This window comes from Hordeum vulgare, chromosome 6H (assembly GCF_904849725.1).
Source record: "Hordeum vulgare subsp. vulgare chromosome 6H, MorexV3_pseudomolecules_assembly, whole genome shotgun sequence".
Classification (NCBI taxonomy): domain Eukaryota; kingdom Viridiplantae; phylum Streptophyta; class Magnoliopsida; order Poales; family Poaceae; genus Hordeum; species Hordeum vulgare.
Window position 1 is genome coordinate 238,027,923 of NC_058523.1, and position 144,179 is coordinate 238,172,101.

Consider the following 144,179-nt stretch of genomic DNA (forward strand, 5'->3'; position numbering starts at 1 on the left):
TGTCTATTAAAAGGAGGCCCTACTATCCCTCAGTTTCCTTATGGACCCCGCTACTACGGGAGGGTAGGACAAAAGATGTCATGGAAGTTCTTTTCCATAAGCACGTATCACTATTTACGGAATACATGCCTACATTATATCAATGAACGGGAGCTAGTTTTGTGTCGCCTTATGTTGTGACTATTATATGATGAATATTATCCAGCAATATCATCAATCAAGTGCCTACGATTTCTCCACATATTGTGCTTGCTAAGTTACTATTGTTGCTACTGTTGTTCCAACTACTACAAAACTGCTGCTACTGTTACCGTTACTGCTACTACTGTTACCACTACTATCAAAACTATCATATTAGTGTGCTACTCATCACTGTCCTGCAGATACTAATTTTCTAAGTGTGGTTGAATTGACAACCCAGATACTAATACCTACCAATATTCTTTGGCTCCCCTATGTGGAATCTATAAATTTTGGTTGAATACTCTATCCTCGAAAACTATCGCAATCCCATATACCTGTGGGTTATCAGGAACCGTTTCTGGCACCATTGCCAGGGAGCACAGCTATATTTGCTGAGTCACTTGGAATATTTATTTATTGGTCACTATGAATAATATAAAAGATCCAAGAACCAAGATTGTTCCCGCTAAGACAAGACGAGACGAGGGGAGGTAAGGAACTGACAGCTAGCACTACCATCTGCAATCGACTTGCAACACCAGAACCACATGCTATTAATCGTGATATGTTCCAAGTAATTGATGATGCTAGCTCTGCTATGAATAATGCTTATGATGATGCTAGTTCCTTCCTTGATGATACTATTCCACGAGGTGAATTTGTTGATGAACAACTTGCTAGAGCTAAACAAATTGAGCATGATGAAATGGATCAAACTATCAAAACTGATAAAGTCTTTGCTACTGAAAACATTGAAACAACTTTTAGCCACGACTATCCTAGAACCGAAATGCCTGAAATACCCGAAGTTTATGTTATAGATGAAGAAATTGCTAGAGATTTGTTGCTTTTTAGGATACAGAAGATCTTAAGAAATTACTATGCAAGATGGAAAAATATCCTTGAATGCTAGAATGAAATATGATCTTAAGTTTGTTACTTCACTTATCTTTGTTACTGATAAGGATTCCGAATTCTGTGTCGACCAAGATATAATCACTCTGGTTGAATCTGATCCTTTTCATGGCTATGAAAATGAAACTATTGTGGCACATCTCACTAAGCTAAATGATATAACCACCCTATTTACAAATGATGAGAAAATTACTACTATATCCTCAAATTATTTATGTTCTCATTAAAGGGTGATGATAAGATTTGGTATAATACTCTTGCTTGTCGTTGTGTGCGTAGTCACGAGAATATGATTTACTACTTCTCTAAAAAATATTTTCCTGCTCATAAGAAACAAGCCGCCTTAGAGGAAATATTTAACTTTGTGCAAATTGAAGAAGAGAGTCTCCAATAAGCTTGGGGGAAGCTTCTCCAATTACTTAATGCTTTGCCTAATCATCCTCTTAATAAAAATGAGATACTTGATATATTTTATAATGGACTAACTAATCTTTCTAGGGACCACCTAGACAGTTGTGTTGGTTGTATTTTCAGGGAACGACGATCAAACAAGTTGAGGAATTATTGACTAATATATTGAAGAATTATGATGAATGGACACTTCCCGAACCACCACGTAAGCCTACTCCGAAGAAGAGTGGTATCTTGTTCCTTAGTCACGGAACTATGCAAGAGGAAAAGAAATATATGACGAAAAAAGGCATTAAAGCTGAAGATGTCAAGAATTTACTGCCTATCGAAGAAATCCATGGTCTCCAAACACCACCATAGGTGGTGGAGGTAAATCCTCTCTTAAAGTTTGATGAAGGTGACATCCCTTACAATAAACCTCCTAGTCAATGCTTATATGAGTTTGATAATTATATTATGAAGCAAGATCATTTCAATTCCTATGGCATGAAACACTTGAAACAAAACTATGATATGATTGCTCGCTTAAGTGACTTCTTATTTAGAATCACCAATGATGTGAGATGTGTAGGAAAACATGCTTCTATGGTTCAAACCCAATCAGAACAAGTTGTTGAATCTCATAGTGAGTTACTTCATAAAATGTCTAATAATATGAATGATCATGTTGTTAGAGTAATGACTAGAGGAGGAACTATGTCTCAAGATCAACTATACCCAGAAGGTCGTCCTAAAAGAACTCAACAAGACTAACAAATAATTAATATTGATGCATCTAGTCCTTCTAGAAAGGAAAAGAAAAAGAAAAATGATTGGACCTTGCATACCTCTAGTGAACCTGAATTAGAGAAACCTTCTGATAGTGCTAATGATATCTCTATCTCTCATGCTGAAACTCAATCTGGTAGTGAGCATTCACCTAGTGATAATGAAAATGATAATGGTGATGCTCATGTAGATGCTCAACGTGACAATGATAAAGAACTAGATAATATCGTTGAGATAGAACATGGTGTTGATCTTGATAACCCACAACCTAAAAATAAACATTATGATAAAAGAGATTTGGTTGCTAGAAAGCATGGCAAAGAAAGAGAGACATGGGTTCAAAAACCCATGTCTTACCCACCTAAACCAACTAAGAAAAAGGATGATGAAGAATTTGAGCGCTTTCCCGAAATCCTTAGGCCAGCTTTTTTGCGTACTCGTTTAATTGATCTTTCAAAGATGGTCCCTTATGCTAACTACATGAAAGACATCATCACTAATAAAAGAAAAATACATAAAGCTGAAATCTATACCATGGTTGCTAATTGTACCTTCAAGGATGGAGTACCTAAAAAACTAAGAGATCCAGGAATACCAATTATACCATGTTCCATCAAAAATAACTATGTGAAAACTGCTTTATGTGATCTAGGATCTGGTGTTAGTGTTATGCCCTTCTCTTTATACAAAAGACATGACTTGAGTAAACTCACACATACTAAAATTTCATTGCAAATGGCTGACAAATCAACAGCCATACCTATCGGTATTTGTGAGGATGTACCCGTTGTTGTTGCAAATGTTACTATCTTGACAGACTTTGTTATACTTGATATGCCCGAGGATGATAATATGTCAATTATTCTCGGTCGACCTTTCTTGAATACTGTAGGAGCTATTATTGATTACAACAAAAGCAAGGTCACTTTTCATGTCAATGGTAAAGAATATATGGTGCATTTTTTGCGGAAATAATTTCAAGTGAATGGTGTTCATGTTACTAAACATTCTCCGACTACCATCAATGAAAGTTTTCAACTACCTCTAACTACAGCCAAAAATAAATTTGAGATACTTATTGTTGGGGATATGCACATCCCCATGGAGGTAACTTAGGTTTTACAAAAATTCTTCAGGGTCATGCTAATTGGAAGTGGTTGTTAATAAGACTTGATCAAATTTATTAATGAATCATTTTCGAGTAGTATGAGGTTGATGAATTCAGTAGGCACAACTCTCTCTACCCACTTTATTTTCCCTATTATTTTTAGTTAGTTATAATAAAATTCATGAGTATCTTGTTTTCTAATTTTCCCGTGCAATAAAAAAGTGCCCAAAAATAAAAGTTCTCCAAATGATCTGAAATTTTTACATGAATTTTTTCTGTATATTTGAAAATTTCTGGCACTAAAAAAACTGTAGGGGGGTGTCCCTGGTGGCCACTGGACACCAAGGCGTCTAGTGGGCCCCTCAGGGGTCCCCTCACTTATCACTTCGTCCCACTTCATCACTCACCTCGAAAAAAAATTCCTCTAGCTCTCTTTCTTGTTTTCTTGCTCTCAAACTCGTGGATTCCGATCTCTTTGCTCCAAACTCCGTTTCTGAAACTCTTTTAGGGGATTGCTCCTTGGTAAGTAACTCCCCCACTCCTCCAATTAGTTTTTGCTCTAGTTTTTTATGTTAGGAGTAATTAGCTACTCTAGGTGCTGCTGTAGATGAGCTTGCATGTTGAATTCTTGAATTTCCATGTAGTTTGAATGCTTGTTTTAGGCTCTAGGCACCCCTATGAGGTGTTGCTACCATTCTTGTGAAGTCTCGTTAACTTTAATTTGTGACCATTTTTTTTTCAAAAACTTGTTCTTGGAAAAATGAACCTCTTCAGGAGGAGTTCATCCAAGAAGAATGCCAAGGTGGTTCTTGGTGAATCGTGTGTTGCTGGACTCACCACTCTGCAATTGACGGAAGTCCGGCCGTGCGAATGGCCATATACTCCTTTCATGGAACAAGCCAGATTTTACGATGAGTTTGCAAAATTTGTGGCAAATTCTGGGTTGACCAACTTCATCACGGATGAGTGTGACCAATACCATACCCTCACTAATTCCTTCGTTCAAACTTTCTATTTCCTGAATAAGCATGATCCACCTTTAGTGTAGTTTAACCTCTATGTTGAAACCCGAAAAATACCGCTTACTGAGTTCTATGAGATATGTTTAATTCCCTCTCACAAGGAGTTAAGAGAACCCGAACCGGTTGAGTTTGAGGATTTCCTTCTCACCTTAACAGTTGGTTAGATGAGGGGTGTGTTGAAAGCCACACCCCCGGGCATGCAGTTTCCTTCAGTGCACTACTTTGCTTTATTTATCATGAAGTGTTTAACTGTTAGGGAGAAGGGTAGTATCCTTAGCACACCCGATCTTGCCATTTTGCATCGAGCACTCCATAATGATCACCCCTTTAATTTGGGAGCTATTATTGCTCAACGTTTACAAAATAACATATCTAAGCGTAAAATCCATGGTGGTATTTATGCCACTCACTTAGTGCAACACTTTAACATCCCTTTCCGTCATGATGACTATCTTTTACCACAAGATTATCTATATCGCCAGTCTATGATTGATCATAAATTTATTGACACCGATGATTCCTTGGGTAACCTCCCGTATAACTTAGTATTTAGTGATGTTTCCCGAGATATTATCCCATTGCCTGCACCTGCTTTGTTTGATTATATTGGTAGGAACGGATACTTAATCATGCGTGAGGACTTTATTGCCTACCGGAACACTAAGGCAGCGGCCGAGCAGGAGCCCCACGAGTGGGACTCTCAGGTGCCGCCACAAAACACTTCGAAATGAGGCCGTACGACTACTACGGGTGGTGATTACGAAGCTAGGCCAAAATCTTAAGCTTGGGGGAGTACGTGTTTCCACCGTCTTTACATTCATGATTGCATATTCTAGTTGTTGGTGTTCACACTCTTGCATTGTGCTATCCTGGTTAGGCCTTCTTCTTGTGTGTTTGAAAAACTTGCAGAAAATCTAAACATATTTCTCACTTCTTTTCGGTTTTTCTTTCTGTAGTAATTTAGTTGAAGTACTAAAAGAAAAACCAAAAAGATTTATTTTCTCTTCTTTTACTTGTTGGCAGCTTTCACGTGTAAATAGTTTCTTGTTTTAGTATTTCTTTCTTTAGTTTGCTTTCTTCTTGAAAAACTAAAAACTCCAAAAATATTTAAGTGTGTTTCTCTGAATTTCTTTTCCCTTCTTTGAGTTATACCCAAGGGGAAGACCACGATGAAAATATTGAGTGGCTCTCATATGCATTGTTATTGCTCTAATGAAGAGCCATATTACTTTATCTTCTCCTCTTGAATAAAATTTTGTAGATTCCAGCTTAGTCCATGGCACTCTTGCACTATTATTATTTTCATATTGTTCGGTCGTGCAAGTGAATGGCAATAATGACGATATTTGATGAAGTAACTGTGGCAAAGAGAAGCGGGTACGAACTCAAACTATTTTTATTTTTGTAAATATGTTTAGACCAGTATCCATGATTCTGTGTATTATGATCAAACATGTTTGCAATGACAATTAGAGATTATAGTTGTTCATACCATGCTTAAGTAGCTAGGAGTGGACAATGAGTTATCTTGAATGTTAATATGTATTAAAATGGTTGTGATGTAGTATGATGATATGGTATCCTCCTCTGAATGTTCGACTAGCTTGACTTGGCACATGTTCACGCATGTAGTTGAATCAAAACAAACATAACCTCCATGATATTTATGTTCATGGTGTTTATATCCTTCTCATGCTAGTATGCAACGATGATTATTCATAAAGCATGTTCTTGACCATCTTCGCTCTCTAGCTGGTCGCTTCCCAACCTATTTGGTAGCCTTTGCCTCTACAAAGTAGGAATACTGCTTATGCATCAAAATCCTTGAAACAAAGTTGTTCCAGCTGAGTCCACCATACATACCTATACCCTCTATTGCCTTGTCGTTCCAAGTAAATTTCCATGTGCCACCTCTAATATTTCAAATGAACTTCTGTTTTGTGTGCCTGGACCTCTCATGGAGCGACAGGGGGCCGTCGGTATCTTCCATGCTAAGCGGGTTATTCTCATGATCAGTGTTTATTCACTCGTCCTTGCACGAGAGGGGCTGGTAATAGGGACTCCCAATCCCGAATCATAAATTGCAAATAATTAAACAAAGCTCCCCCTGGATTTTTGTTGGTATGGACGACACCCATGGATTCAGCTAGTCGTGGAGTGTGTTTGATTGGTGGAGGTGGAGGGGAGGGGTAAATCTTTACTTCTACCGCTTGGGAACCACCGCTAATTTGTTTAGCATGGAAGATATCGATATCCCTTGGTTGTAACGTCGACATGAAGGGTGCACCTCCCAAAAAAATTATCTCTTACTTTCACTATGAGCTCTCGCACCTCTGCGAATCCCTGCTTCCCTCTGCAAAGGGACTTTCTATTTACTTTCATGTTATTTTAGTTTTACTTTGAGTCATCACCTTCTCAAACAAGCACCAAACATGAGAGCACTGTTCTCATCCTCATGGTTTGTGTCTAGTAATCATTGTTTGCAGCATGACTATATATCTTTTACCACGAATTACAATGTCTAGTCGCCGCTTGAAATTTCGAGGTGCTCTCCATTTAAGTTTTGCGGTCTCAGAAAACGCTAGCGAGATACCATTGTTTCCATATTATATCATGATCGTTATCACAAAGTGTTGATGTCTGAGTTATCTTATTGTTGCTCGCTATTTGATCATGATATTGATATGAGCTCATATAGTTTCTAAGGGTTATTGTCGATATGATTAGTTATGATTTATGTGGAAAACCAAGGTACTCTCTAAGCATGTATATGTAAACAAGAACAAAAGAGTTCGTAAAAGTTTTTCTTTATCACTTTTAGTTTTTCAACTAAATTGCTCAAGGACAAGCAATGGGTTAAGCTTGGGGGAGTTGATACGTCTCCAACGTATCTACTTTTCCTACCGCTTTTGCTCTTGTTTTGGACTCTAATTTGCATGATTTAAATGAAACTAACCCGAACTGACGTTGTTTTCAGCAGAACTACCATGGTGTTGTTTTTGTGTAGAAATAAAAGTTCCCGGAATGGAATGAAGAAATTTGGAGATTTTTTATGCAATATATATATATATATATATATATATATATAATATTGTAACCAAGATCCACCGTAGGGGAGGCCACAAAATCTCACTAGACATCAGGGCACGCGAGGCCCCCCTCGCGCGGCATGGTTTCTAGTGGGGCCCATTTGGCTCCGCTTACCCTAATTCCAGCGCTATAAATTCCTATTTTCTAAGAAAAAATCAGAGAGGAAGTTTGATCGCGTTTCATGATACGGAGTCGCCCGACCTCCTGTTCTTCGTCAGGAGCCCTAATCTAGAGTCCGTTTGGGGTTGTGGAGAGGGGAATTTTTGATCTTTGTCATGACCAACCCTCCTCCATCACCAATTCCATGATGCTCTCCACCGGGAGTGAGTAATCCCTTCATATGCTTCCTGGTCGGTGAAGAGCTGGATGAGATTCATCATGTAATCGAGTTAATTTTATTAGGGCTTGATCCCTAGTATCCACTATGTTCGGAGATAGATGTAGCTATAACTTTGCCATGCTTAATGCTTGTCACTACGGCCCGAGTGCCATGATTTCAGATCTGAACCAATTATATTTTCACTATTATATCTATGCTCCTCATCCGATCTTGCAAGTTATATGCACCTATTACGTGTTACGATCCGCATAACCCAAAGTGATAATAATTTGATTCTTTTCGGTGATTACCATAGTATGAGGTGTTCATATATTCACTATGTTTTAAGGCTTTTTCCCATTCTCTATTAAAAGGAGGCCTTAATATCCCTTAGTTTCCTTATGGACCCTGCTGCCACGGGAGGGTAGGACAAAAGATGTCATGCAGGTTCTTTTCCGTAAGCACGTATGACTATTTACAGAATACATGCCTACATTATATCGATGAACGGGAGCTAGTTCTGTGTTGCCCTATGTTGTGAATGTTATATGATGAATATTATCTAGCATACCACTAATCGAGTGCCTACGAGTTTTCCACATATTTTGCTTGCTAAATTACTATTGTTTCTACTGCTATTACAACTACTACAAAACTGCTCCTACGGTTACCTTTACTGCTACTACTGTTACCACGACTATCAAAACTATCATATCACTATGCTGCACATACTAAATTTCCAAGTGTGCTTGAATTGACAACTCGGCTGCTAAAACGTGCAAATATTTTTTGGATCCACTTGGGTCGAATATATAAATTTGGGTTGAATACTCTACCCTCAAAAAGTAACGAAATCACATATACTTGTGGGTTATCAGTGGCATCGACCCAGTGCTTGTGGTAGAGGAAAACGGGTGATCGGCAAGACTAGCACTTCTCCATGCTGTCCTCGAGGAGTAGGGGAAAGCCGGATGCTAGGAGGTCTTCAATTATAACGACCATCTACAAGGTTTAAGGGGAGGGTGTGAGTAATGCCTTTGAAGTAGAATGGAAGAGGTAAGGAGTGCAGCAACTACCTAGTATATGTACTAGGTATAGTTTCTGGAAGGGGGTTTATCCTATCTCATGTCCATGCTAACTAAGGCTTCCTATAGTCAGGATGGACCTGATACCAGCTCGGTGGGGACCCCGACTCATAAGTCGTGATCACCGAATGAACGTGTAGAGTGATCCCAGAGATGAATGCTCACTGAACACACAAAAGCTGAATAACAAGAGTGTTATATGTATACATGCCGTCTGATACAAATACAGACCATTAAGGTCAAGTCTTAGATAGATAGGGCCTCAAAGGCCAACAAAGTAAACTTAACTAGGAGCGGAATTCTTGAAACAAAGCGTGAACCCATGCCATCTGCCTTATCCCTACACGCATTCTGACTAGGAAGCATCCTAGTTTGCATGTTTGTCTCCAACGAACTCTTTCCATATTCCTGCTCTTCTATGTCTGACCAATTAAATAAACAGTGGCAAGCCGATGAGTTTTTTGAATGTACTCGCAAGCAACCCATGTCGTGGAACAAGGTAATGACAAAGCATGATATAGCACTAAATAGGTAATTTGCAGAAAGCTAATTTTGAAGTGCAATGACATGATCAATATCCTCGAGAGTATGCATCATAGGGTAACCAATATCCATACGAACATGTTACATATATCTATGTCAACTGAGGGTTGACCATACCATGTCCACCCATCATGCCATGTCATCTGACCTAGCTCATGAATCACAATGCCTTCTTTCTCATATCATCATATTTCTCACACATACACCGTTTAATATCCATGGACGTAGCGCAAGAGTAGTCATCCAACTATCCCTCACGATGGACATGGCTATTCGAATAGTATTACACTCTATAGAGGTTTGCCCGTAGTACCAACAAGACTCGGGGAACTTCCATGTCATCCATGACTCGCGCTATATTACATACCCGACGTAAGCAGCCGAACAATGTCTTTCCCCTGGCGACACTAAACAAAGAGTCCGCTGGTTGGTGCCAACCCTGATGGTGTACATCATACGAGCCTTGGTCTAGATCGTACCAACCATGTGGGCATGCAACAGTGTGCCCAGTGCGTATGAAAATAGCTCATGGTTGCCCTACCTGGCACGACCCCATCTGGAGAAGGTGACTCGGCCCTCCTTCCACTAGTAATGTGTGCTCTCTGCTAGCATTGACCAAGGTAATCAACAAGGCCACGTCCCATAAAGGGGTATCATGGTCACACATGTAAGATTAGGACGGTGAGCAAATCTTAAAGCTAATCCCATTTTAAAAACCACAAACACAACTTGCCTCGGTATACCACTTCTTTATCAAGTGGTTACCTAGATCAACACATCTCCCTTGGGTATTTGTGGCACCCGATGGGGTTTTCGAAAAGTATTTAAAATCAGTTCCTTCATCGTCACCATGCATATTCCCATCCCATTTGCTTAGCAACTCCGAGCAACCTAACTACTTCCCACCCGAACAAACCTCATAGGAAGGCAGGGTCATGGTCAAGTGCAAGTGTCAACGAGGTGTTATCAAAACAACCCACCAAGGTGGTCATCGATTCAACATGATTCAATAGATCGGATCAGAGTGCTATATGACATCAATAAAAATAGTTTCTAATTCATGGTCAAAGGGTGCTTGTCTGGCTCAACAAAGACTTCGAGATCTTCAAAGTCTTCTCATCCAAGTACCTCGTCAACAATGCAATTATCGTCGCAATATTAACGGGAAAAAATAAGAACACAACAAAAACAGAGAAAATAAAGTCTTCCTAAAAACGTCACAACATTTGTTTTAAATAGTAGGGTACCTACAAGATTGGTGAAAATTATTCGATTTTGATTTTGAAGTGTACAAATTTTGAAAACCATCTTAACACATAGTTAAAATATTTAAAACCAAGTTTTTAAATAAAAAGTGTGTAAAAGCTTCTTTGAAAATTAGACAGGTTATACCATTAAACAACTTAGGTTTTTAGAAGATTTTAGGAATTGGAATGATTGCATTTGAACCAATATTCATATTTAGGGGCTTTTTTCTAGTCTCTGCAAAAACAAAATTAAAAGAAAAGGGAATTATGCCTCCTCGGGCACAAGCCGCTGGCCGAACCGGCCCAACGAGCGAAACGAGCCCAGGCGGGCCACGTGCACTTACCCGCCAGGGTTTAAACCCGATAGGCGGGGCCCAGACACCAATGGTAGAGAGGGGAGTCGAGGGAGCGGTGAGGATGACATGTGGCCCCCGACTATCATCTTCAACCTCAAGACAGAGAGGGGCATCGAGATCATCGATGACGGAGAGGGAATGGCATGGGTAGCCAGGGGTGGGAATGGATCCAGGGGTGAGTCGTCGTTCGAGTGGTGGTGGAGGGAGGAGCCGGGTGTAGTAAGTCACCGGTGACGAGGTCCCATGGTAGAGGTGCTTCAGGAAGTGGTCATCAGGGTTGATTCCTCCAGCTAAAAGGGAGGGGGAGAGTGGGAACATATGAGGAGAGCAAGGCAGGGCCGGAGGAAGAAGAAGGAGGGCCGGAACGACTCGTTGCCATTAGATCGATGGCAACCCGAGGTGGCGGATCTCCGGCTCGATCTCGAGCTTAGGGAGCTTGGGAAGTGGAATGGGGACACTGGTGCTCGATTAGGAGGAGGGGAGAGAGACCAGAGGGGATAGGGGGTATCGAGGGGGCTTTATATAGGCGGGGCGTGAGACCACCGTGGACCCGTGCGCCATAGTTGGCTGCAACGGTCACTAGGGACATGAGAGAAGAAATAGGCAGCTTGGGGGGTCTTCCTGGGGGTCGTCCACGACCACAGGGAAGGAGAGGAGAGAGGGGGAGTGCACGCGTGCGAGCTCTCACATTGGCCGGCTCGAGCCGCGTCGGGCACGCGCTAGGGAGAGTTGTTGCAAGGAGAGAGAAGAGGGAAAAGGAGTGTAGCTTGTCCCGGACATCGAGGGGCCTTGATTGGCGTGAGGGGAGTGGCTCGAGGCGGCCAGGGGATGGGCACGGAGCAGGTTAGCGCTCGACCATCCCTATAGCACGCTCCAGAGCGTGACTTTGGCCGGCATGATGGAGCCACTAATGCGCTCTGGTGCAGCCACTTGTGTCCAATAGCTGGGGGATAAACAACTAGAAAGTGATTTTGGTTGCTCTCGAGTGACCATGGGTGAGAGACAGAAGAGAGAGAGAGAGGGGAGGAAAGATGATGTCCAAGGGGTTGCAAGTGGGGTTTCGCCCCTGCAATCATGGATTTGGGCGCGAGGAAACTTACTCGGGGTGCTGGAGGTCTCTATAAGGCCGTGGTAAAGTTTTGGGGTGAAGGGGAATAGCCTTGTATGCCCTAGCAGTAGATTTGGTATTCTGCAAGAAGGTGTTTGATGCGGTTTCGGGAAAGATTCCTTTGACCAATTGTTGTGCAATGTTATATGATGGGATTGTGGGAAAATCAATAGGGATCACAAAGTTTGACCTGATTTGACCAAAGTTGGCAATGTAAACATGAAAATCCCTCGAAATAGGCAGAATCATATTCGTGTGGTCCTAGGTGATAAATTCATCTCCCACAAATGTACAACTTGGTGTAGCATCCTTATTTGGGGGCTAGACCAATCCTCTAAAGTTTGGGATTAATTGGATAAACTTGGTAATGTAAAGTTGCTCAAATTTGGTTCTCGGCAAAGAGGGTTTTGGGATATTTTGGTGGACCAAATTAACTTGGATTGAGATGAAACTTTGCACGATCACCTCATATAACAGGCATGACTTGGTAGAATTTTTCTAGAATTTATTGAGAATATTTCCTATGGAAATATTTCAAACGCTTGAAATAGGCACAAAGGTTTTGAGGGTTTTGCCCAATATTTTGAACATGACCATGTGTTGAAACTCTTATGTATGGAAATATATGTCTACTATGTTTCCCAAAATTTTCTCAAATATTTTTGAAGTAAGAAAATAATTTTCATCCACAAAAGATCATTTCTAGCCTCTAAAAAAGTTATATAAATAAAATAGGAAAATAATTTTTAAAATTATTATATTGTGGTTTTGTGAACTCTTTTTAATAATAGGATCCAAATAAAATCTTTGGGGTAAAACATGCCTCCTAAATTGAGGACTTGTAGTACAAATGTCAACTCACGGGTTTTTCAAAGATTTAAATAAATAAAAGCCTTTTTGATGAAATAATAGTTTATAAAATTGATTTGTGGTCCTATACACATGGCATGATCATTGGGCAAGGGTTTGGGGTCAAGGAGAGGAGTTCTATAGAGAAGAATATTTTTATGATTTAAAACACAAACAAACACACAAGCAGGTAGCAACCTGATCAATCATGACAATCACAAAACAAGTTTTAAATGGTTCTAAATTTTGTAGAAACATCATGCGGCAAAGTGTTACAAACATAGGTTGTGACACGATGACACAAGACCAGGGCAAGAGTAAGAACACGTGATCGCTGACGACGCTGATAAGTACATTAGTCTTATATCACACCGTGTACTTAGTGCTCATATTGTCAAAGAAAAGAAATACCAACGTCACAACCTCTTCCACATCAAAGGAGTCGTCAAGGAGCGTTCTGTTTGCATGATCATTGATGGAGGGACTTGTAACAATTTAGCAATCATTGACAAGGTGGAGAAGCTCTCCCTACCTTCCCGAAAACATCCACAACCTTACTTCATTCAATGGTTTAATGATGGTGGAAAGGTAAAGGTAACACACATGGTGAGAGTTCCTTTTTCTTTAGGTTCATACCATGACACATTGACTCTGATATTGGGTCCATGCAATCTTGTTCAATGTTACTAGGACATCCATGGCATTATGGTAAACAAAGTTTACAAGATGTTAGAACTAATCAGTACATTCTCACACATAATGGATATAAAATCATTCTACACACATGATGGTAAAACTAATCAGTACATCCTAAGAAATTATTAAAATATGATGATGCTAGGACTACGAGAAACAATAATATTGAACTTGTGAAATCTGAAAATCAGGAAATTGTTCATATGTTAGACCAATTTAATAATATGCAAAAATCTTAACCTAATGCACCAAATGAAATTAAATTAAAAGGTGCTTATTTCTTAGCAACACATGATGAAACTTTTGCGTTAGATGCTCACATCGATGAATGTTATGCTCTTATTTGCGAAGATTTTTTGTTTTCATTTGAGGATATTCCTTCTTCTTTGCCTCATGTCATTGCTAACCTTTTGCTGGAGTATTATGATGTTTTCCCGAAGGAAGTACCACCAGGGCTGCCACATATGAGAGGAATTGAACACCAAATTGACTTGATATCTCGCAGCTCACTACCGAACCGTGCACCATACCGAACTAATCCTGAGGAGACCAAGGACATTCAACAACAAGTTCAATAACTACTAAACAAAGGTCACATTCAGGAATCACTTAGTCCATGGGATGTACCCATTTTACTTGTTACAAAAAAGATGGTACTTTGCGTATGTGTGTTGATTGTAGAGCCATTAATATTATCAAGAGTCGATATCGTCATCCAATTCCTAGATTAGATGACATGCTTGATGAACTTAGTGGCTCAATTGTGTTTTCTAATGTGGACTTGTGTAGTGGCTACCATCAAATTCATATGAAACTAGGTGATGAATGGAAAACTGTTTTCAAAACTAAATTTGGTTTATATGAGTGGTTAGTTATGCCTTTTAGATTGACTAATCCACCTACTACTTTCATGAGAGCAATAAATGAAGTTTTGTGAGCTTTTATTGAATGATTTGTGGTAGTATACTTCGATGATATTCTGATTTATAGTAAGTCACTACAAGAACACTTAGACCATTCGTTGTTACATCCCAAATGTAATGAGCTGCAATAACATATGTAATCAAGCTATAGTGATCACAACATTAAGCTAATCAATTTTGCTAAAGAGTGCAAGATCATATTGTATCAAATCTCATTTTAAATCCCTTCTCAAATTTAAAATTCAATTAATATTTCGGCAATTTTGAAAACTAAAATCATGGTTGGGATACAAATATTCCATTAGTATTTGTAAAATTGAAACCAACATTTTCTAAAGTAGTTATTTGCTCTAAAACCTATTTAACACATGCGAAATCATTCATTTAGATGTCTTCAATTTATGTAAGTTTTCAAAAAAGTCCATTGCCCACAAAACACTAGTAAGTAAAACCTTATATGTAGGATCCTAGTAGTAGCGCTGGAAAATACAACGCGCTGCTGCTACTTAGCAGTAGCGTTGGAAATAGTAAGTGCTACTCATAACTACCGTAATAGTAGCGCTCGCTTTAGTTCTAGCGCTACTGATAAATAGAGCCCAACGAAGCCATCCGCAGTATCTGTAGTAGTAGCGCCTCCCTGGAGCCAACGCGACTGCTAATTTCCATAGCAGTAGTGCTGGACAGGAAAAAGCGCTACTGCTAAACGGTGCCCAACGAGGCCACACCGACAGTACGTGTAGCAGTAGCGCTGGATTGTAAAAACCGATACTGCTAATTTCCATAGCAGTAGCGCTTCCTTGGAACCGGCGGTACTGCTACACGTGGGCAACTTAATTTACACCCACACACACTCTCCCCCTTTTCCCTCCTTTGTCCTTCCCCCCTTCTCTCTTTCTTCTACCTATCACCCACACACACACACCCTCTCCCCCTTCCTCCTCCATTTGCCCTATCCCCTCCTATCTCCTTTCCTCCACCATTGTTGCCCTGTCACCCACACACGCCACCTCTCCCCCTCCCCCCTTTGACCTATCCCATATTTTCTCCTTCCCTCCACCATTGTTGCCCTCATTTCACCCATACACACCCCCTCTCCCCCTTCCTCCCCCTTTTCCCTATCCCCTCCTTTTTCCTTTCCTCTCTATAAGTTCTCGACCATTGTTACCTCTCCATTATTTAGCCGTGCCCAATTTCTCTCGGGATATATATATGTGAGTAAAAAGTTGTGCATTTCAATAATGGGAATATGTGTGTTTGCGATATGAAGGGATATTGTGTGAGTGACATGACCCGTGAGTTGCTTATGTTTTGCCGAAATGTCGATTTATTTCCGTTTCGGCGAATTACGAGCAAACTCGATATATACTATTTTTAGGCAAGGTCATGCCAAATTTTTATATGCATGCATTTTGTTTATGACCCTTTTGCTTGTTATACCTTGTAGTCATGAAGGTGAGTGGTAGGAAGGTGGAGCGATACTTGCAATCCACGATTATGGACATGTATGAAAATAAACGGACTGGGATTAGATGTCCGTGTACAAGATGCAAAGAAGGAGTAATTTTGGACCCTTTTGATCGTGGCAGTTTGAAGGCCCACTTGCTGATCAATGGTTTCATGGATGGCTATACTCGATGGATAAGTGAAGATGATGATGAGGACATCCACATGGCAGGGAATAATGACATGGGTCTAGATGAAGAGATGTCCGATCAACAAGAGGACGATGGTGTCGGACAAGACCATTGTGAAGAGTCTGGACACGGCGGCAGGGAAGAGTCTGGACATGGTGTCGGAGAAGATTCTTGACACGGCAAAGTAGCAGAGTCTAGACATGGCGGAGAAGAGTTGATGGACATGCCGCAGACTTCGATGCTACTAAGTTCAGTCGTGCATGACCCTCATGTTCAAGACCTGCTTCGCAAGAGTACGAATAACGACACAGTTGATGATACAGAGGAGGCCAAGCTGGCGCAAGTTGAAGGAGACTCGAAGACTCCATTATATGACGGTTGCGATCCCGAGGTTACCCGCTTGAGTTTCACGCTCGAACTTCTAAAGACGAAGACCAAACACAAATGGACAAACAATAGCCTCGATGAGCACTTGAAGTATCTACAAAGTAAAGTTCTTCCTGCGGGGAACCTGTGTCCTACTAGTGTCGATGAGGCCAAGAAAATCGTTTCCCTCTGGATCTGCCGCACATTAGATAACACGCGTGCACCAACGATTGGATTATTTATCGGGGTGAGCACGTTGAAAAAATGAGGTGTCTAGTGTGCAATGTTTCTCGATACAAGAAGGTAGGAAACAAAGATCCACGGAAAGTTGTATGGTACTTTTCGATCACTCCCCGTCTTCAGCGGTATTTCGTAGATCCTAAGGAAGCAAAGCTCATGCGCTGGCACGCAGAGAGGAAGAAGCCTGATGATGGAGATGGTCCGAAGTTGAGACACCTCACGGATGGTAGCCAGTGGAGAGCACTCAATGCTGAATATCGTTTTTTCGAAGAAGATGTAAGGAACATTGTGCTTGGTGCGTGTACCGATGGCATGAATCCGTTTGGAAACCAGTGCACCAATCAAAGCACATGACACGTCTTTGTATGGATGTACAACCTCCCCCCATGGAAGTGCATGAAGACAAAGTACATACACATGAGCATGCTCATTCAAGGGCCGAAACAACCAGGAAATAATATTAACCTATATATGGGGCTTTTGAAAGAGGAGCTAGCCATGTTACGGAAATCGCCGGTCAAGACATGGGACGCCGGCACCAGAGATTATTTCTATATGAGAGTTGCGCTGATGACAACGGTGCACGACTATCTCGGTTATGGGTACACCTCAGGCCAGGTGTGCCACGGATACAGCGGATTCACAAGGTGCATGGATGATACAACGTCTCAGCAGCTTAAGTCAACGAAATATGGCGGGTCTGGCAAAATGGTGTACATGTGGCATCGTAGATGGCTCCAAAAGGATGACCCGTGGAGAAAACATGGAGATCTATTCAATGGTTTTGATGAGCATCGAGGACCTCCACATAAGAGGAGCAGCGCCAAAATCAACGAGCTGTTGAATGTTTGGCAACAGTGCCCCGCGTCGGGAAAGATGGAAAAGGCGCCGGCTCTGCTGCTCAAGGTATGGAAAACGAGGTCCGTTTTCTGGGACATGGAGTACTGGCCCAATCACGACACACCTCATTGCCTTGATCAAATGCATATAACGAATAATGTCCTTGAGAGTTTGCTTGGCACACTGATGAACATGCCGGAGAAGACCAAGGATGGGCCGAAGGCAAGGAAAGACTTGGAGGATTTGGAGATTAGGGGGGATCTCCACATGCCCCATAAAAAGTCAACGGAAGATACAAAGACGTAGACGGCGACGGGGCCAAGGGGAAGAAAAGTCAACAAGAAGGAGCATAATTGTTGCCTCCTTCTTTCTTCACCTTAAGTCCAAAGGAGATCGATCAATTCGTCAAGTCCCTGATGGGAATCAAATTTAGTTCCGGTTACTGTGTGAAGATAAGTAGATTTCTAGACACCAAGAAGAAAAGGTTCAGTGGGATGAAGTCTCATGACTGTCACGTGATGAAGACGCATATACTCCCGGTTTCCATTAGAGGGATAATGAAAAAGCACGACCATGAGACACTTACTGGTCTCTGCAACTTCTTCGACATTATCTCTCGAAAGTCCATCAATGTGAAGCAGCTGCGAAGGCTATAGGAAGAGATCGTTGTCATACTATGTGAGCTTGAGATGTACTTCCCGCCCGCATTATTTGACATCATGGTGCATCTGTGTGTCCACATCGTGGACGGCATCATCGACCTCGGACCGACATTCCTTCAGAGCATGATGTCGTTTGAGAGGATGAATGGGGTGATCAAAGTATTCGTTCATAACATGGCTCATCCCGAGGGGAGCGTCGTCGAGGGGTATCTGACCCAAGAGTGAATCTCCTTTTGCGAGAATTATATGGGCAAAGAAGACCCTGTTGTTGGTATGCCCGTCAACAAGCACCATGGGAGGCTCGTAGGAGAAGGTCACAACAACCGCCAGAGGGAATTGCACGTGGACTAGACGGATCGACGGGCGACTTTGACAGGGCTAACTTAGTAGTGCTACAAGACCTAGATGTGGTAGATGATTATGTAACACTTCACAAAGAAATCATCGCAAAGAAGTGCCGTGATTAGGGGATTCGCAAGACGGACAACGAAGTTACTATAGAGCACAACGCCACTTTCTTGCGTTGGTTCAAAGAGCAGGTTCGTGCTAATCCGCCCGAAGAGGGCAATGCAGACGGGTTTCTCGTACACGTCTTAGCACAGGGCACCGTGCCGAAACTCTTGTCCTATGAGGCATACGATATCAATGGGTACACATTCTACATGGAGGCCAAAGACATGGACAGTGATTACGAGAACTTAGGGGTGACGACTGAATGCGCGATCGACTCCAACAGCACAACTGAAAGATTCTACAGAATGGTAGAAGAGATCTGGGAGCTTAACTATGCTGGAAAGCACGATGCGACGATGTTCCGTCACAGGTGGGCTAAGGCTGTCGTAAGAGAAAACAAGTGTTTCACTACCATCTGTCGTCCTTGGGTTGATCCTCCTTCTTCTCCAGTGCGCCCTCCTCCAAGAAGCCTAAACTCGACAACCTCCAAGAGGAGGTGGCGGAGCTCCAGGCCCAACTTGAGAGCGCCCTGGCCGCACTCAATGCCGCTCGCCAAGGCGAGGCGGAGGCCAAGGAGGATCTAGCGTTGCTGCAGCAGTAGGTCCAGGACGCGGCAGACACCGTGCAGGTCGCTCAGGACGAGGCGTCGTACCCTCGACTGATGGCATCCTAGCGCCCCCTGCAGTTCGCGGGCATTGTCGACCGGGTGACCACCGTGACGCGTCGGTTTGCGGGGAGGGCCACGGTGCTGCCTAACGCGAGGAGCGATGGGGGCTACCTCGCCTTCTTCCAGGATGTCGTGGATGCGCTGGAGGCTGGCGTCCACCGTGCGGAGGAGGACAACGCGTCCAGCGCGCGCGAGCTTCTGGGCCTTGCCTTGACGCTCGTCTTCTCGAACTTGCGGTGCCTTGCCCCGGAGCTTGACCTAGGGTGTGTCGTCGAGCCGACGCCTGTTGAGTTCCTTCATCATCTCTGGGATGAGGTTCGCCCACATGTGGACGCCCTAGTTAGGCGGTACGTCCAGGCACCCGCCTTGAGCAAGGACGGTCGTCCGGACGCCAGGTCACTCGGCACCACGGGTGACGTCAGCAACCCCTCCCCTTAGTACCTCAAGCTTTTGTTTGCTTGATCCTACGACAGTGGACAAAGAACTCTGCCCTGCTGGGCGTTAAGCTTTTGCTGTTATTACCTTTTTTGTTCTCCTATTTTCTTTTGCTCCCGAGGTGATGGCTTGCATGTTGGTGGCAGTTGTAGCCACGCCACAGAGCTTAGGACCCGTTGCTGCAGCTGCCACGGCTTGGGACGAGGAATGAGGCACGAACTTATGAGAGTTCTACCCTCGCGAGGCACCTCTCGTACCACCGCGTGCTTGGGTGTTGGGCTCGCTCCTTGCTGCCGTCGAATCCTTAGGCCATGCATCCCTCGTGAGTGCGCATGTTTTAATTCACCGTTAGTTTGTCATAAAACGAGAGGGTCCAGGTCAGGGCCTGTGAGGCACTTAGCTTGCGGATTTGCGTCGGTCCCTCATGTAGTTCTTTCGGTGCGGCTCCTGTTTCGTAGCGGGACGAGGTGAAGACCCTTTTGGCACTCTATGTCTATAGGACCCGGTCCCGTAGATTTCGCTGTCGCCGTGAGGTTAACCCCGTTACCAAGGCTATTCCAACCGGGGCAAGGCCTCGATACCCCGGGGGCCGAGTGGCTTTGCGACCAGTAAGGCTCCTGAGGCGCACTGCTCAAGAGCCCCCTTTGACACTCAAGCTGCTCTGCGTCGTCAGGCCCAGGCCTTGGCGGCCGGTAAGGTTCTTGAGACGCGCCCAAGAACCCCCTTTCTGGCGCCCGTGTGATTCTGCACTTCGTTCTTTAGGTCATCACCCCAGGGGGCCCTGAGCCCCCCCCGAGACTCTTTGTGGTGGTATCGAGTTTCGGTCCGTGCCCCCCGAGCGGGGGTTGACTGATACGTCTCAAACGTATCTATAATTTTTGATGTTTTCATGCTGTTATCTTGCCTTCTTTGTATGTTTTATGTACCTTTTTATATATTTTTGGGACTAACTTATTAATTCAGTGCCAAGTGCCAGTTCCTGTTTTTTCCGTGTTTCTGACTCTTTTCAGATCTGATTTTGGAACGGAGTCCAAACGGAAGAAAAACCCCGAAATGATTATTTCCCGAACGGAAGATGTCCAGGGGGCTTTTGGGCTAAGCCAGGTGGACGGGCTTGTGGCCTCCCTGGCCGGCCCCTGACCTAGGTCTTTGGCCTACAAATTCCCAAATATTCCGCAAAAAATCAGGAGAGCCTCAATAATACTTTTCCGCCGCCGCAAGCTTCCGTTTCCGCGAGATCTGATCTGGAGACCCTTCCCGGCGCCCTGCCGGGGGGACTTTGGAGTTGGAGGGCTTCTTCATCATCATCATTGCCCCTCCAATGACTCGTGAGTAGTTTACTTCAGACCTACGGGTCCGTAGTTAGTAGCTATATGGCATCTTCTCTCTCTTGGATCTTCAATACAAAGTTCTCCATGATCTTCATGGAGATCTATCCGATGTAATCTTCTTTGGTGGTGTGTTTGTCGAGATCCGATGAATTGTGTACTTGTGATCAGATTATCTATGATACATCTTTGAGTCTTCGCTGATTTCTTATATGCATGATTTGATATCCTTGTAAGTCTCTCCGAGTCTTGGGTTTTGTTTGGCCAACTAGATCTATGATTCTTGCAATGGGAGAAGTGCTTGGTTTTGGGTTCTACCATGTGGTGACCTTTCCCAGTGACAGTAGGGGCAGCAAGGCACACATCAAGCAGTTGCCATCAAGGGTAAAAAGATGGGGTTTTTATCATTGGTTTGATATTATCCCTCTACATCATGTCATCTTGCTTAAGGCGTTATTCTGTTCTTATGGACTTAATACACTAGATGCATGCTGGATAGCGGGCGACGTGTGGAGTAATAGTAGTAGATGCAGAAAGTATCGGTCTACTTGTTTCGGACATGATGCCTATAGAAATAATCATTGCATAGATATCGTCACGACTCTGCATAGTTCTATCAATTGCTCGACAGTAATTTGTTCACCCACCGTCTACTTGCTTTCATGAGCGAAGCCACTAGTAAACACTACGGCCCCCAGGTCTATTCACATCCATCGTTTACAACTCCGCTTTTACCTTGCTTTGTTACTTTGTTGCTTTCAGTTCTCACTTGGCAAACAATCTATAAGGGATTGACAACCCCTTCATAGCGTTGGGTGCAAGTTTTTGTGTCTGTGCAGGATCTTGAGATACTCCTCTGCCGGATTGATACCTTGGTTCTCAAACTGAGGGAAATACTTACCTCCGCTGTGCTACATCATCCTCTCCGCTTCGAGGGAACACCAACACAGAAGGAATCCTGGTGCCGTCAACGTGCCCATTTCTGGCCCCACCGGAATGTCTTTTGTGCAGTAGCATAACGGACATCAGAAATATTCCCGGCGCCGTTGCCGGGGAGGAGAAATCAAGGTCTATCCAAGTAGGTCTCTAGAACTCTTCTCTTGCATTTACTTTTGTTGCCAGTTGCCTCTCGTTTTCCTCTCCCCCACTTCACATTTGTCATTTTCATTTTCCTTTTCGTTCGCCCTTTTCCTTGGCTTGCTTTCTGTTCGCTTGTGTGCCACGTGCCCTCAATATGCTTGCATCTTCGCTTGCTGAAAATCTAGTTATATGGATCCTCATCCACTTGCTAGTCTCTTTAAGAGACCCACTCGTGTGGAACAAATTGCTAGTGAGTTGAGGGCAATTGACTATTTCTTTGGAGTTTTGCGTAAGATGCGTGAATCTGAAAATTGTGAGGAAGAAATTCGTGAAGTGATTCACGTGGGCTCCTTGGATGAAAAGCATGATTGCAACGATTTCACTATAAATCCTATTAGTGACAATCATGCTAAAAATATGCAAAACCCTAAGCTTGGGGATGCTAGTTTTGATATGACCACTACTTATTGCAATAATCATGTTTGGGGTGATGATCTTTCTTATGATCTTCAAAATTTGTTCAAACCTCATAATGAATATGATATTTGCAACAATACTGAAAGTGGGATTGGAGAAGTCATGACTTTATTTGATGATAATCCCACTATTTTTGAAGAGCGTCAACCTTGCATGCATGTATATCATGAAAAGAATATCCTATGGGATAGCTATATTATTGAATCTGAATATGAGCCCACATGTAATTGCTATGAGAGAGGAAAATATTTTGGTAGAAACATTCATGTTACCAAATCACCTCTCGTGATGCTGAGATTGCTCTTGTCTCTTTCTTCTTCCTTGCATATGGAAACTATTGGTTGTCTTGACAATCTATTTTCCTATAAAATGCCTATGCATAGGAAGTATGTTAGACTTAGATGTGATTTTCACATGCTTTATGATGCTCTCGTCGTGCTTCAATTCTTGACTTTTGTGAGAGCACCAAAGATGACTATACGTGATTCCATCACTTTTTGCCTAGCTAAGGGCGTTAAACAAAAGCGCTTGTTGGGAGGCAACCCAACGAATCTATCCTTTTTCTTTCTGTTTTGTGTTTTCCACACTTTCATAATTCTGTTATGGTTGTGTTTTTTGTGTTTCTTATTGCGTTTGTGCCAAGCAAGACCGTTATGATTAGTCTTGGGGATGATCGTTTGGTCATGCTGGAAAAGACAGAAATTTCTTCTCACGAAAAGATTTTTTTTTGTAAGAGCTTTTGAGTTGATTCTTTTTGCTGCTGATTGCTACGCAAATTATTCAGACGTTCGTAATTGTTCAGAATTGTTTAAGTACCAGAGGTATACAAAATATACAGATTGCTACAGACTGGTCTGCTGTTAACAGATTCTGTTTTTGTTGTGTTGGTTGCTTATTTTGACGAAACTTTGGATAGTATCGGGGGGTATTAGCCATGGAAGATTGAAAGTAAAGTAACCCAACATTAGCACAAGTAGAATTTAAGTTTTCTATAGTACCTAAGGAAGTGGTGGTTTGCTTTCTTGTACTAATCTTATCACGAGTTTCTGTTTAAGTTTCGTGTTGTGAAGTTTTCAAGTTTTCGGTGAAGTTCTTATGGACAAAGAGATAAAGAGTGGCAGGAGCTCAAGCTTAGGGATGCCCAAGGCACCCCAAGAGATTCAAGGATGCCGTAAAATCCTAAGCTTGGGGATGCCCCGGGAAGGCATCCCCTCTCTCGTCTTCAATCCATCGGTAACGTTAATTGGGGCTATATTTTTACTCACCACATGTTATGTGTTTTTGCTTGGAGCGTCTTGTATCGTAGGAGTCTTTTATTTTTGTTGTGACACAGTCATCCTTGCTGCACACCTAGAGAGAGAGAGACATGCAAACACCGTGATTTTGTCGAGCTTCACTTATATCTTTTGGTAGACAATCCAACTCACATGTGCTTCACTTATATCTTTTGAGCTAGATACTTTTGGTCTATGTGCTTCACTTATATCTTTCAGAGCACAGCGGTGCGTGGCTTGGTAGTTGATCTATTCTTAGAAAGTAGTCTCAAAAGGGGTAGTTATCCAAAGGGATACGAAAACTTCCACCTTCATGTGCATTGAATAGTTAGAGAAGTTGTTGGAAATATGCCCTAGAGGCAATAATAAATTAGTTATTATTATATTTCTTAGTTCATGATAATCGTTTATTATCCATGCTATAATTGTATTGATTGGAAACACAGTACTTGTGTGGATACATAGACAAAACACTGTCCCTAGTAAGCCTCTAGTTGACTAGCTCGCTGATCAAAGATGGTCAAGGTTTCCTGGCCATGGGCAAGTGTTGTCACTTGATAACGGGATCACATCATTAGGAGAATCATGTGATGGACTAGACCCAAACTAATAGACGTAGCATGTTGATCGTGTCATTTTGTTGCTACTGTTTTCTGCGTGTCAAGTATTTATTCCTATGGCCATGAGATCATATAACTCACTGACACCGGAGGAATGCTTTGTGTGTATCAAACGTCGCAACGTAACTGGGTGACTATAAAGATGCTCTACAGGTATCTCCAAAGGTGTTGGTTGAGTTAGTATGGATCAAGACTGGGATTTGTCACTCCGTGTGACGGAGAGGTATCTCGGGGCCCACTCGGTAATACAACATCACACACAAGCCTTGCAAGCAATGTAACTTAGTGTAAGTTGCGGGATCTTGTATTACGGAACGAGTAAAGAGACTTGCCGGTAAACGAGATTGAAATATGTATGCGGATACGGACGATCGAATCCCGGGCAAGTAACATACCGAAGGACAAAGGGAATGACATACGGGATTATACGAATCCTTGGCACTGAGGTTCAAACGATAAGATCTTCGTAGAATATGTAGGATCCAATATGGGCATCCAGGTCCCGCTATTGGATATTGACCGAGGAGTCTCTAGGGTCATGTCTACATAGTTCTCGAACCCGCAGGGTCTGCACACTTAAGGTTCGACGCTGTTTTATGCGTATTTGAGTTATATGGTTGGTTACCGAATGTTGTTCGGAGTCCCGGATGAGATCACGGACGTCACGAGGGTTTCCGGAATGGTCCGGAAACGAAGATTGATATATAGGATGACCTCATTTGGTTACCGGAAGGTTTTCGTGCATTACCGGAAAAGTTTCGGGCTCATTGGTAGTGTACCTGGAGTGCCGGGAGGGGTGCCGGGGACCATCGGGAGGGGTGTCACGCCCCAAGGGGTCTCATGGGCTATGGGAAGAGATAAACCAGCCCCTAGTGGGCTGGAATAAGTTCCCACTAAGGCCCATAAGGTTTGAGAAGGAAAAAACACAAGGTGGAAAGAGTTTCCAAGTGGGAAGGTGGAATCCTACTCCAAGTAGGATTGGAGTAGGACTCCTCCACCTCCAATTTCGGCCAAACCTTTAGGTTTTGAGGCTGCCTCCTCCCCTCCCTCCCACCTATATATACGGAGGTTTTAGGGCTGATTTGAGACGAATTTTCCACGGCAGCCCGACCACATACCTCCACGGTTTTTCCTCTAGATCGCGTTTCTACGGAGCTCGGGCGGAGCCCTGCTGAGACAAGGTCATCACCAACCTCCAGAGCGCCGTCACGCTGCCGGAGAACTCTTCTACCTCTCCGTCTCTCTTGCTGGATCAAGAAGGCCGAGATCATCGTCGAGCTGTACTTGTGCTGAACGCGGAGGTGCCGTCCGTTCGGTACTAGATCGTGGGACTGATCGCGGGATTGTTCGCGGGGCGGATCGAGGGACGTGAGGACGTTCCACTACATCAACCGTGTTCTCTAAACGCTTCTGCTGTACGGTCTACGAGAGTACGTAGATCACTCATCCCCTCTCGTAGATGGACATCACCATGATAGGTCTTCGTGCGCGTAGGAAAATTTTCGTTTCCCATGCGACGTTCCCCAACAGTGGTATCAGAGCTAGGTTCATGCGTAGATGTCTTCTCGAGTAGAACACAAAAGTTTTTGTGGGCGGTGATGTGCGTTTTTCTGCCCTCCTTAGTCTTTTCTTGATTCCGCGGTATTGTTGGATTGAAGCGGCTTGGACCGACATTACTCGTACGCTTACGAGAGACTGGTTTCATCGTTACGAGTAACCCCCTTTGCTCAAAGATGACTGGCAAGTGACGTTTTCTCCAACTTTAGTTGAATCGGATTTGACCAAGGAGGTCCTTGGATGAGGTTAAATAGAAACTCATATATCTCCGTTGTGGTGTTTGCGTAAGTAAGATGCGATCCTACTAGATGCCCCTGGTCACCACGTAAAACATGCAACAACAAAATTAGAGGACGTCTAACTTGTTTTTGCAGGGTATGCTTGTGATGTGATATGGCCAATGATGTGATGTGATATATTGGATGTATGAGATGATCATGTTGTAATAGAAATATCGACTTGCACGTCGATGGTACGACAACCGGCAGGAGCCATAGGGTTGTCTTTATACTAATGTTTGTGCTTGCAGATGCGTTTACTATTTTGCTAGGATGTAGCTTTAGTAGTAATAGCATAAGTAGCACGACAACCCCGATGGCAACACGTTGATGGATGATCATGGTGTGGCGCCGGTGACAAGAAGATCGTGCCGGTGCTTTGGTGATGAAGATCAAGAAGCACGTGATGATGGCCATATCATGTCACTTATGAATTCCATGTGATGTTAATCCTTTTATGCACCTTATTTTGCTTAGAACGACGGTAGCATTATGAGGTGATCTCTCACTAAAATTTCAAGACGAAATTGTGTTCTCCCCGACTGTGCACCGTTGCGACAGTTCGTCGTTTCGAGACACCACGTGATGATCGGGTGTGATAGACTCAACGTTCACATACAACGGGTGCAAAACAGTTGCGCACGCGGAACACTCGGGTTAAGCTTGACGAGCCTAGCATGTGCAGACATGGCCTCGGAACACATGAGACCGAAAGGTCGAGCATGAATTGTATAGTTGATATGATTAGCATAGAGATGCTTACCACTGAAACTATTCTCGACTCACGTGATGATCGGACTTGAGATAGTGGATTTGGATCATGTACCACTCAAATGACTAGAGAGATGTACTTTTTGAGTGGGAGTTGTTAAGTAATATGATTAATTGAACTAATTGTCATGAACATAGTCTAATGGTCTTTGCGAATTACGATGTAGCTTGCGCTATAGCTCTATTGTTTTTATATGTTCCTAGCGAAAATTTAGTTGAAAGTTGATAGTAGCAAACTTTGCAGACTGAGTCTGTAAAACCGAGGATTGTCCTCATTGTTGCACAGAAGGCTTATGTCCTTAATGCACCACTCGGTGTGCTGCACCTCGAGCGTCGTCTGTGGATGCTGTGAACATCCAACATACACGTTTCTGATGACTACACGATAGTTCAGTACAAAATACTTAATGGCATAGAAGCAAGGCGCCGAAAACATTGTAAAATGTCACGGAACATAAGTGATGTTCTAAAGAGATGAAATTGTGATTTCATCCTTGTGCCATTGTTAAGAGGTACGAGACCTCCGACAAGATTCTTTGTCCACAAAGTAAAGGAGAAAGGCTCAATCGTTGAGCATGTGCTCAGATTGTCTGAGTACGACAATCGCTTGAATCAAGTGGGAGTTAATTTTCCAGATGAGATAGTGATAGTTCTCCAAAGTCACTGCCACCAAGCTGTGAGAGCTTCGTGATGAACTATAACATATCAAGGATACATACAATGATCCTTGAGCGATTCGCGATGTTTGAAACTGCGAAAGTAGAAATCAAGAAGGAGCATCAATAGTTGATGGTTTGTAAAACCACTAAGTTTCAAGAAGGGCAAGGGCTAGAAGGGATACTTCGTGAAACGGCAAAAACAGTTGCTGCACTAATGAAGAGACCCAAGATTAAACCCAAACCCGAGACTAAGTGCTTCTGTAATGAGGGGAACAGTCACTGAGGCGGAGCAACTCTAGATACTTGGTAGATAAGAGGGCTGGCAAAAGTCGAAAGAAGTGTATTTGATATACATGATGTTGATGTGTACTTTACTAGTACTCCTAGTAGCATGTGGGTATTGGATACCGGTTCGGTTGCTAAGTGATTAGTAACACGAAATGTAAGCTACGGCATAAACGGAGACTAGCTAAAGGCAAGGTGACGATACGTGTTGGAAGTGTTTCCAAGGTTGATATGATCAAACGTCGCACGCTCCCTCTACCATCGGGATTGGTGTTAAACCTAAATAATTGTTATTTGGTGCTTGCGTTAAGCATGAACATGATTGGATCGTGTTTATTGCAATACGATTATTCATTTAAAGAGAATAATGGTTACTCTATTTTCTTGAATAATCACCTTCAATGGTTTATTGAATCTCGATCGTAGTGTTACACATGTTCATGATATTGGTGCCAAAAGATACGAGTTGATGATGATAGTACCACTTACTTGTGGCACTGCCGCTTGAGTCATGTTAGTATAAATTGCATGAAGAGGCTCCATGCTGATGGATCTTTGTACTCACCTGATTTCGAATCACTAGTGACATGCAAATCATACCACATGAGCAAGGCCTTGTTTTCATTGAGATGAAATAAGATAGTAACTTGTCGGAAATGATACATTTTGATGTATGCAGTCCAATGGGTGCTGAGGCACGCAGTGGATATCATTATGTTCTTACTTCACTGACGATTTGAGTAGATACAGGAGTATTTACTTAATGAATCACAAGTCTGAAATGTTGAAAAGTTCAATTCCATTTCAGAGTGAAGTTCGTCGTAACAAGAGGATAAACTGTCTACGATATGATCATGGAAATGAATATCTGAGTTACGAGTTTTGGTACGCAGTTAAGACAATGTGGAAATTGTTTCGCAGTTCATGCCACCTGGAACATCATAGTGTGATGATGTGTCTGGACGTCATAGCCACGCACTATTTCGTATGGTGCATACTATGTATTCTTATCGAATTACCACTATCGTTTATGTGTTATGCATTAGAGACAACCGCACTCACTTTAAATGGGGCACCGCGTATTTCCGTTGAGATGACACAGTATAGACTGAGGTTTAGAGAAATCTAAACTGTCGTTTCTTGAAAGTTTGGGGCTTCGATACTTATGTGAAAAAGTTTCAGTCTGATAAGCTCGAACCCAAAGCGGATAAATGCATCTTCATAGGATATCAAAAACAGTTGGGTACATCTCCTATCTCAGATCCGAAAGCAAAGTGTTTGTTTCTAGAAACGGATCCTTTCTCGAGGAAAGGTTTCTCTCGAAAGAATTAAGTGGGAGGGTAGTAGAACTTGACGAGGTTATTGAACCATCACTTCTACCAGTGTGTAGCAGGGCGCAGGAAGTTGTTCCTGTGGCGCCTACACCAATTGAAGTGGAAGCTGATGATGGTGATCATCAAGCATCGGATCAAGTTACTACAAGCCTCGTAGGTTGACAAGGTCGCATACTACTACAGAGTGGTACGGTAACCCTGTCTTGGAGGTCATGTTGTTGAGCAACAGTGAACCTACGAGTTATGGAGAAAGCGATGGTGGGCCCAGATTCCGACAAATGGCTGGAAGCCATGAAATCCGAGAGAGGATCCATGTATGAAAACAAAGTGTAGACTTTAAAAGAACTACTTGATGGTCATAAGACTATTGAGTAAAGATGGATTTTTAAAAGAAGACAGACGATGATGGTGATAAGTCACTATTAAGAAAAGCTCGACTTGTCGCAAAGATGTTTTCGACAAGATCAAACAGTTGAATATGATGAGACTTTCTCACTCGTAGCGATGCTAAAGGTCTGTTAGAATTATCTTAGTTGTTGATGCATTATTTATGAAATATTGCACGTAGGATATCAAAACATTGTTTTCTCAACGGTTTCCTTGAGCAAACATTGTATGTGATACAACCAGAAGGTTTTGTCGATCCCAAAGATACTAGCAAGTATGCAAGCTCCAGCGATCCTTCAATGGAGTGGTGCAAGCATCTCGGAGTTGGAATATATATATTTTGATGAGATGATCAAAGATTTTGGGTTTGTACAAGGTTTATGAGAAACTAGTATTTCCAAAGAAGTGAGTGGGAGCACTATAGAATTTCTGATAAGTATATGTGGTTGACATATTGTGGATCAGAAGTAATGTAGAATTTCTGTAAAGCATACAAGGTTGTTTGAAAGGAGTTTTTCAAAGGAATACCTAGATTGCGCTACTTGAACGTTGAGCATCAAAAATCTATGGAGATAGATCGAAAGCGCTTAATAGAAGTTTCAACAAGATGCATGCCTTGACAAGTTTTTGAAGGAGTTCAAAATCGATCAGTAAAGAAGGAGTTCTTGGTTGCGTTGTAAGGTGTGAATTTGAGTAAGACTCAAAACCCGACCACGGCAGAATAAAGAGAATAGACGAAGGTCATCTTCTATGCCTTAGCCGTAGAATCTAAAGTATGCCATGCTGTGTACCGCACCTGATGCGTGCCTTGACTCAAAGTCTGTTGAGAAGTACAGAGAGTGATCCATGATTGAATCACTAGCAGCGGTCAAAATTTATCCTTAGTAACAAATGGACTAAGAATTTTTCTCGATTATGGAGGTGGTTAAAGAGTTCGTCGTAAAGGGTTACGTCGATGCAAGCTTTGACACTGATCCGAATAACTATGAGTAGTGAAACGGATTCATGTAGTAGAGTAGATATTTGGAGCATTTCCGAATAGCACGTAGTAGCAACATCTATAAGATGACATAAAGATTTGTAAAGAACGCACAGATCTGAAAGTTTCAGAACGGTTGACTAAAAGCTCTCTCACGAGCAAGACGTGATCAGACCCCATAACTATATGGGTGTTGGATTCGTTGGAATCACATGGTGATGTGAACTAGATTATTGACTCTAGTGCAAGTGGGAGACTGTTGGAAATATGCCCTAGAGGCAATAATAAATTAGTTATTATTATATTTCTTAGTTCATGATAATCGTTTATTATCCATGCTATAATTGTATTGATTGGAAACAAAGTACTTGTGTGGATACATAGACAAAACACTGTCCCTAGTAAGCCTCTAGTTGACTAGCTCGTTGATCAAAGATGGTCAAGGTTTCCTGGCCATGGGCAAGTGTTGTCACTTGATAACGGGATCACATCATTAGGAGAATCATGTGATGGACTAGACCCAAACTTGTAGACGTAGCATGTTGATCGTGTCATTTTGTTGCTACTGTTTTCTGCGTGTCAAGTATTTATTCCTATGACCATGAGATCATATAACTCACTGACACCGGAGGATTGCTTTGTGTGTATCAAACATCGCAACGTAACTGGGTGACTATCAAGATGCTCTACAGGTATCTCCGAAGGTGTTGGTTGAGTTAGTATGGATCAAGACTGGGATTTGTCACTCCGTGTGACGGAGAGTTATCTCGGGGCCCACTCGGTAATACAACATCACACACAAGCCTTGCAAGCAATGTAACTTAGTGTAAGTTGTGGGATCTTGTATTATGGAACGAGTAAAGAGACTTGACGGTAAACGAGATTGAAATAGGTATGCGGATACAGACGATCGAATCTCGGGCAAGTAACATACCGAAGGACAAAGGGAATGACATACGGGATTATACGAATCCTTGGCACTGAGGTTCAAACGATAAGATCTTCGTAGAATATGTAGGATCCAATATGGGCATCCAGGTCCCGCTATTGGATATTGACCGAGGAGTCTCTCGGGTCATGTCTACATAGTTCTCGAACCCGCTGGGTCTGCACACTTAAGGTTCGACGTTGTTTTATGCGTATTTGAGTTATATGGTTGGTTACCGAATGTTGTTCGGAGTCTCGGATGAGATCACGGACGTCACGAGGGTTTCCGGAATGGTCCGGAAACGAAGATTGATATATAGGATGACCTCATTTGGTTACCGGAAGGTTTTCGTGCATTACCGGAAAAGTTTCGGGCTCATCGGTAGTGTACCGGGAGTGCCGGGAGGGGTGCCGGGGACCATCGGGAGGGGTGTCACGCCCCAAGGGGTCTCATGGTCTATGGGAAGAGATAAACCAGCCCCTAGTGGGCTGGAATAAGTTCCCACTAAGGCCCATAAGGTTTGAGAAGGAAAAAACACAAGGTGGAAAGAGTTTCCAAGTGGGAAGGTGGAATCCTACTCCAAGTAGGATTGGAGTAGGACTCCTCCATCTCCAATTTCGGCCAAACCTTTAGGTTTTGAGGCTGCCTCCTCCCCTCCCTCCCACCTATATATACGGAGGTTTTAGGGCTGATTTGAGACGTCTTTTCCACGGTAGCCCGACCACATACCTCCACGGTTTTTCCTCTAGATCGCGTTTCTGCGGATCTCGGGCGGAGCCCTGCTGAGACAAGGTCATCACCAACCTCCGGAGCGCCGTCACGCTGCCGGAGAACTCTTCTACCTCTCCGTCTCTCTTGCTGGATCAAGAAGGCCGAGATCATCGTCGAGCTGTACGTGTGCTGAACGCGGAGGTACCGTCCGTTCGGTACTAGATCGTGGGACTGATCGCGGGATTGTTCGCAGGGCGGATCAAGGGACGTGAGGACGTTCCACTACATCAACCGCGTTCTCTAAATGCTTCTGCTGTACGGGCTACGAGGGTACGTAGATCACTCATCCCCTCTCGTAGATGGACATCACCATGATAGGTCTTCGTGCGCGTAGGAAAATTTTCGTTTCCCATGCGACGTTCCCCAACAGAAGTTTCATTCATCTCAATTAGTTTTGAGTTGTGGTTATGGTAATATTGAAGTCATGCTAGTAAGGTGTTGTGGATCTAGAAATACTTGTGTTGAAGTTAGTGATTCCCGTAGCATGCACGTATGGTGAACCGTTATGTGATGAAATCTAAGAATGATTAATATATTGATTGTCATCCTTTGCGTGGCGGTCGGGATCGCGCGATGTTTTATACCTACCAACCCTTCCCCTAGGAGTATGCGTTGAATGCTTTGTTTTGATTACTAATAAAACTTTTTCAACAAGTATATGAGTTCTTCATGACTAATGTTGAGTCCATGGTTTAGATGCACTTTCACCTTTCACCATCACTATCTTCTTAGTGTCGTGCAACTTTTGCCGGTGCACAAAACCCACCATTAGCCTCCCTCAAAACAGCCACCATACCTACCTACTATGGCTTTTTCAAAGACATTCCGAGATATATTGCCATGCAACTACCACCATGACATGTGCTACCACAAATACATTGCCATTGCATGATCGTAAGATAGCTAGCATGATGTTTCCATTGATATCTATGCCATGCTAGATCATTGCCACGGTGCACTATCGAAGGCATTCCATATAGAGTCATAGTTGCTCTAAGTTTTGAGTTGAAAGTCTGATGATCATCATTATTGGAGCATTGTCCGATGTGAGGAAATAAAAGAGGCCAAAGAATCCCAAAAAAAGAGGCCAAAGAGCACACCAAAATAAAAAAAATGAGAGAAAAAGAGAGAAGGGACAATGCTACCACTTTTTCCACACTTGTGCATATTAAGCATCATGATCTTCATGATTGAGAGTCTCCCGTTTTGTCACCACCATATAGCTAGTGGGCAATTTTTATTATATAACTTGGCTTGTATATTCCAATGATAGGCTTCCTCAAAATTGCCTTAGGTCTTCGTGAGCAAGCAAGTTGGATGCACACCCACTAGTTTACTTTAAGAGCTTTCACATACTTGTAGCTCTAGTGCATGATTTGTATGGCAATGCCTACTCATTCACATTGATATCTATTGATGAGCATCTCCACAGCTCATTGATATGCCTAGTTAATGTGAGTATCTTCTCCTTTTTGTCTTGCAACCCCCACCACATTCCACACCATCTATAGTGCTATAACCATGGCTCACGCTCATGTATTGCGTGAGAGTTGAAAATGTTTGAGAAAGTAAAGGTGTGAAACAATTACGTGGCCAATACCGGGGTTGTGCATGATTTAAACTCGTTGTGCAATGATGATAGAGCATAGCCAGACTATATGCTTTTGTAGGGATAACTTTCTTTTGGCCTTGTCATTTTGAAAGTTCATGATTACTTTGCTAGTTTGCTTGAATTATTATTGTTTCCACATCAATAGAAAACTATTGTTTTGAATCTAATGGATCTGAACATTCACATCACATAAGAGGAATTACAAAGGACACCTATGCTAGGTAGCATGAAAGCATCAAAAATTCATTCTTATCACTTCCCTACTCGAGGACGAGAGGAGTTAAGCTTGGGGATGCTTGATACGTCTCAAACGTATCTATAATTTTTGATGTTTTTACGTTGTTATCTTGCCTTATTTGTATGTTTTATGTACCTTTTTATATCTTCTTGGGACTAAATTATTAATTCAGTGCCAAGTGCCAGTTCCTGTTTTTTACGTGTTTTTGACTCTTTTCAGATCTGATTTTGGAACGGAGTCCAAACGGAAGAAAAACCCCGAAATCATTTTTTCCCGAACGGAAAAAGTCCACGGGCCTTTCGGGCCAAGCCAGGTGGGCTCCAGGGAGCCCACAAGCCCCCACTCCGCCACCAGGGGAGGCAGCGGTGGGCAGGGTTGTGGCCTCCCGGGCCGCCCCCTGACCTAGGTCTTCGGCCTATAAATTCCCAAATATTCCGCAAAAAATCTGGGGAGCCTCGAAAATACTTTTCCGCCGCTGCAAGCTTCCGTTTCGGCGAGATCTCATCTTGAGACCCTTCCCAGCGCCCTGCCGGATGGGACTTTGGAGTTGGAGGGCTTCTTCATCATCATCATCGCCCCTCCAATGACTCGTGAGTATTTCATTTCAGACCTACGAGCCCGTAGTTAGTAGGTAGATAGCTTCTTCTCTCTCTTGGATGTTCAATACAAAGTTCTCCATGATCTTCATGGAGATCTATCCGATGTAATATTCTTTGGCGGTGTGTTTGTCGAGATCCGATGAATTGTGGAGTTGTGATGAGATTATCTATGATATATATTTGAGTCTTTGCTGATTTCTTATATGCATGATTTGATATCCTTATAAGTCTCTTCGAGTCTTGGGTTTTGTTTGGCCAACTAGATCTATGATTCTTGCAATGAGAGAAGTGCTTGGTTTTGGGTTCTGCCATGTGGTGACCTTTCCCAGTGACAGTAGGGGCAGCAAGGCACACATCAAGCAATTGCCATCAAGGGTAAAAAGATGGGGTTTTTATCATTGGTTTGAGATTATCCCTCTACATCATGTCATCTTGCTTAAGGCGTTACTCTGTTCTTATGGACTTAATACACTAGATGCATGCTGGATAGCGGTCGACGTGTGGAGTAATAGTATTAGATGCAGAAAGTGTCGGTCTACTTGTTTCGGACGTGATGCCTATAGAAATAATCATTGCATAGATATCATCACGACTCTACACAGTTCTATCAATTGCTCGACAGTAATTTTTTCACTCATCGTCTACTTGCTTTCATGAGAGAAGCCACTAGTAAACACTACGGCCCCGGGTCTATTCACATCCATCGTCTACAACTCCACTTTTACTTTGCTTTGTTACTTTGTTGCTTTCAGTTCTCACTTGGCAAACAATATATAAGGGATTGACAACCCCTTCATAGCGTTGGGTGCAAGTTTTTGTGTTTATGCAGGATCTTGAGATACTCCTCCGCCGGATTGATACCTTGGTTCTCAAACTGAGGGAAACACTTACCTCCGCTGTGCTACATCATCCTCTCCGCTTCGAGGGAACACCAACGCAGAAGGATTCCTGGTGCCGTCAACGTGCCCATTCCTGGCGCCACCGGAAGGTCTTTTGTGCACTAGCATAACCGACATCACTGACCACTGAAAAAAGCAGCCCCTGAGGTGGGAAGTCCTTGCATTCATGCTCGTTGACTCCTAGGGGTGGCGTGGAGCAGTGGTCTCCAAACATGTCCTCCGGATGGGAGGTTTCAAAGCCAATGAAATAAGAAACGTGAGAGGAAGTTTCCCCCCTTTTTATTTTTCAAACATCAGGCATTAATATTGACAAAACCAACTTAGGAAATTAGCCAATTCAAACTCACGAGAAGACAGTTCGAATCCAAGATAAGGCAAGCAAGTGCCACGTGCGGCATTTAAAGTTTGCATAGTCATTGGCGGACTATATGGGTTTCCTTGCCAGCTGCGAGCATGGTCATTGGCAGGCCATGCTGATTGCCTTCGTCTTTGTACCCAGTGTAGAGCTAAGTTCTTCCACTAGGCATGGGGTGGACCCCTTCTGCGTCCTCGGGGGGCCCTGGGTGTATACAGCCCCGGCTCGTTATTACGTGAGAGTGTCACGGTGGGGTGTATATGGGAGGTTGCGAGGACGCTTTGGCCTCACGAGTGTGCCTACCCCCGAGGCATTGGGGCGTTAGCTTCTAGATTCATTGGTGGACTATGTTGTACCCAGCATGGAGCATAGGTCTTCCACTAGGCGTGGGGTGGACCCCTTCCGCGTCCTCGGGGGGTCCTGGGCCTATATAGCGTTGGCTCGTTATTATGTGAGTGTGTCATGGGATGAAGTAGGTTCCGGTAAGATTGAAGGACGATGCAGAGGTACGAAGGGTTGATGCGGGTCTTGCGTGTTCCCTGCATGGAGGCCTAATAAAGGCTTTTCATGACTCTACATTGTCAGGTCCAAGTCCCACACATTTCCCGACCGCCGTTGCATGGGACCGAGTGAACGTATGTAGCTATGGGGTCGGGCCCTGCTTCCCCTAACACCGACCAGATCAGGGATGCTGTCAAGGGTAGCAGGTGGCCTTATGACCGGTAAGGCTCCTAAGGAATGGAGCTTAGGAGCCCCCTTCTAACATTCGAGCGGCTTTATGTCGTTAGGATCCAGTCCCGCACATTTCCCGACCGCCGTTGCATGTGACCAATGTTGGAAATATTCCCTAGAGGCAATGATAAATAATAATTATTATATTTCCTAATAAAAGATAATCGTTTATTATCCATGCTATAATTATATTGAATAAAAACATAGATACATGTGTGCATACATAGACAAAACAATGTCCCTAGCAAGCCTCTAGTTGGCTAGCCACTTGATCAATGATAGTCAAGGTTTTCTGGCTATATGCAAGTGTTGTCACTTGATAACTGGATCACATCACTAGAAGAATCATGTGGTGGACTAGACCCAAACTATGAACGTAGCATACTGATCGTGTCGTTTTATTGCTATTGTTTTCTGCGTGTCAAGTATTTGTTCCTATGGCCATGAGATCATGTGACTCACTAGCACCAGAGGAATACCTTGTGTGCATCAAACGTCACAACGTAACTGGGTGACTATAAAGATGATCTACAGGTATCTCTGTAGATGTCCGTTGAGTTAGTATGGATCAAGACTGGGATTTGTCACTCCGTGTGACGGAGAGGTATCTCGGGGCCAACTCAGTAATACAACATCACACACAAGCCTTGCAAGCAATGTGACTAAGTGTAAGTCACGGGATCTTATATTACGAAACGATTAAAGAGACTTGCCGGTAACAATATTGAAATTGGTACGTGGATACCGACGATCGAGTCTCGGGAAAGTAACATATCGAAGGACAAAGGGAATGACATACGGGATTATATGAATCCTTGACACTCAGGTTCAACCGATAAGATCTTCGAAGAATATGTAGGATGCAATATGGGCATCCAGGTCCCGCTATTGAATATTAACCGAGGAATGCCTCGGGGCATGTCTACATATTTCTCTAACCCACAGGGTCTGCACACTTAAGGTTCGATGATATTTTAGTATAGTTGAGTTATATGTGTGGTTACCGAATGGTTTTCGGGCAATACCGTCATTGTACCGGGAGTGACGAATGGGTTCCGGGAGTTCACTGGGAGGGGCCCACCCACCCGGGAGTGATCCGAAGGCACTAGGGTGGCGCCACAAGTCCTTAGTGGGCTGGTGGAGTCATCCCAAGGGGCCCATGGCGCCACATTAGAAAATACTAAAGGAAAATAAAAGAAATGGGTAAAGAGGGAGCTGGGAAGGAAGAGGACTCCTCCTTCCCAAACCGAATTGCAGGAGGAGACCTCCTCCTCCCCTTGGCCGACGCACCTTGAGGGCTTGTCCCTCAAGGCTAGCCCTCCCCCTCCGTCCTATATATAGCGGTGTTTTAGGGTAGATTTGAGACAACTTTTGCCACGTGCAACTCAACCCTAGACGACATAGTTTTACCTCTAGGTCGGATTTCTACGAAGCTCGAGCGCAGCCCTATAGGAGTAGATCATCACCACCACCGGAGCACCGTCACGCTGCCGGAGAACTCATCACTTCTCCGTCTTGCTTGCTGGATCAAGAAGTCTGAGATCATCGTCGAGTTGTACGTGTGCTGAACGCGAAGGTGCTATCCGTTCGGCACTAGATCGGAACGGATCGTGGGACGGATCGCGGGACGGTTCATGGGAAGGTTCGTGGGTCTGATCGAGGGACATGAATACGTTCCACTACATCAACCACATTTCTTAACGCTCCCCACTGTGCGGTCTACAAGGGTACGTAGATCCAAATCTCCTCTCATAGATGGACATCACCATGATAGGTCTTCGTGTGCATAGGAAATTTTTTGTTTCCCATGCAACGTTCCCCAACAATGACATCATGAGCTAGGTTCATACGTAGATGTTATCTCGAGTAGAAAACAAAGGGTTTTGTGGACGGTGATGTTCGATTTGCTTCCCTCCTTAGTCTTTTCTCGATCCGGCGGTATTGTTGGACCGACATTATTCGTACGCTTACAAAAGACTGGTTTCATCGATTGACATGCAACCTCATTGCATAAAGATGACTAGCAGGTGTCGGTTTCTTCAACTTTAGTTGAATTGGTTTGGAGCAAGGCGGTCCTTGGAGAGGTTAAATAGCAATTTGCACATCTTCGTTGTGGTTTTTGCGTAAGTAAGATGGGATCATACTAGTTACCCATAGCAGCCACGTAAAACATGCAACAACAAATTAGAGGACGTCTAACTTGCTTTTGCAGGGTATGCTTGTGATATGATATGGCCAATGACGTGATGTGATATATTGGATGTATGAGATGATCATGTTGTAATAGTTAATATCGACTTGCACGTCGATGGTACGGCAACCAGCAGGAGCCATTGGGTTGTCTTTAAACTAATGTTTGTGTTTTCACATGCGTTTTCTATATTGCTAGGACGTAGCTTTAGTAGTAATAGCATAAGTAGCACGACAACCTCGATGGCGACACGTTGATGGAGATCATGATGATGGAGATCATGGTGTGGAGCCGGTGACAAGAAGATCGTGCCAGTGCTTTGGTGATGTAGATCAAGAAGCACAAGATGATGGCCATATCATGTCACTTATGAATTGCATGTGATTTTAATCCTTTTATGCACCTTATTTTGCTTAGAACGGCGGTAGCATTATGAGGTGATCTCTCACTAAAATTTCAAAACGAAATTGAGTTCTCCCCGACAGTGCACCGTTGTTACAGTTCGTCGTTTCGAGACACCACGTGATGATCAGGTGTGGTAGACTCAACGTTCACATACAACGGGTGCAAAACAGTTGCACACGTGGGACACTCGGGTTAAGCTTGACGAGCCTAGCATGTGCAGACATGGCCTCGGAACACATGAGACCGAAAGGTCGAGCATGAATCGTATAGTTGATATGATTAGCATAGAGATACTTACGACTGAAACTATTCTCAACTTACGTGATGATCGGACTTGAGTTAGTGAATTTGGATCATGAACCACTCAAATGACTAGAGAGATGTACTTTTTGAGTGGGAGTTTAGCAAGTAATTTGATTAGTTAAACTCTAATTATCTTGAACATAGTCTAAGTCCTCTTTGAAATATCTGTGTTGTAGATCAATGGATCACCGACAGTCACCCTGAATTTAATATGTTCCTAGAGAAAGCTTAGTTGAAAGATGATGGAAGTAACTTTGTAGACTGGGCTCGTAATCTTAAGTTGCTCCTGCAAGCTGGGAATAAGGGTTATGTCCTTAATGCTGCGCTAGGAGATAAAACACCCGACGATGCTGAGCAAGATGTTAAGAACGCTTGGTTAACACGCAAAGAGGACTACTCAGTAGTTCAATGTGCAATTTTGTATGGCTTAGAACCGGGACTTCAACGTCGCTTTGCGCGTCATGGAGCATTTGCGATGTTCCAGGAGTTGAAGTTTATCTTTCAGAAGAACGCCCGGATCGAGAGGTATGAGACCTCCGATAAATTCTATGCCTCTAAGATGGAGGAGAATTCATCAGTCAGTTAACATGTGGTCAAAATGTATGGGTACTCAAACCGTCTAGCTGAGCTGGGGATTGAACTCCCGCAAGAGGCTACCACTGACAGAATTCTTCAATCACTGCCACCAAGCTACAAGAGCTTTGTGTTGAACTATAACATCCAATGGATGAACAAGTCACCCGGTGAGTTGTTCGCGATGCTGAAAGTCGCAGAGTCAGAACTCCGTAAAGAGCATCAAGTGTTGATGGTGAATAAGACCACTAGTTTCAAGAGAAACGACAAAGGAAAGAAGGGTAATTCAAAGAAGAGTGGCAAGCCTGTTGCCAATCCGACGAAGAAACCCAAAGTTGGACCTAAGCTTGAAACGGAGTGTTATTATTGCAAGGGTTTGGGTCGCTGGAAGCGCAACTGCCCCAAGTATCTGGCTGATAAGAAGGCGGCCAAGGAAAAATCAGGTATATTCGATATACATGTTATTGATGTGTACTTAACCATCTCTTGTAGTAGTGCCTGGGTATTCCATACCGGTTCTGTTGCTCATATTTGCAACTAGAAACAAGAACTGTGGAATAAGCGAAGACTGGCGAAAGATGAAGTGACGATGCGCATGGGAAATGGTTCCAAGGTTGATGCAATCGCCATCGGCACAGTTTCACTTCAGTTACGATCAGGATTAGTTATGAACTTAAATAATTGTGATTTAGTGCCTGCGTTAAGCATGAACATTATATCTGGATCTTGTTTATTGCGAGACGGTTACTCGTTTAAGTCAGAGAATAATGGTTGTTCTATTTCTATGAGTAATATCTTTTATGGTCATGCACCCAATGTGAGAGGATTTTTCATATTGAATCTTCATAGCAATGATACACATATACATAACATTGAGACCAAAAGAGTTAGAGTTAACAATGATAGTGCCATGTTTTTATGGCACTGCCGCTTAGGTCATATTGGTGTAAAGCGCATGAAGAAACTCCATACCGATGGACTTCTGGAGTCACTTGACTTTGATTCACTTGACACGTGCAAACCATGCCTCATGGGCAAGATGACTAAGACTCCGTTCTCTAGAACAATGGAGTGTGCAAGGGACTTGTGGGAAATCATAAATACCGATGTGTGCGGTCCGATGAGTGTGGAGGCGCGTGGAGGATATCGTTATATTCTGACCTTCACTGATGATTTGAGTAGATATGGTTATGTCTACTTGATGAAGCACAAGTCTGAAACATTTGAGAAGTTCAAGCAATTTTAGAGTGAAGTTTAAGATCATCGTAACAATAAGAACAAGTTCCTACGGTCTGATCATGGGGGTGAATATCTGAGATTCGAGTTTGGTGCTCACTTAAGACAATGTGGAATTATTTCATAGTTGACACCGCCTGGAACACCACAGCGTAATGGTGTGTCCGAACGTCGTAATCGTACTTTATTAGAGATGGTGCGATCTATGATGTCTCTTACCGATTTGTCGTTATCATTTTAGGGTTATGCATTAGACACAACTGAATTCACTTTACATAGGGCACCATCAAAATCCGTTGAGACGACACCATACGAAATGTGGTATGGCAAAAGACCAAAACTGTCGTTTCCTAAAGTTTGGGGATGTGATGCTTATGTCAAAAAGCTCCAGCCTGAAAAGCTGGATCCCAAAGCGGAAAGGTGCGTCTTCATAGGTTACCCAAAAGAGACAGTTGGGTATACATTCTATCTCAAATCCGAGGGAAAAGTGTTTTTTGCTAAAAACGGAGCTATTCTTCAGAAGGAGTTTCTCTCGAGAGAATTGAGTGGGAGGAAGATATAACTTGATGAGGTTGTCGAACCTCTAATTCCTCTAGATGGTGGCGCAGGGCAAGGGGAAACCCATGTTGCTGCAGCGCCGGTTGAGGAGGAAGTTGATGATGATGATCATGAAAGTTCGGTTCAAGTTCCTATCGGACCTCGCAGGTCGACAAGATCACGTACTGCTCGTGAGTGGTACGGTAATCCTGTTTTATCAATTATGTTGTTGGACAACAATGAACCTGCGAATTATGAAGAAGCAATGGTGGGCCCAGATTCCAACAAATGGCTGGAGGCCATGAAGTCCGAGATAGGATCTATTTACGCGAACAAAGTATGGACTTTGGAAGTACTACGTGAAGGCCGCAAGGCTATTCAGAACAAATGGATCTTTAAGAAGAATACGGACGCAGACGGTAATGTGACCGTTTATAATGCTCGACTTGTGGCAAAGGGTTTTCACAAGTTCAAGGAGTTTACTACGATGAGACTTTCTCACCGGTAGCGATGCTTAAGTCCGTCCGAATCATGTTAGCAATAGCTGCCTTTTACGATTATGAAATCTGGCAGATGGATGTCAAAACGGCGTTCCTTAACAGTTTTCTTAAGGAAGAGTTGTATATGATGAAACCCAAAGTTTTTGTCGATCCAAAGAATGCTAACAAAGTATGCAAGCTCCAGCGATCCATTTATGGACTCGTGCAAGCATCTCGGAGTTGGAATAAACGCTTTGATGAGGTGATCAAAGCATTTGGGTTTATACAAGTGGTTGGAGAATCTTGTATTTACAAGAAAGTGAGTGGGAGCTCTGTGGCGTTTCTAATATTATATGTGGATGACATATTGCTGATTGGAAACAATGTGGAGCTTTTGGAGAGCATAAAGGACTACTTGAATAGAAGTTTCTCTATGAAGGACCTAGGAAAAGCTGCTTACATTCTAGGCATTAAGATCTATAGGGATAGATCGAAACGCCTGATAGGACTTTCAAAAAGTACATACCTTGATACAGTTTTGAAGAAATTGAAAATGGATCAGTCCAAGAAAGGGTTCTTGCCAGTAATACAAGGTATAAAATTGAGTAAGATGCAGTGCTCAGCAACTGCTGAAGATAGAGAACAAATGAGTTCCGTCCCCTACGCTTCAGCCGTAGGTTCTATCATGTATGCAATGTTGTGCACTAGACCAGATGTCAGCTTGGCCATAAGTATGGTAGGCAGGATTCAGAGTAATCTAGGAGTGGATCACGGGACGGCTGTCAAGAATATTCTGAAGTACCTCAAAAGTACTAAAGAAATGTTTCTCGTTTATGGAGGTGACAAAGAGCTCGTCGTAAAAGGTTACGTCGACACATGTTTTGACACCGATCCGGATGACTCTAAGTCGCAATCCGGATACGTATTTATTCTTAATGGGGGTGTAGTAAGCTGTTGCAGCTCCAAGCAGAGCATCATAGCAGATTCCACATGTGAAGCGGAGTACATGGCTGCGTCGGAGGCAACAAAGGAGGGTGTCTGGATGAAGCAGTTCATGACAGATCTTGGAGTTCTGCCGAGCACACTAAATACGTTAACTCTGTTATGTGACAACACTAGTGCCATTGACTTAGCCAAGGAACCAAGGTTTCACAAGAAGATCAGACACATCAAATGATGCTTCAACCTCATCCGCGACTACATCGAAGGAGAGGACGTGAATATTTGCAAAGTGCACACGGATCTGAATGTAGTAGACCTGCTGACTAAACCTCTTCCATGGGCAAAACATGATCAACACCAGAACTGTATGGGTGTTCAATTTATTACAATGTAAATCGCATGGCGATGTGAGGACTAGATTATTGACTCTAGTGCAAGTGGGAGACTCTTGGAAATATGCCCTAGAGGCAATGCTAAATAGTTATTATTATATTTCCTGTTCAAAGATAATCGTTTATTATCCATGCTATAATTGTATTGAATGAAAACATAGATATATGTGTGGATACATAGACAAAACAATGTCCCAAACAAGCCTCTAGTTGGCTAGCCAGTTGATCAATGATAGTCAAGGTTTTCTGGCTATGTGCAAGTGTTTTCACTTGATAACTCGACCACATCATTAGGAGAATCATGTGGTGGACTAGACCCAAACTATGAACATAGCATATTGATCATGTCATTTTATTGCTATTGTTTCTGCGTGTCACGTATTTGTTCCTTTGACCATGAGATCATGTAACTCACTGGCACTGGAGGAATACCTTGTGTGCATCAAACGTCACAATGTAACTGAATGACTATAAAGGTGTTCCACAGGTATCTCCAAAGGTGTCCGTTTGACGGAGAGGTATCTCGGGGCCCACTCGGTAATACAACACCACACAGAATCCTTGCAAGCAATGTGACTAAGTGTAAGTCACGGGATATTGTGTTACGGAACGAGTAAAGAGACTTGCCGGTAACGAGATTGAAATAGGTATGCCGATACCGACGATGGAATCTCGGGCAGGTAACATACCGAAAGGCAAAGGGAATGACATACTGGATTATATGAGTCCTTGACACTGAGGTTCACCCGATAAGATCTTCAGAGAATATGTAGGATCCAATATGGGCATCCAGGTCCTGCTATTGGGCATTGACCGAGGAGTGTCTCACACTTAAGGTTCGATGATGTTTTAGTATAGTTGAGTTATATGTGTGGTTACCGAATGTTGTTCGGAGTCCCGGATGAGATCACGGACGTCACGAGGGTTTCCTGAATGGTCAGGAAATGAAGAATGATATATAGGATGGTTTCATTTGGTTACCGGAAGGTTTTCGGGCATTACCGACATTGTACCGGGAGTGACGAATGGGTTCTGGGAGTTCACCGGGAGGAGCCCACCCACCCGGGAGTGATCCCAAGGCACTAGGGTGGCACCACAAGTCCATAGTGGCCTGGTGGAGTCAGCCCAAGGGGCCCATGGCTCCACATATGAAAATACCAAAGGAAAATAAAAGAAAAAGGGAAAGAGGGAGGTGGGAAGGAAGAGCAGGACTCCTCCTTCCCAAACCAAATTGGAGGAGGAGTCCTCCTCCTCCCCTTGGCCGGTGCACCTTGAGGGCTTGTCCCTCAAGTCTAGCCCTCCCCCTCCCTCCTATATATAGTGGTTTTTACGGCTGATTTGAGACAACTTTTGCCACGAGCAACTCAACCCTAAACCACATAGTTTTACCTCTAGATCGGATTTCTGCGGAGCTCGGGCGAGCCCTACAGGAGTAGATCATCACAACCACCGGAGCAGCATCACGTCGCTGGAGAACTCATCTACTTCTCCGTCTTGCTTACTGGATCAAGAAGGCTGAGATCATCGTCGAGCTCTACGTGTGTTGAACGCGGAGGTGCCGTCCGTTCGGCACTAGATCGGAACGGATCGTCGGAAGGATCACGGGACGGTTCGTGGGACGGTTCGTGGGGCTGGTCGAGGGACGTGAAGACGTTCCACTACATCAACCGCGTTTCTTAATGCTTCCAGCTGTGCGATCTACAAGGGTACGTAGATCCAAATCTCCTCTCGTAGATGGACATCACCATGATAGGTCTTCGTGTGCGTAGGAATTTTTTTATTTCCCATGCAACGTTCCCCAACAGACCAATTGAATGGATGTAGCCACGGGGTCAGGCCCTTCCTTCCTCGACAATGGCTTGATCAACAGACCAATTGAATGGATGTAGCCCCCTTTTTGATGCTCAAGCGGCTCTGGGTCACCAGGACCCGGTCCCGCACATTTCCCGACCGTCGTTGCTTGCGATTGAATGGACGATCTCAGTCACGGGGTTAGGACCTGCCTCCCCTGATAACGACCGGATCACCTAGGACGATATCAAGGGTAGCAGGTGGCCTTGTGACCGGTAAGGCTCCAGAGCGCCCCCTTGGACGCTCAAGCGACTCTGATTTCGTTTTCTTGCCGATTGTGGTCCTGGGAGGAGTGGGGCTCCCCCATCCCAATGTTCGGGGGATGCGTCGCGGCCGATGCTCCCGAGCGAGGAAGGTGGATCGCCGAAGAACGCAAGCAAGGTCGCGGCCGAAGAACGCAAGCAAGGCAGCGTGTTAGGTTGACAAGTGGACGTAACTGAAATGGTAAAGGATGCGACTTGTAGAAGTATGCCCTGGTAGTTGGAGTTCCTGCGGTGAGAAGACGCTCCTTAAGGCAGTCAATCCAAAAAATTACCTCGCCGAATAGTTGAAGCCCCCTTGTGCCTGAGGAACGCCTCACGAGGCCACGACCCTGATGCCCACGCCTTCATCCTGGCCGTCGCGGATGATCTGTCGATAGCGGCTCATCGCGGCATTCGACTCGTCCTCTTGAGGCTCGTGAGTTTGGTCTCATGTAGTCCTTCCATGGGGAAGGTGTCTGATGCCACGCTCCATGCTTTAGGGCGCCCCCTGCATGGGCCCCTTGGGCCCGGCTCAAGGAGGAGCCCCCGAACACTCCTCATTCTTGAAGAGGGTAGGCGCCCTGGGGGACTCCTGAAGCTCTTCTTCGTCGGGAGGGTCAGGTAGCGCCGCACACTCTGGCACATACGGCTCCACGTAGGCGCTTGCCCGTCCCCCGAGTCCGGTCATCAGCGTGATGGTGGCGGTCCCTCTCGACGGTATAGGGGGACCCCCCCGACCGTGCTCCTCGAAGATCTTCCTGCGATAGGCCTCCGCGCGAAGTCTCTTGTTCCTTCTGCCGCCGTTGGCTGGTCCCGGGGCTGCCTGGTGCTAACTTCCGCCTTGATATCATGTCGTGTATCCGTTGCCGTAGTTCATCCGCGCCATCGCCTCCGCCTACTGATGGCTGCGCCGGATGGAGCACTGCCGCCGGGTCGCCCCGGGCTGACAAGGGCCGCCGTGGTCTCGATGATGCGTGCGAATGTGCATGTCGGTCGTCCCACTGCTGGCTTCGTGTCCCTGGTGGTTGTCCGTGTGGTGCACTTCAGGGCCAGTCGCTGGGGTTTGGAGAAGGTGGAGGGAAGCGCGAAGCGCGTCTCTCTTTGCCCTGCCCAGAGCGGGTAGGGCCCCGAAGCTTGGATGCTCGGGGGACGGCACGCGGTGCGAACCCCCGGCGGCCGGCTCATGTGGCCTTGAGGATGCACCAGGCTGGATGGTCTTCTGGGCATGGCGATTAGCTCCATGATGTGGTCCGCCCAGGCTTTGAAGCCCCCTGGTGTCGGTCGTTGGCGAAGCATCTCTCTTGCCATCCGCAACACGTTGTGTGCGCTGAGGTCCCCCAAGTTGACGCGACGCACTGCGGGTGCCCGGGCCGCTACCCAGCCCCCATGCGCCTGGGTGGCACGGGTGGCCGTTGATACGTCTCCATCGTATCTACTTTTCCAAACTCCTTTGCCCTTGTTTTGGACTCTAATTTGCATGATTTGAATGGAACTATCCTGGACTGACGCTGTTTTCAGCAGAATTGCCTTGGTGTTATTTTTGTGCAGAAATCAAAGTTCTCCAAACGTCGTGAAAATTTACGAGGAGCAGTTTTGGAAAATAAGAAAATATCTGCGCCAAGTTCCACCTCAGGGGGTGGGCCAGTGGGCCACAAGCCCTTGCTCCGCCACCACCCCCTGGTGGCGGTGGGCAGGCTTGTGGGGTCCACACGTCTCTGCCGCCCCCAATCTTAGGTCTATAAGATCCCTTTCATCCCAGAAAAAATGAAAAGAGAAGTTTTCGTCGCGTTTTTGATACGGAGGCGCCGCCACCACCTGTTCTTCATCTGGAGGGCAGATCTGGAGTCCGTCTTGGGCTCCAAAGAAGGGAAATCATCGCCATCGTCATCATCAACCTTCTTCCCTCTCCAATTCCATGAAGATCTTCGTTGTTCGTGAGTAATCAATTTGTAACCTCGCTGGGCGGTGATGAGTAGGATGAGATCTATCATGTAATCGAGTTAGTTTTGATGGGGATTGATCCCTAGTATCCACTATGTTCTGAGATTGATGTTGCTACTACTTTGCCATGATTAATGCTTGTCACTAGGGCCCGAGTGCCATGATTTCAGATCTGAAATTATTATGTTGTCACCAATATATGTGTGTTTTAGATCCGATCTTGCAAGTGGTAGTTACCTACTATGTTTTATGATCCGGCAACCCCGGAGTGACAATAACCGGAACCACTCCCGGTGATGACCATAGTTTGAGGAGTTCATGTGTTCACCAAGCGCTAATGTGTTGGTCCGGTTCTTTATTGAAAGGAGAACCTTAATATCCCGTAGTTTCCTTTTGGACCCCGCTGCCACGGGAGGGATGGACAATAGATGTCATGCAAGTTCTTTTCCCTAAGCACGTATGACGACACACGGAATGCATGCCTACATCACATTGACGAACGGGAGCTAGCCACATATCTCTCCGTGTTATAGTTGTTGCATGATGAATATCATCCAAACAAATCACCGACCCATTGCCTACGAGTTTGTCCTACTGATACTGCTGTTACTTGTCTTGCTCTACTGCTGCTACTACTGTTGCTACTGCTGTTACTTGTCTTGCTCTGCTGCTGCTACTACTGTTGCTACTGCTGTTACTTGTCTTGCTCTGCTGCTGCTGCTACTTCTACTGTTGCTATTACTGTCGCTTGCAACTGTTGCTACTTGCTACTGCTGTCACTACTGCTGTTCCTTGCCACTGCTATTGCTTATTACACTGCTGCTACCTGCTACAATTTTGGGTCACTAGCCGTTGACGGGAACTGACAACTTCCGTCAACGCGGAACTTGGCGCCATTGATACAATCGTTAGGAATAGTCTGTCGTCAACAAATCATTTCTGACACCGTTGTTATCATACTACTTTGATGTTACTACTGTGCTCGCAGATACTAGTCTTTCAGGTGTGGTTGAATCTGACAAATTCAGCGGCTAATACTCGAGAGTATTCTCTCACCTCCTGACGGGCTTATCGACAAATTGGGTCGAATACTCTACCCTCGAAAACTGCTGCGAACCCACGCGTTGGTGGGCCATCAACAACATTCTTCTAGTTCCGTTGGTGGGGAGTGCTAGCAGCATTCTTCTGGTGCTGTTGCAAGGGAAGGTTTGTTGTCATCAGCATTCGTATAGCTATCGCCAGAGATTGCAATCAGCCGTCACGGTTGAGACGATGTTGACGGCCTGGTACGAGCCGCCGCGTCCCGCGACACCGGTATGCAAGCCTCCAGCCGATGTGGCATGGCTGTCAAAGACCAGCTCGAGGAGGCTCGGAGAAGTTGGTTGGTCGCCGTCCATCGGTGCAGCCGTACGGGAAGGAGGAAGCTAGGAGAAAGCCTTCACACACACCCTACCCGGCGCGCCAAATGTCAGATTTCGGGCTTCTCAAAACCCAAGGATTCGAACACAGGGGCATGTGCGGCGATCTCTCTCGGCTCGACCTTACCTATCCTGCTACTCGATGGAAACAGCAAAGAACTCACATGATGGTGAGGAGAACACGAAACACAACATTTTACCCTGGTTCAGGCCACCGCGAGGTGTAAAACCCTACTCCTCCTTTTGGTGGATTTCCTCTCATGGAGGTTGGTGGATGAACTAGTACAATGCTTATGAGCCTCCGGAGGCTAAATGGTTAGGTGTGATGTTCTAGGGTTTCGATCCTCTGATCCCCTCTCTCAGGTATCCTAGCCTCTCTATTTATAGTGGAGGCTCGGGTCCTCTTCCCTTATCGTAGGGGGGAATGAATCCCACAACGGCCAGCTTCGGTTGGGGACAAGGGAACATGCTTCCCCTGTCTAAAGTGATCTTCGCCTACAAAGCAGCTGCCAGCGTTGCAGAGGTGGGCACAGGGATGACACTCGTCCTGCCGGCGGACGGACATGGTCTTGTTGCACCGGAAGGGAAACCTTTCGAAGATGCCTTTGGGACCCTGATCCGTTCCTTCCTCTTTTGCACCAAAGGGGAAACTGCCCCATCCTACCATCTGCTGCACGCCTGTCCTTCCATGGCATCACCCTTGACTCCTGAGGCCCAGCCTTGCCTTGAAATATCCACCGCTCCGGAGGGGCCCTCAGGAGGCCCACTGCGGGTCTTGACGCTACTCCTCCTCGTGAGGCTTGGCCCCTCACAAGGGCATTGTTTAGGGTGGTGTTGCTCCTTGCTGATCTTGCACTGATGAAGTGGGCCAACCCTGGGCCGTAGGCAGGTAGGTCTGGATACCCCCATTCCCAGAACGTCGACAATAGTGCACCTTTATAATCACCCAGTTACGTTGTGACGTTTGGTACACCGAAAGCACTCCTACGGTATCCGGGAGTTGCACAATCTCATTGTCTATGGAAATGATACTTGATATTAGAAAAGATTTAGCTGATGAACAACACAATCTAGAGCTATGCTTAGGATTGGGTCTTGTCAATCACATCATTCCCCAATGACGTGATCCCGTTATCAATGACATCCAATGTCCATGATCAAGAAACCATGATCATCTATAGATCAACGAGCTAGCCAACTAGAGGCTCACTAGGGACTCATTGTGATCTATATATGCACACATGTATTATGGTTTTCGGTTAATACAATTATAGCATGAATAATAGACAATTATCATGAACTAGGAAATATAATAATAACCACTTTACTATTGCCTCTAGGGCATATTTCCAAAAGTCTCCCACTTGCACTAGATTCGATAATGTAGTTATATTGTGATAAATCGAAAATCCATAGAGTTTTGGTGCTGATCATGTTTTTCCCGTGGAAGAGTTTTAGTCAACGGGTCTGCAACATTCGAATCCGTATGTACTTTACAAATATCTATATCTCCATCCTGGATGTATCGACGAATGGAGTATAAGCGGCACTTGATGTGCTTGGCCTGCTTGTGAAACCTGGGCTCCTTTTCAATGGCAATAGCTCCAGTGTTCTCATAGAACAGAGTCATCGGCCCTGTCACACTTGGAATCACTCCTAGGTCAGTGATGAACTCCTTCATCCAGAGTTGCTACTGTGTTGCTTCCGAAGCAGCTATGTACTCCACTTCACATGTAGATGCCGCCATGACGCTTTGCTTGTAACTGCACCAGCTAACTGCCATATTATTCAAAATATAAACGTATCCGGTTTGTGACTTGGAGTCATCCGGATCTGTGTCGAACCTAGCATCAATGTAACCTTTTACGACGAGCTCTTCGGCACCTCCATATACGAGAAACATATCTTTAGTCCTTTTCAGGTACTTTAGGATATTCTTGACTGCTGTCCAGTGATCCACTCCTGGATCTCTTTGGTACCTCCCTATCAATCTTATGGGAATGTTCACATCAGGTCTGGTACATAGCATGGCATACATGATAGAGACTATGGCTGAAGCATAGGGGATGGTACTCATCTTTTCTCTATGTTCCTCCGTGGTCGGGCGTTAAGTCGTACTCAAGCTCACACCTTGTAATACATACAAGAACCCGTTCTTGGCCTTATCCATATTGAACTTCTTCAATATCTAGTCAAAGTATGTGCTTTGTGAAGGACCTGTGAGGCGTCTCGATCTATCTCTACAGATCTTGATGCCTAATATGTAAGTAGCTTCTCCAAGGTCCTTCATTGAAAAACTATTATTCAAATAAGCCTTTATGCTTTCCAATAGTTCTATATCATTTCCCATCAACAATATGTCATCCACATATAATATGAGAAATGCTACAGAGCTCCCACTCACTTTCTTGTAAATACAAGCTTCTCCATAAGTCTGTATAAACCCAAACGCTTTGATCACCTCATCAAAGCGAATGTTCCAACTCCGAGATGCTTGCACCAGCCCATAGATGGAGCGCTGGAGTTTGCATACCTTTCTAGCATTGCTAGGATCGACAAAACCTTCCAGCTATATCATATACAATTCTTGTTTGAGAAAACCATTCAGGAATGCTACTTTGACGTCCATTTGCCAGTTTTCATAATCATAGAATGCGGCAATTGCTATCTTGATTCTGACCGACTTCCTTGATCACTGCTTAATCATTTTGTTAAACGGTGCATGATCAATATGGATTTCATATCTCATTTGAAATTCCACTATTAAATACCCTAGGATTTTAATGTGATCAAATAAATCCTCAAGCGGCATATGAAAAATGTTGCTCACTTGTTGACAATTTCAAAACAAATGTTGTTAAGGAAAACAACATCACCGTGATGTTGGTGTGGACCCCACCATCCAAAACGAAATCTTAAAGTATTTAAAGGTGCTCCTCAATTCAAATAGGGAATTAAAACAAATTCCAAAAATGCCCAAACTTGGTGTGGCCATGCAGAATATTGCAAGGTATTTATTGGACCTTGTCACATATTTTTTCTATAAAGAGTTAATGCAAAAATAAAATAAAATAGAAACTAAAAGAGGGAAAAACAAAAGAAAAGAAATTAAAAAAGGAAAACCCCCACTCCCCAACTAGGCAGGCCCACTCCTCCTCCAACCGAACCAGCCCAACCGGCCCACCCCCACCCACGGGGTATATAAGACCCACCGAATCCCTAAATCCCCAGCTCTCCCTCACTCTTCCCCCTGAGCCCCCAGAACACCAGGGGCTCGCCCCTCCATGACCACGACCTCGCTCGACCCTCGCCGACCTCTGCCGTCGCCTCCACCGCCGGGAGCCCTCCTTCCCACGCCGGCTTCCCCCAGACGTCCACATCGACCCTCGGCCACCCCTGCAACCGAGGGTGAGCACCACCTGGGGGCTCCTCCCCTTTCGCCTCTCCTCCCCTAGCTCTGGTCACCGCCCTCCCCTTCCGGCAAGCTCCGACTGCCACGCACCCCCACCCCGCGGCCACAACATGGCCTTGCACCATCCCCGATGTGCAGCCGCATCGCCCCTGTGCGCCTCGCCTCCCCGTAGGCCTGCTCTTGCTCCAGCCGCCCCGCATCGTGGCCCGGTGGCCTCCACCGCACCCTGGCCGTCCGGTTTGCCCCCATGGCCACGGCCTCGCCCCAGCCACGCCACGCCACTGCGCTGCGCTGCACCGCTCCCCCCACCGCGTTGCGCCTCCGGCCTCCTCAGCGCCGGTGCCAGCCCACAGCCGACCCCTCTGTGTTGAACCATTAGCCGGCCGCGATGCTGGCCGTGCCGCGACTGGCTTCGGCCCCCTAGGGCCTCCCCTGAAAACCAGGGGGATTAACCCCCCTATGTTTAGTTTACTGGGGGAAATCTCCCCTGTGAATGACAATTGGGGCCAGGTAATAAAAAATAATTAAACTAAATAAATATATATTTAATTAATTAGTTAATTCACTTAATTATAGTAATTAGATTTAATTAACCATGTGTTAATTTTGACATGTCGATGACGTGTGGGTCCAGCCCCATTGACAACTAATTAAACATGATGATTTAATTATGTAAATTAATTAACCTAAATAGATTATGGCGCGTGGGTCCTACCTGCAAATTAAGTCTCTTTATTAATTATTAATTCTGTTTTTTAAATGTGAGTATGACAATGGGACCCACTGGTCATATTGACGAGTCAACTAAGTTATTGACTGTTGATGCCATGCTGACATCATACTCATGTCAAAATATCTTTTCTAAATTAAATTAAATGTATTTAATTTCTGATATTAGTAAAAAAACTAAAATTAATATAAAATAAATCATAAGTTAGATAAAAATAATTTATACATGAAAGTTGATCAGAAAAACAAGATGCTACCGGATATGCTATCCGTTCGTGTGTCACGCGTCTCTAACATAGCAATCATGGAACTTTTCCATCCGTTTCGACTGTCCGTTAGTAGCCACAGATCTAGGAAATATCATCTAATATTCTCCCGATCCTTCTATGACGCATGATACCGCGTTAGCTCATGCCTAGCCCGGCATATTGTCATGTCATGCTTAGTGTTGCATCTATGTTTATAATTATTGTTTCTTCCCCCCTCTTCTTACCGATAGACCCCGAGATTGACGCTGCTGCTGGGTACGACTACCCACCTGATAACCAACCCCTTGTCGCAGAGCAACAAGGCAAGAAAAGAACCCTTTCATCATTTCTATATTGCCTATTCTTTCTCCTGTTGTAGTTAGCTCCTATATCTGATGCATAGCCTGTTTTTCAGTATCTGCTACTTTATTCTACTCCACCTTAAAACAGTCTAGTATAGGTGGAGCAGTCATCCCCTTTGCCCCTTAGTCCAGTTGCCCCAGCTTTGTCACCAAGTCTCGATCATCTAATCGACAAGCCAAGAACCGTCACAACAATCACACCCCCCTTAGTTGTACGACACTTTAGAGCTACTATTGAGTACCGAGGGTGACACCTCATTACGTACTCCGATGTTAGCGTTGTAATGTAGTTGACCGGCGGTGGTTCTCGGAGAGTGATTCCTCCTTCACCACCTCCATGACCACCTTGATGGTTACATCATTCGGAATCCATCGAGGGTGATACCTCGGATCCCTTTGATGTTACAACCACACAGTTACTTGACCGTGCTATTGGGAACATGAATGGTGTGTTGTGGGTGGATTTCCCGCGTCGATGTGATGATGACTTAATAAAAATGCTAAGGATTTGGGTATTTGATCTAGGTTGGTCGAAGACCTTTTTGCACTAACCGTCTATGTGGGAGGAGTTATGGGTTCTCGATGCCGAAGTACCAGCTGAAGCTATTCAGATGTCAGCAATGGAGCGGCCCATGCCCGAGTGGTCTGGATAAGCATCGTTCTTGTATAAGTGGTGTTGGGACTGACATCGGTCGGCTGGCCCCTCTGTTGAGATTAGGTGCAGCTATGACGTGTTGATGTTGCGAGGTCGGGCATGACCCAGGAAAGTGTGTCCGGCCAGAGTTTATCGAGTGTGACGGGAAACTTGGTGCACCCCTGCAGGGATGAAAATTGAATATTCAGATAGCCGTGTCCACGGTTACAGGATGAGTTGGAGTTGTGCCCCGATCTTATAGAACTACAACGATTACTTAACTGGAATGTTTGGTTTGGGATTTATTCCTCGCAGGGAGTCGAGGAAGAATCTCTGGACGTGACCTTATTTAATATTGCTGCAACAATATGGCTATTAATTGTGATACTTCCTCTACTCTCGTCTATTGCTGCAAGACCCCTCAAGATGCTAGTCTTCGATAGGACTAGTCTTCTCTCTCTATTCTTGATTTCTTGCAGTCAGTCCACATATAACACCCCTTCCTTTGATACAGATGCATACTTAGCATAGTTCTGATATCAGTCTTGCTTGTACTTTGGATGAGTACTCACCGTTGCTTTGCTCCCCCTTTCCACCTTGATCCGTTGCTGCAACCAGATGTTGGAGCCCTGGAGATGGTGTATCTCGCCGCCAATGACTCCTACGTTGACGGTGCCTACTACTACATGGAGGCCGTTGAAGACCATGAGTAGTTTAGGAGGTTCCCAGGCAGGAGGCCTCGCCTCGTTAAATCGATGTATCTTTCATGCTAGCTTTCTCTAAGGCATTATCATTTTTCATCTCTGTACTCAGATATTTGTTGCTTCCGCTGACTCGTGTGTTTATCGAGCTTTTCTATTCTAGCCCTCCAGGCCCCTGGCTTGTAATATGAAGCTTGAATGTTTTTATTTGTGTCCAGAGTTGTGTTGTGATATCTTCCTGTGAGTCCTTGAGCTTGGTCATACGCATTTGCGTGAATGATTAACGTATGATCAAATCAAGGGCGTCACAAGTTCATATTAGAGTCGACTGCCTGTAGGTAGCCCCCTTTCCAACTCCTTGGCCGAAGTTGAGTCTAGTACTTGAAAAACTTTACTAACATTGTTGTGTGGATTACGGGCCCACATCTCAATCGGGTGGTATTAGTATTTTCTACTCATCTTCTATACTCTAGGTTCTACTCACTGTTCTCTTTCGGGTTAAAGATTTTGCTAACTTTAACTATAGGTTCTCGTAATCACATCGACTCGGAGAGCTGGATTATCTACTGGTGTACTTCTGGTTAAATATTTCACACACTATCATTTGACCTCTTTTATGTTTCCTTTTCACATGCCTCCCGCAAGGTAGATCGTACACCTGACTATGGTTGTCGATGTGACTAGGTTCCTGGCCATTCTGGTCGACCTCTTGACCAGGTTGGGATATCCCTGGTACCCCGAGAACACTGTGTATGAGGACTTCTATGAGTTTAACCAGTACTAGTACCAAGATGAGGTTCGCATCTTCGATCGGACGGACACGTCCACCCACGAGCTCCATACCTTCTGCGATGTTGGGTTGTCTTTGAATATGGTCGTCCATGATGCAACCTATATCGCTATCACCCGCCTCCGTGGAGCGTTTCCTTTCCTGAAGGAGGCTGCCTTCAGATACATCCCGTATATTCCTGCTGGGGATGGGACTGGATCTGATCTCACTGCCTACGATGCTCGCGTTCGAGAGGCCAACGACTGGTCCTACGTCGCTGTCTGCAGCCCCTACATAAGGCATAGCTACAACCCACGGGTTTTGGTGCAGTACATGGAGGCGCTGGATTGTGTCTTCTGAGCTCAGACTGTGGAGTTGTACGCCACGCATACCCGTCTTTACGACGCGTTGACACAACTGCTGCCAGTAGTCGATGCGAGGATCCACCCTGCGTTAATCCTTCACCCGTGGAGAATAGAGCTTCCACCAGGTCTTAAGTGGCCTGTTGTTGGAGGTCGTACCCCTGCACTTGGACCTCTGCTCATTGATTCAATGCGGTACGAGTACATGGGTCGCCAAGTGATGCAGAATCGCACCCCTAGGTTCTCCTATCAGGGTCACTGTCAGCTACCTGGATTGAGCCGTTTTCTCCGACGTTGATGTAGCCTTATCGCTATGTCCCGTAGTTGTATCGCTCCACCGCGTGCCTACATGCCGCCTAATGAGTCTAGGTTATCGCCTAATGCGTCCAGGTTATGACCAAATTTTGAATTTGTAATCAATGCTATGTAATCAAACTTGACTACTATGAAGTATCTATCGCATATCCTTTCATCATGCTTGATTGCTTCATGAATGACTACTACGCTTTTGAAATTACTAGCAGGATGATTAGACCAGCTGGCCGCCCGCGTGGCCCGCCAACGATGAACCACCCTCGCCTCCTGAATACATGGCGGGGATTATCCAACAGTTTGAACTGAACCGCCAGTTTATGCAAAAGCTCATGGACTAGTTCCAAAGGCCGAACATGAATCAACAACAAGGTGCGCCCCTGCAAGACTTGTGCCGCCTCAACCCTGCGATCTACCGCAGCTCAACTCAGCCTCTTAACGCTGATGACTGGTTCCGTGACATTGCTTATGAGCTGGAGTCTGCCAATTTGCCCCTCGTGAGCTATGCCAACTTTGCAGCTTACTTTCTGAACGGTCCCGCTGCTCAAAGGTGGGACAGTCAGAGGCGCTCTCAGCCCGCTGTAACTGTCATCACTTGGACGGAGTTCAAGGCTGCCTTCCATGTTCGCTACATTCCTTGGGGAATCATGGACCGGAAGAAGCTTGAGTTCCGCAACCTTGTCCAGGGAAACAAAACTGTGGATCCTTATTAGCGGGAATTTCTAGACTTATCTCGCTATGCTGAAGAAGACATTGCAACTGATGCACGCAGACAGGAGAAATTCGGTGATGGCCTCCACCCTGACATCAAGCTGGCGCTCCTTGTTCAGGACTATGAAGATTTCGCCACCTTGGTGAACAAGGCCATTCAGGTTGAGACTGGTGTGCAGGTATACAAGGATAGCAACAAGCGCAACCGTGACATGGGTTCATCTTCGGGCCCATCTACACACAAAAGGAAGGTCTGAATTCCCCACAACATATACCATGCACCTGCTCCTGCTCCTAGGCCGTCCTATGTTGCACCTCGTCTGCCTCCTCCACCACCTAGGTAGCCGAGGCTTCCAGCTCAACCACCTAGAGTTTCTCCTTCCCGTCCTGAGGACGGGTTGTGCTTCAAGTGTGGCCGTCCAGGTCACCATGCTAGAGACTGTAGGCAGAAGCAGAACCAACTGGCACTTCCTTCAACTGGCAGTGGCAAGAACCAGAACCGCAACAACAATGCGAAGCCTGCGTATGTTCGCGGTGAGGCCAACAACATTCATATGGTTCAAGCTCAAGACCAGCCTGCTATCGTGATGGGTACACTTCTCGTTTACTCAAGACCTACTTCTGCATTGTTTGATACAGGAGCATCGCATTTCTTCATGTCAGAAAATTTTAAATTCATGCATGGCATTAAGTACGAAGAGATGAACATCCCGATAGTGGTAAACATCCCCGCGGGCCAATGTCGACCCTCCATGGTCTGCCCCAATGGCCCCATTGAAATTGCAGGACTAGAATTCCTTGCCGCTCCCATGTTATTGAGTTCTTCCAACATTGACCTCATACTGGGAATGGACTGGTTGAAAGCTCATACGGCTTCAATCTTTGTGCCACCAAGACCATCCACCTCCTACACCCTTCAAATGAATTAATAAGCTACCATGCTAATCTCGTTCGAGATGCTAAGGCACGGCTATATGCCTTGAATGCATTAAATGTGTCGCCTCTGGAAGGGATCGAGGACATTCCAATTGTCCGAGAATTCCAAGATGTCTTTCCACAAGAACTTCCTTGGATTCCGCATGCTTGAGCTATTGATTTTGGCATCGACTTGGTACCCAGTACCACTCCTATAGCCAAGCGTCCTTATAAGATGCCACCACATGAACTTCTTGAAGTTAGGCTAGAAATTGACTATTCGCTTCGTCAAGGTTTCATTCATCCGAGTTCCTCTGGTTGGGGAGCACCTTCTCTTTTTGTTAATAAGAAGGATGGAACAAATCGTTTGGTTCAAGACTACCGTCCTATCAATTAGGCCACTTCAAAATAAATATCCTCTTCCTCGGATAAATGACCTGTATGATCAACTTGTTGGTTCCTTAGCCTTCTCTAGGCTTGACTTGAGGTTGGGATACCACCAGATCCATGTTCACAAGGAGGATATCCCAAAAACTGCCTTTGGTACTCGCTATGGATCATGCGAGTACACCGTCATGTTCTTTTGCTTAACCAATGCACTCGAAACCTTCTCTCGATTGATGAATGTGGGGACCCTAACTTACGAGTCGAGATCACCGAATGAACGAGTATAGTGATCCCAGAGATCAATGTTCACTTAACACACATATACTAAATAATAAAAGTCTTCCGACCATAATTATTGTTTGATACAGATAATGACCATTATGGTCAAGTCTTACGTAGATAGGGCCATGCAGGCCAATCACACCAACTCAACTACTAGCGGAAATCTTGGTAGTAAACGTGAACCCATGCCATCAACCTGACCAACAGGCATTCTGACTGAGAAGCGTCCTAGTTTGCGTGTCCGTCTCCGACAACGAATTATTCTCCATATTCTGGTTCCTCCATGTCTGGTCAATAAAATAACCAGTGGCAAGCCAATGAGTACTTTGATTGTACTCGCAAGAAGCCCATGATGCGGATTATGTAAATGAGTGCAAAAATGAAGTATAATGCAGCCTTTGTGGAAAGCAAGTTTTATAAATGTGTAAACATGGTCATGTATCCAGATAATCATGCATCAATAAGTAAATAGCAACCATAGGAACAAGTTACGAATATCGACTTAAGTACACTGAGGACTGAACATCTCATTTTCATCCTTCATGTCAAGTCACCAAACTTGACCAAGTAATCATTTTCTCATGTAACACCTTTATACAACGCACACCTGGTTTATGCAAAAACAACTAGACATAGTCTAAGAAGCACCACCCAACGTCCTTAACCATGGCATGACTATTCGAATAGTTTGACCCTCTATAGAGGTTGTACGCTATATCAACGAGATCCAGGAAACTTCCGTGTCATCCACGACTCGCGGTATATAACATACCCGAGGTAAGTACCCGATCAATGCCTTATCCCTAACGACCCTAGACAAAGAGTCCACTCGACTGGTACCCAACCCACATGATGTATGTCTTATGAGCACCAACTCTAGAACGTATCATCTATGCAGGGACCAACGGTGTGCCCAGAACACATAAAAACGACATAGTCGTCCTACCCGGCATGACCCCGTCACGTGAGTGATCATATCACTCCCTCCACTAGTAATGTGGGCTCCTTGCTAGCATGACCAGAGTAATCAACACATCCCCGTCCCATAAAGGGGTATCTTGGTCCCACATGTTTGGTTGGGACGGTCGACAAATCTTAAATCTGATCCCATTTTCGATACCACTCACACAAAACATCCTGGTACACCACTTCTTTCTCAAGTGGTCATCCAACTCAACGTCATCTCCCTCGGGCATTAGTGGCACCCGACGGGGTTTTCGTAAAACCTTTGTAATCACTTTAGTGTTACCATCACCATGCCCATGCTCATCCTATGTGTATCACTACTATCTACTTGACAACTTAGCTTTAGTGTGACCCTCATAAATGGTAAGATCATGCTTAGTATAAGTGCTCGAGAGGAGCCGTCAGTATCACCATATAGGGGTGTACCAATTAATCATGACTAAATGCATCGGAATAAGTTATTAAACATGGAATGCATAAACCATTTTCTCAGACATGGTCAAATGCATGCTTGCCTCGATCAGCTAGAATCTCGGGTCTTCGTGGTTTTCGGGTCCAAGTCCTTCGTCAAACGTGTGATCTATCGTTGTAATAATAATAATAATAATAAGGACCACAACCAAAAATAGAGTAAAAACACTCATAAAAAATGTTAACCTACTATATAAAATCCTATTATTATTTATCAAATTGTTTGTTTCTGATTTTGGACTGAAAAAGTATTTTTAAAGTCTTTTTAACACAAGTTAAAAAACCTAAACTAGGTTTTTAAAATAAGTTGTGCCTAAAAGTTTTTATAAAAAATTTAATAACATCATTGTTAAATACTACACAATTTTGCAAGAATTATGGTGGAAAACTATTTGAGTTTGGATAAATATTTAATCCTATAGAATTATTTTAAAATCAGGAATACAAATAAAAATAGAAAATCCAGCTCACTGGCCTGGCAGGGTCGGTGGCTGGGCCAGCCCAGCTGGCCAACCGGCCAGCCACCCACCCACCCCACGCGCGTGCGCCATTAGGTTTAAACCTGATGCACGGAGCCGTGTGTCCAGCGACTGCTGAAAGAGAGAGAGAGAGAGAGAGAGAGAGAGAGAGACGAGACAGCCACCGACAGGTGGGGTCCCCCTGTCGGGGTCGTCTTCTACCTCTAGACACAGAGGAGGGAGAGAAACCGGCGGCAGCTCCATGGCTCTCAAGGTCAGGCGAGTGCGGGAATGGACTTGTGGCTCCTCCGCCTACCTGCTGATGGTCGAAGGGACAACGGAGGTGGCCTGTGTCGCCGAGGACAATGGGAACGCGGTGGAGACCCTTTGGGAAGGTGTCGGTATCGGTGCTATGTGCAGTGAAATGGACGATGCTATGTGCGGCGGAGATTCTTTGGAAATATGCCCTAGAGGCAATGATAAATTGGTTATTATTATATTTACTAGTTCATGATAATTGTCCATTATTCATGCTATAATTGTATTAACCAGAAACCGTAATACATGTGTGAATATATAGATCACAATGTGCCGCTTGTAAGCCTCTAGTTGGCTAGCTCGTTGATCAATAGATGATCATGGTTTCTTGATCATGGACATTGGATGTCATTTATAATAGGATCACATCATTGGGGAATGATGTGATGGACAAGACCCAATCCTAAGCATAGCACTAGATCGTGTTGTTCGTATGCTAAAGGTTTTCTAATATCAAGTATCATTTCCTTAGACCGTGATATTGTGCAACTCCCGGATACCGTTGGATTGCTTTGGGTGTGGCAAACGTCACAACGTAACTGGGTGATTATAAAGGTGCACTACGGGTATCTCCAAAAGTGTCTGTTGAATTGTACGGATCGAGACCGGGATTTGTCACTCCATGTGAGGGAGAGGTATCTCTAGGCCCACTCAGCAATCCATCATCATATTGAGCTGAGTGTGACCAAGGGGTTAGCCACGGGATGATGTGCTATGGAACTAGTAAAGAAAACTTGCCAGTAACGAGATTGAGCAAGGTACAGGGATACCGACGATCGAATCTTGGGCAAGTATCATACCGATGGACAAAGTGTGTGGACCCTGACTTACCAGTCGAGATCGCCAATGAACGTGTTCTGTGATCCCAGAGATCAATGCTCACCGAACACACATATACTGAATAATAAGAGTCTTACATCCAAGTATCGAATAATTACATCGCTGACCGAATGGTCAAGTTCACAAGGTAGGGCTTATAAGGCCAAATCACATGGTTACAACTAGTAGCGGAAATCTTAGGGCTAAGCGGGTTCCCATGCCATCAGCCTATACCAAGAGCATTCTGACTGGGAAGCGTCCTAGTTCGCACGGGCGTCTTCGAAGACGTACTCTTCTTGAAACTCTGGTCCTTCCATGTCTGGTGAATAATATAACCAGTTGCAAGCCAATGAGTACTTTTGAATGTACTCGCGAACAGTCCATGATATGAACAATGCAAGTGAACGATAACAATAATATGCATCTTTGGTGGATAACATGTTGGTTGTAAATAAACATGATCATGGGTATGCAACATAAGTTAAATGTTATTTGAAGAACATGTTACATATACCAATATATCCGTCGAGGGCTGAACACTCTGGGTTCACCCTATATGCCAAGTCACCAAACTACACCATATCAAATCTTTCATGTTAACTCTATTTACCACACACTCACACACACTTGGTTTATGCGGAAACGACTGGACGTAGTTTAAGAAGAATTACCCAACTGTCCTTAACCATGGACAAGACTATTCGAATAGTTTTACACTTTGCACAGGTAGTACCCTGGACCCACGAGATCCAGGAAACTTCCGTGTCATCCACGACTCACGGCATATAACATACCCGAGGTAAGTACCCGATCAATGCCTTTCCACTAACGATACTAGACAAAGAGGTCCACTCGATTGGTACCCACCCCACATGTTGTACGTCTTACGAGCAGCGACTCTGGACAGTATCAAACATGCGAGGACCAAAGGTGTGCCTGGAACACATAAAAACGACATAGTCGCCTACCTAGCATGACCCCATCACGAGACTGACCACACATCACTCCCGCCACTAGCAATGTGGCTCTTTTCTAGCACCGACCAGAGTAATCAACAAAGCCCCGTCCCATAAAGGGATAACGTGGTCGTACATGTAAGGTTGGGATGGTCGACACATCATAAATCTAATCCCATTTCTGAAACCATACTCACTCCAAATACCCAGTGCACCACTTCTCCGAAAGTGGCCACCTAACTCATCATCACCCTCGGGCATTAGTGGCACCCGACGGGGTTTTCATAAACCTTTGATTTATACCAACAACATGCTCATGCTATTTCTATTCTATATTTACTTGTCAACATGATATTAGCGTGACCCTCATAGGTGGTAGGATCAAGCTCAATGCATGTGCTCCGGAGGAGCCATGGGTAACATCACTTCAATGATTTACCGGTACTTATGATCATATGCAACAGAAATATTTACTATACTAGCATGCATCATAACATATGCTTAGACATGGTCAAAGGGCTGCTTGCCTTGGTTAGCTATGTATCTGGGGTGTTCGAGTTCTTCCGCTCCGACTCCTTCGTCACACGGGTTTTCTATCATCGTATGAATACAAAATAATAAGTAGCTCACTCCAAAACAGATCACAAAGTCACTTTGAAAATGTTGGTTAATTCAGATAAATCTAGGTTGTTATTTTAAAAATATTTGCTTCTTTTTTTAGTGAAAGAATATTTTTAAAATTAACTTAGCAGATGCAAAACTATTCCAATTTAATCCTTTTCATTATTGTAAAATAGAACAGATGCTTCAAAAATTCAACTAATGGTTCTGTTAAATACTACACATTTTTAGAAGAGTAACAGTGGAAAAATTATATTTTTACACTGGTTAAATCTTTTTATAAAAATCGTTTAAACTCAGGTTTTAAATCAAAAAGAAAAAGGCTACAGACCCTGGCCTAGCTTGCCTGGGACTGGGCCGGCCCAATGGCCAGTCAACCAGCTTGCACAAGCGCGCGCACCGTCAGGTTTGAACATGACGCGCGGGGCCCTACAGTCAATGGTTGCGGGCAGCGAGGGAGAGAGAGAGTGGCCACCGACAAGTGGGGCACACCTGTCGGGGTCGTCTCCTACCTCTGGCCAGAGAGGAGGAGGAGCACGCCGGCGTGGCTACCGACGTCCTCCGGCCCTAACGACGACGGGAATGGGTCTGGCTCGTCGTCACCTACCTGATGATGGTCGAGATAACGATGGAGGGGCTCAGGTTCACCGACGACGAGGTAGCCGCGGCGGAGGGCTTTCGGGCGAAGGTGGAGGTGGTAGCTAGGGGCACGGATTTGCTCGGGGAAGAGAGGGGAAAGATTCCTGAGGTCACGGGGAGTGGCTTAGTGGGCAGAGGTACGCGGGAACCGACGTGTAGCTGTAGATCGACCGGAGCTTCGAGGTGGAGGTCCCTCCATCGATCTCGCGTACCGGGGCTCTGCTTGCTCACACAGGAGGCTAGGGAGGTGGTTGAGGTTGCTACGATGAGGAATGTGGGGTGCTGGAGCGAGGGGAGGGGCTATTTATAGGCCTGTGACGGTGAGCTGACTCGGGAGCGCCAGTGATTCACCGTGGCGCGCATGAGGGTGCAGAGAGAAGCTGGGGTCAAAACCACGGTCTTAGGACGTGGTTTTTGACCTCCAGAACACAATCCGAGAGAGAGAGAGGGAGAGGGAAGAGGCGAGCTACCGTGGCCACGCATCTCTGGTTGGTTCTGGTGCGCGCGGGCACGCATCGCACCAAGTCTTAGCATGGGAGAGAAGGGGCCCTGATGGTTGTCTGATGCAGAGGGGTTGTCGGGGGAGAGGATAGACACTTCGGGGGAGGCAGGAACACGCCGAGAGCGTCGCCCCACCTCGGTGGCTCCCTGTAGTGGGCCCAGAGCGCAGCTTTGGCATGCCACGACATGCTGGCGTGCCCTGGGGTGCCTTGGACGTGTCGAACGTGTCTTGGGCACTAGCTGAGAGATGCCTAGCCATTGGAGACCCGTTGGAGCTTTGGCTGGTCAAGGGGGGCAAAGAAAACAGGTGTTGTCAGCCTTGAGCTGAAGCTTAGATTGGGGTTTTTGGCATTTCTACTTTGAACCAGAGATGGGGCAGTTGAGTGGGGCTTGGCATTGATGCTAGCCACCTAATCTGATAGTTTGGGAGAAAGGGTTGGGGTTTAGCTAAGGTTAGGAGGGGTTTTACCCATCTGTCAGAAGGTTCTCGACTGTGCTTTGGGGTTGTTGCACCCCACCACTGGCTGTGCAACTTAACATGATTGGGTTTGTTGCTAAAACAAGGGGTTTCACCATGTTGGAGCTCAAAAGAGCAAGTTTAGCTTTGTAAACTTGAAAACATCACCAAATGTCCAGATCTGATCCTTCCAAAGAGAGTGTGGGCAAATTAAGTCCCACAAATCCCTTTTTTGGCATGGAGCCCTCATTTGAGGTATTAGGCACTCCTGCAAAGTTTCAACTCCATTGGACAAACTTGGCTATGTAGAGCTGCTCTAACTTCATTCTGGACAGAAGGGGTTTTGCAACTATTTGGTGTCCTTAATGACCTTGTATCAAGGTGCAATTTTATATGGGCACCAAATATGGCTTAGGGATACCACTGGAATTTTCTAAGAATTCATTGAGAATATTTCCTTTGGAAATATTTCAAAAGGTCAAAACAGACAGAAAGGGTTTTCAGGGTTTTACTCAAATAATAATAATATGAATAGGGTTGAAAATCTTATGTATGGAAAATATATGTCCTTCTGATCATATTCAAATTTTCTCAGATTTTTCTAAGGCACAGAAGTATTTTTCCATATTGGAATACTATTTCTGGCCTCAGAAATGGACATGCAAATAAATTAGGAAACAAAATTCATAAAATAATTATTTTATGGTTTTGGTGCTCTAAAATGTTGCTAGAACTAGGTGACCAACTTTGGGTAAGAACACTCCTTGCCATCAAGGACTTGTAGTGCAACCCAAAGCAGGGTTTTACTTTAACTAGAATTAAGAAAAAGGGTTTTGAAAATAATTAAGTCATGAGAAACGTGGTTTTTAATATCACATGATCAAGCATATAAGCATACAATGAATGTCATGGCACTCACAACATTAGTTTTGAAAAAGTTTTAATAAACTCCGATTTTTGAATTACAGAAAAAGTGGTAGTGAAAACAGGGTGTGACAGACGTATCCCCCTTACAAGAATCTCGTCCGTGAGATTCCTAAGCTAGGTGCTAAAAAGGTACGGAAACTCAAATCGGAGATAGTCTTCATGCTCCCATGTTGCTTCTGCTTCGTTCTGGTTGCTCCACTGAACTTTGAAATACTTAATGGTGCGTCTTCTGGTGCAATGCTCTGCTTCATCCAGGATGCGGATCGGCTTCTCGCGGTAAGTGAGATCTGGCTGAAGGTCGATGGCCTGATGGTCAATGTCCTTGTAATGATCGGGACGGTTTGGCACTTGAAGACACTTCCAAAGTTGTGACACGTGGAAGACGTTGTGCACACCCGAAAGTTCCGGAGGTAGATCCAAATGGTAAGGAACTTCTCCATGTCTTGCCGTGATCCAATGAACCTTTGAGCAAGTTTCCCTTTAACGTGGAAACGCTTGGTTCCGTTAAGAGGTGTGACACAGAGGTACACATGGTCTCCGAGAACGAACTCCACTTCTCGGTGGTGAGAATCCGCATAGCTCTTCTGTCATGACTTGGTTGCCTTCAAGTTTTCTTGAACAAGCTACACCTTATCTTCTTCTTCTTGGAGAACTTCCGGCCAGAAAATCAACCCTTCATCGATTTTGGACCAGTTGAGCGGGGTGCGGCGCTTTCGTCCGTATAACGCTTCAAATGGGGCCATCTGGAGACTAGACTCGTAGCTGTTGTTGTATGAGTACTCAGCGAACAACAGACAGTCTTCCCATTTGGCAGCACGCGCCAAGACACAAGCGCGGAGCATATCTTCGATTATCTGATTTACTCATTCCGTTTGTCCGCCCGTTTGCGGGTGGAAAGCGGTGTTGAAAGAGAGTTCGGTTCCGAGGGCTTCTTGGAACTTCTTCCAGAATCTTGAGGTGAACTACGTGCCTCGGTCAGACACAATCTCCTTGGGAACTCCGTGAAGGCTCACAATACGCTCAATGTAGAGGCTAGCCAACTTGTCGCTCCCATAGGTGGTGCTGATCGGAATGAAGTGAGACACCTTGGTCAGATGGTCGACGATGACCCATATAGAGTCATGGCCTCTCTTAGACCTCAGTAAGCTGGTAACGAAGTCCATGCCTACTTTGTCCCACTTCCATTCTGGCAATTGGAGAGGTTGTAGCAGTCCAACAGGTCAGTGATGCTCAGCCTTGACTCGCTAGCACACATCGCACTTGGGAACATATTAGGCTATTTCCCTCTTCATGCCATGCCACTAGAATTTTTCTCGGAGATCTTGATACATCTTGGGACCACCAGGGTGAATAGAGTAGGGTGTGTCATGTGCTTCCTACAAGATCAAGTCCTTGAGTTCTGCCTTGTTGGGTATGCATAAACGTTTCCCAAACCACACTACTCCTTGCTCATCCACTGAGAATTCTGGGGCCTTGCCTTCTTGGATCTTCTTCTTGATGCCTTCAATGCTCTTGTGTCCCTTCTGGGCCTCCTTGATATCGCCAGCTAGCGTTAGTTTGACTATGAAGTTAGACAGGAATCCTGATTCCACTAGCTCCAACCCGAAGTTCTCCATTTCTTCATATAAGGTAGGTAGCCTTTCCTTGAGCATGACGTTCAAGGTTTTGGTCATTCTGCTTAAGGCATCAGGCACTACATTGGCCTTACTCGGCTGATATTGAATGCTGAGGTCGTAGTATTTCATTAACTCCAACCATCTTTGTTGCCTCATATTCAATTCCATTTGAGTGAAGATATACTTCAGACTTTTGTGGTTGGTTTATATTTCACATCGTTTCCCCAGAAGGTAATGTCGCCATGTCTTTAGAGCATGCACTACTACTGCCAACTCGAGAACATGGATGGCATAAGGCTCCTCATGCGGGCGCAGTTGCCGTGACGGATATGCAACGACCCTACCGTCCTGCATTAGCACTCCACCGAGCCCGGTTCTGGAGGCATCACAATATATCACAAACTCCTTGCTGATATCTGGTGTAGCCAATACCGGGGCGCTAGTCAATCTCTTCTTCAACTCCTGGAAGCTCGCTTCACACTCCGTTGTCCATTCGAAGTTCTTGCCTTTCTTCAAGAGCTGAGTCATGGATCGAGCGATGCGGGAGAATCCTTCTATGAACTTGGGGTAGTATCCCGCGAGCCCGAGGAAGCTCCGGACTCCCTTCACATCGATTGGCGACTCCCAGTTGGTTACCGTAGTAATCTTGGAGGGATCGACTGCCAATCCACTTGTTGTCATGGTATGACCCAAGAATCCAACTTCGTTCAGCCAGAATTGGCATTTGCTGAATTTGGCATAAAGTTGGTGCTCTCGAAGCTTCTCCAACACTAACCTCAAGTGTTGCTCATGCTTTTCTTCGGACTTGGAGAATATTAATATGTCATCAATAAATACGACGAAAACTTATCCACGTATTCCATGAATACCTTGTTCATGAGGTACATGAAGTAAGTTGGGGCATTAGTCTACCCGAAAGACATGACAGTGCATTCGTGTAGACCATACCGAGTCATGAATGCAGTCTTGGGTATGTCTTCAGGTCGGATCTTCAGTTGGTCATATCCAGATCGGTGATCGATCTTGGAGAATACTTGGCTCCATTTAGCTGGTCAAACAAGTCTTCAATCTTGGGGAGTGGGTACTTGTTCTTGATCGTGACTTCATTGAGAGAACGGTAATTGACGTAGAGTCTGATAGTTCCATCCTTCTTAGACACAAATAGAACAGGTGATCCCCAAGGTGATGCACTTGGACGAATGAACCCTTTCCTGAGTTGCTCATCCAGCTGCTTCTTCAGCTTTGCTAGCTCTTCGTATCCCATCCTATAAGACTTCTTAAAGATAGGCCTTGATCCATACATGACCTCAATGATGAATTTGATGTCTTGGTCGGGAGGCATCCCTGGTAGCTCATCAGGAAAGACGTCTGGGTACTCACAGACTATCGGCACTCGGTCCAGCTCTTCTCCTGACAGGGTGTTAACCTGTGGTACACGAGTGGTTACTGGCTCACAGACATACTTGACTTTGACCCCTTGGTCGCTTGTCATGGTAATAGCCATGTTGGCACTGTCCAAGATGCTCTAGTGTTTGGCCAACCAATCCATGCCGAGAATTACTTCTAGGCCTTGCGACTTAATGACGATGAGATCTGTTGAGAAGCTTATCCCATTGATAACAATCCCGACTTTCCTACACCCTAGGTTGGTCCTTAACACTGCTCCCGGGTTTGTATCTCCATTTGCCCGTTAAGCATGGTCGGCTTCAAACCACATTTTTCTCCAAATCATTGTCTAACAAAAGAATGCGAAGCACCAAAATCAAACAATATTGTTGTTGGGGTGGAGTTGACAGGAATGTACCCAGGATGCAGTTCGGGTCTTCCTATGCCTCTTCTGCGGAGATATGATTATCCGCCCCGTGTTGTGATATCGCTGGTTGCGGGGAGCTTGGTTCCTGCCTGGTTCTCCTTGGCCTTGGTTTGGCGCATTGGGGCGCGGTGCATTGGGCTCCTTGTTGGGACATTGCCTGGAATAGTGCCCAATCTGTCCACTTCCAAAAGAGGAAACTTGTGCTAGAAGATTGGTCTTAACTCCATTGTTGTTCGGTGGGTTGAATGCTGGCTTGGTGTTGACTTGCTGCAGAGGCTAGTAGTTCTGGCGAAATGTTGGAGACTTGTACTGTTGCTGCTGGTAACTAGGTCTTGCTAGAGCAGACTGCCATGGGCGTGGCTTTAGATTACTAGGTCCTCCACTACCCATCAGCTTGCGCTTACGGGTGTCGTCCATTGCACGACGCTTATCCTCCAACATGAGGGCCATGTTAACTAGATCGATGAAGGTCCCACATTCACAAACAACCAGTTGATGCTGGAGTGACTGTTGCGGTCCTTCTATAAAGTGTTCCTCTTTAGCGGCCTCAGTGGTGACTTCCTCACGATCATGCCTTAATGCTCGGAATTCATGCTTCTTAATGGTCATCATTACGGGAGGAATGTGAGCAGCGTGGAATCTTTCCCTGAACATTGCCCAGGTGATGACTTGTCCTACTCACATGATCTGAAATCCATCCCACCAAACTCTAGCTATGCCTCCGAGACAATGAGATGCGTAGAGAACTTTCTCACGATCATCAGTGCATTTGACCAACGCGAGGAGGTCTTCGATATTACAGATCGAGTCATCGGCATCCAATAGTTCACTCGTCTCCGTGAATATGGGTGGCGGAACCCGTATGAACTCAGAGAGAGTAGAGCGAGCATTGCCATTCCCATTCTGCGGCGGGTTGTTCACCACGACTTGAGCTAGCTGCTGAATAGCGGCATTATTGGCTTGACCTTCCTCGCGGAGAGCTTGAAGGAACTGAGCCATAGTCAAGCTTTCACGAGGAGGCGGTGGCGGTGGAACATCGTATTGTTGTTGCTCGTGGTGATCTCCAGCTTGAGCGTCCCCTCCGGTTCCCTTCTGCTCACCTAAAGAGGCAGAGCTGGGGTTGCCGAAGGTGCTAGTGCGAGTTGCAATCACCATCCTGTTAGGGGAGTAGACAGGTCAATTTGCCAAACTTGCCGGAATCATAAGGGAGGATGCTCTGGTATAGGGGTCTCGTGTTGTGCTAGTCTGAGATTTTTAAGCCAAAGATTTTTGGAAAAGACTAATGCATTAGATTAAAACAAGTGATGTAGTCGCTTACAAGATGTCTAAGGCAGAATGCGACTTGCATCCAACATGCTCACAACATCATGGTTTGCATGAACCGATACATAAACGTACTACACTTGGGAAGTCTTCTAACTCCCTAAGTCATAATCCTATGCGGCAAAATTCTAGATTTTGTAGGCGGGTTCTACAGGATCTTCGTCTTCGTCTTCATCGGTACTTTCCTCCTTTAGAGGGGTGGGAGAAGGAAGCGGTCCATCACAGCCTCTGTTTGTTGGCGAGGCAGCGAAGAGCTCAGTGTCCTCTTCCGCGGTCAGGTGGCGACTCTGAATAGGAGTGGCCTACAGCAGTGGTACTCCTCCTCGGAAAGCAACAACTGATCCTTGACTTGGTGTGGTTCTTGGCGAATCTTTGTTGACTCCTTGATCAAAAGGTGCATCAAAGTGTCGGAGGAGAGGCTAAAGTAGGTCTGAAATTTTAGTGGCGTCCCGTCCTCTGAAGATGGTTTGAGTGTCCAACTCCCGTCTATCCTATCCTTAATAAAATCTAGGTGACGAGTAGCTGGCTCGTTAGCCATATCGGGAAGGATGTCGCGGAGACGCACGAGCGCCTCTCGTGCGACTGTTTCCGCTGTGAACATGAGATCCTCCATCCGTGGTCCTTCGAAGAATCAACTAGTTGGGGAGTCATTAGCCTTCACTATCACGTCCACGTGATATTCCTTGGTGTTGGCGTTGACCCAGTGCTCCTGGTAGAGGAAGATGGGCGTGCGGCATACTTGGCACTTCCTGAGGCTATCACCCAAAAGTAGGGGAAATCCCGTCTCCAAAAGCATCTCAGGTACAGCGGCCATCTACAATATGTAGGGGAGATGGTTAGAAAGTTTTTAGTGGGTGCAAAATCTCAGGTTAAGGTCTAGGTGCACTAATCGTCTCGACTATCGTCCATGCTACCTAAGGCTTCCTATAGTCCGGATGGCTCTGATACCAGCTCTGTGCGGACCCCGACTTACCAGTCGATATCGCCAATGAATGTGCTGAGTGATCCGAGAGTTCAATGCTCAACGAACACACATATACTGAATAATAAGAATCTCACAACCAAGTACCGAATTATTACATCGCGGGACCGAATGGTCAAGTTCACAAGGTAGGGACTATAAGGCCAAATCGCACGGTTACAACTAGTAGCAGAAATCTTAGGGCTAAGCGGGTGCCCATGCCATCAGCCTACACCAACATGCATTCTGAATAGGAAGTGTCCAAGTTCGCAGGGACGTCTCCGAAGACGTACTTTTCTCCAAACTCCAGTCCTTCCATGTATGGTCAATAATATAACCAGTGGCAAGCCAATGAGTACTTTTGAATGTACTCGCAAACAGCCCATGATATGAACAATTCAAGTGAAGGATAACAACAATATGCATCTTTGGTGGATAACATCTTGGTTGTAAATAAACATGATCATGGGTATGCAACATAGGTTAAATGTTATTTGCAGAACAAGTTACAAATACCAATATATCTGTCAAGGGCTGAACACTATGGTTTCACCCTATATGCGAAGTCAACAAACTTGGTCATATCAACTCTTTCATGTTAACTCTATTTACCACACACTCACACACACTTGGATTATGCGGAAACGACTGGACGTAGTTTAAGCAGGATTACCCAACTGTCCTTAACCGTGAACACGTCTATTTGAATAGATTTACACTCTGCAGAGGTAGTACGCTGAACCCACGAGATCCGGGAAACTTCCATGTCATCCACGACTAGCGGTATATAACATACCCGAGGTAAGTACCCGATCAATGCCTTTCCCCTAACGATACTAGACAAAGAGGTCCACTCGATTGGTACCCAACCCACATGTTGTACGTCTTACGAGCATCGACTCTGGACAGTATCAACCATGCGGGGACCAACGATGTTCCTGGAACACGTAAAAACGTAATAGTCAACCTACCTGGCATGACCCCATCATGAGAGTGACCACACATCACTCCCGCCACTAGTAATGTGGCTCTTTGCTAGCACCGACCAGAGTAATCTTCAAAGCCCCGTCCCATAAAGGGGTAATGTGGTCGTACATGTAAGATTGGGACGGTCGACATATCATAAATCTAATCCCATTTCCGAAACCATACTCACTCAAAATGCATGGTGCACCACTTCTCCGAAAGTGGCCACCTAACTCATCATCACCCTCGGGCATTAGTGGCACCCGACGGGGTTTTCATACACCTTCGATTTATACCAACAACATACTCATGCTATTGCTATTTTAGCTTTACTTGTCAACATGATATTAGCGTGACCCTCATAGGTGGTAGGACAAGCTCAATGCATGTGCTCCGGAGGAGCCATCGGTAACATCACTTCAATGATTTACCGGTACTTATGATCAAATGCAACGGAAATATTTGCTATACTAGCATGCATCATAACATATGCTCAGACATGGTCAAAGGGTTGCTTGCCTTGGTCAGCTTGGTATCCGGGGTCTTTGAGGTCTTCCGCTCCGACTCCTTCGTCACACGGGTTTTCTATCGTCATATAAAGATAAAATAATAAGTAGCTCACTCCGAAAGAGATCACAAAGTCACTTAAAAATGTTTGTTAATTCTGATAAAGCCAGGTTGTTATTTTAAAAGTATTTGCTTCTAGTATCAGTGAAAGAATGTTTATAAAATCAACTTAGCAGAAGGAAAACTATTCCAATTTAATCCTTTTTATTATTGTAAAACAGAACAGTTGCTGCAAAAACTCAACCAATGGTTGTGTTAAATACTACACGTTTTCAAAAGAATAATAGTGGAAAAATTATATTTGTACACTGGTTAAATATTTTTGTAAAAATCATTTAAACTGAGGTTTTAAATCAAAATGAAAAAGGCTACACACCCTGGCCTGGCTTGGCCAGGGACTGGGCCGGCCCAATGGCGAGCCAACCAGCCTGCATAGGCGCGCACTCCGTTAGATTTGAACCTGAGACGCGGGCCCCTGCGGTCAATGGCTACGGGCAGCGAGGGGGAGATAGATGGGCCACCGACAGGTGGGGCACACCTGTCGGGGTCGTCTCGTACGTTTGTCCAGAGAGGAGGAGGAGCACGCCGGCATGGCTACCGATATCCTCGGGCCCTAACGATGAAGGGAATGGGTCTGACTCATTTTTGCCTACCTGATGATGGTCGAGATGACGAAGAGGGGCTCAAGTTCACCGGCGACGAGGTAGCCGTGATGGAGGGGTTTCGGGCAAAGGTGGAGGCGGTAGCTAGGGGCACGGATTTGCTCGGGGAAGAGAGGGGAGAGCTTCCTGAGGTCATGGGGAGTGGTTTGGTGGGCCGAGGTACGCGGATGCCGACGTGTAGACGCAGATCGACCGGAGCTCCGAGGCGGAGGGGCCTGGGTCGATCTCGAGTAACGGGGCTCTACTTGCTCAAAGAGGAGGCTAGGGAGGTGATTGAAGTTGCTGCGATGAGGAATGAGGGGTGCTGGAGCGAGGGGAGGGGCTATTTATAGGCCTGCCACGATGAGCCAACTCGGGAGTGCCGGTGATTCACCGTGGCACGCATGGGGTTGCAAAGAGAAGCTGGGGTCGAAACCACTATCTCAGGACGTGGTTTTGGACGTCAGAACTCATTGCGAGAGAGAGGGAGAGGGAAGAGGCAAGCTATCGTGGCCACGCATCTCTGGCTGGTTCTGGTGCGCGCGGGCACGCGTCGCACCAGCTCTTAGCGGAGGAGAGAAGGGGCCCTGATGGTTGCCTTATGTAGCGGGTTTGCCGGGGGAGAGGGTAAACACTTTGGGGGAGGCTGGAACTGGCCGAGAGCGTCGCCTCCACCTCGATGGCTCCCTGTAGCGCGCCCAGAGCGTAGCTTTGGCATGCCACAGCATGCTCGCCCGCCCTGGGGTGCCTTGGACGTGTCTAACGTGTCCTGGGCACTGGCTGAGATATTCCTAGCCATTGGAGACCCGTGGGAGCTTCGGTTGGTCAAGGGGGACAAAGAAAACAGGTGATGTCACCCTTGAGCTAAAGCTTAGATTGGGGTTGACTGGTGCTTTGGCATTGATGCTAGCCACCTAATTTGAGAGTTTGGGAGAAAGGGTTGGGGTTTAACTAAGGTTAGGAGGGGTTTTACCCATCTGTCAGAAGGTGCTCGACAGTGGTTTGGGGTGGTTGCACCCCATCAATGGCTCTGCAACTTAACATGATTGGGTTTGGTGCTAAAACAAGGGGTTTCACCAAGTTTGAGCTCAAAAGAGCAAGTTTAGCTTTGTAAACTTGAGAACATCACCAAATGACCAGATATGTTCCTTCCAAACAGAGTGTGGACAAATTAAGTCCCACAAATCCCATTTTTGGCATGGAGTCCTCATTTGAGGTATTATGCACTCCTGCAAAGTTTCAACTCCATTGGACAAACTTTGCAATGTAGAGTTGCTCTAACTTCATTCTGAACAGAAGGGGTTTTGCAACTATTTGGTGTCCTTAATCACCTTGGATCAAGGTGCAATTTTATATGGGCAGCAAATATGGCTTAGGGATACCACTGGAATTTTCTCAGAATTTATTGAGAATATTTCCTTTGGAATTATTTCAAAAGGTCAAAACAGACACAAAGGGTTTTCAGGGTTTTACTCAAATAACAATAATATAAATAGGGTTGAAAATATTATGTATGGAAAATATATGTCCTTCTGACCATCTCCAAATTTTCTAAGATTTTTCTAAGGCAGAAAAATATGTTTCCATATATGAATACCATTTCTGGCCTCAGAGATGGACATGCAAATAAATTAGGAAAACAATTCATAAAATAATTATTTTATGGTTTTGGTGCTCTAAAATGGTCCTAGAACCAGGTCACCAACTTTGGGTAAGAACACTCCTTGTCATCAAGGACTTGTAGTGCAACACAAAGGAGGGTTTTGCTTTAACCAGAAATAAGAAAAAAGGTTTTGAAAATAATTAAGTCATGAGAAATGTGGTTTGTAATATCACATGATCAACTATACAATCATGGCACTCACAACATTAGTTTTGAAAAAGTTTTAATAAACTCAGATTTTTGAATTACAAAAAAAGTGGTAGTGAAAACAGGGTATGACACAAAGGGAATTGCATACGGGGTTGATTGAATCCTTGACATCATGGTTCATCTGATGAGATCATCGTGGAACATGTGGGAACCAACATGGATATCTAGACCCTGCTGTTGGTTATTGGCCGGAGACATGTCTTGGTCATGTGTGCACGTCTCCCGAACCCGTATGGTCTACACACTTTAGGTTCGATGACGCTAGGGTTATAGGGAAGTAGTGTACCTGGTTACTGAAGGTTGTTCGGAGTCCCGGATGTGATCCCGGACGTCACGAGAAGCTCCGGAATGGTCCGGAGGTAAAGATTGATATATAGTATGAGGGGTTTTGGACATCGGAAATGTTTCGAGCATGACCGGTAACGTACCGGGACCACCGGAAGTGTTCCGGGGGTCCACTAGAAGGGGCCACCAGCCCCAGAGTCTAGCATGGCCCAAAAGGTGGAAGGGAACTAGCCCAGAGTGGGCTGGTGCTCCTCCCACCTAGGCCCAAGGTACGGCAAGAGAGGGAAGGGGGGGACCCTAGCGCCGCCCCCCTCTTCCTTGCCCTGGCCGCCACCACCAGCCCTAGATGGGGCTTCCGCACCCTTTGGTGGTGGGAACCCTAAAGGGGGCGCCCCCTCCCTCTCCCCCTACACATTGTGGATGTTTTGGCTGATTTGAGACACACGAAATCTCTCTCTCTCGGCGCAGCCCTACCTCTCTCCTTCCTCGTCCTCCGTGGTGCTTGGCGAAGCCCTGTCGGAGTTCCATGTAGCTCCACCACCACCACGCCATCGTTCTACCGGATCTCTCTCCCTCAACCTCTCCTTCCTCCTTGCTAGTTCAAGGTGTTGAAGACGTCACTGGGCTGCACGTGTGTTCAACGCGGAGGTGCCGTGGTTCGACACATAGATTGGTGTCCACTGTGATTTGAATTGCTACGAGTACGACTCCATCAACCGCATTTATAGTAATGCTTCCGCTTAGCGATCTTCAAAGGTATGAAGATGCTCTTTCCCCTTGCTCGTTGCTGGTCTCTCCATATATAGATCCTTGTATGGAGTAGGAAAATTTTGCATTTACGACGTTACCTAACAGTGGCATCCAAGGCAAGGTTCTATGCGTAGATTCTATGCACGAGTACAACACAAAAGTTGTGGGTGCTGATTTTGTCAATTGCTTGTCGTTACTAGTCCTATCTTGATTCGGCGGCATCGTGGGATGAAGCAGCCCGAACCAACTTTACACGTACTCTTACGTGAGACTGGTTCCACCGATAGACATGCACTTGTTGCATAAGGTGGCTAGCGGGTGTCTATCTCTCCCACTTTAGTTGGATCGGATTCAATGAAGATTGTCCTTATGAAGTGTAAATAGCATTGGCATATTAACGTTCTGGTTGTCACGTAGGTAAGAAGGGTTCTTGCTAGAAACCCAAATCAGCCACGTAAAACTAGCAACAACAATTAGAGGACGTCTAACTTGTACTTGCAGGGTATGCTATGTGATGTGATATGGACAAAAGGAAGTGATGTTGCATATGTGATGTATGAGATTGATCATGTTCTTGTAATAGGATTCAAGACTTGCATGTCGATGAGTATGACAACCTGCAGGAGCCATAGGTGTTGTCTTAATTTATTGTATGAGATGCAACGCCATGCTGATTACTTTACTTTATCGCTAACGGTTAGCTATAGTAGTAGAAGTAATAGTGGGCGTGACGACTCCACGGAGACACAATGATGGAGATCATGATGATGGAGATCATGGTGTCATGCCGGTGACTATGATGATCATGGTGCCCCGAAGATGGAGATCAAAGGATCAAGATGATATTGGCCATATCATGTCACTATATGATTGCATGTGATGTTTATCATGTTTTTCATCTTATTGTTTAGAATGATGGTAGAAAACATCAGATGATCCCTCATTAAAATTTCGAGATACGTATTCCCCTAAGTGTGCACCGTTGCGAAGGATCGTTGTCTCGAAGCACCACGTGATGATCGGGTGTGATAGATTCTAACGTTCGCATACAACGGGTGTAAGACAGTTTACACGCGCAAAACACTTAGGTTGACTCGACGAGCCTAGCATGTACAGACATGGCCTCGAATACGGGAGACCGAAAGGTCGAACATGAGTCGTATGGTTGATAAGATCAGCATGGAGACGCTCACCATTGATGACTAGTCCGTCTCACGTGATTATCGGACACAGGCTAGTTGACGTGGATCATGTTTCACTTTGATGACTAGAGGGATGTCGATCTGAGTGGGAGTTCATTAAATATTTTGATTAGATGAACTTAATTATCATGAACATAGTTGAAAGGTCTTTGCAAATTATGTTATAACTTGCGCTATAGCTCCACGGGGTTTTGATATGATCCTAGAGAAAACTTAGTTGATAGATAGAAGAAGCAATTGTGCAGACTGGGTACGTTAACTAAGGATTGTCCTCATTGCTAAGCAGAAGGCTTATGTCCTTAATGCACCACTCGGTGTGCTGAATCCCAAGTGTGATATGTGGATGTTGCGAACATCCGACATACACATTCTGATAACTGCATGATAGTGGAGTGCACATTGCTTAAATGACTTAGAATTGAGGCGCTAAAGACGTTTCGAACGTCACGGGACATACGAGATGTTCCAAGAGATGAAATTGGGATTTCATGCTCATACCCTTGTTGAGAGGTATGAGACCTCCGACAAGATTCTTTGTCCGCAAATTAGGGAGAAAACTCAATCGTTGAGCATGTGCTCGGATTGTCTGAGTACTACAATTCACTTGAATCAATAGGAGTTAGTCTTCCATATGAGATAGTGATGGTTCTCTAAAGTCACTCCCACCAAGCTACTAGAGCTTTGTGATGAACTAGAACATATCAGGGGTGGATTTGATAATCCTTGAGCTATTCGCTATGTTTGACACCGCGAAAGTAGAAATCGAAAAGGAGCATCAATTGGTGATGGTTTGTAAAACCGCTAGTTTTAAGAAGGGCAAGGGCATGAATGGATATTTCATTAAACATCAAACCAGTTGATGTTGTACGAAGATATCCAAGGTTGAACCGAAACCCGATACTAAGTGCTTCTGAAAGGAGGGGAACCGTCACTGAAAGGGAACTACCCTAGATGCTTGGTAGATGAGAAGGCTGGCAAAGTGGACAAAAGTTTATTGGATATACATGATATTGATGTGTACTTTACTAGTACTCCTAGTAGCACCAGGGTATTAGATATCGGTTCAGTTGCTAAGTGTTAGTAAGTCGAAATAAAAGCTACAGAATAAACAGAGACTAGCTAAAGGCGAGGTGACGATGAGTGTTGGAAGTGTTTCCAAGGTTGATGTGATCAAACATCGCACGCTCCATCTACCATCGGGATTTGAGTTAAATCTAAACAATTGTCATTTGGTGTTTGCGTTGAGTATAGACATGATTGGATTATGTTTATTCCAACATGCTTATTCATTTAAAAAGAATAATTGTTATTCTATTTACTTGAATAATACCTTCAATGGTCTTGCACCTAAAATGAACGTTTATTGAATCTCGATCATAGTGATACTCATGTTCATAATATTGTTGCGAATAGATACAAAGTAGTGATGATATTACCACTTACTTGTGGCACTGCTGCTTAGTAATATTGGTAGAAAATGCATGAAGAAGCTCCATGCTGATGGATCTTTGTACTCACTCATTTTTGAAACGTTTGAGACATGCAAACCATGCTTGTTCGTGTAAATGCATGAAGAAACTCCATGCGAATGGACCGTTTGGACTCACTTGATTTTTGAATCACTTGAGACATGCAAATCATACCACATGGGCAAGATGACTAAAGACCTCATTTTCCTGTGAGATGGAAAAAGAAAGTAACTTATTGGAAGTAATACATTTTGATGTGTGCAATCCAATAGTGCTGATGCAGGAATTGGATATCATTATGTTCTTGCTTCGCAGATGATTTGAGTAGATACTAGTGTATTTACTTCATGAAACACAATTCTGAATTATTGAAAGGTTCAAGTAATTTAATAGTGAAGTAGAAGATCATCGTGACAAGACGATAATATGTCTACGATGTGATCATGGAGGTAAACATTTGGTAAACATATATATCTGAGTTACGAGTTTGGTAAACATTTAAGACAAAGTGAAAATTGTTTCACGTGAAAATTGTCTCACAACTCATGCCACCTGGAACACCATAGTCTGATGGTCTGTCTGTATGTCATAGTCGTGCCCTATTAGATATTGTGCATACTATGATGTCTCTTATCAAATTACCACTATCATTTATGATTTAGGCATTAGAGATAACCACACTCACTTTAAATAGGGCACCACGTAATTCCGTTGAGATGACACCATTTGAACTATGGTTAAGAGAAACCTAAGCTGTCATTTCTTAAAAGTTTGGGGCTACGATGCTTATGTGAAAAAGTTTCACGCTGATAAGCTTGAGCCCAAAGCGGATAAATGCATCTTCATAGGACACCCAAAACAATTGGGTATAGATCCTATCTTAGATCCGGAAACGAAAGTGTTTGTTTCTAGAAACAGGTCCTTTCTTGAGGAAAAGTTTCTCTCGAAAGAATTGAGTGGGACTATGGTGGAGACTTGATGAGGTTATTGAACCATCACTTCAACCAGTGTGTGTAGAAGGGCGCAGGAAGTTGTTCCTGTGACGCCTACATCAATTGAAGTGGAAGCTAATGATAGTGATCATGAAACTTTGGATCAAGTTGCTACAAACATCGTAGGTCGACAAGGTCACGTACTGCTGCTACAGAGTGTTACGGCAATCATGTCTTAGAGGTCATATTGTTGGAAAAAAATGAACCTACAAGCAATGGAGAAGCAATGGTGGGCCCGGATTTTGACAAATGACTGGAGGCCATGAAATCCGAGAGGAGGATCCATGTATGAAAACAAATTGTAGAGTTTGGAAGAACTACTTGTTGGTCATAAGACAATTAACTGTCAATGGATCTTTAAAAGAAAGACAGACGATGATGGTGAAAAGTCAACATTAAGAAAGCTTGACTTGTCGTAAAGGTGTTTTCGACAAAGTTCAAAGAGTGGACTACGATCAGACTTTCTCACTCGTAGCTATTCTGAACGTCTGTTAGACTTATGTTAGCAGTTGTTGCATCATTTATGAAATCTTGCAGATAGGATGTCAAAATATTGTTTCCCCGACGGTTTCCTTGAGGAAAGGTTGTATGTGATAGAACCAGGAGATTTTGTCGATCCTAAAGGGTTCTAACAAGTATGCAAAGCTCCATCGATCATTCTATGGACTGCAACAAGCATCTCGGAGTTGGAATATACAACTTGATGACATGATCAAAGTTTTTGGTTTTATACAAAGTTTATGAGAAACTTGTATTTCCAAAGAAGTGAGTGGGAGCACTATTGAATTTCTAATGAGTATATGTGGTTGACATATTGTTGATCGGAAATAATGTAGAAATTCTGGAAAGGATAAATGGTTGTTTGAAAGGAGATTTTCAAAGGAAAAACCTGGATGAGCCACTTGAACATTGAGCATCAAGATCTATGGAGATAGATCAAAGTGCTTAATAGAACTTTCAATAAAATGCATGCCTTGACAAGTTTTTGAAAATGTTCAAAATAGATCGCAAAAGAAGGAGTACTTGGCTGTGTTATAAGGTGTAAAGTTTTGAGTAAGACTCAAAAGCCAGACGACGACAGAAGAAAGAGAAAGGACGAATGTCATCCCCTATGCATTGGCCGTAGGCTCTATAAATGTGTTATGCTGTGTATCGCACCTAAAGTGTGCCTTGTCATGAGTTAGTCAAGGGGTACAAGAGTGATCCAAGAATGGATCACTGTATATCGGTCAAAGATATCCTTAGTAACTAGTGGACTAAGGATTTTTTTTCTCGATTATGAAGGTGATTAAAGAGTTCGTCGTAAAGGGGTTACGTCGATGCAAGCTTTGTCACTAATCCGGATGACTATGAGTAGTAAACCGGATTCGTATAGTGGAGCAGTCATTTGGAATAGTTCCAAATGGTGCATGGTAGCAATATCTATATGAAGACATAGAGATTTGTAAATCACACACGAATCTAAAAGGTTCAGACCCATTGACTAATAAACCTCTCTCACAAGCAAGAAATGATCGAACCCCAGAACTGTATGGGTGTTGGATTCATTGCAATCACATAGTGATATGAACTAGATTATTGACTCTAATGCAAGTGGGAGACTGTTGAAAATATGCCCTAGAGGCAATAATAAATTGGTTATTATTATATTTCCTAGTTCATGATAATTGTCCATTATTCATGCTAAAATTGTATTAACCAGAAACCATAATACATGTGTGAATATATAGATCACAATGTGTCCATAGTAAGCCTCTTGTTGGTTAGCTCGTTGATAAATAGATGATCATGGTTTCTTGATCATGGACATTGGATGTCATTGATAACGGGATATCATAATTGGGGAATGATGTGATGGACAAGACCCAATCCTAAGCATAGCACTAGATCATGTTGTTCGTCTGCTAAAGCTTTTCTAATGTCAAGTATCATTTCTTAGACCGTGAGATTGTGCAACTCCCGGATACCGTAGGACTGCCCTGGGTGTGCCAAACGTCAAAACGTAACTTGGTGATTATAAAGGTGCACTAAGGGTATCTTCGAAAGTGTGTGTTGAGTTGTACGAATCGAGACCGGGATTTGTCACTCCATGTGATGGAGAGGTATCCCTGGGCCCACTCGGTAATCCATCATCATATTGAGCTCAGTGTGACTAAGGGGTTAGCCACGGGATGATGTGTTACGGAACGACTAAAGAGACTTGCCAGTAACGAGATTGAACAAGGTATAGGGATACCGACGATTGAATCTCAGGAAAGTATCATACCGATGTACAAAGTGAATTACATACGGGATTGATTGAATCCTTGACATCGTGGTTCATCCAATGAGATTATCGTGGAACATGTGGGAACCAACATGGATATCCAGACCCTGCTGTTGGTTATTGACCGGAGAGATGTCTAGGTCATGTCTGCACGTCTCCCGAACCTGTAGGGTCTACACACTTAAGGTTCGATGACGCTAGGGTTATAGGGAGGTAGTGTATGTTGTTACCGAAGGTTTTTCGAAGTCCTGGATGTGATCCCGAACATCACGAGGAGCTCCGGAATGGTCCATAGGTAAGGACTGATATATAGGATGAGGGGTTTTGGACACCGGAAATGTTTCGGGCGTCACCGGTAACGTACCGGGACCATTGGAAGGGTTCCTTGAGTCCACCAGGAGGGGCCACTAGCCCGAGAGGCTAGCATGGGCCAAAAAGTAGAAGGAACCAGCCCAGAGTGGGCTGGTGCGCCTCCCACATAGGCCCTAGGCGCAACAAGAGAGGGAAGGGGGGGGACATTAGCGCAGATAGGCCTAAGGCTCATCTGGGGTGTGCCACCCCGTCCCTTGCCCTGGCCTCCACCACCAGCCCTAGATGGGGCTGCCGCACCCTTTGGGGGTGGGAACCCTAAAGGGGGCGCACCCCTCCCTATCCCACTATATATAGTGGAGGTTTTGGTTGATTTGAGACACACGAACTCTCCCTCTCTATCCGCAGCCCTACCTCTCTCCTTCCGCGTCCTCCGCGGTGCTTGGCGAAGTCTTGTCGAAGTTCCACGTAGCTCCACCACCACCACGCCGTCGTGCTGCTCGAGCTCTCTCCCTCAACCTCTCCTTCCTCCTTGGTGGTTCAAGGTGTTGGAGACGTCACCGGGCTCCACGTGTGTTGAATGCGGAGGTGTCATGGTTCGGCACATAAATCGGTGTCCACCGCGATCTGAATCGCTACGAGTACGACTCCATCAACCGCTTTTATAGTAACGCTTCCACTTCGCGATATTCAAATGTATGAAGATGCTCTTTCCCCTTGCTCATTGCTGGTCTCTCAATAGATAGATCCTTGTATGACGTAGGAAAATTTTGAATTTACTGCGTTACCTAACAGAAGGCTCACGAGGTCTTTGTGATCACGGGAAGGAGAAATTTGCTCGGTAGCGTGCATGTAGCCTGAGATCGACTGAGCTCCGATACGGCGGCGCGTCGGTCGATCTCGAGTACCGGGACTCTCTTAGCTCGAATGGGGCACTGGGCTGGTCGATTAGTGATAGGAGGGACAGGCTTGGTTCGTTGGATGAGTCGGGGTGGCCTATTTATAGGCTGGCGATGAGCCACCGAGTGGGGGAGCGCCGGTGGTTTTGCTCTCGCTGCAGGAGAGGGAGAGACAGCTCGGGCGCGAAACCATGGTTTGTGGACGTGGTTTGGGACTTCCCGACATCTTCAGGAGGAGTGGGGCAGCTCTTTGGCGCACCGAGGTGGTGAGGTCCTTCTGGACGCTTCGGCCGCGAGCGGGCATGCATCGCCAGGGGCACAAGAGAGGGGTGAAGGAGGGGCCATGGACTGCCCTGGATGCAGTCGTCGGTGTGGTCAAAGAGGTGTAGTAGGTGGAGGCGAGAACCGGCCCGAGCTGGTCCCCTAGGGCTAGGGTGCGCCCTGTAGCGCATCGAGAGCGTAGTTTTGGCATGCCACAACATGTTGGCGCATTCTGTCGCATCTTAGCCGTGTCTGGCGTGTCTAGGGGTGGAGTAGATGCCTTTTGGGCACTAGGAACTGGGCAGGGTCAAGCTGGCTAAAGGGAGAGTGTTAAAGTGGTTCTGCCAGCCTTGGTCCAGGAGCTAAAATGAAGATTTTGGCTTCCTCTCTTTGAACCATTGCTGAATCTCTAATGTGCATATGGGGAGGGACACGGTCCATCTGTGTCAAGAGTTTGGAGTGAAGGGAGTGAGTATGGTTGCTGCTAGATGATGTTTTACAATTCTGGTAGAAGGTGTTTGATGCATGTTTGGAGAAGTTAACCTCGTCAAATTGCATTGAAAGTTTACGGGATTTGGTTTTAGGCATAATTAGGAGGCTCTACCAAATTTAAGCTCCATTGGATAAGTTTGACAATGTAAACTTGAAAACTCCCACAAATGGACAGATCTGCATTCTTGAGAGAAGATGTGATTAATTATATGCCCACAAATCCAAGTCTTGGCATGATCTCCTCATTTGAAGTGTTGAGCACTCCTCCAAAGTTTGAGACCCAATGGACAAACTTTGTAATGTAGAGTTGCTCCAACTTGATTCTGAACACAAAGGGTTTCTTAATTATTTAGTGAATCAAATAACCTTGGATGGAGGTGAAACTTGGCATGATCACCAAATATAGCATGTGGGACATGCTAGAATTTTCTAGGAATTTATTGAGAATATTTCCCTTAGAAATATTTCAAAAGTTCAAATAAGACAGAATTGGTTTTCAAAGGTTTGCTCAAATATTTTGAATATGACTAAGGGTTGAAACTCTTATGTATGGAAAATATATGTCCTCTGAGTATTCCCATGTTTTCTCACATATTTCTAGGGTAGAAAAATATTTCTTCTCCGAGAGATATCATTTCTAGCCTTGGAAAAGGACATATAAATAAAATAGAAAAATAAGTTGCAAAATAATTATTTAATGGTTTTGAAGAGTCATAACCATAGTAGAATTAAAATACAATATTTAGGTGGTGGCACTCAATTAAATTCAAGGACTTGCAGTGCAATCCCCAAAGCAAGGTTTTTAATTATCAAAAATAGGTCAAAGGAATCTTTGTGCAAATATTATTTTTGAAAACTGATTTATAAGAGATCTAGTTACAAACACACATACACCAATGACTAACAAGGCATTCATGTCATTCACTTAAAAAGTTTTAATTTATACCAAATTTTGGAAGGAAGACAAAGTGAGGTGAAAATAGGGTGTGACAGACCTATCCCCCTTACAAGAATCTCGTCTCTGAGATTCCTAAGCTAGGAGATCAAAAGGTACGGAAACTCGGATCTAAGATAGTATTCATGCTCCCATGTTGCCTCTTCCTCGGTGTGGTTGCTCCACAGGACCTTGACGTACTTGATTGTACGGTTTCGAGTGGAACGCTCGACTTCGTCCAGAATGAGGATCGATCTCTCGTGATAAGTGAGGTCCGGTTGGAGGTCAATCGCTTGATGATCGACATCCTTATAAAGGTTTGGATAGCTTGGTGCTTGAAGGCACTTCTGGAGTTGTGACACGTGGAAGACGTTGTGCACACCCGAAAGTTCTAAAAGTAGCTCCAATTCCTAAGCAACTTCTCCACGCCTTGCAATGATCTTAAAAGGTCCAGTGTACCTGGGAGCAACCTTTCCCTTGATGTGGAAACGCTTTGTCCCCTTGAGAGGTGTGACACGGAGGTACACTTTATCTCTAGGGGTGAGTTCCAATTCTCGACGGTGTGAATCGGCGTAGCTCTTTTTCATGACTTGGCAGCCTTTAGGTGCTCCCTGACGAGTTGCACCTTCTCCTCAGCTTCACGGAGAATGTTTGGCCCGAAAATCAATCCTTCACCAGTTTCGGACCAGTTGAGGGGAGTGCGGCACTTACGCCCGCACAACACCTCAAATGGAGCCATCTGGAGACTGGACTAGTAGCTGTTGTTGTTAAAGAACTCAGCAAAAGGCAGACAATACTCCCATTTGATCTCGTATGCCAAGACACAAGTGCGGAGCATGTCTTCAAGTATCTGATTTACTCTTTCCGTATGCCCGCCGGTCTGCGGGTGGAAGGCGTTGTTGAAGGAGAGTTTGCTTCCCAGAGCTTCTTGGAACTTTTTCCAGAATCTTGAGGTAAATTGCATCCCTCGATCGGACACAATTTCCTTGGTAACCCCATGAAGACTTACAATATGATGGATGTATAGATTGGCCAGCTGGCTACCATCGTACGTGGTGCTGACATGGATGAAGTGGGACACCTTGGCAGATGGTCTACAATGACCCATATGGAGTCGTGTCCCTTGCCTGACTTAGGAAGACCGGTGATGAAGTCCATGACAACTTTATCCCACTTCCATTTAGGCACCTGGAGAGGTTGTAGCAGACCGGCAGGTCATTGGTGCTCAGCTTGAACTCGGTGGCATATGTTCTATTTGGCGACGTATGAAGCTATTTCCCTCTTCTTTCCATGCCACCGGAACCTTTCTCTAAGGTCTTGATACATCTTGGTCCCACTAGGGTGAATTGACTATGGAGTGTCGTGGGCTTCCTGCAAGATTAGATCCTTGAGTTCAGCCTTGTTGGGTACGCATATGTGATTCCCAGACCACACAACTCAATGTTGATCCACTGATAATCATGGGGCCTTGCCTTCCTTGATCTTCCTCTTCATGCCTTTAATGCTCTCGTGCCCCTTCTGGGCCTCTTTAATGTCGTCCATCACATGAGTTTGGCTTCGAGGTTTGCCAGGAATCCTTGTCCAACTAGCTCCAACCTTAAGCTTTCCAGCTCCTCATACAAAGCGGGCAGCCTTTCATTGATCATGGCGTTCAAGGTGCAAGCCTTTCGGCTCAAGGTGTCTGCCACCACGTTGGCCTTACTGGGATGGTATTAAATGCTGAGGTCGTAGTCTTCAATCAACTCCAACCATCGTTGTTGCCTCATATTCAATTCCTTCTAGTGAAAATATACTTCAGACTCTTGTGGTCGGTGTATATTTCCCAGTGCTTCCCCAAAAGGTAATGCCGCCATGTCTTCAAGGCATGAACTATGACCTCCAACTCGAGGTCGTGCTTGGTGCAGTTCTCTTCATGAGGACGCATTTGCCATGATAGATAAGCCACAACCCTGCCGTCTTGCATCAAAATGCCACCGAGCCCGATTCTTGATGCATCGCAGTATATCACAAACTCCTTGTTGTTATCTGGAGTGGCCAATACTAGGGCGGTGGTTAACCTATTCTTTAGTTCTTGGAAGCTTTCTTCACACTCCGGCGTCCATTCTAACTTCTTTCCCTTCTTCTGGAGTTGAGTCATTGGTCGGGCGATGCGGGAGAATCCTTCCACGAACTTGCGCTAATATCCCGCGAGCCCGAGGAAGCTTTTGACTTCCTTCACATCGATTGGCGATTCCCAGTTTGTTACTGTAGTAATCTTGGTGGGATCGACTGCCAATGCATATGTCGTCATGGTATGACCCAAGAATCCAACTTTGTGTAACCAAAATTCGCACTTGCTGAATTTGGCATAAAGTTGATGCTCTCGAAGTTTTTCCAACACCATCCTCAAGTGTTGCTCATGTTCTTCTTCGGACATGGAGGAGATGAGTATGTCATCGATGAAGACGATAACAAACTTGTCCAGGTATTCCATGAAGAATTTGTTCATGAGGTACATGAACTAGGCTGGGGCATTGGTAAACCCAAATGACATGACAGTGCACTCGTACAGGCCATACCTAGTCACGAATGCCGTCTTTGGTATTTCTTTGGGCCGAATCTTTAGTTGGTAGTACCCAGGTCTGAGATTGATCTTGGAGAATACCTTGGCACCATTTAACTAGTCGACTTGGTCTTCAATCTTGGGGAGTGGATACTTGTTCTTTATCATGACTTCATTTAGGGAACGATAATCAATGCAGAGCCTAATAGTACCATCCTTCTTGGACATGAATAGAATAGATGATCCCCAAGGTGAGACACTAGGGCGAATAAATCCCTTCCTGTGTTGCTCGGCTAGCTGCTACTTTAGTTCTGCCAGTTCCTTGGATCCCATCCTATAGAGCTTCGTAAAGATAGGCCTTGACCCAGGCATGAGCTCAATGATGAACTGGATGTCACGGTCACGAGGCATCCCAAGCAGTTCATCACGAAAGACGTCTGGTTATTCACATACCACTCGCACTTGATCCAACTCTTTTACCGAAAGGCAGTTAATCTGAGGAACTTTAGCGGAGATAGGCTCAGGTACATACCTGACCTTGATCCCTTGGTTATTGGTCATGGTTATATCCCTATTGGTGCAGTCCAGTATGCTCTCGTGCTTGTCCAGCCAATCCATACCAAGGATCACGTCCAAGCCTTGCGACTTAAAGACGATGAGATATGCAATGAAGTCTACTCCGCTAATGCTGATCCCAACTCCCCTGCATCCTATGTTGGTCCTTAATACATCACCCGGGGTCTGTACCGCCATTTGACCCTTTAGGAATGTAGGTTTCAAGCCACTCTTCGTAACAAACTTTTGGGTGACAAAAGAGTGCGAAGCACCACAATAAAACAATATTGTTGCTAGAGTGGAGTTGACGAGGAACGTACCCAGTATGCAGTCTGGATCTTCCTGGGCTTCCTCTGTGGAGATGTGGTTCACACGTCCCCTGCTATGGTACTACTGGTTGCGGGAAGCCTGATTTTTGTTGGGCGCTCCATGACCTTGTCGTTGATTCGGCGCATTGGGGCGCGGTGCATCGGTCTTCTTGTTGGGGCATTGCCTAGAGTAGTGTCCAGGTTGTCCACACACGAAGCAAGTGACTTGCCCAGGGATGTTGGGCTTGCCCCCATTGTTTTTGGGCAGGTTGAACGCCAGCTTGGGGTTGGCATACTTCTTAGGCTGGAAGCTTGGGTGGGGTGCATGAGTCTTGTACTGCTCCTGTTGATAGTTAGGCCTTGCTGGGGCTGTTTGCCATGGAAGAACCTTCTCATTGCTGGAACCACCATTTCCCATCAGCTTGCGTTTTCGAGTATCATCCATGGCACGATGCTTGTATTCAAGCATCAGAGCCTTTTTTACCAGATCACAAAAGGTCCGGCAGTCACACACAACAAGTTGATACTGCATCGACTGTTGTAGCCCTTCAATGAAGCTGTCACACCTTGTTTTCACCATCACTTTTTCTGTAATCCAAAAATCTGAGTTTATTAAAACTTTTTCAAAACTAATGTTGTGAGTATCACGATTGTCATTGTATGCTTGTATGCTTGATTATGTGATATCAAAAACCACATTTTCGAAACCCTTTCTCTTCTGTTTGAATAATTCAAAACCCTGCTTTGGGTTGCACTACAAGTCCTTGATGGCAAGGAGTGCTCTTACCCAAAGTTGGTGATCTAGTTCTAGCACCAATTTAGTGCACCAAAACCATAAAATAATTATTTTATGAATTATTTTCATTTCATTTGCATGTCCATTTAGTAGGCCAGAAATGAAATTCCTATATGGAAAATTACTTTTCTGCCTTAGAAAAATCTGAGAAAAATTGGAGATACTCAGAAGGACATATATTTTCCCTACATAAGATTTTAAACCCCTATTTATATTATAATTATATGAGTAAAACCCTCAAAACCTTTTCTGTCTGTTTTGACCTTTTGAAATATTTCCAAAGTAAATATTCTCAATAAATTCCAAGAAAATTCCAGTGATATCCCTATGCCATATTTGGTGCCCATATAAAATTTCACCTTGATCCAAGGTGGTTAAGGTCATCAAATAATTGCAAAACGCCTTCTGTCCAGTATGAAGTTAGCCTTAGCTAAACCCAAACCCCAAACCACTATCGAGCACCTTCTGACGGTTGGGTAAAACCCCTCCTAACCTTACCTAAACCCAAACCCTTTCTCCCAAACTCATAGATTAGGTGGCTGACATCAATGCCTAACTCCAGTCAAGTGGCCCCTCTATGGTTCAAAGTAGATAAACCAAAATCTCCAATTTAAGCTTCAGCTCAAGGCTGACAACACATGTTTCTTTGTCTCTCTTTGACCAGCCTAGGCTCCCACGGGACTCCAACAGCTAGGCATCTCCCAGCCAGTGCCCAGGACACACTAGACACATCCAAGGCACCCAGAGTACGCCAGCATGCCATGGCATGCCAAAACTGCGCTCTAGGCGTGCTGCAGAGAGAAACCGAGGTGGGGGCGAGGACCTCGACCAGTTCCAGCCTCTACGCGGTGTCTCTCCTCTCCCCCGACAACCCCTCTGCATCAGGCAGCCCTCAGGATCTCTCCTTTCCCGCGCTAAGACCCGGTGCGATGCGTGCCCGCGCGCACCAGAATTGCCAGAGGAGCGCGACCACGATAGCTCGCCTCTCCTCTCTCCCTCTCTCTCGCACTGAGTCCTGCAGGTCCAAAACGACGTCCTGAGACCATGGTTTCGACCCGAGCCTCTCTCTACACCCCGATGCACGCCACAGTGGATCACCGACACTCCCGAGTCGGCTCACCGTCGCGGGCCTATAAATAGAGCCTCCCCTCGCTCCAGAACCCCTCGCTCCACCTCTCTGAGACCTCAATCGCCTCCCTAGCCACCTCTTTGAGCAAGCAGAGCCCTGGTGCTCGAGATGGACCGAGGCCCCTCTACCTTGGAGCTCTGGTCGATCTCCGGCTACACATCGGCTCTCGCGTCCCTCTGCCCCCCAAAGCACTCCCGTTGTCACCAGGAAGATTTCCCCCCTCTTCCCCGAGCGAATCCGTGCCCGTAGATGCCACCTCCACCTTCACCCGAAACCCCTCCGTCGCGGCAACCTCGTCGCCGGTGAACCATAGGCCCTCCACCGTTGTCTCGACCACCAGCTGGTACGTGACGATGTGTCGGACCCTTTCCTTTCATCATTAGGGCCCGAGGACGTCGGTAGCCACGCCGGCGTGCTCCTCCTCCTCTCTGGCCATAGGTAGGAGACGACCCCGACATGTGTGCCCCACCTGTCGTTGGCCCATCTCTCTCTCCCTCACTGCTCGCAGCCGCTGATCGCAGGGGCTCGCACGTCCGGTTCAAACCTAACGGCGCGCTCGCCTAGGCAGGCTGGCTGGCTGGCCAGTGGGCCAGCCCAGTCCCAGGCCAAGCCAGGCCACAGGTTGTAGCCCTTTTTATTTTTATTTTAAAGTTGATTCTAAATGATTTTTGTAAAATGATTTAACCTGTGAAATAATATGTTTCTTCCACTATTATTTTTCTAAAAATGTGTAGTATTTAACAGAACCATTGGATGAATATTTGCAGCAACTATTATGTTTTATAATAAGAAAAAGGGTTAAATTGGAATAGTTTTGCTTCTTTTAAATTGATTTTAAAAACATTCTTTCACTAAAACCAGAGGCAAATATTTTTCAAATAACAATATGGATTTATCGACTGTCCCAACATTTTTAAAGTGACTTGGTGATCTGTTTTGGAGTGAGCAACTAATTGATTTTATTTACTACGACGATAGAAAACCCGTGTGACGAAGGAGTTGGACTTAAAGACCTCAAAGACCCCGGCTACCTAGCTGACCAAGGCAAGCAGCCCTTTGACCATGTCTGAGCATAAGTTATATTGCATGCTAGTTTAGCAAATATTTCTGTTGCATGTCATCATAATTGTCGGTAAATCATTAAAGGACAGTTGGGTGGTGCTGCTTAAACTATGTCCAGTCGTTTCCACATAAACCAAGTGTGTGAGTGAGTGGTGGTAATATGAAAGTGTTGATATGACCAAGTTCGGTAAATTGGCATATATAGGCTGAACCCGAAGAGTTCAGCCCTTGACGGATATGTTGATATCTGTAACCTCTTCTTCAAACCAACATATAGCTTATGTTGCACATCCATGATCATGTTTATTTACAGTTAAGCTGCTATCCACCAAATACTGCATACTACTTGTTATTCTACCAGTTGCATTGTTCATATCATGGGCTGTTGGCGAGTACGTTCAAAAGTACACATTGGCTTGTCACTGGTTATATTATTGACCAGACATGGAAGGACCGGAGTTTGGAGAAGAGTGCGTCTTTGGAGACGGCCCTGCGAACTAGGACGCTTCCCAGTCAGAATGCCTTTGGTGTAGGCTGATGGCATGGGCACCCGCTTAGCCCTAAGATTTCTGCTACTAGTTGTATCTGTGTGATTTGGCCTTATAGGCCCTACCATGTGAACATGACCATTCGGTCACGTGATGTAATAATTTAGTACTTGGATGTAAGACTCTCAATATTCAGTATCAGTGTGTTCGGTGAGCATTGATCTCTGGGATCACTGAGCACGTTCATTTGGCGATCTCGACTCGTAAGTCGGGGTCTCCACAGAAGCGTTCCACCTTGGCGGCTTCGGTGCTGACATCATCACGCGCATACCTCGACAAGAGGTTAAACTACTGCACGTACTCCTTGATTGTGTCGCTGCCTTGCTTTAGTGCATGGAACTCCCGCTTCTTGATAGCCATTTTCCCCTGGGGAATGTGGGCAGCGCGGAACCCATCCTTGAAGATAGCCCAAGTGATGACCTACGTGCCTTGCGTGATTTGGAACCCGTCCCACCAAGCCTTGGAAGTATCTCTGAGACAGTGAGAGGCATAGAGAACCTTTTCACGGTCGTCGGTGCAATTAACTAGCACGAGGAGGTATTCAATGGTGTGGGTCCAATCATCGGCATCCACGGGCTCAGTTGTGTAAGTGAATATTGGAGGCGTAGTCCTCATGAACTCCGAGAGAGTGGAGCGACCATTGGCATTTCCGCCCTGCGACGGGTTGTTCACTAAGGCCTGAGCTATCTGCTGGATAGCGGCATTGTTGGCCTGATATTCCTCTCAGAGAGCCTGAAGGAACTGAGCCATAGTCAGGTTCTCTGGTGGAGGCGGTGGCGGGGGAATGTCGCCTTGCGGCTGCTCCTGGTGAACTCCAGCTTGAGTAAACCCAGAGGCTCCTGGCTCCTGGCTACTATCTAGATTCGCCAGTGCTCGAGACACTCTACGGGTTACTACAGAATAAACCCAGAGTAAACCCAGAGGCTCCTGGCTACTACATGATCATGGATGTGCAACATAAGCTATATGTTGATTTGAAGAAGAGGTTACATATATCAACATATCCGTCAAGGGCTGAACTCTCCGGGTTCACCCTATATGCCAAGCTACCGAACTTGGTCATATCAACACTTTCATATTATCACCACTCACTCACACACTTGGTTTATGCGGAAATAACTAGACGTAGTCTAAGCAACACCACCAAACTGACCTTGACCATGGACATGGCTATTCGAATAGGTTGTACGTTGTACCCACGAGATTCGGAAAACTTCCGTCTCATCCATGACACGTGGTATATAACATACCCGAGGTAAGTACCCGATCAATGCCTTTCCCCTAGCGAAACGAGACAAAGAGTCCACTCGATTGGTGCCCAGCCCACATGATGTATGTCTTACGAGCACCAACTCTAGACTATATCATCCATGCAGGGACCAACGGTGTGCCCGGAACATGTAAAAACGGCATAGTTGACCTACCTAGCACGACCTCACCTAGAGAGTGACCATATTACTCACGCCACTAGTAATTAGGGCTCCTTGCTAGCACGACCAGAGTAACCAACACGGCCCCTTGCCACAAAGGGGTATCATGGTCGCACATGTAAGGTTGGGACAGTCGACAAATCTTAAATCTAATCCCATTTCTGAACCCACACACACAAAACATTTCCTGGTACACCACTTCTTTCTCAAATGGTCATCCAGCTCAACACCATCATCCTCAGGCTTAGTGTACCCGACGGGTTTTTTGTAGAACTTCTGTAATCATTTTAGTGTTACCATCACCATGCCTATGCTAATCCTATGCGTAGTACTACTATCTACTTGTCAACTTAGCTTTAGTGTGACCCTCATAGATGGTAAGGTCATGCTCAGTAAAAGTGCTCTAGAGGAACCATCAGTATCACCATACAGGGGTGTACCGATTAATCATGACTAAATGCATCGGAATAAGGTATTCAACACGGCATGCATAAAACATTTTCTCAAACATGGTCAAAGGGTTGCTTGCCTTGATCATCTAGGTATCCCGGGTCTTCGAGGTCTTTGGGTCCAAGTCCTTTATCAAACGCGTGATATATCGTTGTAATAATAATAATAATAAGGACCACAACCAAAAACAGAGTAAAAAGACTAATAAAAAATGTTAACCTACTTTGTAAAATCTTATTATTATTTATCAAAATGTTTGTTTCTCGTTTTGGACTGAAAAATTATTTTTAAAGTCTTTTTAACACAAGTTAAAAATACCTAAACTAGGTTCTTAAAATAAACGACGCCTAAAAGTTTTTATATTTTTTTAATAACAACAGTGTTAAATACTACACAATTTTACAAGAATTATGGTGGAAAACTATTTGAGTTGTGGTAAATATTGAATCCTATAGAATTATTTTAAAATCAGGAATACAAATAAAAAGAGAAAATCCAACTCACTGGCCTGGCTCTGCCAGTGGCTGGGCTGGCCGAGCTAGCCAATAGGCCAGCCGGCCAGCCAGCCCAGGCGCGCATGCCATCAGGTTTAAACCTAATGCGCAAGGCTCTGTGGCTAGCGAATGCGGGGAGAGAGAGACGAGACGACCTCCAATAGGTGGGGTCCCCCTTTCGGGGTCTTCTTCTACCTTTGGACAAAGAGGAGTGAGAGCTCACCGGTGGCAGCTCCGGGGCTCTCGAGGTCCGGCGAGTGCGGGAACGGACTCGTGGCTCCTCCACCTACCTGCTGATGGTCGAAGGGACGATGGAGGTGGTCTTTTTCGTCGGCGATGATGGGACCGCGATAGAGACCCTCCGGGAATGTGTCGGAATCGGTGATATGGGCAGGGAAATGGACGGAGGAGTGGTGGAGAAAGCTCACGAGGTCCCTATGATCACGACGAAGGAGAAATAAGGTCGGGAGCATGCATGTAGCCCGAGATCGACAGAGCTCCGACGCGTCGGCGCCTCTGTCGATCTCGAGTAGTGGGGCTCTCTTAGCTCTAATGGGGCACGGGGGTGGTGGATTGGTGATAGGAGGGAGAGGCTTGGGTTTCTGGAAGAGTCGGGGGTGGCCTATTTATAAACTGGCGACGAGCCACCAAGTGGGGGAGTGCCGGTGGTTTTGTTGCGGCTGCACGAGAGGGAGAGAGAGCTCGGGCGCGAAAGTGTGGTTTGCGGACGTGGTTTGAGACTGTGCGACATCTTCAGGAGTAGCAGGGACAACTCCTTGGCGCGTTGAGGTGGCGAGGTCCTTCTTGATGCTTCGGCCGCGAGCGGGCACGCGTCGCCACGGGCAGAGGAGAGGGGGGAGGAGGGGCCCGACGCTGCCCTGGATGCAGTCGTCGGTGTGGCAAAAGAGGGGCCACACGTGGAACCGAGAACCACACGGAGTTGGTCCCCTGGGCTCGGGTGTTGGAAATATGCCCTAAAGGCAATGATATATTGGTTATTATTATATTTCGTTGTTCATAATAATTGTTTATTATCCATGCTAGAACTGTATTGATTGGAAACTCAAATACATGTGTGGATACATAGTCAACACACAGTCCCTAGTGAGCCTCTAATCAACTAGCTCGTTGATCAAAGATGGTCAAGGTTTCCTCGCCATAGACAAGTGGTGTCACCTTATAATGGGATCACATCATTAGGAGAATGATGGGATGGACAAGTCCCAAATTATGAACGTAGCATATGATCGTCTCAATTTATTGCTATTGTTTTCTCCATGTCAATGTATTTATTACTATGACCATGAGATCATGCAACTCTCGTACACCAGAGGAAGACCTTGTGTGTATGAAACATTGCAACGTAACTGGGTGACTATAAAGGTGCTCTACAGGTATCTCCGAAGGTGTGTGTTAGGTTGGCATGGATCAAGACTGGGATTTGTCACTCCATGTGATGGAGATGTATCTCGGAGCCCATTTGGTAATACAACATCACAACAAGCCTTGCAAGCAATGTGACTAAGGAGTTAGTCACGTGATCTTGTATTACGGAACGAGTAAAGAGACTTGCCGGTAACAAGATTGGACTAGGTATAGAGGTACCGACGATCGAATCTCGGGCAAGTAACATACCGAAGGACAAAGGGGACTGCATATGGGATTAACTGAATCCTTTACATAGAGGTTCAACTGATAAAGCTCTTCGTAGAATATGTAGGATCCAATATGCACATCTAGGTCCCGCTTTTCGATATTGACCGGAGAGTGTCTCGGTCATGTGTGCATAGTTCTCGAACCCGCAGGGTCTGCACACTTATGGTTCGATGATGTTTCGGTATAGTTGAGTTATAGATGTTGGTGATCAAAGGTTTTTTAGAGTCCCGGATATAATTCTGGACGTCACAAGGAGCTCTAGAATGGTCCCGAGGTAAATATTGATATATTGGAAGTCATGTTTTGGTCACCGGAAAGGTTTCGGTCTCATCGATAGTGTACTCGGAGCGCCAGGACGGTGGCAGGGGACCACCGGGAGGGGTGTGACGACCCTAGGGCTTCATGGGCCAAGAGAGGAGGCAAACCAGTCCCTGGTGGGATGGTTGAAGCCACCTCTAAGGGCATATGCGGCTGGAGTGGAAAATAAGGGAAAATACAAAAGGTGGAAAAGGTTTCCAAGTGGAAGGGCAATTCTACTAGGAGTAGGATTGCAGGAGGACTCCTCCTCTCCTCCCACTTCGGCCGACCCAAAGGGGAAGCTCTAGGGCCGGTGGCCTCCCTCCACTCCTACTATATATACTAGAGATTTTGAGGGTTTTGAGATACACAATAGTCAGCCACGTGATGCCCTCTCTCCAGATCTATTTCTCCTTTAGTCTAGTTTTCAGCGGTGCGTAGGCGAAGCCCTACTGGACTAGCTCCACCACCATCGCCGTCACGTCATCGCGCTGTCGGAGAACTCATCTACCTCTCCGCACCCTCTTGCTGGATCAAGAAGGCGGAGATCATCATCGAGATGTACGTGTGCCGAATGCGGAGGTGTCATCCGTTCATCGCTAGATCGGGATGGATCGTGGGACGGCGGCGATTTGGATCGCAAAGACGTTCCACTACATCAATCGCGTTTCTTAATGCTTCCGGCTTAGCGATCTACAAGGGTATGTGGATCCAATCTCCCTCTCGTACATGATCATCACCATGATAGGTGACTGGCGGGTGTCTGTTTCTTCAACTTTAGTTGAATTGGATTTGACCAAGGCGGTCCTTGGTGAAGGTTAAATAGCAATTTGCATATCACCATTGTGTCTTTGCGTAAGTAAGATGCGATCATACTAGATACCCATAGCACCCACGTAAAACATGCAAGAACAAATTAGAGGACGTCTAACTTGTTTTTGCTGGGTAAGCTTGTGATGTGATATGGCCAAAGACATGATATGATATATTGGATGTATGAGATGATCATGTTGTGACTGTTAAATATCGACTTGCACGTCGATGCTACGGCAACCGGCTGGAGCCATACGGTTCTGTTTAAATTTATTTTGCGCTTGGAGATGCTTTGCTTTATCGTTAGTCAGTAGCTTTAGTAGTAACAACATAGTTAGAACGACAACCTTGATGGTAGCACAATTATGGACATTATGATGATTGAGATCATGGTTTGGCGCCGGTGATGATGGAGATCATGCCGATGCTTTGATGATGGAGATCAAGAAGCACAAGTTCATGGCCATATCATGTCACTTATGATTTGCATGTGATGTTAATCCTTTTATGCACCTTGTTTTCCTTAGGACGACGGTACCATTATATGGTGATCCCTCGTTAAAATTTCAAGATAAAATTGTGTTCTCCCCGATTGTGCACCGTTGTGATAGTTCGTTGTTTCGAGACACCATGTGATGACCGGGTGTGATAGAATCAACGTTCGCATACAACGGGTGCAAAATAGTTGCACGCGCGGAACACTCGTGTTAAACTTGACGAGCCTAGCATGTACATACTTGGCCTCGGAACACAAGAGACCGAAAGGTCGAGCATGAATCATATAGTTGATATGATCAACATGGAGATGTTCAGCATTGAAGCTAAACTTAACTCACGTGATGATCGGACTTGAGTTAGTTAATTTGGGTCATGCAACACTCGAATGACCAGAGGGATGTCAATTTGAGTGGGAGTTCTTAAGTAATATGATTAATTGAACTCATTATCATGAACATAGTCAAAATGTCTTTGCAAATTATGTTGTAGCTTGCGTTGTAGCTCTACTGTCTTTAATATGTTCCTGGAGAAAATTTAGTTGAAAGATGATAGTAGAAATTATGAGGACTAGGTCTGTAAACTGAGGATTGTCCTCATTGCTACACATAAGGCTTATTCACTTAATGCACCGTTCGGTGTGCTAAACCACGAGCGGCGTCTATAGATCTTGCGAACATCTGACATACACATTTTTGATGACCAGATGATAGTTCAGTGCATAATGCTTAAACAACTTAGAATCGAGGCGATGAAGATGTTTCGAACGTCGCGGGACATACGATATGTTCCAAGGGATAAATTGGGATTTCAGGCTCGTGCCCTTGTTGAGAGGTATGAGACCTCCGACAAGATTCTTTGTCTACAAAGTAAGGGAGAAAAGCTCAATCGTTGAGCATGTGCTCAAATTGTCGCAGTGCTACAATCGCTTGAATCGAGTGGGAGTTAATCTTCGAGATGAGATAGTGATGGTTCTCCAAAGTCACTGCCACCAAGGTACTAGAGCTTCGTGATGAACTATCACATATCAGGGGTAGATATGATGATCCTTGAGATGTTTGTGATGTTTGACACCGCGAAAGTAGAAATAAAAAGGAAGCATCAATTGTTGATGGTTAGTAAAACCACTAGTTTCAAGAAGGGCAAGGGAAAGAAGGGATACTTCACGAGAGGGCAAACCAGTTGCTCCTCTAGTGAAGAGACCCAAGGTTGAACCCAAACCCGAAACTAAGTGCTTCTGTAATGAGGGGAACAGTCACTGAAGTGGAACTACCCTAGATACTTGGTAGATGAGAAGGCTCGCAAAGTTGACAAAAGTATATTGGATATACATGATATTGATGTGTACTTTACTAGTACTCCTAGTAGCACCAAGGTATTAGATACCAGTTCGGTTGCTAAGGGTTAGTAACTCGAAATAAAAGCTACGGAATAAACAGACTAGCTAAAGGTGAGGTGACGATATGTGTTTGAAGTGTTTCCAAGATTGATGTGATCAAACATCGCATGCTCCCTCTACTATAGGGATTAGTGTTAAACCTAAATAATTGTTATTTGGTGTTTGCATTGAGCATAGACATGACCAGATTGTGTTTATCGCAATACATTTATTCATTTAAAGAGACTAATAGTTACTATGTTTATTTGAATAATACCTTGAATGGCTTTGCACCTAAAATGAATGGTTTATTGAATCTTGATCGTAGTGATACACATGTTCATAATATTGATGCCAAAAGATATAAAGTAGTAATGATAGTACCACTTACTTGTGGCACTGCCACTTGAGTCATACTGGTATAAAACGCACGAAGAAGCTCCATGTTGCTGGATCTTTGGACTCACTTGTTTTTGAAAAGTTTGAGACATGCGAACCATGTCTATTGGTATAAACGCATGAAGAAACTCCATGCAGATGGATTGTTTGGACTCACTTGGTTTTGAATCACTTGAGACATGAAAATCATACCAGATGGGCAAGATGACTGAAGGCCTTGTTTTCCAGTGAGATGGAACAAGAAAGTAACTTATTGGAAGTAATACATTATGATGTATGGAGTCCAACGAGTGCTGAGGCACGCAATGGATATCGTTATGTTCTTACTTAACATATGATTTGAGTAGATACTAGTATATTTACTTGATGAAACACAAGTCTGAATTATTGAAAGTTTCACTTAATTTCAGAGGGAAGTTGATGATCTCTTGACAAGAGGATGAAATGTCTATGATATGATAGTAGAGATGAATATCTGAGTTGCGAGTTTGGTACACATTTAAGACAATGTGAAAAGTGTATCACAACTCATGCCACCTGGAACACCATAGTGTGATGGTGTGTCCGAACTTCATAGCCGCGCCCTATTAGGTATGGTATATACTATGATGTCTCTTATCGAATTACCACTATAGTTTTTGGGTTAGGCATTAGAGACAACTGCATTCTCTTTAAACAGGGCATCGCGTAATTCCATTGAGATGACACCGTATGAACTATGGTTTGGAGAAACCTAAGTTGTCGTTTCTTAAAAGTTTGGGGCTGCGACGCTTATGTGCAAAAGTTTCAGTCTCATAAGCTCGAACCCGAAGCGGATAAATGCATCTTCATAGGATACCCAAAACAGTTGGGTATATATCCTATCTCAGATCCGGTAGCAAAGTGTTTGTTTCTAGAAACGGGTCCTTTCTCAAGGTAAAGTTTCTCTCGAAAGAATTGAGTGGGTGGATGCTGGAAACTTGATGAGGTTATTGAACCGTCACTTCAACCAGGGTGTAGCTGGGCGCAGGAAGTTGTTCATGTGGTGCCTACACCAGTAGAAGTGGAAGATCATGATAGTGATCATGAAGCTTCGTATCAAGTTACAACAAACCTCGTAGGTCGACAAGGTCACATACTGCTCCAGAGTGGTACGGTAACTGTGTCTTGGAGGTCATGTTGTTGGGGAACAATGAACCTACAAGCTATGGAGAAGCGATGGTGGACCCGGATTCCGACAAATGTTGGAGGCCATGAAATTCGAGAGAGGATCCATGTATGAAAACAAAGTGTGGACTTTGGAAGAACTACTTGATGGTTGTAGGACTGTTAAGTACATATGGATCTTTAAAAGGAAGACAGACAATGATGGTGAATGTCACCATTAAGAAAGCTTGACTTGTCGCAAATATGTTTTCGACAAATTCAATGAGTTAACTGTCATCAGACTTTCTCACTCGTAGCGATGCTAAGTCAGTTGGAATTATGTTAGCAGTTGCTACATTATTTCTGAAATATTGCATATAGGATGTCAAAACATTGTTTCCTCGACGGTTTCCTTGAGGAAATGTTGTATGTGATACAAGCAGAAGATTTTGTCGATCTTAAAGATGTTAACAAGTATGCAAGCTCCAATGATCCTTCTATGGACTGGTGCAAGCATCTCGGAGTTGGAATATACGCTTTGATGAGATGATCAAAGATTTTGGATTTATACAAAGTTTATGAGAAACTTGTATTTCCAAATAAGTTAGAGGGAGCACTATAGAATTTCTGATTAGTATATGCGGTTGACATATTGTTGATCGGAAATAATGTAGAATTTTTGGAAAGCATAAAGGGTTGTTTGAAATGAGTTTTTCATAGGAAAACCTGGATTAAGCTACTTGAACATTGAGCATCAAGATCTATAGAGATATATTAAGACACTTAATAAAACTTTCAATGAAATGCATGCCTTGACATGGTTTTGAAGGAGTTCAAAATAGTTGGCAAAGAAGGAGTTCTTGACTGTGTTGTAAGGTGCGAATTTGAGTAAGACTCAAAAGCTCGACCACGACAGAAGAAAGAGAAAGGACAAAGGTCGTCCCCTATGCTTTAGCCATAGGCTCTATATTATGCTATGTTGTGTACCGCACCTGATGTGTGCCTTGCCATGAATCTGTCAACGGGTACAAAAGTGATCCAGTAATGGATTACTGGACAGCGGTCAAAACTTATTCTTAGTAACTAGTGGACTAAGGAATTTTCTCGATTATGGAGGTGATAAAAGAGTTTGTTGTAAAGGGTTACGTTGATGCAAGCTTTAACCCTAATCCGGATGACTCTGGGTAGTAAACTGGATTCATATAGGGGAGCAGTCATTTGGAATAGTTCCAAATGGCGCGTGGTAGCAGCATCTATAGGATGACATAGGGATTTGTAAAGCACACACGGACCTGAAAGGTTCAGACCCGTTGACGAAAAACCTATCTCACAAGCAAGACATGATCGAACCCCAGAACTATATGGGTGTTAAATTCATTACAATCACATAGTGATGTGAACTAGATTATTGACTCTAGTCCAAGTGGGAGGCTGTTGGAAATATGCCCTAGAGGCAATAATATATTGGTTATTATTATATTTCCTTGTCCATAATAGTCGTTTATTATCCATGCTAGAATTGTATTGATTGGAAAGTCAAATACATGTGTGGATACATAGACAACACACTGTCCCTAGTGAGCCTCAAGTTTACTAGCTCGTTGATCAATGATGGTCAAGGTTTCCTAGCCATGGACAAGTGTTCTCACTTGACAACAGGATCAAATCATTAGGAGAATGATGTGATGGACAAGACCCAAACAATGAACGTAGCATATGACCGTGTCAGTTAATTGCTACCTTTTGCTGCATGTCAATGTATCTGTTCCTATGACAATGAAATCAAGCAACTCCCGGACACCGGAGGAATACCTTCTTTGTATCAAACGTCACAATGTAACTGGGTGACTATAAAGGTGCTCTACAGGTATCTCCGAAGGTGTTTGTTGGGTTGGCATGGATCAATACTGGGATTTTTCACTCCATGTGACGGAGAGGTATCTCGGGGCCCACTCGGTAATATAACATCACAACAAGCCTAGCAAGCAATGTGACTAAGGAGTTAGTCACGGGTTCTTGTATTACTGAACGAGGAAAGACACTTGCCGGCAACGACATTGTACTAGGTAGAGAGATACCGGTGATCAAATCTCGGGCAAGTAACATACCGAAGGACAAAGGGAACTTCATACGGGAGTAACTGAATCCTTAACACAGAGGTTCAACTGATAAAGATCTTCGTAGAATATGAAGGATCCAATATGGACGTCCAGGTCCCGCTATTGGATATTGATCGGAGAGTGTCTCGGTCATGTGCGCATAGTTCTCGAACTCGTAGGGTCTGCACACTTAAGGTTCGATGATGTTTCGGTATAGTTGAGTTATATGTCTTGGTGACCGAAGGTTGTTTGGAGTCCCAGGTGAGATCCTGGAAGTCACGAGGAGCTCTGGAATGGTCCGAAGCTAAATATTGATATATATAAAGTCTTGTTTTGGTCACCAGAAAGGTTTCGGGCTCATCTGTAGTGTACCGGGAATGTCGGGAGGGTGTCGGGGGCCACCGGGAGGGGTGTGAACACCCTAGGGCTTCATGGGCCAAGAGAGGAGGCTAACCATCACCTGTTGGACTGGCTGAAGCCACCTCTAAGGGGCCATGCGACTGGAGTGGAAAATAAGGAAAAGATACCAAAGGTGGAAAAGGTTTCCAAGTGGAGAGGGAATCCTACTAGGAGTAGGATTGGAGGAGGACTCCTCCTCTCCTCTCACTTCGGCCGACCCAAAGGGGAATCTCTAGGGCCGGCGTCCTCCCTCCTCTCCTCCTATAGATACTAGAGATTTTGAGGGTTTTGAGCCACACAGTAATTACCACGTGATGCCCTCTCTCTAGATCCATTTCTCCTCTACTCCAGTTTTCAGCGGTGCTTAGGCGAAGCCCTGCTAGACTAGCTCCAACACCATAGCCGTCATGTCGTCACGCTGCCGGAGAAGTCATCTACCTCTCTGGCCCCTCTTTCTGGATCAAGAAGGTGGATATCATCGTCGAGGTGTACGTGTGCTAAACACGGAGGTGTCGTCCGTTCGGCGCTAGATCGGGACTATTGTGGGACGTCGGCGATTTCGATCGCGAAGACGTTCCCCTACATCTACCGTGTTTCTTAATGATTCCCGCTTAGCGATCTACAAGGGTATGTGGATCTGATCTCCCTATCATAGATGATCATCACCGTGATAGGTCTTCGTGTGCGTAGGAAATTTTTTGTTCTCCATGCAATGTTCCCCAACATCGGGTGCAACATGTTGCACGTCCAGAGTGTAGTTTTCGCATGACACGGCATGTTGGCGTGCCCTGCCACATGTTGGTCGTGTCTGCCGTGTCTGGGGGCGGAGTAGATGCCCTTTGGGCGCTAGGAACTGGGGAGGATCAAGCTGGCTAAAGGGAGAGTGTTAAAGTGGTTCTGCCAGCCTTGGTTCTGGAGGTAAAGTGAAGATTTTGTCTTCCTCTCATTGAACCATTGCTGGATCTCTCGTGTGCAGATGGGTAGGGACAGAGTCCATCTGTGTCAAGAGTAAGGAGTGAAGGGAGTTAGTGTGGTGGCTGCTAGATGTTGTTTTACAATTCTGGCAGAAGGTGTTTGATGCATATTTGGAGAAATTAACCTCCTCCAATTGCATTGAAAGTTGAGAGGATTTGGTTTTAGGCATAATTAGGAGACTCTAAAAAATGTGAGCTCCATTGGACAAGTTTGACAATGTAAACTTGAAAACTCCCACAAATTGACAGATCTGCATTCTGGTGAAAAGATGTGAGTAATTCAATTCCCACAAATCCAAGTCTTTACATGATCTCCTCATTTGAGTTGTTGAGCACTCCTGCAAAGTTTGAGACCCAATGGACAAACTTTGTAATGTAGAGTTTCTCCAACTTGATTCTGAACAGAGAGGGTTTCAAAATTATTTGGTGAACCAAATCACCTTGCAAGGAGGTGAAACTTGGCATGATCACCAAATATAGGATGTGGCACATGCTAGAATTTTCTATGAATTTATTGAGAATATTTCCCTTGGAAATATTTCAAAAGGTCAAAACAGAAAAAATTGGTTTTGAAAGGTTTGCTCAAATATTTTGAATAGGACTAGGGGTTGAAACTCTTATGTATGGAAAATATATGTCGTGTGAGTATTCCCACGTTTTCTTAGATTTTTCTAAGGTAGAAAAATAATTTTCTCCCAAAACACCATTTCTGGCCTTAGAAGAGGACATATAAATAAAATAGAAAGTTAACTTTAAAAATAATTATTTAATGGTTTTGAAGAGTCATAATAATAGTAGAATCAAAATACAATATTTAGGTTATGGCACTCCATTAAATTCAAGGACTTGTAGTGCAATCCCCAAAGCAAGGTTTTGAATTATCAAAAAAAGCTCAAAGGAGTTTTTGTGGAAATATTCTTTTTAGAAACTGATTTATAAGAGATCTACTTACAAACACACATACAACAATTACAAACAAGCCATTCATGGCATTCACTTAAAAAGTTTTAATTTACACCAAATTTTGAAAGAAACACAAAGTGATGTGAAAACATGGTGTGACAATGAATTATATATTCATGGACTACCTTGACAAGTTCGTCGTGGTACATCTGGATGATATTCTGGTATATTCGAAGAATAAAGAAGAACATGCCGAACATCTTCGTCTTGTACTGGATAAGCTTCGGGAGCATAAACTTTATGCGAAGTAATACCAAATGTGAATTCTGGCTGGACGAAGTGACCTACCTTGGTCATGTGATCTCCAAATATGGTATTGCGGTCAGCACCGAACGAGTTCAACCTATTCTTGACTGGACTCCCCCGAAGAATGTCAAGCAAGTTAGAAGTTTTCTCGGACTCACAAGCTATTGCCGTTGATTCACCGAGAACTTCTCCAAGATTGCAAAGCCCTTAACCAATCTGCTTCACAAAGGCATTAAGTTTGAGTGGACTAATAAATGTCAAGAAAGTTTCTAGGAACTCAAGGACAAACTGACCTCCACTACGGTACTTGCTCCTCGGAATATAAAAATGGATTTCGTCATATATTGTTGTAACACCCTGGTTTTTGCTCCCTATTTTTTCTATTGCGGGATTTGACTCCCGTCTTTTTTCTCGGTGTTATCAGATTTCTTTAGCTCTTGGGTATGTGAAGATGGTCATCTAGCCTTGCCTTCCTATCCAACCAGAGATTCTCTCCAGTCAAACCTTGCCACCCAGGATATTTTCTTAGGGTTTTGCTGCCGAAACCCTACCGTTTGAGTTGCCAGAATGGCAACCCTAATCCTTCGAGTTACAAAGGAACCCCAATTTCCTTTGATCTTTTGCCTCCCTAATGGTTCCCAATGATCATCCTTCATCTTTAAACTCTAGATATGCAAAAATATTGCTAAGTCATTTGTGATATTTTTCATTCATAATTAATTCCTTTTTCTGTGAATTAAAGGAATTAAATCCAGGAAAATACCTATCCATCTCGAGAGTTCATGAAAACTTGTGGAGATATTATTTGTGACCATATTGAGCTCCCATAAAGATATTGACCATTATTAATTGGGGGAAAATTGCCTTTTCCTATTTAAAGCCAATATTGCGTTTTGGGCAGTTTCTAAAGGAACTACCATTTTAGTAGCCAGGAAAATACCCAAATAAATTGTGGAGCTTATCATATCCATATCTTCCCCCATTGAAACCAAGAACCCAACTGCCATAGTTCAAAGATTGAGCACAACATCAATTTGCAAATTCTGCCCAGTTGGGCACTTTGCAAAGGAAGTGCTTGAACGCTTGATCTATTTGAGCTGCAATTTTTCATGGTGGCTAACATTGATAAATCCCTCGTGGAAACCAAAACGCAGCTCAATCCCTATATCCTTGCATCCACAACAATTTTCCCAAGTTTCTGCCCATTTGGAACCTCTGTGAAGGAAATACCACTTTAGCATTTCCAAATGATCTGAAACTTTTCTAGTATATTCCTATGTTCAAATAATATATTTTAGCCAAATCCATTTAGCCAATCTTCCCGAGCACCCTCTTTTCCATTTCTGACCAGTTTGTAAGTTTGCAAAGGAGGTGCTATCTAGAGCAATCCATTAGTGTTGAACCTTGGTAAGAAAGGTAACCCTAGTGATTGATCACTCTCTGCCAAAGATCAGGCCAAGGTGAGCACTGTGGTGGCCACACCACATGTCAAACACCTTCATGTGAGGACCATTGTGAGCTCAAATCAGTCAACTCTTGCCTCCACTTCCATGCAAACCCTCATAGGTCGAATCGCTGACCTCCGATTTATTTATTTGGCAAGCTGAGCGGATCAGTAGCGTGCCAGAGCACGTGCTACTGTGGTGACCACGCAGGGAGCAGGCCAAAATGATGCTCTGCGCACTGTCCACCATGGCCATCCACTTCTGGTCAGTCCACGGCCGTGTGGTCGTGTCCATCGGCTCTGCGGCATTCAAATTGCCCCTCTCCTGCAGCTTCCCCCTCCATTCTCATCTCGAGGGCGCTCCGACAAGCCTCGCCGGAGCTCTATTCGCCCGTGACTCCTGAGCCATCACATCCCTCCACTATCCTATTCCTCCCCGAAGCCTCCCGAGCTCCCTGAGCCGTCCCCTCCTTTTGTTGAGAGTCAGGTCGGCACCACTCCTTGCGCGACACCTCGTCGGAGCTTCAGTGAGGGGATAGGGCTTCCACGGCGGCCGTGCTTATTCGAACGCCTCGGCCGGCTATAAAAGCAGCAGACTGAGCCCACCCCGAGAACCACCAGCTCCTCTCCTCCACCCCAGAGTCCTCCCCAACTCTGTGCCCGGCCAAATCCCTTGTCGGAGCCCGACAATTTAGCCGGAGCTCGCCCTCGGCCTCCGCGCTGATTCCCTACCTCCGACCATCCCTGGCCCCGTCCGAGACCTCCACCACGCGCGGTTCACTCCAGCGATCCTCCCTGGTTTGCCGCCCGCCTTGTTCCACCACTAGAGCCGCCCAGCCACCTAACCTCACCGCCTTCTGCCTTCAACCGTTGTCGCGCCTTCTGTCGTCCCCGCCGCCCATGCTGAGCGCATATGGACGCGATTGACGCCGGCAAACCCATCCACGCCGTCCCTGGCCGGCCAACTCATCGGAGCGCCTATAGCTCACCGGGGCCGAAGCTCCGAGTAGGGGTGTTGGGGGAGAGGAGGGAGGACGAAGAAGAGGAGGGAAGGAGGAGAGAGAGCGACCCGACAGGTGGGACCTGACCCCACCTGTCGCAAAGAGGAGGCCCGCCAGCTCGGATAAGTGGACGCCCCCGCCCTATAATACATCTCCCCTGCTAGGAAATTTATTATTATCAAGCGTGCGATCGGTTGTGCTGACACGGACCCCGCTATAATTATTATTCTTACAAATAAGTCCCTCTTGCCAAAACCCTTATATCTTTTTAACCGTGACTCCGATTCCGGTGAAACCAACGCCCACGTCTTCATATCGTCGAGCCCGTCATGTTGGCAGCATTTGCATTATGTGTTCACATTCTAAAAATGACTATTTTTTCCTTGCCTCTAAATAGCCCTCTCCGAGAGAGAACAGTTTCCGGCGATCCCTTCCGCGGACCCTCCGCACTTCTTCCTGGATTATTCTTCGACACCAGGCAAGCCAACCATCTGATATATGCCCTAAAGCATTATCTGTGTTATTTTTGCATGTTTAATTAGTGATATGCTTTTTCTAGAAATAATTAAACTTCTGTTAGATTGCACTTACTATTTACATTACTTGCTATATACTAAGTCATAGTTAAATTATTTAAATGGCTAGTTGTTTCCCTCATAAGTTATTGTGGTGAACCACATGTTTTCCTAATAAATCTAGTCGGTTGATCTAGATTCACCTGTCCGGACTTATTCCTGCAACCACATTTTCCCGTATCGGACGGCCTTGACTTGGTCTGATCGCGTGCTCTTCCATCGGTACCATTGCACCCGGCCCCTTCACCTCCTCCTGCTGCCGTGTCCTCCAGCGTAGCTCTCGACTGCGCACTACTGGTCCAGGAGGGGCCAGCCTGGGTTGCGCCGTGGGATGGCCCACCTTTTTGTCTTTCTGAACTTCACTCCTCCACGTAGGTCGGTCCTCGTCAAAAGACATAGCCTTTAGGTTAGGACAACGACACATTGTAAGTGAAGCCAAATGTATCCATTCAAATGAATGAAAAGACTGTTTTCCCCTTTTCCGATTCCGTTCTTTGTATTTTTCGCTTTTGCATAATCCGGGAGCTTGCCGGCAACTACCGACAAGGCTCTTTGCCGTGCTCAGTGCAACCATGGAAACGCCAAGCGCAGCTTGAGATGAAATCGGGTGCTATGTAGCCGCATGGTCTGTTGATCAGGTTCGCAACTTTTTCAAGGCGCTCTGTGGCCGTTCAGGTCATTTGAACGAGTTCGAAACAAAGACAAGGTGCACCGATATTTGGAAAGGTCCCGGCATGCGCAAACTCCACACACAAAAATTGGAAACTTTCAAAGGGGAAGCAGAGAATCTATCTACTTCAGATCTGAATCTTAAACTTAAAAACTTATCTATTCACGCCGTAGTTGCGAGGCGCTTATATCTTTTGCCGGGGCGTCGGAGCCCTCGGCAAGCAGGAAATCACCGCTCCTGGCGGCCTTTCCCTTCAGCAAGGTCTTCTTGCCTACGATCCGGGACCGTCGTTCGGAGGAAAAGCCAACCAGGGTGTAATCCCTTTGCCTTTCCCTTGCTAGGTTGTGCTTGCGGAGCCCCCGAGCGCGTCTTTTGGCGATGATGCGACACTCTCAGGGGCGCAACACTTGCACTGGAGTGCGTGCCGGGGCTTCGGGACCATGAGGCACATCCTCAACGACTATGCATCGCTCCGCAGAGGTGCGTCCGCTAGAGTATGCACCGAGGCCTCTCTGAAGCGCCCGAGCACACCTTCGATAGCTGCGCGTTCGCCCCAAGCGACACATCGGCCTTATGGCGCTGCCCTTGGAGCCTCCGACTCCCTGTCCCGCGCTCGCGCAGCAACGCGCTCGCGCAGGCCTTGGGAAGTCGTAGCAGAATAGAGCATCTGTCGCGGTATCCCGTTTCCGGGAGAACGTGGCGTAACGTCCAAACTTCGAAGAATCTGGTGCTGAACTTGCTCTGATACACGCACAACTCCGCGCCCCCTACCTGGAGCGCCAAAGATGGCGGCGATGCTAGTTCAAAATCTGTGGGAATCAACATGAAACCCTTGCGATCGTAGGGTGGGGAAAAGTGACGTCAAGAGCAGAGCTAACGATCAGCACACGACAAGTCTCTTTACCCAGGTTCGGGCAGCTTACGCGTAAAACCCTACGTCCTACTTGTTTTGTTGTATTAAACGTTTTGTTGTTTGTTACAGTGACTGGTGATAACCGTCTTCTGGCCAATGTCCAAAGAGTCTAACCCCCCTATGAATGAGCTAAGGGTCTCCTTTTATGGGCAAAGGGGTCACTTCCATTGCTCGGTGGTAGGTTCACGAGAAGTTATAGTGAACCAAGAGCGGTGGTTATCCATCTACCACTGTCAGGTGCATTAAATGCACGTCTTGTACTTGTCAGCAATGTGCTGGTGAAGACACATATCCAGGTGTTTCGACACCTAGACGCCACGCTGGCGCATGCGGAATGCGCTGGAACTTGGGGGTGGTCGCACTATGGCAAGGGCGGTTGCCCTCTAGTGCCAAGCCCCGTCATCCCGACAAGGGAGCTTGTCGGGGCCTTGGGTCTTCGTCCCTGCAAGGAAGCTTGCCGAGGGCTTCGGTTGTCATCCCGGCAAGGGAGGCTTGCCGAGGTCTTGTATTTGGTGGGTTCATCATGCCCACCAAATGGGCGTGCCCTGATCATCTTCCCGGCAAGGCGGGCTTGACGAGGCCTTGATTATCTTTGTGGCAAGGCAGGCTTGCCCAGGCCTTGATTTTCTTGGGGATGCATCTTGTCTAGGTCAAGCCATGCCCTGCCGGGAGGGGATCTTTGCGCCCGTGCACAAGTCTAGGGCACTAGGGACCCCAGTCTTTAGTGCACCGACACCTCGCACGACACGTCGTGTCGATGCACTAAAGACTGGGGTCCCTAGTGCCCCAGACTTGTGCGCGGGCACGAAGAGCCCTGCCGGCAGGGCATGGCAGGACCCACTCAAGATGCGACCCCCAAGATTATGAAGGCCTCGGCAAGCCCGCCTTGCAGGGAAGATGACCAAAGCCGTTCTCATTTGATGGGCCTGATGAACTTACCAAGTACAAGACCCCGGCAAAATCCTTTGCCGGGATGACGACTGAAGCCCCTGGCAAGCTCCCTTCCTGGGATGAAGACTCAAGGCCCCGGCAAGCTCCTTGCCGGGATGACGGGCCTAGCCAGTGGTGGGAAACCGCCCTTGCGACAGTGCTAGCGCATTCCGCATGCGCGAGCGCAGCATCCAGGTGTCGAAACAACTGGATACGTGTCTTCACCAACACATAGCTGACAAGGACAAGACGTCCATTAAATGCAGCTAACAACGATAGATGGATAAGCACTGCCCTAGGTTCAATGTAACTCCTCGTGAACCTATCATCGAGCAGTGTAGGTGACACTTTGCGGATAAAAGGAGGCCCTTAGCTCGTTTCGAAGGGGCGCGAGCGAGGCATTGACCCATAAGACGGTCATCAACGTCACTGTAACAATTGACAACAAAATTCTTAATACAACTAGACAAGCAGGGCATAGGGTTTTACGCGTAAGCGACCCGAACCTGGGTAAAAAGGCTTTCCGGGTGCTCATTATTAGCTCTGCTATTCACGTCACCTCTCCCCGCCCTACAATCACAAGGGTTTCATGTTGATTCCCATAGGTGTCGACCTCTTCGGCACGCCAGGTAGGTGGTGTGGAGTTTTGTGCGAATCTGAGCAAACTCAGCACCACATTCTCGGAAGTTTGGGCGCTATGCCGCGTTCCCTCGGAAATGGGATACCACGGCGGACGCTCTGTTCTGCTACGGCTTCCCAAGGCATGCACGAGAGCGTTGCTATGCGAGCCTGAGGCAGGGAGGCGGAGGCTCCAAAGGCGGCGGCGTCGGGCCGATGCGTTGCTCGGGGCCTACGTGCAACTTTTGAGTGCGTACCTGGGAGCTTCACAGAGGCCTCGGTGCATACTCCGGCGGACGCACCTCTGCGGAGTGATGCATAGTCGTTGAGGATACGCCAAACGGTCCCGAAGCCCCAGCGTGCACTCCAACGTAAGTGTTGTGCTCCTGAGAGTATCGTATCGTTGCTCAAGATGCGTTCGGGGGCTCCGCAAGCACAGCCTAGCAAAAGAAAAGTAAAGGGGTTACACCCTGGCCAACTTCTTCTCCAAGCAACAGTCGTAGACTGTCGGCAAGAAGTCTTTGCCGGAGAAAAAGCCACCGGGAGCGGTAATTTCCTACTTGCCGGGGACCCCGACGCCCCGACAAAAGATTCAAGCGCCATGCAACCACGACATGAACAGATAAGTTTTAAGTTTAAGATTAAGATCTGAAGTAGATAGATTCACTGTTTTCCCTTTAAATGTTTGAATCTTTGTGTGCGGAGTCTGCGCTTACTCAGACTTTCCAAAGATCAGTGCACCTTGTCTTTGTTTTGAACTCGTTCAAACGACCTGAACAGCCACAAAGCGCCTTCAAACTGTTTCGAACTTGATCAACAGAGCAAGAGGCTACGTAGCGCCTGGTTTCTTCTCAAGCTGCGCTTGGCGATTTCGGTGGTTGCACTGAACGCGGCAAGGAGCCTTGCCAGTAGTTTCCGGCAAGCTCCCAGATAATGCAAAGGCGAATCATACAAAGACTAGAATCAGGAAAAGGGAAAATAGTCTTTTCATTCATTTGAATGGATACATTTGGCTTGACTTACAAAGTGTCGTTATCCTAACCTAAAGACTCTGCCTTTTGATGAGGATAGACCTACGCGGAGGAGTGAAGTTCAAATAGACAAAAATGGGGCCAGCCCCCGTCGCAACACAGGCGGGCCCCTCCTGGACCAGCATTGCACAGTGGAGAGCAGCGCCGGAGGACTGGGCAGCAGGAGGAGATGAAGGACCGGAGCCAATGGTCGCACCACTTCGAAGAAGAGGCGTCGGTGCGGGCTCCGACAAGGAGGGGAGAGGCGTGAGCGGGCGCCGGCGGCAGTGCCAAAAGTCAGTCGGAGCTCGAGGAGTCGTAGTCTGACTTAACCCCCCGGGATCCCGTCCTGCTAAGGGCGCCACTGCCGCCGTTGTCCCCCTCGTCGCTATGGCTCGGGGAGGGATGCTTGCTGCCGCTCGAGCCCTCTTCGCAGCAGTCGAGAAGCACACGTTGGTGCCCCTAAAGCTTGACAGACAGCATGTCCGCCTACGGTAGCTCGAAGCGGGGGACATGCCGGTCCTTGAGGAGATGGGCGTGGGCGAAGGCCTTCCGTCCTCACCCGAGAAGCATGGAGGACTGCCACATGAGCAAGCCTCGGAGAAGGTGGAGGCGCTGGGGTAGCGCTCCGCCTCCCCGGGCCTCGACCTCCATGAAAACCGCGGCCCCTCGCCCTTCCTCCGCCATGGGCGCTCGGGCCGTCTTCCGCCGCGGCGCCCCAGAAGCTATCGCATGATCCAAACGGGATCCTCTCACCGCCCTTGTAGCCGACGATGGCCGACCCCGTCCGCTAACCATGGTTAGGGGCGAGTGCCACCTACAAACAGAAGAAGACTGTGAAGACCAAGACTGAGGGGTTGGTGGTTTCAGAAGGAGTTTGGTGAGAAAAACCCCTTGAAAACCCTCCCAATTTATAGGACGGGGCGCGGGGGCTAACCTCCCTTGCTCCAGAAGGCACCAGCCCTCTCACCCAATCGCTCGTGCTCACGGGCGAACAGGGAACCGCCCTGCTGCACCAATGCCTGCACGGGCGAGCCCGGCCACTACTGTGCCTTTTAAGGCCACGTCTGCCACATGTCCGTCTGTAACAGCGCATGCCGCGTGCGTGGCAGAGGCGTTTTAGGAGGTGGAAAGGCCACTTCGCGTACGACCCCCCACTTTGCGCGTCCAAGGCGCGATGTCGGGAAAAGCAACCGCCAACGGATCCAGCCACCAAAGCCCATGCACCTCTTTGGGTGTGGCCCAACAACACTTTGCATGCGTGTGTGGCCCAGGGCCCGGGGCTCCTGTCGGTGCACTAAAGACTGGGGTCCCTAGTGCCCCAGACTTGTGCACTGGCACGAAGAGCACCTGCCGGCAGGGCATGGCAGGACCTAGTCAAGATGCAATCCCCAAGATTATCGAGGCCTCGGCAAGCCCGCCTTGCCGGGAAGAAGACCAAGGTCGCGCCCATTTGGTGGCCGTGATGAACTCACCAAGTACAAGACCCTGACAAGCTCCCTTGCCAGGATGACGACTCAAGCCCCCAGCAAGCTCCCTTGTCGGGATGAAGATTCAAGGCCCCGACAAGCTCCTTGCTGGGATGAAGGGCCTTGCCACTGGTGGGCAACCGTCCTTGCCACAGTGCCACCGCCCCCCAAGTGTCAGTGCATTCCGCATGAGCCACCGCAGCGTCCAGGTGTCGAAACACCTGGATACGTTTCTTCACGAGCACATCGCTGACAAGGACAAGACGTGCATTAAATGCACCTGAGAGCGGTAGATGTATAAGTACAGCCCTAGGTTCACTGTAACTCCTCGTGAACCTACCACAGAGCACTGTAGGTGACCCCTTTGCCTATAAAAGGTGGCCCTTAGATCCATTCGAAGGGGTTAGGCTCTTTGGACATTGACCCATAAGACGGTCATCAGCGATCACTGTAACAATTGATAACGAAACGCTTAATACAACCGAACATTGTTAGCTCTGCTCTTCACATCACCTCTCCCCGCCCTATGATCACAAGGGTTTCACGTTGATTCCCATAGGTGTCGACCTCGCATCACCGACACATCGCCGGAGCTCCAGTGCAGGGATAGGGCCGCCATGGTGGTCGCGCTTATCCACACGCCTCAGCCGGCTATAAAAGCCACGGCTCGAGCCCTCCCCGAGCACCACCAGCTCCTCTCCTCCACCCCAACATCCTCCCCAACTCCGCGCCTGGACGAATCCCCACTCGGAGCCCGGCAATTTAGCCAGAACTCGCCCTCGGCCTCCGCGATGATTCCCTCTCTCCGGCCGTGCGGGCCCCGTCCAAGCCCTCCACCGTGCTTGCCTCACTCCGGTGGTCCTCTCTGGTTCTCCACCCGGGTCGTTCCACCACTAGAGCCACCCAGCCACCTGACCTCGCCGCCTTCTGCCTCCAGCCGTCACCGCGCCTTCCTTCATCCCCGCCGCCCATGCTGGCCGTAGATGGACACGGTGGATGCCGGCGACCCCGTCCACGCCGTCCCTGGCCGGCTAAGTCATCGGAGCACCTGCAGCTCACCGGGGCTGAAGCTCCCAGTAGCGGCGTTGTGGGAGAGGAAGGAGGAGGAAGAAGAAGAGGGAAGGAGGAGAGAGAGCGACCCGACAGGTGGTCCCTGTCCCCACCTGTCGGTGAGAAGACGCCCTCCGGCTCGGATAAGTGGACGCGCCCTCCGTGTAATATGTTTCCCCTGCTAGGAAACGTATTCTTATCTAGTGTGCGACCGGTTGTGCTGATAGGGACACCGCTGCAATTATTATTGTTACACATAAGTCCCTGTTTCCAAAACCCTTATATATTTTTAACCTTGGCTCCGATTCCGGTGAAACCAACGCCCACGTCTTCGTATCATCGAGCCCGTCATGTTGGTAGCATTTTCATTATGTGTTCACATTATGAAAATGACTATTTTGCCCTTGCCTCTAAATAGCCCTCTCTGAGAGAGAACGGTTTCCGGCGATCACTTCCGCGGACCCTCCGCACTTATTTCCGGATTATTCTTCGACCCCAGGCAAGCCGACCATCTGATATATGCCCTAAAGAATTACTCTATGTTATTCTCGCATGTTCAATTAATGATATGCTTGTGCTAGAAATAATTAAACTTGTGTTAGATTGCACTTACTATTTACATTACTTGCTATATACTTAGTCATAGTTAAATAATTTAAATGTCTAGTTGTTGCCCTCATAAGTTATTGTGGTGAACCACATCTTTGCTTAATAAATCTAGTCGGTTGATCTAGAGTCACATGTGCGGGCTTATTCATGCAACCACATTTGCCGGTGTGGGATGGCCTTGACTTGGTCTGATCCCGTACTCTTCCACCGCTACCACCAGATAGGGAAGGTTTTGCGCGCGCTACCCTGGCCCAGTAGGTAGCGATAATCTTGTGAGCCAATTGATTGTTTTCTGTCGGCGTCCCAGTTTGGGAAAGTTTAGTTGGCCACGACGGTGGTAGGTGTCATGAGGACACAGGGGCAACCAAGGGCAGGACTCCGTGGAGGATGAATACCGGTGGTATGATGGGAGAGTCACAGGTCGGGCATGTTTTGTTGAAGCAACGCTGGTCCACCCGAATGGGATCACGAGGCCAGGTGCTTCATGGTGTGGGTAAAGTGCGCAACCTCTGCAGAGTGAAAAATCTATTCGAATAGCCGCGTCCACGGTATTGGACAGCCCGTCCAGACCTCACTAGGTGGTCAGCCATATGAGCGATAATAATAATGGAAGAACTCGTCTTGTGCAGACATCATATGATGTGAGGGATATGATATGTTAGCCATGGGATGGTTATGAGATGAGTGGACGGATGAACACATGATTTGGCTGGTTTGGATCAGATTCAGATAGGATCAAGAGAATATTCGGAGTATAAATAATTTACTTTATATGCTTTACCTTATTGTATTTACTTTAGTAGTTATCTTGCTAGATAATCCTATTATATCATGATATTTTATCCTCCTAGATAGGTAAGCCATGCCATGATAAGTAATGTTGCTCTAATAATAAATGCATGCTTGAATGCCATGGATTGCATTGCTTGGTGTATATGTTAGTTTGGTTTGCTTGCGAGTACATTCAAAAGTACTCGGCAGCCTTTAACATGGCTAGGTTCGCATAAGGATTCGTTGTCCGTCGTCAAGGAGCCGGAGCATTCGCGGCTAGGAGAGTAACGCAATCAGATCCCTATGGATTGGAGCTGCACCAGGTCCATGCTGCCTATGATAGAGCTTTTCTGCTGCCATTACCATTGTGACATATCTTGTAAGACTGATATATCCATTAATAGAAATGCTTGTGTTCATGATACTTGTTGTAAACGCGCATGCTAGAGTGATTTCCTGCGCTGGTATGCATGGCGACCGTCTGGCTCAGTGGTAATTAGGCGGGGCGCCACAATTGTGATGCTTCTCCTCAAGTGATAGGTTGTATCCTGCTGCAAGATCGCAATGTGATTGCTTATGCCTCACGTCAGCTGCGTGCTCATGAAGAGAACTATCCATCTCATGACCTCAAACTTGTCGTAGTTGTACATTCAGTGAAAGAGTGGTGACAATACCTTCTCGGTAATTGTTGTGATATCTACACCAACCATGAGAGTCTGAATTACTTGTTCACGCAGCCAGATCTGAATCTACGTCAACAGAGATGGATGGAGCGTATAGCAGATTTTGACTGTGGTATATCGTATAACCCCCGCATGTCTAACGTAATGGCTGATGCCTTGAGTGGCGAGTCATACTGCAACCACCTCGAGGTTCATAAGTTTCATGACCGTATTCCATATTGTTCCTCGGGGTTACCTTGTTCCCCCTCGTGAAGCATTTCCCCCATTGACCTATGTGTTGTTAATCAAGGTTCCCTCAGTAACTTGGCTGTTGAACCAGATCTCATGTCCCGCATCAAAAATATGCAACTCTATGACAATGATGTCGACAAGATTAAACACTATGTGGTAGAAGGTGAACTTTCTTGCTTCACGGTGGCGGATGATGGTGCCTTGTACTTCAAGGGCCGCTTATTCGTACCAACTAAGAGGAAAAACCTTAGAATGACCGGAGAGGTGATGAAAGAAGCTCATGATACCCCGTTGTCTATACATCCAGGTAGTACCAAGATGTACCAAGACATCCATGAAAGATTCCGGTGGTCAAATATGAAACAAGACATTGCACGCTATGTTCCAGAATGTGATATTTGTCGGCGAATCAAAGTAGAAAATCAAAATCCTACTAGAACTGTGCAACCTATCTCTATTCCTCAAAGGAAATGGGACCATGTTGAAATGCACTTTGTCACTAGATTTCCCAGATCTCACAAAGGTAATGATGTTATTCCTGTCGTCATTGACCGACTATCCAAGGTTGCACATTTTCTGGCTGCTGAAGAAACAATTACTGCTAGTCAGCTGGCAGATCTTTATATGTCTAGAATTACTTCACTTCACGGTATTCCGTTGGTAATCAGCTTGGACCGTGGCAGCTTGTTCACTTCAAAATTCTGGGAAGTCTTTGAGATGGCCATGGGGACTCATCTGTCCTTCAGCACCGCATTTCACCCTCAATCCCTGGGACAAGTTGAACGAGTAAACCAAATTCTCAAAGACATATTCGACCTTGTGTCATTTCCTTTGGTAAGAAATGGGTGGAATCTCTCTCGTATGCCGAGTTCTCCTACAACAATAGCTATCAAGCTAGTCTGAAGATGGCCCCTTTCGAAGTGTTGTATGTACGAAGGTGTAGAACTCCTCTAAATTGGTCAGAAAATGGGGAATGATCACTCTTCGGTCCACATATTATCCATCATGCTGAAGATCAAGTCTTCATTATTCATGAAAATATGAAGGATGCTCAGTCTCGTCAGAAGAGTTCGTATGACCGTCACCATCAACATATGGTCTATCAACCTGGCGAAAAGGCTTATCTTCATGTCACACCAATGAGAGGAGCACACCGTTTTGGGATCAAGGGCAAGTTAGCTCCTTGCTATGTTGTCCCTTTCATTGTTCTCGAAAGGCATGGAAAAGTAGCTTATCAATTGGAACTGTCGGCGAACCTTTCTCACGCTCACGATGTATTCCATGTGTCCCACCTCCACCGCTGCTTCAAAGACCCTGTTCGAGCAGTGGATCATGATATGCTAGAGCTGCAACAAGACCTCTCGTATAAAGAGCATCCGGTCCGCATTCTCGACCAGACTGAACATCAGACTTGTCGCAAGGTCACCAAGTTCCTTAAAGTGCAGTGGTCAAATCATTCTGAATATGAAGCCACTTAATTCTCGGGACGATAATTCTTGTTAGTAGGGGAGAGTTGTGACATCCCCGGATTTGTGCTACAGTGATCATTGTAATTAAGCTACAGTTACTCCCTTGATCACTGCCTAATCATTTTGTTAAACAGTACATGATCAATATGGATTTCATATCTCGTTTCAAATTCCACTATTAAATACCCGATGATTTTAATGTGATAAAATAAATCATCAAATGGCATATGAAAAATATTGCTCACTTCTTGAAAATTTCAAAACAAATGTTGTTAAGGAAAACAACATCACCCTGATGTTGGTGTGCACCCCACCTTCCAAAACAGAAGCTTAAATTACTTAAACGCACCTAAATTAAAATAGGGAACTAAAACAAATTCAAAAAATGCCCAAACTTGGCGTGGCCATGCAGAATATTGCAAGGTATTTACTCGACCTGGTTACACCTTTTTGCTATAGGGAGTTAATGTGAAAAGAAAATAAAACAGAAACTGAAAATGGGAAAAACAAAAGAAAAGAAATAAAAAAAAGGAAAACCCCCACTCCCCCACTCGCTCAGCCCACTCGCCCTCCAATCGAACCAGCGCAACCGGCCCACCCCCGCCCAGGGGGTATATAAGCCCCACCCAAACCCTAAATCCCTAGCTCTCCCTCACTCTTCCCCATTAGCCCCCAGATCACCAGGAGCTCACGCCCCCCACGACCCCGACCTCGCCCGGCCGCTACCGACGCCTTGCTACTTCTCAAACAATAGTGCCAAAAATTGACACGTTGACGGAGACTTGCTTGCGTCGGTTTTTCCCATGAAGAGGAAAGGGTGATGCAACACAGGACCAGTAAGTATTTCCCTCAGTTTGAGAACCAAGGTATCAATCCAGTAGGAGAATCTCGTCAAGTCAAGAGTACCTGCACAAACACAAAAGAGCTTGCACCCAACGCTATAAAGGGGTTGTCAATCCCTTCAAGATTGATTGCGAAAAAGAGTAAGGCTGAAAATATGGTGTGGAGTAGACCCGGGGGCCATAGTGTTCACTAGAGGTTTCTCTCAAAATAGCAAATATTACGGTGGGCGAACAAATTACTGTCGAGCAACTGATAGAACCGTGCAAAGTCATGACGATATCTAAGGAAATGATCATACATATAGGCATCACGCCTGAGACAAGTAGACCGATACTTTCTGCATCTACTACTATTACTCCACACATCGACCTCTATCCAGCATGCATCTAGTGTATTGAGTTCATGACGAACAGAGTAATGCCTTAAGCAAGATGACATGATGTAGAGGGATAAACTCAAATCAATGATGAAAACCCCATCTTTTTACCCTTGATGGCAACAACACGATGCGTGCCTTGCTACCCCTTCTGTCACTGGGTGAGGTCACCGCGCGGTATGAACCCAAAACCAAGCACTTCTCCCATTGCAAGAATCATAGATCAAGCTGGCCAAACAAAACCCACAATTCGAAGAGAATTACAAGGATATGAAATCATGCATAAGAGAGATCAGAAGAAACTCAAATAAGATTCATAGATAATCTGATCATAAATCCACAATTCATCAGATCTCGACAAACTCACCGCAAAAGAAGATTACATCGGATAGATCTCCATGAAGATCATGGAGAACTTTGTATTGAAGATCCAAGATAGAGAAGAAGCCATCTAGCTACTAGCTATGGACCCGTAGGTCTATGGTGACTACTCACGCATCATCGGAGAGGTCATGGTGTTGATGACGAAGCCCTCCATATCCGAATCCCCCCTCCGGCAGGGCACCAGAATGTGCCCCAGATGGGATCTTGCAGAGACAGAATCTTGCTGCGGCGGAAAAGTACTTTCGATGATCTCCTGTTTTTTTCTGGAATTTATGGGAATATATAGGCGGAAAAACTACGGCAGAGGAGGCCCAGGGAGCCCACAAGCCTGGGAGGCACGGGCCCCCACCTGGCCGCGGCTAGGGGGCTTGTGGGGTCCCTGGTGCCCCCTGCCCTGGTTCTCAGGCTGCCCAATCTTCTTCTATTTCGGAAAAAATCTTTTTGGAAATTTCATTCCGTTTGGACTCCGTTTAAAATCCTCCTCTGAAAAGGGTCAAAAACACGGAAAAAATAGGAACTCGGACTTGGCACTAAGTCAATAAGTTAGTTCCATAAAATATATAAAAGGCATACAAAACATCCAACGTTTGAAAAGATAATAGCATGACACCATAACAGATTATAGATACATTGGAGACGTATCAAGCATCCCCAAGCTTAACTCCTGCTCGTCCGCGAGTAGGGAAGTGATAAAGACTGAATTTTTGATGTGGAATGCTACCTAGCATAGTTGTCCTTTGCAACTTCTTTCGTGTGACATGAATGTTCACATCCATAAGATTCAAAACAATAGTTTTCTGTTGACATGAAAACAATAATACTTCAAGAAAACTAGCAAGGCAATCACGAAATTTCAAAATAACAAGGCCAAGGAAAGTTATCCCTACGAAATCATATAGCTTGGCCATGCTCCATCATCCTCACACAACTAATGTAAATCATGCACAACCCCGGTATTGGCCAAGTAATTGTTTTCCCACTCTTACCTTCTCAAACTTTTTATAACTATCACGCAATACATGAGCGTGAGCCATGGATATAGCACTATAGGTGGAATAGAGTGTGGTGGTGGTTGTGAGACAAAAAGGAGGAGATGGTCACATTGACTCGGCGTATCAAAGGGCTATGGAGATGCCCATTAGTAGATATCAATTTGAACAAGTAAGGATTGCCATACAAAGGATGCACTAGAGCTATAAGTATGTGAAAGCTCAAAGGAAAAACTAGTGGGTGTGCATCCAACTTGCTTGCTCATGAAGACCTAGGGTAATTTGAGGAAGCCCATCATTGGAATATACAAGCCAAGTTATATAGTAAAGATTCCCACTAGCATATGGTGGTGAAAAAACGAGAGGCTCTCAATCATGAAGAACATGGTGCTATTATGAAGCACAAGTGTGGAAGAAGATAGTAGCATTGTCCCTTCTCTCTTTTTTTATTTGTTTGGGCTCTTAGGCCTCTTTCCCTCTTTTTTATTTGGGATCTTTGGCCTCTTTTATTTCCTCACATGGGACAATGCTCTAATAATGATGATCATCACACTTTTATCTACTCACAGCTCAAAGCTTTAGAACGATGATGAACCTATATGAAATGCCTCCAGCAGTGTACCGGGATTTGCAACGATCTAGCTTGGCGTATGACATTGGAACATCTCGCTAGCTATCTTACGATCATGCTACGGCAATATGAGAGTGACGGCGCAAGTCATGAGACGGAACGGTGGGAGTTGCATGGCAATATATCTCGGAATGGCTATGAAAATGCCATAGTAGGTTAGTACGGCGGCTGTTTTGAGGAAGGCATATGGTGGGTTTGTGCACCGGCGAAAGTTGCGCAGCACTAAAGAGGCTAGCAATGGTGGAAGGTGAAAGTGCATCTATACCATGGACTCACATTAGTCATGAAGAACTCACATACTTGTTGCGAAAGTTTTTATTAGTAATCGAAACAAAGTGCTAAACGCAAACTCCTAGGGGAAGGGTTGGTAGGTGTTAACCATCGCTCGATCCCGACCTGAACACAAAGGACGACAATCCATAGATCAATTATGCTCCGACTTCCTAACATAGCGGTTCACCATACGTGCATGCTACGGGAATCACTAACTTCAACACAAGTATTTCTAGATTCACAACACCCTACTAACTAATATTACCAAATCCACGTCTCAAAACTAACTGAGAGGAATCAAAACTTCTCTTTCTACTCAATGCACATGAAGATGGAGGTTTTTGTATCCTCTTTGGGTCTATCACCTTTGGGGCTACTTTCATAGCATAAGCCAACTACCAAGTCACGCACCGCCGTGCTCTAAAAGATCTAAGTGAAGCACAAAGAGCAAAATTATCTAGCTCAAAAGATATAAGTGAAGCATGGTGAGCATTCTAGAAAAATCACGATGAGTGCTTGTCTCTCTCTAAAAAAGGTGTGCAGCAAGGATGATTGTGACCCAACAAAAAGAAAAGACTCCTACGATACAAGATGCTCCAAAAAAGACACATATCATGTGGTGAATAAAAATATAGCTACAAGTAATGTTACCATGGATTGAAGATGAAAGAGGGGATGCCTTTCCGGGGCATCCCCAAGCTTAGGATTTTTGGTGCCCTTGAATTTGGCTTGGGATGCCTTGGGCATCCCCGAGCTTGAGCTCTTTCCACTCCTTATCTCTTTGTCCATGAGAACATCACCCAAAACTTGCAAACTGCACAACACAAAACTTAAACAGAAACTCGTGATATCATTAGCACAAGAAAACAAACTACCACCCCTTTAGGTACTGTAGCAATCTTGATTTCTATTTATATTGGTGTTGGGCTACTGTATTCTCACTTTTCCATGGCTAGTACCCCCCTCCCCCCGATACTATCCATAGTTTCATCAAACCAAGCAACCAACTCAACAAAAACAGAATCTGTCAAAAACAGACCAGTCTGTAGCAATCTGTATACTTCGTATACTTCTGGTACCTCAAAATTCTGAAACATTACGACTACCTGGGCAAAAGTCATATGAAGCAGCAGCATCAATAATCAACTCAAAATCTCTTTCTGAATAAAAATGAAAAATCATCTCGTGAGCAAAAAGTTTTTTTCTTTTTCCAGCAGGATCAAACAACCATCACCAACACTAGTCATAAAGGTTTTGCTTGGCTCAAACACAAAAAGAAGCACAAAAAACACAATCATAACAGAATTATGATGGTGTGGACGCAACAAAACAGAAAGAAAAAGATAAATTCATTGGGTTGCCTCCCAACAAGCGCTATTGTTTAACGCCCTTAGCTAGGCATAAGGCGATAAAATCACGTATCGTCTTCTTTGGTGCTCAAACCATAAGTGGCCCTCATAATGGATTCATAAGGCAATATTATTTTCTTTCTAGGAAAGTGCTCCATGCCCTTATTTAAAGGAAACTGAAATCTAATATTCCCTTCCATCATATAGACGATAGCACCGATAGTCCTTAGGAAAGGTCTACCAAGAATAATAGGGCATGTAGGATTGCAATCAATGTCAAGCACAGTGAAATCCACGGGTACATAGTTCCTATTTGCAATAATAAGACATCATTGATCCTTCCCATGGGTTTCTTAACAGTAGAATCTGCAAGATGCAAATTAAGAGAACACTCTTCAATCTCATTAAAACCCAGAACATCACATAAAGACTTTGGAATCGCCGAAACACTGGCACCCAAATCACACAAAGCATTGCATTCATAGTTTTTTATTTTCATTTTGATAGTAGGTTCCCACTCATCATGAAGCTTTCTAGGGATAGAGACTTCCAATTCAATTTTCTCTTCAAGAGATTTTATCATAGCTTCGACGATATGATCGGTAAAGGCCTTGTTTTGTCTATAAGCGTGTGGAGAGTTTAGGATGGATTGCATCAAGGAAATGCATTCAATCAAGGAGCAACTATCATAATTGAATTCCTTGAAATCCAAAGTAGTAATTTCATTACTACTCAAAGTTTTAATATCTTCTACACCACTTCCAATTCTTTTAACATCAAGATAGATGGACTCCGAATTATTGGGGCGTTTTTCAACCAAAGTGGTTTCATATCCAGCCCCATCATCATTGGATTTGACACAAGAAAACAAATATTCAATGGGAGTCACACCAAGCACTTTAAGATCTTCGTGATTCTCATCATGAGAACATGCCTTTTTAAGCCATTCATGTCTATCACGAATTTGGGCAGTTCTTTCCTTGCTCTCAATCATGGAAACACGCATAGCTTTAAAAGTTTCATCCATATTTATCTTGGGAGGAGCACATATAACTTTCAAAGCATCAATATCACTAGACATTCTATCAACGCTCTTAGCCAAATCGTCAATTTTGAGTAGTTTTTCCTCTATGGACGCATTGAAAATCTTTTGCGAGTTCATAAATTTTTGATATTACTCTCTAGATCAGAGGGTAATCTATTGTAATTTCCATGAGTATTGTTGTAGGAGTTGCCAAAGTTATTAGAGGGGTTACTAGGAAAAGGCCTAGGAACATAGTTTCCTCTAAAAGCATTGTTGTTGCCAAAATTATTCCTACAAACAAAATTAATGTCCAAGCTAGCGTTGCTACTATAAATCAAGGAAGACAAGGGCATATCATTAGGATCTAAAGGAGAACTTATACTAGCAACCAAATTCATTAACTCGTCCATCTTGGCACTCAACAAGTTAATTTCTTCTATAGCGTGTACCTTCTTACTAGTAGGTGACCTTTTAGTGTCCCACTGAGAGTAGTTCCTCATGATATTTTCTAGAAGTTTTGTGGCTTCTCCTAACGTGATTTCCATGAACGTTACACCTGAGGAGGAGTCCAATATATTTCTAGAAGCGAAATTCAAGCCAGCGTAGAAGATTTGTATAATCATCCAAAGACTCAAGCCATGAGCGGGACTATTTCTAATCATCAATTTCATTCTCTCCGAAGATTGTGCAGCATGTTCATGATCAAGTTGCTTAAAATTCATGATATCATTACGGAGAGAGATAATCTTAGCCGGCGGAAAATACTTGGATATATAATCATCTTTGCACTTATCCCAAGAATCAATACTATTTTTAGGCAAAGATGAAAACCAAGTTTTTGCTCGATCTCACAACGAGAAAGGAAAAAGTTTCAATTTAATCACATCATTATCCACATATTTCTTCTTTTGCATATCGCAAAGCTCAAGGAAGGTATTAACATGGGATGCGGCATCTTCACTAGGAAGGCCGGAGAATTGCTCTTTCATAACAAGATTCATCAAAGCGGCATTGATTTCGTATGACTCTGCACTAGTGGCGGCAGCAATCGGAGTACTAATAAAATCATTGTTATTAGTATTTGAGAAGTCACAAAGTTTGGTGTTTTCAGTCATGGTGACTTCGGAAAGCAAGCAAGCACACAAGCGAACAAAGAGCAAGTGGGAAAAAGGGGCAAACAAAAAGGCAAACGAAGAAAAGGGCAAATATTTTTGTAAATTTTTGTTTTCCAGAAGTGGGGGAGAGGAAAACGATAGGCAAAAAAGTAAATGCAAGAGATGAGTTTGCGACACTTACTTGGATGAGTTCTTGACTTGATCCTCCCCGGCAACGGCGCCAGAAATTCTTCTTGCTAATTCTCAAACAACAGTGCCAAAAATTGACATGTTGACGGAGACTTGCTTGCGTCGGTTTTTCCCTCGCAGAGGAAAGGGTGATGAAGCATAGGAGCAGTAAGTATTTCCCTCAGTTTGAGAACCGAGGTATCAATCTAGTAGGAGAATCTCGTCAAGTCCAGAGTACCTGCGCAAACACAAAAGATCTTGCACCAATGAAGGGGTTGTCACTCCCTTCAAGATTGATTGCAAAATGAGATCTGAAGGCGCAAAGTGCAACGAAGAAAAAGAGTAGGGCTGAAAATATGGTGTGGAGTAGACCCAGGGGCCATAGTGTTCACTAGAGGCTTCTCTCAAAATAGAAAATATGACGGTGGGTCAACAAATTACTGTCGACCAATTAATAGAACCGCGCAAAGTCATGACGATATCTAAGGCAATGATCATACATATAGGCATCACGTCCGAGATAAGTAGACCAATACTTTCTGCATCTACTACTATTACTCCACACATCGACCGCTATCCAGCATGCATCTAGTGTATTGAGTTCATGAGGAACAGAGTAACGCCTTAAGCAAGATGACATGATGTACAGGGATAAACTCAAACGAATGATGAGAACCCCATCTTTTTACCCTTGATGGCAACAACACGATGCGTGCCTCGCTACCCCTTCTGTCACTGGGTGAGGTCACCGCACAGTATGAACCCAAAAGCAAGCACTTCTCCCATTGCAAGAATCATAGATCAAGCTGGCCAAACAAAACCCACAATTCGAAGAGAATTACAAGGATATGAAATAATAAATAAGAGAGATCAGAAGAAACTCAAATAAGATTCATTCATAATCTGATCATAAATCCACAATTCATCGGATCTCGACAAACACACCGCAAAAGAAGATTACATTGGATAGATCTCCATGAAGATCATGGAGAACTTTGTATTGAAGATCCAAGAGAGAGAAGAAGCCATCTAGCTACTAGCTATGGACCCGTAGGTCTAAGGTGAACTAATGATGCATCATCGGAGAGGTCATGGTGTTGATGAAGAAGCCCTCTGTATCCGAATCCCCCCTCCGGCAGGGGCACCAGAACGTGCCCCAGATGGGATCTTGCGGAGACAGAAGCTTGCGGCGGCGGAAAACTACTTTCTATGATCTCCTGATTTTTTTGGAATTTATGGGAATATATAGGCGGAAAACCTAGGGCAGAGGAGGCCTAGGGAGCCCACAAGCCTGGGAGGCGCGGCCCCCCTGGCTGCGGCTAGGGGGCTTGTGGGTTCCCTGGTGGCCCGCTGCCCTGGTTCTCAGGCTCCCCAATCTTCTTCTGTTTCGGAAAAAATCTTTTTGGAAGTTTCGTTCCGTTTGGACTCCGTTTAAAATCCTCCTCTAAAAAGGTTCAAAAACACGGAAAAAACAGGAACTCGCAGTTGGCACTGAGTCAATAAGTTAGTTCCAAAAAAGATATAAAAGGCATACAAAACATCCAAAGTTTGACAAGATAATAGCATGACACCATCAAAAATTATAGATACGTGGGAGACGTATCACGCCTCCACCGCCAGCCGCCGTCGTCCACCACGCCAGCTTCCCCCACACCTCCACATCGACCCGCTGCCACCCCTGCAACCGAGAGTGAGCACCACCTTGGGGCTCCTCCCCTTTCCCATCTCCTCCCCTAGCTCCAATCACCGCCTTCCCCCTCCGGTAAGCTCCGGCTGCCACGCACCCCCCCACCCCACGGCCGCAGCCTAGCCTTGCGCCCCCCCATGCGCATCTCCATTGCCCCCTGTGTGCCTCGCCTCCCCTCCGGCCTGCTCTTGCTCTGGCCGCCACGCATCATAGTCACCCCCTGTGTTTGACTCTCCTGGCTAATTAACTTATCTCAAAAATTAGGGTCAATTAAATTTTTTATGACTTACTGTGATGCATGATGTGACTCCTGCTTGCTTGCTTGTTTGCTTATGTTTAATCCCAATGTTGCTACTACTCTCTAGACTCACTTCCTAGACCCAAACCCTTGCCTAATGATCATTCCATGTGCATAGGACCAAAACTATTTTTACCAAATACTAATTTGACCAAAAAGCTTTTATTTATTTTAAGCTTCCCAAAAACCCGTGAGTTGGGATTTCTACTACAAGTCCTTAAATTAGAGAAGTTGTTTTGCAATAAGTAATTTATTCAAATCCCATTATCAAAATGGATTTCCAAAACCACAAGATTATTATTTTCAAAGTTATTTTAATATTTTATTTCAATGCCTTTCTCTGAGGCCAGAAATGGTCCCTAACGAAGGAAAGTTATTTTTATTGCTTTCAAAATATTTGAGAAAATTTAGGGAAACTCAATGGACATATATATTCCATATATAAGAGTTTCCACACATGGTAATTTTTAAAATATTAGGCAAAAACCTTCAAAACCCTTCCTTCCTATTCCATGATTTTGAAATATTTCTATAAGATATATTCTCACTAAATTCTAGTAAAATTCTAGGATGTCACCCATGATATATGTGGTGATCTTGCCAAGTTTTTTATCAATCCAAGGTCATTTGGTTCATTTAGATATTCCAAAAGCATATGTGTCCACATCAAAATTTGAGCAACTCTACATTGGCAAGTGTCTCCAAATTGTGCTCAAATATGGTGGAAATGTTCTGATAATCTAATAATGCATCCACACCAAGTGGTGCACCAGGGAGAATAGATGAACTTCTGCCAAACCACTCAAAACCTTCTCTGTTGATTTCTAGCTTTGGAAAACTTTACATTAGAAAGTTTCTCCAATTGATCCCAAACTTTTTGGGCATGCTCTAATGCTCAAATGATGCGAACAAACCAAGTTGTGGATTTGTGGGAATTTATTTGCATGATTTTATATGCAGAAAGAAATTTATGCTGATTTCATGGGTTTTCAAGTCTACATTGGAAACTTTCTCCACCATATCCCAAATTTGGTGTCCAAGCCCATTTTCACCTATTATGTGATCCCTTTAAGTTTCGTAGCAAGTGCAGTCCATTTGCTAGCCCTAGCATCCATCAAACACCTTTTGTCCAATTACCAAAACTGCTGCTTTGGCCTGGTCCACTAATCTCCTTGAGCATAAAACTTTACCACAACTCTCTCTAGTCCCCTTTTACCTGCAGTAACCTTGCCATGGCAGCACTGTTTTACCCCCTCTTGCTATACTTCTGCTTAAGAAAATGCCCACACCTCTTTCCAGAGCACCTCTAGTGTACTAATGCATCATTTCAAACCAATATATGGCATGCTCATGTGGGAAATATGAGCAGCCCATCTGAAACTTGATATATGGCTGAAATATAGCTTTGAACTGCAACAGCTAGCTAGTCACCTCCTATTGATTTGAAACTTTGCAGCATTGTACACCTTCCATACCTAAACCTCATGGACATAGTTTCATTCCCATATTTCCCCAATAAGCACACTCATTTGCGACCCTAAGTTTGCTGCTACAAACTTAATTGCAATCAAAATCCAGTCTAACCTGATCCACTTGGGTCCAAACCTCAACAGTGTTTCGTGGCATGCATGCCTTGCATGGTTGACACCTTGGTCTAGCCAGGTGGTGGACCTGGACACAAAGTGGGGTGGTGACTACCTCCCTGGCGTGCAAAAACAGTGCTCTGCACCTTGTCCCCTTCTGCACCCCGCCTCAGGGAACAACAACACGTCTCAGTGCGCCACGGGACACCCTTTTATCATCCACGCCCCTCCCCGACGCCAAATCACCTCCAAATTGCCCTGGCACGCGCGCTCCCCATGCCCAGAGTGCACTCGAGGGCATCTGAGGTCCTTTTCGTTGCCCCCTCCGTTTTAGCCGCTCCCTCGAGCCCTGCTACCTCTTTCCCACTCCCCTTTCTTCCACGAAGCCCCCAGACCAGCCAAGGCAGCCACTGAGCCCTCTCCTCTCTTACATGACCGAAACCGCTCCGTCGGGCTCCTCCCTGATTCGGCCACTCCGGTCTCTGTCCACCTCGTGAGCCTCACTAGAGCTTCCCCCTGCATCACTGCAAGTCCATGTCATGCCCCGTTTCTCTTGCTGTGGCCGGGGCACCACCCTCGTGGTCGCTACCGTCGACCTCCACCGCTGCCACGGGTCGGCGCTCTCGGGCATCTTCTAGCAGGGGAATGCAACCCAGGTGGGTGCGGCTTCCTCCCCCGAGCTCGCAGTTGGCCGTGGCGCCGCCGGCCATCACCGGAGCCACCGGGGAAGGCGTCGGCTTGGGCCCTGCCTCGCTCTCCCCAGCTCCACCGTCGTCGGGCGGGAGGTAGGGGATGACCCGACGACCAGGCCCGCGTGTAAGTGAGCCAATGGTCGGGGCCACCTGTTTAAGTGGAGGCGCCCACGCGGGACTCTGCGTCCCCATTGCTAAGGTGTATTTGGCGCAGTGCGCCTTCGGCATCACCGTGGATGTGCGTCTTGGCTGGCCCACGGCCTATCTAGCGTGCAATGAGCGATTTAACCCTGCGGTAGAAACCCCCCTCTCATTTTTCTTTTACTAGAAAATTAGAAAATCCATATTTATTTCATTTCCACTCCAAATCTAATGATTCAAGTTTCTGTAGGTTTATAAAAACAAGATCTACCCAGATATGTGTTTTGCCCATTTTTCTAGAGAGTCTTTCTCCACTGTTTTAATTAAAGTCCCAACCTTGAATATTCAAACACCACCTTGCAAAAATCCTAGATCACTCAAATCAACTCCAAATTGAGTGATTCCAATTTCCACAGGCATATAAAATCATGTCCTAATTTTCAAGCCTTAGTCAAAAAAAAATTGTGCCCTATTTCTGTTGTATCAATAAAATAGCACCTGATCCTATTTATTCCACGTTATAAAATCCCTAGAATATTCATACCAACTCCAAATCTAGTTAAACCACTTCCTAAATGTTTCTAAATTCATGCTCTATTAAATGAGTGCCTCCACTCATTTTTAAAATAATGTTTTTTGTAGACTTCTTATAGGATCACCAATTCCTCCTTTCCTCCATTCAAAAATTTCCGATGATCCAAATCTCCTAGAACAAGTTTCGGCTATTTTTCTTATGACCAAAGAGGTCCAAGAAAAATAAAATTCCTATTTTTGGAGTACTTTTGTTTCTGCTTGCTGTGTGGCTTACTGTGGTTGTTTTCGATGATAGTTGACGGAATAGGCGGAGTACTCGGAGTTGGACCGGAAGAACTAGAAGACTCCGGAGACCTATTAGAGCAAGGCAAGAAACACTTTTACCATGCTTGGGGGGAAATATTTTGTGGATGACATGTTGATTACTTTATTCTGATGCATGTAGTCATGATTAATCGGTACACCCGTGTATGGTGTTACCGATGGCTCCTCTGGAGCACTTGCATTGACCATGACCTTACCACCTATGAAGGTCAGGCTGATAAAAGTTGACAAGTAGATAGTAGTGCTATGCATAGGATGATCACATGGATGGTGATGGTAACACAAAGGTGATTACAAAGATTTTACGAAAACCCCATCGGATGCCACTAATGCTTGAGGGTGATAGTGTTGAGCTAGATGGTCACTTGAGAAAGAAGTGGTGTACCGGAAAGGTTTTGTGTGAGTGGTTTCAAAAATGGGATTAGATTTAAGATTTCCTGACCATCCCAACCTTACATGTGCGACCATGATACCCCTTTATGGGACGGGGCTGTGTTGATTACTTTGTTCGTGCTAGCAAGGAGCCCGCATTACTAGTGGCGGAAGTGATATGGCCACTCTCGTGATGGGGTCGTGCTAGGTAGGACGAGTATGCAGTTTTTTACGTGTTCCGGGCACATCGTTGGTCCGTGCATCGATGATACGGTGTAGAGTTGTTGCTTGTAAGACGTACATCATGTGGGATCGGTACCAATCGAGTGGACTCTTTATCTAGTGTCATTAGAGGAAAAGCTTTGTTCAGTTACTAACCTCGGTACGTTATATACCGCGAGTCGTGGATGACACACAAGTTTCCCGGATCTCGTGGGTACATCATACAACCTCTGCAGAGTGTCAAACTATTCGGATAGCCATGTCCACAGTTAAGGACAGTTGGGTAATCCTTCTTATACTAAGTAGAGTCGTCTCCGCATAAACCAAATGTGTGTGTGTGTGTATTAAAGGTGTTACATGAGGAAGTGATTACTTGGTCAAGTTTGGTGACTTGACATGGAGGGTGAACATGAGGTGTTCAAACCTTAGAATATTTATGTTGATATGTGTAACCTGTTCTAACAGTTACTATTTACCTAGTGATGCATGACCATCTAAATACTTGTCCATGTTTATGCACTTAAAAAACCTGCTTTCCGCAAAGGCTCCATACTTGGGATATATCATGTTTCATTATTGCCTTGTTCCACAACATGGGTTGCTTGTGAGTACATTCAAAGTACTCACTGGCTTGCCACTGGTTATTTCATTGACCACACAAGAGAGAATAGAAGATGGTGAAGAATACCTTGGTGATGTTCCTGCGAGCTAGGACGCTTCCCAGTCAGAATGCATGTAGGTTAATGCTGATGGCATGGGTTCACGCTTTCAACCAATATTTACGCTATTGGTCAAGTTTGTTGCGTTGGCCTCCAAGGCCCTTTCTATGTAAGACTTGACTGCAAGGTCATTATTTGTATCAGACGGTATGTATGGATGTAAGACTCTTGTTATTTAGTTTCAGTGTGTTCGGTGAGCATTGATCTCTGGGATCACTGAGCACGTTCATTCGGTGATCTCGACTCGTAAGTCGGGGTCCCAACAAAGCTGGTATCATAGCCATCCTGACTGTAGGAAGCCCTTAGTTAGCACATACATTAGTTAGGACAAAACCAATTTCCAGACCCTTCAAAAGTACTTACAAACCTGTATCTTTCTCACCTCTCCTAAATTTTCAAAGGAAGCGAAGGTTTTTGCTTTAGCACTTCCACCCTTGTTCTCTTGACCCTCCTCATCTTCCTTCCAAAACTTGCAAACGGTTGCTAGCACCCTTATGCCCTCTGATCACCGGATTACCTGAAATCCTCGTGCGTAACTTGGAAGAAAGCAACCTTTCCAAGCAATCACTCACATACTTGGAAGGCAAGGATGGCAACGCTACGACTAGACGACACCAACAGAAGCTACCTCCATGAGGAATGAGTACATCGAGACCCAAAATATGGTGACACCCTCGACACTGTCACGGAGTGATGCAACCTTTACCTACGATGATCAGGACATAATATATGCAATACCACGATATGCATCGCTGAAAGAGTAACCCTGTCATTATCAATGTTGTGTCAACCACCACCAGTGGATGAGAACCTCGCCATTAGTCCACCTCACCTTAGTGAGCAGGAAAATGGTTCTCTTCATCCCCCGCTCTAGGTGTCGATATTGTGATCAACGTGATTGACAACTCGGAACCTTATCATGCCTTGTTGATGTCGTTGCAAAAAAATATGTCCACTTGGAACTCTTAACGCCTTGGATGACAAGGAGACAATGACAAGATTGCAAAGATAACAGAAGACCCTGTCAACGACAGCCATGAACAACCACCCTTGTCAGCAGCTCACCAGGCGAGGAGTCGTCAAGAATTCTTTTCAACTCATCCCGAGTCGTTTCGGCAAACAACAACAAGAGACATGTCAACACCATGAGATGACCCAGAAGACTAAGCAGCCCCTCTTCGAGACACGAAGCAAGCACGACCGTTGAGTCCAAGAACCCCTAGGGTAGGATGAGTCATGAATCCCCTATACGGAGTCGAGTTCGTGAAATGGTTTGGATGGAACCATGTTGTGTGTTGCTTGGTTTTGTTGTTCGTGCTTTGATGTAGGTCGCGCTTTTCCCCTGGACAATAAGCACGCGGTTAGATCACCTGCCTCATCTAGACGTTCGAGTTGACTTTTCGATACTTGTTTGATTGCACTGCACTATGCCACCCCCGTAGGCACTTCCCTGTGTGCCGCTATTCTTTCCCCCACCTTTCTCGACAACTGGAGACCAGCAAGACAAGATGCACGAAGGATCCACTTCAACGAGCAGCTGATACTGAAGACGCTGACTATGGCGTGCTCAAGCAGGCGTGGCCTGTCGAAGTTATGATTCCCTCGAGATTAGAGACCCTCCCTAAAACCAACCTAAACCTCACAAGCTTCCCCATCTCAAATTCGGCTCGTGTCTAATACACGGATTTGCCAGAGCACCCATTGAGCTCCGATAAACCCTGGTTAGCACTAGGTTTTTTATGGAATGGCTGATCACAGTGAACAAGTATCCTTCATTCTTAAGCTAGCACCGTAACCCTGATGCCATAGGAAGGATCATTCTCGGAGATAGGAAATGTAGTGAATGAGTTGTTGTTATGATGATAGGTGACTCGAGGATATAGCTAGACTATCTTGGTGGATCGTAAGAGCATATGATGGTAGGTAAACTTGGTGGAACAAGATGATAAAGTAGCATAACCTACATGTTCCTAGAGTAAGTTTGTATTTAGTAGGACAATTATGATTTCGAGATATGAATTCTTGGTGGTATAATAAATTGGCTTTATAGAACAATAGTCATGATTGGATGTTGTTACCAAAATGACTTAGAGTAACGAGTACGAGTTCCTATGGGACTTGAGTTTCGGGTTTAAATAGGTAACCTTAATGGAGTATCGATTATGAATGAGGCCACATCGTTCGGATTAAATTGGATTTAGCCCGACGATCTCGATCACGATACCATGTTTCTCGGTGGATAACAAGTACAAGTACTTGGAGTCATTGAATTGATTTGCGAACCTATATAAGCTAGGCCTTGTAGATTAGTTGTCCCTGATATTGAAAGTTGGTGGATAAACTATGACGTAGTCCTGGCGGTAATATGAGGATTATGAGGACTCTAGGTGATCACGTAGGAGCCATCGATATTGGATTGTAGGAGTGATGGGTCCCATGATGGTTGACGGGATTGATTAACCCTTGATCGGATTTATAGAAAGAAAATAAGACCTTGGACTGGTATACTACGTGTTTCCTAAATATAGGAATGCAGTACCCTGTCCATTGGATTATCTAGCTGATCACATGGATTGTGGTGTCTTAATTCAATCTTAGAAGCTTGTATGCTCTCCCGAGGATTTTTACATAGGGATGCATGTGAAACATAGTTATAGTATACCTACGTGATTTAGGTTAAGGTCTTCCCTCAGACCCTGGAGTTGACTAGCATGAGTGATGTGGAGATAACTTATGCGAGATGGTATTTTTAGGATATAGGGCGATATTGTCCGAAGATACAGGTTAGGCTATCGACATCTAAGGAATGTGCTTAAGGATAAGATGATAGATGTTCACTCAGATCATAAGTTCCTTGAAACCCCAAAGCTTCACCAGGCCATAAGATGGTTGGATTATGACCACAGGAAACGGCTCTAACTCGTTGGAATATGGCCAGTACTCCGCCCCGACCACCACCCATCATGTCTATGATGTACATGGGCATGAAGAACTAGATCGTGTTGGACCACAAACCCCTCGGCCAGTGACCGCCCATAGCAAGTTCCCACTCTCCTCACCAGTTTCATGAGCACTGTGCTTATGTGATGCTTGGGGAAGTATGTTGTTATCCTCATGGATGACATACTTATTTATCCAATAAGAGGAGGAGCACTTTAGTCCTGTTTGGACAAGCCCCAGGAACGTCGGTCGCTATGCTTCCTCGAGAGTAAGGTGTTATCTCGAGAAGGTGTGCTTCTCGAAGCAACATCAAGGCAGCGGAAGTCTATCCTACCCAAGAAGAACCGCCATGGTGGGAAACCACAATGAAGAAGAAGAAGCAGTAGAAGTCAACCACCGCGGTGTCACGAAGTCTCAACGATTCAAGCCGATGCAGCCTTTGGACAGCGAGAGAAATCAGAGATGCCTCTTCTTGGTCCAAATCAAGGACGAGAGTCCTAACTAGATCATGGTGAAAACCTGCTAAAGGTGATTCACCCGCCTGTCGAGCCCCAGACCATAGGTATTGGGTGACTTGCCTATACTCTTGACTAGCCAGCTCATCCAGAACCCCTCATGAACCTTCCACTACTAGGGAAAAGCCTAGTAGTAGCGCTGGTTTAGTGCCTACTAGTAGCGCGGGTTACTGTGCTACTAGTAAGGAGCTACAACTATTACTTACCAGCAGCGCGTGTAATACGCGCTGCTGTTAAGACATATAGGTGTAGCGTGTATCATACGAGCGCTACTGATAAGACAACTATTAATAGTGTTCTGGCAAACCCGCGCTACTAGTAATTTGTTTTTCATTTTTTAACTTATAGTGTATTTATACGTCGTTATACAAATTTTGATATAGTACCAATTAAGAGGTTGTTATATCATTATGTTCATGATGAATTATTATATCATTGTGAGGAAGAAACATGGATTTTATTCATCCAAATGAATCAAAAGTGATCAAAAGTTGAATTAGTAGGACGACGATCCTACTAATTCAACTTTTGGTCACTTTTGATCCATCCACATGAATCTAATCCACTTTCCTTACCCTAATGATATAATAACCAATCATGATCATAATAACAAATCATCATGATAATCAAGATCAACATCATCATCATATTAATATAAAAACTCTTGCATCATATCATCACCGACAACATTATAGCTAATAATCATCATAGTCATTACCACCAACACTATTTAATCATCATTTTCGTCAATGAGACATCACATAACAAGTTGGTCACTAGTCATAATCACAACTCATCATCATCGTCATCAACTCTAACACATTGTAGCAAATAATAACACATTGTACCTAGGACCTACTCCTCTCTCATAGGACCTACTCTACCCTCTCCTAGGTACAATATCATAAAACAAGATAGGCCCTGACTCTCCATTATGGAGAATGGAGATCATCCCGTCTCCAATTCTTGGCCTACACACAATGTTTCTTCCAATTAGCTCTCTACGATTGACCATACATTTATTCCAATCTTTGATTGTCATGACTTCATCGGTTTTAGAAATCCGGCATGGACAGCAGTGATGCGTAGGCTGACCTGCCAGTTTGGCCCTAAGCTCATAACAACAACACGACCTCACAGAAACATCATATAAGGCACACAATCCTTCGGGATTTTCTGTTGAAAAGCATAGTAATAACTTTGTAGTTAGCAATGTAGTTTAGTTTTAGAAGAATTTATGCAAAAGATGCACGGATGTCGTAATAGTAGAAAATCTTACCATGCAATCTCCATGGATGTTACCGTAGTTCACCACGTCCACTAGTGGCATGCATTGACCATAATGTGGAGGAGTTTTATAATAGCTATTATAATTCTCAAGATAATTAATAAATGCGATAAGATGATTTTTGTCCTTATAAGTTAATTATCGTTCATCATTGTAGTAGTAGGTTGTGTCTACCATCTCCGTACATTTTTTGAAGAATGAAAACAAGCTGTCAATGGAAATAAGTTGTCAACTATTTTTAAATAAACAATATAAATTACTTAATAAATATTGTTGAGAAACTCACATAATGGTAGAACTGGAGGCGTGTGCACATCGACCCAGATGTCGATATTACCTTCAATTTCATCTTCCGGACGAATATCAAAGGTGATAAGCATATTAGGCTCAAATGCATAAGCATTGCATAGTTCTTGCCAATTTGTGCATTCAAGATAGGATTAGGTGTCTGCATTGAACAACTTTACGGCAAAAGTATAATCATGCTCGGTCCTCAAGTGAACTGTCTTTACCTCCATAGTTTATTTAGTACTGAAACCAATCTTATCCAAGACAAAAATTCTTGCATGGCAGGGGATATGCTAGTAGAATAGTAAAAAATAAAAATTATAAGTTGAAGCAAAAGAAGTCATGCTTAATTATGAAAAATACTTGACGTTGTGACATACTGTATCCACTTCGAAGTTCTCATCCAACATGATGCTAAAGCGCCTACCACCAACTAGGCGAGGCATGTCGCACAGGCCGCGCTCGTTTTCGCAGTATTCACACATAAAAAATTCCCTTTCGTCGTCATACATGTCCTTCCTAGAACTGATCAACACACATATCACTATTAATCAATATGCAACGGGTTGACTTTAGGTCTGTGGAGTCTTTCCTTCCTAAACTCTCATCTCACGTATATGGTGAGCACTCCCTCTGATATTTCGACCGTCGGTGATGGTCACTCCTCCTCCTTTCCCTAGTGCATTACAAATATCTAGCACAAGGAAAAGAAGGAGAAGCAACCCCCACGACAACAGTCGAGATTCTTCCTCTATCTAGCACACAAGGAAAATAAGGAGAAGCGACCCCCACGACACCGGAAGTCAACCTGTTCCATACGTCAAGCAATGATATAGAAAAAATGCCCTATGTTTTGCCGGAATATCATTGAATTCCCGTTCTGGCAAATCACAAGCACTCGATATGTCCTACATTGTAGCACAAGTCATGCTAAAATTCATGAAAAAAAATTCGGTAAGACCTTTACTAAATACAGGAAATATCGAGCACCTGAAATTTGACGGAACGAAAACGAATCAACATTCCGGCAAAACATTGGAGGTACATTGCAAACAAGAACACCAAGACATCCTCTATATTCAGAATGCATCATCATCGACATCAATGACATGACGACTAGCACTAGCATTTTCAACATCGACATTTATAACACATTATCATCTATATCAACAACATGTGGATTTGGCTATTCTCACCTAGAGGTCTTAGGGGGTCGGCGATGGGGATGACAGCGGGGATGAGGCAGGGGCAAATAGTTCATTTCCGCATAAGAAATAATAAAAAATATTCTTTCAACATGTATCTAAGTGGTATTAACAAATATGACATGTTCATTCTAGTAAATGAGTAAATAGTTTCAGGATCACTAGAAACTATCAACTATGTTTAAAATTAATATACTAAAACCCTAGTAATAATTCAGTTAACTAGAAACTATCAACTAAACCCTAGAAACTATCCTAAATGAAAGTGTTATATATGAAGAGAGGCTTATATCAACTAAAAACTATCAACTATGTCTAAATTTTTACTAATGAGTTAATCATACTAAATCAAAATTGTTATATATCAACTCAAACTACTAAGTAAATCAAAATGTTGCATATCAACAAGAAAATATGAACTAGCCTACTAAACCAAAATGTAGCAAGGAGGAGGGGTTGTGGATGGAGGAGGGAGGAGGGAGAAGGAAGGGCGACTGAAGGAGGGAGGAGGAAGGAGGTCGGAGGAGGAAGGCGGAGCAAGGAGGGGCCGGTCGGCGGTGAATGGAGGAGTGGAGGGCGGACGGAGGAGGTGGGTCGGGGAGGAGGGAGAAGGAAGGGCGACTGAAGGAGGGAGGAGGAAGGAGGACTGAGGAGGAAGGCGGATCGAGGAGGAGCCGACCGGCGGCGAATGGAGGAGCGGAGGGAGGATGGAGGAGGTGGGGTGGGAAGAGGGAGGAGGGGGGGGTGACGACGGCAGAGGGAGGTGGGGTAGGCGACGACGGCGGCGAGCAGCGGGAGGCAGAGAGGGAGCATCAGTGTGAGGGGGGACTGAGGGGCCGGGAGTGAGGAAGAGAGAGGGAACACATGGGGTGGATAAGGTGGGCATAGCAGGAGCGTGGGTTGGTACCAAGCGCTATATCTAAGTAGAATAGTAGCAACGCTTGTTTAAGAAGGGCGCTACTACTATACCTAGCCTGTCGAGAATGGTGTGGCAATTATTCTAGTAGCCCATTTTATAACTGCCACGCTACTGATATGAGTTTATTAGTAGCGCTGTTTTTGTACATGCGCTACTGCTAAGTAGCAGCAACACCTCCTTTTAAAAAGCGCTACTGGTTAGCTTTCGTTTATAAGGTTTTCCCTAGTAGTGTTCCGAGATGGTAGAATCCGTTCTAAACACTGGGTCTCCGAGCTTAGACTCATGGGCGAGACCCAACCCAGACCCTTTCATGAGAAACCTTCGAAGACCCACTGCAACACCCTCGATGATGAAGACCACCTCGACCATAGCTCGCCTGCCTTAAGGGAGTCAAGGACTTCCCCGTCAGCAGGAAGCTACGCGAAGACCTTGACCCTTATGTTCTAACACGAGGCATTTAGACGTCACTAACCGACATGAGCAGTCCAGGACCAGCACCCACACATGCTACATTGCCACGTGTTCCTACCTTGGGGTACTCGCGCAAGCCAGAACCCTGCAAGAACTTAGTTCACCAAGCCCTTTACCCTCAGTCAAGCCTAACTTATCGCCAGAACCCACTCTTGGTCAGGCAAGGACGTGCGGGTTATTCGAAGATGTATCGTCAAGCACGTCAAGACCCACAACAGCAACATGGAGACGTGAAGACTACCTCCAACTTCAAATTCAGTATATCTCCAATGCCTAGCCTTGAAATCTCCAGGACGAGATTTTCTTAAGGGGGTAAGGTCTATCACACCTTGTGTTTGACTCTCCTCACTAATTAACTTATATCAAAAATTAGGGGCAATTAAATTTTTTATGACTCATTGTGATGCTTGATGTGACTGCTTGCTTGCTTGTTTCTTTATGCTTAATCCCAATGTTGTTGCTACTCTCGAGACTCACTTCCTTGACCCAAACCCTTGCCTAATGATCATGCCATGTGCATAGGACCAGAAACTATTTTTAGAAAATACTAATTTGTCCAAAAAGCATTTATTTATTTTAAGCTTCCCAAAAACCCCTCAGTTCGGATTTGTACTACAAGTCCTCAAATTAGGGAAGTTTGTTTTGCACAAACTACTTTATTTAAATACCATTATCAAAATGGCTTCCCAAAACCACAAGATTATTATTTTAAAATTTATTTTAGTATTTTATTTAAATGCCTTTCTCTGAGGCCAGAAATGGTCCCTTATGAAGGAAAGTTATTTTTATTGCTTTCAAAATATTTGAGAAAATTTAGGGAAACTTAGTGGACATATATATTCCATATATAAGAGTTTCAACACTTGGTCATGTTCAAAATATTAGGGAAAACCCTTCAACACCCTTCCTGCCTATTTCAAGCTTTTGAAATATTTCTACAAGAAATATTCTCAATAAATCCCAGTAAAATTCTAGGATGTCACCCATGATATATGTGGTGATCTTGCCAAGTTTTATCTCAATCCAAGTTGATTTGGTTCATCTAGATATTCCAAAACCATATGTGTCTAGATCCAAATTTGAGCAACTCCACATGGCCAAGTGTCCCCAATTGTACTCAAATTTGGTGGAAATGTTTTAATACTCTAATAATGTGTGACAGCCCGAGACCGACGCTCCAGAAGATTCCCCTTTTATTCGGTTGTCGCCGTGCTATTATTTTTGTTGTTGCGTTCATCATCGCATCATGCGCATCATTCGCATTGCATCGGCACTCCCTTGCCGCCAGTTTTCAAAACTTGCATCCTTTATTAGTTGTAGGTTTTCACCGTTCTCGCCATTGACCGTTTTGAGCCCGACCACACTCGCACGTGCCCACGACATCGTTAAATTTGGTTTTTAAAAGTGTGTATAAAATATTCTCGGATTGACATGAAACTTGGTGTGCGGTCTTAATATAGTGTAGTTAGGCTGCAAATCAATTTTTGTCGCAGTTGGAGTTTGTTTGTTACCCGAACTGGTAAACCTATAGCGACACTATACCCGGTCATTTTGTCAGATGGTTTTGGTTTTAACACCTTGTTACCTGGCTGCTCATTTTTTTCCTCTCATCTTTATTCTAGCCCATCTGTGTAGCCCAATGGAGCCCATCGAAGCATCCGTGGAATCTAGACCGCCCGATTATGATCTAATGGACTAATTGGTCCCTACCCAAAAACACCTACTATATATAGTAGGCAGTGTCCTAGCAACCCTAAAATCTAGGAGGTTATCCCGTCCATCCCATCACCGCGCCGCCACAACTACCTGGTCTCCTCCCACCTCGGGTTTGACATCCAGCCAACCCCCCTCTCTTCCTGTTTCAGCCATCACCAAATCCACATCGAGCAATCCCCAGCGCTCGCGTCCCAATTCCTTCACCTCTCTCCACCTGAAGCCAACCAGATCGTCGGCATGCGTCATGCCCTCCTTCGCCGCGCGTCCGAGCTCGCCCTGACCCAGCGCTCGATCCAGTTGGATCGAGGCCATATCCTCGGGCGCCCGTGTTGCATGGGAAGGAGCTCCTCGCACCAATGCCCACAGACCCCGCCGCCTTGCCGCGAGCTGCTTCACTGCAGATGAGCTCCTTCTCGTCACCTCGTTGGATCAAGCCGCTGCCCCATCAGCCCGAGCGTCCGCTCCCCATCTTCTCCCGCAGATAACCATGGATAGGAGCTCCACCCGGTTGCCCGATCTCCGCATTTGTGCCGCCCCAAGCCTCCTCGTCACCGGGAATGGAAACCACGGTGTCGGATCTATCGAACCCCGCCGTTCCTGCGTCGCCGGACCTCATCCCCAAGCCGATCCCGCCATGGCAACCCCAACCCGCTTTAGAGCTATTCAATGTTCAGTTTCGTCAGGTTCGCCTCTGTTCTGCAGTTCCCGCTCGACGCAGTGCATTACATATTTGAAGTCCGGCTTGCATCAGAAGGAGCATCCTAGCTCAGCTGGTTTGCACCACCGGCTCCCACCCACGCGACCAAGGATCGAATCCTTGGAGCCCCTTTTATTTCGTTGTTTTGATCTGTTATGAGTAGCGCGTGATAGTATAGTTTGCCCAGGGTGCTGGTCCATTTCGGGCCGCAGATTCGGCCAAACATTTTTTTACCTATCTTGTGAATTTAGCTGTTATCCAAGGAATTTCTATTTTATAGGAAAGTCCCCTCCGTTCATGCATATTTTAAAAATTGCATTATTTTTTAAACGTCCGTATCTTCTCAACTGTGCGTCGGATCAAAATGAGTTAGATATGTAGAACATGTAGAACTTTGCATAGATTAATATTTTCCAACTCTAATGCATTTGAAACTATTAAGCTTGATGGTTGCATCATTTTGCATGTCGTGACATGCTAATACCGTTATACCCATAACTTTTGATCTGTAGCTCCATTGGAGATGATCTATATATGTAAATGGACTAGAACAACTAGTAGAATCATGTGAACAACTTTTTTTCCGTCTAACAAACATAAAATATGATTAGGACAAATCTGGACAGAATTAGAATTTAGCGCATGG